At 39.6% G+C, this 144179-nt stretch overlaps 1 protein-coding gene across 1 annotated transcript; it reads left to right on the forward strand.

The window, feature by feature from the left end:
- Nucleotides 1–14366: 14366 nt before the first annotated feature.
- On the forward strand, nt 14367–77952 carry LOC141767636 (BMP/retinoic acid-inducible neural-specific protein 3-like). Its single transcript, XM_074635131.1, has 8 exons — nt 14367–14943; nt 15482–15795; nt 37940–38130; nt 41028–41212; nt 61743–61848; nt 62276–62512; nt 68136–68358; nt 76333–77952. Exons 2-8 carry the CDS (start codon nt 15536–15538, stop codon nt 77447–77449), a joined length of 2319 nt encoding a protein of 772 aa, XP_074491232.1. The 5' UTR covers nt 14367–14943; nt 15482–15535; the 3' UTR covers nt 77450–77952.
- The last annotated feature ends 66227 nt before the right edge of the window (nt 77953–144179 follow it).

Consider the following 144179-nt stretch of genomic DNA (forward strand, 5'->3'; position numbering starts at 1 on the left):
ACGCTACACACTGATCATTTTCAGGCTAAACAACGTAGCTACACACAAGTTACATGACCGCAATTAGCTACAGTGAGTCCCTCTGGGGGAGAGATTTATGAGCAGGTGCATGCTTTTGTGTGTATATTTGTATGCTTGTGTGATCTTGAAAGTGCTGCACAGGGGCAAAGCAGTGTGGTGTGTGTGATGCTATTATTTTCACAGAAGAGCTTCATTTGTTGCTCCTTCTCAAGTAATTAATTTATTCATGCCAGTTAAAAATAAAACCAGGAGAGGACCCTTGTGAGAATATCAAGGCAGGAGAGAAAGCTGGAAGGGTGTCAAAACATCTGCTGGTCGGCACTGCAGAGCCGCATCCATTAACAATAAAAAAAACAAAGAAAATGTTACTTTATGGGCTCTTGGTGGTGGTGATACATGTTGTACTGTTTATCAGTTTATTTGGCAGCACTGTGGACCGAGACATTTTTCCTCCTTGGGGAAAATAAATGAGATCTTAAATCCTGAATATTGATGCTTGCCTGATTTGCTCTTTTGGATTATTACTGTGGATGAAACGAGCAGGATTTTCAAGTCCAGCTTTTCAGATATCTCCATGAAAGCCAAATGGAAAATAAATGTATATATATTTATATATATTCAAACTAGAATTACCGCCTTGCGGTTGTATGCCTCCACAAACCAGTCAAGTCGCAGCTAACCATCCATACCTGTCCAAAATGTCATAATTTCATAATTTTATCCTATTAGACATTTGTGTGAAATTACCATAATTAATAATAATAATAATAATAATAATAATCTATTATTGATTTATGGCCAAAAAAGTGTTTTGTGAGCTCAGTGACCATGATCTTTTGACCTTTGATCACCAAATTTCAAATCAGTGCATCCTTGTGACCAAGTGGACGCTTGTGCCCAATTTGAGGAAATTCCCTCCAGGCGTTCCTGAGATATCACGAGAATGAGATGGACGGACAGATGTAAGTACAACCCGAAAACCACCACATTCTCACTCCCAACTTGTCAAATACCGCCGCTTGGTCAGTGCCTCTCGGCATCGGAGACCGATGCACGGGGCAACCCTCTTGGGTTACTCTTGGACGGACCAGGGATGGAGTGTCAATATATATTCGTTACATGCATAGTGTTTCAAAATAAACCTCCACTTTAACAGGAAGTTAGTTTTACGCAACACAACCACTTAGTTATGGTTAGGAAACAGCCGTGGTTGACGTTAACTTCACTGACTAACAACTCACGAGACAAAACACTGACGTAACAAAAGAAGTCAACGTAACTTCACTTCTAGTTTCACAGGAGACACACACACCAGTCTCCTGGTTGAAAGTCTTGTGTTTGTTTGACCCATCTACCACCACGCCCGCCCGCCCTGAACGGACTTTCATGCTATTAATACTACGTCAGCTGCTCCGACCGTCGAATAACACCGCAGGTGGGTTTACAATGGAGTTAGTTTAAAGACCGGTTCGTCACAAACTTTCGCTAAAGGGTGCCTCCATGCGTCGGATTCCAACTGACCAAACGGTATTTCACGAGTTGGGAGTGAGAACGGGTTGCGAAAACACAATGCCTCCAGCCACTGCTTTCACTGGTGTGGAGGCATAAAAATAGTAATAAAAGAGAGATATGGGTACTTGTTCAAAAAAAGCCTAATGCAGGGAAGGTATGTGTGGTTAAAAACAAAGTGTTCAAAGTGCACATTTTGTGTGCATATTTAAACAAATCTAATCACCCAGTGTAAGGATATGGCCAGTTTGTGCCCGGTGTAATGATGCAGCATCAAATAAAAATGTCTGAAAAAATACGACCATCAGTCAGTGAATATCATGAGGTAAACAACTACCAGAAAGAAGAAGAAAATCAATTCTACTTTTAGAAAAGCATTTGCTTTTCTTCTTAAAACACCATTTGCAGTCGCATCAACATGATACAATTTGCATTGATGAATACTTTAAATTAACTTTAAAATTAGATTATATTGCACAAAATCACTTCAGGTGCATTCACATTCCACTACATCACGTGTATGTGTGGCCCTGCAAGTACCCAGCCCAGCACCTTTCACGACAGCTCCGCTGCCATCGGTGTGTGAAAGAGAGGCAGTATAGTAAAGGACTTTATCCATTAAGGTAGAAAAGCCTTACATAAGTGCAGACAATTTATCTTCTCACACTTTTTATGAATTTCTTTCTATCTTACGTCTCCCTGGCCTGAGTTGTGACAGCTCAGGTCCCCGCAGCCTCCACTGATGTCAGTCATTTTCCAGCAACACCCTCGAATCACAACATTCCATTTATTCGGTAAGTGTTTGTGATCACATGTAATTTGGTTTTCTCTGCACTGTCCCAGCGTTGATGGCAGCTGATGAGGTCTTAGAGAGCCAAGCCTTTTATTCTCCTGAGAGCTTGTCCCAAAACAGCATCTGGCCATGCCTCACAGCCAAACACACACAGCCTGTCACACAAACTGCCACACACACGCTGAATATACTATATTTAACCAGTTCCGTCCGTCCCACTGCTGCATTAGCTCTAACCACTCGTCCATCTGCAGTCATTCCATTAAATCTCGCTGCAGTCTGTTATCTGCTGTTTAAAATCTCACTGCTGTGTAATTGCAGTATTGTGGGGACATATGGTCTCTGATAAAACGATGGTATTATGTTGTTCTGTATGAGTTGCACAATCAAAATCAAATCATAAATATAACTCAGGGAGGAATTTCTCTTCCTAAACTGATGCAGAAAACATGAAAACGGCAAAATATACAAATGATGGACATTTGTGTGAGACAAATTGGAGCAGGACACAAGATATGTGATGATGTATTTGCAATGTTCACAGCTTTAGGATGTAGTACTATAAAACAACTCCATAATCCATGTCTCCATTCTATTAAGACTCTGATTTATTTCCAACCTCAGCTACCGAATTATCTCAAATATAGCCTGCAGCAAAGGACTGAGCAATACCACAATTTGTTAAGGTAATAGTCCCAGGAATTTAAAAATTATTATTTCATTTATCCGTTGTGACTACAGTATGGGATAAGTGTGAGAAGAGAAGAGAAGAGAAGAGAAGAGAAGAGAAGAGAAGAGAAGAGAAGAGAAGAGAAGAGAAGAGAAGAGAAGAGAAGAGAAGAGAAGAGAAGAGAAGAGAAGAGAAGAGAAGAGAAGAGAAGAGAAGAGAAGAGAAGAGAAGAGAAGAGAAGGTTAAATGCAATGCTATAAAGGACAATTATTAGTTTACCCAACGATGAAAATCTTCTTCTCTCCTCAGATTAAGTTTGCATGTCATTATAATTTAACGAGTTAGCCGCTGCAGCTTCTCCCCCAAAACAGTTGAGACCCATAACGAGGTCATCCGAGATCTAATGTGAGCAAACAATGACCATAAAATTACTGCAAACATCTTGAGCAGCTCAATCGAAGTATTCAAAAGTCCAATATTTACATCATTATCTCCCAGATTTCCCCATGCTGCTTCACGCCCTCTTTATGAGCACAATCTTCCAAATTTTACACCTGTGAATATGGCATGCAGTACCTGTTAGTCAGATATGATATAATACTGAGAGAGGCGTAGCTTCTTTGGTATTTATTTTGGTGGATACCAAGAGAGGTAAAGCTGCTTAGTGATGCATTGGTGCAATGGGAAGAGGAAAAACTAAGAGAAACATTTAAATTTGGTATTCATTCATTAGATTAATTCCTTTTTGGCACTTGGGGGCAGCGGAATAACTGTACAGTGAGCCGGTCATTGTTGTGAAATAAACTCTGATATAAATAAACCCCTTCAGGGTGATGCAAGTGCCGCATCGAACTGAAGGGGTTTATTTCACAACAATGACCCGCTGGCTGTTCATTATCCCACTTATTACACAGCTACTTAGTTAAGAAATCAATAATTTGACACAAAAACAGTCCACCAGGGACTGACATCAGAACTGTGCCCATAGCAACGGTCTGCTATAAAGAAATACAAATATATAACACCATGATTGACCAATCAGAATCAAGCATTCAACAAAGCCATGTTATAAAGCTATTTAACAAGCAAAACGTTTCCCAAAATACTCAGATTCCAGCTTCTGAAATGTGAAAATAAGCTGCTTTAAGAGTTTTAATTAAATATCTTTTGGTTTTGGACTGACAAAACAAGCACCTTGGGAAATTGTGATTTCTGCATTGCAGCCCTAGTTCAGTGGCTAAAAGCTGTTATAAAATATGGATCAAGCATGGATGAACAGTAATTAAGTAACTAGGGAACTTTTAACACCCAAAGCCCTGTTTTTGGCTTTACAGCACACTGTTTAGGAGTAATTGTATGATCATTTTTGGAACATTATATTAAGATACACCCATAATCACTGTTCAGACTGATATGAGTCCGATTAAAATGCAGATTTGTCATTTTGGGGTGTACTACTCAAAAAAAATGGTAAGAAGTTCATCTTACATGCAGTGTCGACTGTCATGAGAATGCAAAAACAGACTGATTGTACTAAGCCATTTGGGCCATTTGCATACTCCGATGGCAGTTAGCACTCACAATGGGTGAGCAATAGCGAATCCAATCAAGCTTGTATACAATATGTTCTCTGCGTGGAGAGGATTGGAGCAGAACTCTAGGGTATTTCAGCTGGACAGTGCACAAGCCTGGAGGCTGTTGGCCGAGGTCATTTATCAGCAGCCAGTCGCCACAGGCAGAGGCTGGGCACATTCTATCCCTGACCTATGTTCTCTATAAACCGAGACAATGTCCTACTAAGACTGGGTTTTTTTCTGGAAAAAAGTCTCTCTATCATTGGTGAATTGTTTGCTTTTCTTTCCCCGGAGGGAATAAATCGTCCTTGCCCCTCCCCCCCCCCACGCCCTCCCCCCCTAGCAAATGCAAACCAGCATCAAGGGGGAATAACTCTGAAAAAGGTAAAAACAGAAGAGGGAGAAAAACATAGCGCTAACAAGGTTTATACAATGGGTAGTGCCAGCAAAGCATTCTGCTTGGTCAGATAAGCATTCTTACCATGTTTTATGAGACCCTTAACAACATTCAGCCCGCCTGGACAAAAATGAAACTGGTTGCTAAGCTAAAAAAAAGGAGTTAGTGGAGGGCATTAGTCAGGGAGATAAGTAGCCAGTTATGTCTGTTCTTTTTTTTGTTTATTTATATATACATTAAAGGGATATTTCAGCCAATAACCATATGTGAAACAACTGTGAATTAACATTTAATCAGGAGAATAGGAATGATAACTAAGCCATCGCAGTGTACTTGATGATGATAATCTGAATGGCATGACAATTTCTGTTTGGTACGTCGTGATAAAACCCAGAGCTCCGTCATGAGCAAATGTTGTTAAAGGCAGAGCTGAATCTCACACTTTGAAAATCAAACATAACAATTTGATACGGAGGAATTAACAACCAAGAGATTACATAAATCAGCCTTATGAGTCAGCAACTAGAACTCATTGCTAATGCTGCAGTCCAAGGCAGGATAAAGATTGCGTAAAGGGCTCGGGACGTCAGACTTTTTTCTACACCCCTGCAAGAATTAGGGGGTTTTATGTAATATGTGTTTGCTGACTCAATGTGTTATGTGATGTTCTAGGTAGTTTACTGTATGTATTTTGTTTCCCTATTGATTTATAATGATAATAATGCTCATGCTCTGTATAGAGCAGCATCTCCGTATTTTCAACCGTCTTTATGCACAGTGTTTGCGGGTGAAGCAACATCAACTGCAATTTGGATGATTGTGTCAATACCTGCCTCACTATAATACCCAGAGACACTGACGAGAAAGCAAGAATATAGTATAATTGCTTTAAGCACATCTCGAAAGCCAGACATGCTGGAGATTGCCGTCTGCTTGTTAGCCCACTGTTTTCCCTCTCAATAAAAAATGCAATAATGTTTACTCTTTACTATGCAACACGGTATATATTTCAATCTCTGAAGTTAATGGTTTTTTCAACTGGAGTGGCCACATTTGCAAACAACAATTTTGCTCCCGCAAATGAACTCAACTCCCCGATGAGGTGAAAAGTCTACGAGCCTTAACAGCGGGGGAATGATTTCACACGGGCTCTCCATCATATCACGTACACACACACGCGTGCAGGAAGGCACTCATGCACGAGCGTACACAAACACACCGGCTGTCGCTGCATTCTTGACTGAATATGTGAATGTCAGGATCATTCAATAAGAGAGAGGCAACAACAGGGAGAGGGTGAGCATCTGGGGAGCTGTAAGGAGAGGTATGAGGCGCTCCCTCTGTGGATAGACTGACACATTGTATTATTGTCTCTCTCTCGACTCTCTCGCGCTTCTAATATACTTGCATGAATGGGTAATGGCATATTTGTAAAGCAAGCGTGTGACATAAGACAACATATAAATGAAAATGAATGAGAATGAAAAATATGAACAATCTATGAAGAACATCCTTGAAACTTGTACTTTATAACAGAAATGGGTACAGTTGTAAATGTGTCATACATAAAAACTTTAAATGCAAAACGTATGCATATTATACGTTACATGCAAACATGTATATGTATGTCCTGTACAGAGGCACAGTATTCTCACATACTTTATAAATTTCACAGGGCTAACATTAGCCGTTGTCTCTCTGTGCAAAACTAAGGCTGGTCTCATACCGTTCGTAGCTACTGCACTGTAATTCATGTACATCCCACAAAATGAATTTGTAATCCACGTAATCGTGAACAAGAAAATATAAAGAGCAGCGAACGCCGCGGAGGGAGGAGGTTGGGGTGGATGATTGAGTCAAAAATACCGGACTTTCTCCTAGGAGACCGGCATCCGTGTCCCGTGTGAAACCAGAAGTCGGTGTTGATTTATTTGTTACGTAACTTACGTACTAAAGTAATGCAACTTCTGGAGTTATTTTAAGCCAAACCACAATATTTTCCTAAACCTAACTAAGTAGTTGTGTTGCCTAAACCTAACCAAGTTGATCTTTTCCTAAACCTAAATGGCTGTTGCCTAAATCTAAGGAAGTTGCTTTGTGTGAAGACAGAAGTTTATTTTTGAAAAGACTGTATACATGTAACATGCGTGAATTGACACGGAAAAGGAGGAATTACTTTTTCGTAAGATATCACACGAACTGTTGTATGAGAATACATTGTGTCGTCATATGCAGATAAATTGCATTAGCAAATATCTTGTATAAGTAATGCTGCCTATAAGGTAAAATTGAACATTATTCAGGTGACAATTGCACTTCCACCAAAACACATTTGGTATTTTGTAGGAGACAGGGTTGAAAACAAATTTGACAACGTGAAACAAGACCGTGAATGAAACAAATGTTAAACAACCTAATGATGATGAATACACAACAACAGATCATATTGCAGCATATTGGATCATTGCACATAGATGCATGTGGAGGCACATATTGTGAATACTGTCACGTTCACACATTTTGTAGATATTTATACTGTATAATGGGTTTACAGGTTGTCATCAAACATCTGTTTTCTCTCTCAGCTGATGGCAGGTGAGGATGGAATCTGCAGATATTGGTGTTGTTTTTGCAGTTTCACACAGCAGAATGGCGACTTTCTCTTCACAACTTCATTCAAAGATTTTTCACACATGTCCAAACGTAGAAATAATTAACTACTAGAGAAAAGTACACGTGTGCACTAACCTAATAGAAATACTGTGTGTGCAGGCAGGGAGGGGAATAAACCGAGAAAAAAAAGTCCTAAAATATGAAAACGATTACAGAATTTGGTTTGAATATGCTTATCTAACCAAATATTTAACCATTTAAGAGAAGAAAAGAGCATAAATGACGTGAAAAAAAAAAGATCCTGCAATGGAGCCATGATCAACATCTACTATTAAGCAGAGAAACCTTGGAACAGCCTTCCAGCACTGATCTATCTCCTATTGACTCTCCTCTCTGTGCCAATACAATGATGTGCGTCATATACATATATTATAAGAAGTGGACGTAGTCACTGTGACGTCATCCACTAGTTTGTTGACTGGTTTTGAAGCCTTGAGTTTGGCATTTTGACCGTCATCATCTTGGTTTTTGGCAGTCGCAATCTTGATTTTTGGCTGTCGCCATTTATTTATTTTTGGAACCACAAGTGTGAAGCTAAGTACAACTGAATGCTGAACAATGCATTTTTAAATCAAACCAAAAATTAAAATTGACTTTCATGAAAACACACTGTGAAAAGGTTTAAGTACACCCAAACCGGTCAACACTGTGGTCTCGACCTGTCAATCACAAGGTTGTCTCGCCCTAAATAACTTGCTTTATGGTCTATTTGTCTCTAAATGGAACCATAACTTGCTAAATGAACATCATGCTGTATTGAAGAAGACTTGAAACTAGCGATTGAGACCATAAACTCATGTTTATAATGTTTACTGAGGTAATAAATCAAGTGAGAAGTAGGGTCATTTTCTCATAGACTTCTATACAATCAGACTAATTTTTCAATAGGTTCTCATTCAAACTTAACACATACCACAGCTTTGTTACATCTCTCGGTGTCACTTTATGTTTAGGCAACAGAACCACTATATAGCTAGGTTTAGGAAAGAACTACATGGTTGGGTTTAAAACTACTATATTTGTACAGTGAAAATGACACTGAACGTTGTGAGAACACCCCATGAACGGACAGCTGATTGTAGCATGAGAGTTAAACTTAAAGCACGGGACACAAACAGCGGTCTCCTGGGTGAAAGCCTTGTGTTTGTTGGACCCATCCACCTACCCTCCTGTCCGCCTGGTGTGTGTCTTTTCTTACTCTTAAAACTACGTCACCACACTCCCGGCACACTTTCTTTACTTTTGGCGCAGATGGGTTTACATTGTAATTAATGGAATGTGGCGGTAACACAAGCCGACGGCCGTGACAAAGTCTCAGTATTTTACACCCGGGGAATGAGAATGTGCTTTCTTTTTTGCAACCAGAGAAGTCGCCCCCTGCTGAAAGAATGCAAGTTTAAGACATTTCCGCATGTGCTTCACTTTTCAGACCTGGAGGTTGACGCCTGGTCTCAAACAGTCAGAAAACAACACAAGACCTCATCGTGAATCACAGTTAATTTATTGTACTCAAACAACAACAACAAACAATTTGATTATTTGTGCAATCCTGCTTAAGTATTAAAGAAGCTCAGCATTTTCTCAAGTTGATTAATGGCGAGTTTGGTGACCCAGATGAGCAATAAGTAATGCAGATTCTGATTAAACCGTTGTCAGTCTATTGGCTCTTCTAATTACCACATTATGAATGCCTATGACCCCGCTGAGAGATGTACTGCGGACAACATTAAGTGAGGATGATTCTTTTTTTTTTCACAATTGACTGGTAGCAATTTATCATTTATAGAGACATCGCGTTACCTGGCATCCTGCACCACTTAGTGCTACTTATCCAAACAAAGAATCCATCAAAGCTCATAGGCAGGGGATAACTTTGAGGATTTATTTTTGAGCACATCTGCATGGAGAACGGTGAGGAGTGTATTTCATCGAGCATTTGGAAGTGTCAAGCAAACGCATGATTTATTTATTTTTTTTCCCGTCCCGTAGCTCACGAGGAAAAAACAAGTAAAGCACAACGCTGCCGTGACAATGCACTGACAAAGGCTGTCAGGTTTTCAGGCTAATTAAAACCTCAGCTTCACTCTGTTCCCTGATCACTCCTCACAAAGACCCTTGAGTGGCATCAATGAGCACGCTCTGGCTTAAGTGAATGTTTACCTCCCCTAATGACTATCTGTCTCAGTGCTGAGTAAATGCAACTGCCTCGGTCCTCTCTGCCACTCGTTAAGGTTACACACACTCACGCAGAGGCGAGACCTCAGCCCGAGGTCTGTGTACCAGCTGTTTGTAGACACTAGACCGTTTGCAGGTCGTTATTGTTCTGCTGTGCGTGATGATTGCTGGACCGCACGGTGGCTCAATGGTGCACAGTGTTGCTTAACAAGTTGCTAAGAAGAATGCTAGTTTGATTCCACATCTTGGTTCTGCCTGCTTGGAGCTGCATGCCATTGTGCTTCTTTAAAAAAATTTAAGTGATGTAGAAGGAAGAATCTGTTGGCATGTTTGCATATGAATGTTAATGTATATTTATCTGTGTTCACCCTGTGCATCCTCAGTCACTTCATCCTGAAGAAAAGTGTTCTGTAACGTTACTCATACATCAGTAATATAGAGCGATGTAGGGAAGGCGTATTTTGTATTTTTGTTGGACAACCCAGAAGTTAGCAATGCCCTGGGTTCCCCCAACAAAAAGCCAATGGGATCTTTCCATTGGATTTTGGATTATTGCAGAAAATAAACTCTGTGGCAAACACGTTTATGATACTTAAACGTATTGTTCCGTAATTGTTTTGTAGTCTCATTTAACCATTTGTTAGCAACCGCCTTTTTTAAGGAGAGGATTATCGACCTATTTTATACTTTACAACAAAACGTTAAAATCTCTTCAGCTTGTGTTAACCACAGACCTCATTTAGGGCATCTAGTCGAAAACCCATTCAAAAAACCCATTGACTTCCAGATGAGGGAACCGGAAGTGCTAAAATGCTAACTCATTTCCAGGTTTTAGGACTCACTCCTGTAGCACTCTATTGGCCTATGTTTGTTCCAATGAATATGCCCCTCTGCGTGCCTTGAAATGAAATGTACAGGAATGTATATGTGAGAGGTTGCAGCATATATTTGATACAATCACATTGCGGGTTTATGGTATTCATTTATGCAGTATGGAATTTATGGTTTAAAGTGGTTATGAGTTTTAATAACAATGTGAAAATGGCTGCATGTTGTAATGAGCCAACAGACAATTATCAGTCTACAGCTCCCCTCGGCTTTACAGAGCTGTCTAGCGAGTTTCAGCTCAGTGTTTATCCGTCGGGTCCACAACTTTACTGTTTTGGTTCACTCTCACTGCTCTCATAGCACCGTTTTTGGCAGCAAAAAGCTCTTAAATCCGCTACCTGCTCAGCACCTCAGCACCAAACAGCAGAAAACAGACACAGTTTAGTGACAAGCTGGTGAACACAGTGGAGCATTTCGTACAGTAGCTAATGTTTCCCTCAGGATTTTTGCTGTAGAAACAGAGCTAAAAGTGTAGATATTGGACTCATATTCAATTTAAAAGATGTCTTCCAACATTTATTCATGGTTTACATATTTCAAAACCTCTGCTGAATGCGGTTGCCAAGGTGCAATCTTCTGTAACCGCGGCCTCAAAGAGCATATGGATGACTCCTTGTTATAGGTCACTGCTCAGCCGCTGAGACTTACACATTCCTTGCACCTCTTTGGTGCCATAATGAGCCCTTTGCTGTGACATTCCCTTTGATTTTTTTTCCTGTGCTGCGTTGGTTCACATCTGGTCTCTACGGACATCCTTATGTTCCACCAATTGGCAATCAATTCTGTTGCATTGACTGTCTCTACTACAAAGAAATAAACAAGCGCAGTAGGCTACACATGCAAACATATCTTATCTCGCACACACTAACACACAATAATTGATGAATGATTTATTTGCACTTCCTGTAGAGATACGATCATCTAACTCTGTATCCACTTTGAAAAAACTTTTGAAAAATACCTTTTTTTTAAGGATAGCATTCCTATAAGTAGAAGGGTATAAATATATGTATGTATACATCAGTTTCTGGACGCATGTGTACATTTCTACACATTTATGCATATATACTGTATATATTTGTTTTATCAACTTGTCCTACCATTTTACCACATTATTGATATGTTCTGTGATGTTCTGTTTTAGCAGTTACCATATTTGTTTTACTCTATCTGCTTTTATGGTCTGATGTTCTGTTTTAAGAGTTACCATATCTTTTACTTTATTTATCTGCTTTTATTGTCTGGTGAAGCACTTTGTAACATCTGTTTTGAGAAGTGCTATATAAATAAATGTATTATTATTTTAAAAAGTAGATATGAGCTGCTGGGACTCCACTCTGCTGAGTTTTGGGGGCTCTGGAACCTGAAAACAGCGTTTCCAACTTAACTTATTTGTTGATTTCATTTATTATGACTCTCGTATTATTGTTTTTGTTTATTTTTTGTTTGTTATGTGTGTTTTTTGTTTGCTTTGTTGTTGTTGTTTTTTTAACTCTACTCTTTCTTTTTGTCATTATTATTATTGTTATTTCTCTACTTGGTTTTGCTTTGGTTTTGAATGTTGAGGTTGTTTTCTCTAAGTGTACTTGATGGGTTTGTCTGTAAGCTCATCTACTTAAAAAGTGGTTTATAGACTGTTGTAATTGCAAACAGTGGAATGGATGTATGAAAACAGTCTTGTAATTGCAAACAGTGGAATGATTGTATGAAAACAGCCTTGAAAAAAGGGACAAAATAAAGTATATTAAAAAAAAAGAAAACTGCCTAAAATGCAATGTGAATACATGAAAGTAATGAGCCGTGACACTTTCTCCATTAAAAATCATCTTTTATTCAAACCTTAAAAACAAAAACGTGAACCTGTGCTTGCAAGCACAGACTTGAAATGGCCAGTTTACAATGCAGCTTAGAAAAATCCTCATCCAAAAAACAACAACACTATAGACCCAAAAAAGTTTCTGTCCTTCACAAGTAATCATGGCTGTGAGGCAGGGGTCACAAAAAACACAGTAGGCTACACGTGCAAACACATCTTATCTCTCACACACAAACACACAAAAGTTGATGAATGATTTATTTTGAAAAAGTAGATATGAGCTGCTGGGACTCCACTCTGCTGAGTTTTTGGGGCTCTGCAACCTGAAAACAGGGTTTCCAAAAACTGCCTAAAATTGCAATGTGAATGCATGAAAGTAATGAGCCGTGACGCTTTTTCCATTAAAAATCATCTTTTATTCAAAACTTAAAACAGAAATTTTAACCTGTGCTTGCAAGCAAACTTGCTACAATGCAGCTTAGAAAAATCCTCATCCAAAAAACAACCAAAAAGTGTCTTGTCCTTCACAAGTCATCATGGCTGCGAGGCAGAGGTCACAAGAAAAGCCACCCAATCCCAAGACGTGATGATGAAACCGTGACAAATCAAGTCATTCTTTCACTCCGTGAATCTGGGAGTCGCTCTGCCACGGGATTTGAGTTTCTCTTTGAGTTTGGGGGGAGCCAGTGAATCTCGCGACTCAATGGTGTTCATTTCTCTAATCCCTGAATAAAAACCCTCCCTTTGAACGTCTGCAGGAAAAAGAAAGCTGAAAGGCAGCAGCACTGCATCCCTCCCTTCTTCTGCTCTGCCTCTCTCTCTCTCTCTCTCTGATCCACGCTCAGTGTCCGACGCAGAGCCGATCTAATTAAGTTTGCTGATGGTGGAAGTGATGATTATTCGGCGAGGAAGAGGAGAGGAGATGGAGGAAGAGGAAGAAGAGGGCGAAAGGAGATAACGAGAATAACTGCAGGGGGGGCTGAATAACACACTTCATGATCGTCATCATCACCACAACCATCATTAAAATCATTATTCAAATTCAGACTTTCTTTTTTATTAAGATTAATTTGCACTAAGATAATATCCAATTTAACAATCTTACAATTAGCATATTGAGTCCCAGGATACTCATTTATTAAAATCAATTTACATTGATGCCTTTAGCTCAACTTTTTTCCCATGAAGTTTTCCATCATAAAGATTTGTTATTAGGAAATTGATTTTGGCCATTTTGAAAAAGAAAGAAGAATTAAGAATGTAAAATATGAAGGCAGTGGAGTTGAAATGTGCTGATTTTTTATCCTGATTTCCTCCTCCTTTTCTCTCCATCCTGCGTTTAACATGAGTCCCATGATATTCATTTATGAAATCAATTTACATTGATGCTTTTTTGAAAGTTGAATAGCTCAACTTTTTCCCATGAAGTTTTCTTCATAAAGATTTGTTATTAGGAAATACATTTTGCCATTTTGAAGCAATAATTCAGAATTAAAACTGTAAAATAGGAAGGCAGTGGAGTTTGATATGTGCTGATTTTTTGTTTCTCTCCATCCTGCATTTAACATCAACATCAGCAGGTAACTTTCTGTCGCGTTTCTAAAAAATGAGGCATCTGACTCCTCCAGCACATCCAGCATCCTCCAAACCAAACCATCACCTCATCCCAACCTGACCCTCCTCCTCCTCCTCCTCCTCTGCTCTGAACATCACCTCCTACTCTCACTTCCTCCAGTTACGTCTCAGCCAACCGGGAGTGCGCTCGCTGCTGGAATAAATTAAATTGGTACAGAGAGAGAGAGAGAGAGAGAGAGAGAAAGAGAGAGCTGCGAAATGCCATTCACACATCCAGTGCGCTGGGAGTCCAGGCACCGGTCAGCAGCAGCAATGTCATCCGGCTCTCCGTGCGCTCTGCACGCGTCCGGAGCGCGTGCCTCTCCAACATAGAAGAGCAGAAATGAGTTAGAGGAGCAGGGTGGTCATTTTGGTCAAACTGCAAACATTCACCTGAATCCCCAAAAAAAGGGTGTGTGTTTATATTAATTGGTCTATACCTGGATGGTTTGACCTAGAAGCATCGTGTCCTGCTACGTGCAGCGACTCATTCCGTTGGATTGGACCTACATACCTTTATACCTACTGCGCATCGTCTGTGAAGGCTCTCTGGAGCTGGAAATATGCCACTGTGAAGAAAAAGAAGAAGAAGAGCGCGCTCTGAAGAAGGTTGGATGTCATCTTCGCTCAAGTTGCGCTGCTCCTAATTGTGCGTCTGTTTTTGTGCATTTGTGGCGATAATCCTCTCCGAAAAAAAAAAAAAAGTGGGTCCTTTTGCCAATGGTGCTGAGTTTATTATACGCCGAACTTCATGGTACTATCTGGGGATTTTGCGGACACTAATTACGACCAGTCACGGACTTACAGAATAAGGTAAAAACCTTCTAACATCCAATTTAAATTTTTATTTTTAAAATATGATTTGCTTCATTATCAAAACCAACTTAAAACGTATATTGAAAGCTGCTCAACTCTGTACTCACTGATCTTTATTCCATGGTCTAAATGACTTCCTTGTTTTACTTGACAAGCATACTTTGTGATGTTCTATATTGTGTGCAGCTGTGTATTGTGCGTTTTGTATGTTCTTTCTTGTATGTCTGTAGTATGTTTATTTGTTTTGACCTGCAAAGGGACTACTAAAGCTATAATCTGCTACAGTGCATCAAATGGTGACATTTATGTTTTAAACTGTGCATGGTCCCTTTTAAATAAAATAATAATAAAATAAATAACCTCTAAGACTAGTGACCCCTTTGCCATCATTTCTGATGACCCACCACTACTGGAGAAATGCAACTTTCTTGTTCATCTTCATCCCACTCACGCCCCAAAAAACAAAATTACAACCGTATACTGTTCTTACTGTGTGCTCCAACTCCTCTTCCTCTCTTCGTCTCTTCCTCTCCAGGACTCATCCAGAGTGCAGGGAGAATGAGGAGTCACCGGGGCCGGGGGAAGCAGCATGAGTGGCCCGTGCATCTCCATTAGACTGACGGCCCTCATGTTTCTATGGAAGTGGTTAACACTAAGCCTGCTCCAGAGCTGCTGCAGGGTGTCAGTAGGGGCCGGGGCGGTGGACCCTGCCGGAGCTGGCTTCAGCGGCTCCGTGGGGCAACTGGGCTGGCTCCTGTCGGACAAGGGCCCCTTTCACCACTCCCAGGAGTTTGTTGATTTCACAGAGCGCTACCAGCAAGGATTCACCACCAAGTACAAGATATACAGGTAAGAGAGAGGTCTGCATCGTCTGCAAAGCTGATATGCCTTTGTTTGAAATGGACCGTTGTGTAATGACTTAATGTCTTCTTATGGCCTTGGAAAAGAGGCATTCCTACAGGATCTTTAGAAAAGCATACACAAGATACCACATAATACTTTTCTTTAGACTATAAAAGATGCAGACTTAGTAGGTGGCAAACTGTGGGATGAAGCATTGAGACGATTACTTAGTGGAGTTTTGCATCCAAATGGTAAAGCTCTGCATATGACAGCTTCCTTTTGGGTGCGACTGGCTGTTTCCGCCTCCCTTGTTTTTGTGGGCAGCTGAGACATATGGTTCGAGTACGATACAAACCATCCGAATGCTTCGTATCAGTGGGAACTCAAAGTGGAGATACCGCAGGAGGGGTTTTTGGGAAAAGCAGCAGGACGTAACCGATATCTGACTGAGCCAGTTGATGTGTGACAGTGGGTAGACAGGATGGCTTCAGAAGTGTGTGGTGTGAAGTGCGGTGGGTGTGTGCTTTAGAGGCAGCAGGGTATTGTTTGAAGGCACGAACACATCTTTGGTTTCGTTTGAGACGAGAGAGTGAAAATTACAGGATTACAGGACAGTGTTTCAAGATGCAATCTCCCACGTATGAGTTCACAAGATATTCATTGTCAATCAGATATATGGCATGAAATAGTATATGACACTGTTTCAACAGGATTCTGAATCTTGCAGATTTTGTCAATTCACACATTCCACCAATGTGAAAGATTTTAGGCTACGCACACGAGCAAATCATATAGTCTTACATCTGTAAACCTCAACTGTACCCAGCAGGCTTTCTTCATTTGTTAAGTCATCTGTGTGTATGCAAGCGTGGGTGTGTGTTGGTATTTCTTCCTGAGCTTAATTCTCTTCAGGATAGAAACGCCTCTGAAGCATTTAAACTCAACACAGAAACTCAGACTGATAAAATGATTTTAAGCAGTGGTTCACTAGTGGAATTTGCATACTTTCCTGTTTTGACTTCAGGGTGTCATGGTCCTCTAGAGGTTAAAAAAAATTCCCTCCAATCTAGTGAAACCTTTTCAAAATGCATTTTTCATGCGTAGCCAAAAACAATGTTTTTTTCTAATTTTATGAAACGTTGTTTCCAGCCAACAACAACAACAATAAGCCGACCGTGACTGGGCGTGCATACTTGAGTGGCCGTGTGTTTGGTGCCAGGTAAAGTGTTGTGATGCCCGTTGATGAGAGCGATGCTGGCGGAGCGTACGCAGCCGTGAAGTGGAGGAGTGGTGCCAGCTGAACAGAGGTTTTGACTGACACTGGCATTTAGCAGCTGACAGGAGTGACAATGCCAGGCAAAAGATAGAGACCATAGCGCTGTTGGCTTCCCCGCATCCATCACATCCTCCCATTGCTGCCTCTCTGCCGGCCTCTTCTTTCTGTCTCTCTCAGGATGTCTCTATACCTCCCTTTTCTCCCTGCTCGTGTTTTTGTCTTCCTACCCCACCCTTGGCATGAAAATGTAACAGATATTCACAGTTTTGCATTATTAAAATTCACACAGACATTGTCTGACCAATTTAATCTCCCAAACTAGAGCAATAAACCCTTTTTAGCATTCTGTAACCTCCAGTGTGACTTCTATTGACCTATCAGCAAATATCCAGAAATGCAAACTTGACAAGTCTATAACCCTCCTTTCCCCTTGAGCTACAGTGGCCTTTTCAGTTTCCTCAAAAGAAAAGTAAGCTGACCAATTAGAGGCAAAAATCCAATAGAAGCTCAACTGAAGAGGAATAATATCACCATGTTAAACAGTGGAATAATGTTCCTGCATTGTCATTTGCTTTCCTTGCCTTGAAAAAAAAGCAAAGTCTTTTTAGGCTTTAAATATCTTTCACCCGAAGCACCGTCATCCATCGCTGAGCAGTCGAGGATGCCAGTTAAGAACTGAAGAGATCAGAAGTGCCTTCAAAAAAACAACGGCTTGTGCAGTTCCTTTTGTTCCAAAACAGACTCATGAATTTGAAAGCCAGGAACATCCAGGTGAAAAGCAATCTTTGGGTCATTTGTATTGATCACCAACACTGTTCTGCTTCTTGCAGACATATTACGGCCTTTTATGGGTCAGTAAACGTCTTATTGGCTCTTGATTTGTTACCGATACGTGTTGTAATCAAGCATCAACCTGCGGTGATGAGAAGTGAAGCCAACGCGGAAGTGCCAGAAAAACTGCAGTTCTTCCAATGGCCACTTGATGGTGGCTTCAAAAGTGAGTCGATCCCCATAAACCCCAGTGTTCAAATGTCCAACTATACAGCCAGGCTATTCGCACTTAAAAGGCGTTTGAATGCCACGATAATGCGCAAGGCATTTAACAAGCAATAATAACTCCTTTCTTGATACATGCGTGTCATTTGTACGCCATGCATTCTGCACTGACTGCAATGTTAACACATCTGAGAAAGGCCGCTTATGGTTGGCAGGAGGGGAGGCGGATGGGTGCAACAAACATAGGACTTTCAACCAGGAGACCAGTGTTTTGTTTTGTAAGTTATATTATTGATGTTTGTAACATGTTTTCTGTAGTTATGTTACGTTATTTCCTTATGTATTTTACTTAGTTTGCATACCTATTTTAAGCCCAACCATGATGTTTTTTCCTAAACCTAAATGCCGACATTATTGTAGTTTTGATGTGTAGTACAAATGACAATTGAAAAGCGGTGTACAAATAACATGCAAAATGCTCATGGCACACGGAATGCTGTTGTAATGCCGTGCTGTGGATTAGCTGGGAGTTAGGCCGTGTCATAACCGGCAAGATGGTGACGGCCGGAGCCACCCACTTTGAGCTTCACCGCAGCCCTTCAGAAACCTATGGGTGACGTCACAGAGACTACGTCTATATTGTATAGAGTCTATGGTCCTGAATATTAGTTCAAATCCCAAACTGGCCTGTTGTAGAACTGAGCAGCAGCCAAAATATCCTCAATTTGAACAGTTTTCCATAATGCTTGTCCATATTTTTGGTCCTTGCAGCTTTAGAAAAGAAGAGCATGTATGCAGTCCTGGATTAACACAGTGCGGTGCTCTAGGCTGACCGAACTTGAAGTGCCCACCTCCTCCCACTTTACACGTAAAAAAGTCTACCTATGGAACTAAAGACCACATGAATTTATAGTACATGCTGGGCCCGACGCCATGAGGGATTTTAAGGGGGCTCAGCCCCCTCAATTTTATTTGTACCTCCTCTGTTTAAGCTTTAGAAAAATAGCCAAAACAACAAAATTATAGGCCGAGATTCATGATGCGACTATGGCTGAGCTGTTGTTTCAGAACCATGGACAGCACAGTTTGTTGTGGTTAGAGGGTGCGCCGCTGTCCAGTGCTGAAACAGAGTGCAGAAGATCAGACAGACAGAACACGTCACTTAGCTCGGTGCTTCCTTTTCATGGTTGTAAATAGAACTTTTGGCCCCAGCTGTTTCTACGTGCCTCACCCTGCTGATTTTGACAGCTTGCGATTGAGGGTAAATATTGAATTATGTGCCATTATTGTTTTTGTTTTTTTTAGTTTTCATTTAGCACAACCACATAGCTGATGCCTGTCCATTTTGAATTTGTCTGATATGATATCAAAGTTGCTGCATTATTTCGGAATACTCGGCCGTGATTTGGGGGAGAGGGATGCGGGCACCTTACACCCAATCAATTGCAATTAATTTCCTTTATATATACTCATGTCGTGTCATATAATGTATCAGCAGTTAATTTTGTACCTGTTTGCATCTCTTCCAGTAAGTAATATATAAAAAACATATGACACATATTTTAAAGGTATAATATGTAACCGTTGTCGGTTGCTGTTTGTAAACACACAGCAATCAAAGTTGGCCACACGTCCACAGCTCATCCAGCCGAGATGGAGAGAGAGAGCAGCGATGGTCAAGCAAGCTATAGAGAGTGACTGAAGAGAGAGAGCGGCGTTAGTAAGAACAAAGCAGCAAATCGGAGAAATAAAACATTATTTTCTAATTGTTTCATGGCGGCTACGTTCTAAAACAAAAATAAATACACTACTAACTCCGCACAACTCGGCATTACCCCGCGGCAAGGTGCCTAGTTGCTGGATTTTGAATGAATGCAGTGCTTCCTGTCTGCTGGCTGTTGGCTCAGCGCTGCTCTCATCAAACTACAAACACATACCGATCATAACTGTAATCGCAACAAAGAGAGGAGCAGAGGGATCACTGGAACACATGCACGTAACACAACCTGTTCTCGTACGTGAAATATGGCCGATTCGTGTGGAGACTTGTGCCTCGGTATCAGAAGCGGGGACATTCGACCACCTGAGCGGGTTGAACACCCTGAACGATGTTATTGACTAGGGGTTCACACCCCCACGTGGGGCCCAGAGACTGTTTGCAGAAGCCCAGATGCGTCCCGAGTAAAGCAAAATAATAAGAAAAGAGAGAATACAGGCAGAGGGCAGGGTCTCTGCAGAAACAGACACCATCACACACTTCTAGTGGGGCATATGTGATGATTGAGAGGGATTATTTTGTTTCAGTCTATACATTGTTTTTTAATTAATTATTGCATATTATACCTTTAAAAGTCTAGTTGTTGTCTTAATCATTTGGTGCCCCCCCCCCTCCCCCCAGCACTGAAATATATATCCATATATGGATAATCCAGTCCAGCATGTATGCAAGCACGTACACATACTGTGATGGAGACAGACGAATAGTGCTAAGTAATTAATTTTAATTAACCACCCGGTTAAAAGCAGTTTTAATAAAAACATTGAAATCCAACCTCTGCCTCTCCCTTTATCTCCACGTCTATCTCTATTTTCTCCTTGTTCTCTCCCTCCCGCTCACCATCCCCCATTCTCTCTCTCTCTCTCTCTCTCTCTCCCTCCCTCCCTTGTCGAATGATCTCAAACCAATTGCTCTCCCTCGCTCATAAATATTCTCCAGAGCTCAGTTGGCCTTTCCCGTCAGGGGGCAGGGGAGAGGGAGTCAGGGATGGGGGCGGGGGGGTGGGACCGGAGGAGTTTCAGCACATAGGAGGGGGGTCACAAGAGGAACCAGAGCTTTATCCCCCCCTGCTGGCTGGTCGCTGCACCAGAACAGCTTGTAGCCAGTTCTAATCATAATTTAAAAAATGGAAATTTTAATGGAGTGCCATTCAGAGTGGAAGTTATAACAGGTTTGATTTTTACACTAAGAACCTTTCGTCTTCTGTCTGGTCTGCATTAAAAGGACAGATTTAAAAGCTTGGAGAATTACAGCTTTCTGTCACAGCGGTGTAAAGTGACGCATTGTAAAAAAATTTTCAAACTGCAAATCCTCTGAGAAAGAAAGAAAGAAAGAAAGAAAAAGACGAAGCAATTCATTAATGGAATCAGCGTTTAGTTCAGTTTAAAAAGCAGTGAAAAACAGGAAAAGGAGGCACTTAACAATATTACCTCTGCTGTAATTGCAGAAAAATGCACCTGCTATGTCAGTCATACTGGCGGTTTTCAAAGCAGTGAAAAACAAGAATCAATATATAATATGTATAATAATACAACTTCCACTGTGATACATTCATTTCATTCTTTTCATTCTTTTTTCTTCTCCTGGCGAGGGTCACAAATCTCCTAAAAGCTTTGTAGCTTTATATTGAAAGCAGTCAACTGGTTGCATATTTCCTCATGTATCAGTTACACCTCGGTACTGTATATCTGAAAAAGACACAACAAAAGCAATTAACAGCATTTCTGTATTGACTTCTCTTCTTGTTCACACTGATAGCATGAGCTCAAATTAGAGATATTGTTGTGCAGTTTCTGCTGTTACGCACGCATCAGAGGTAGAAATGGGTGTAAAATGAAAACGAAAGCGTGTTTCATTTAATAATTTAGGAGCTTGTGGTGTTGTGAAATCGTTCCTGCTCCGTGAGAGGCTCCTGCTCCGTGAGCTCTGTAGTCGAGCCATATCCTCAGACAGTAGCATATTAGTCAAAATGTCAGATCCTCCTTTCTTCTTCTTCATGGGCCATAACTTTTATATCACGCCTCATCTCCCGTGTTTTCTCCTCTCTTTTCTCCTGTCAGCCCACTGGCTATTTCATTGACTTTGTGTGATGGAAGGAGTCATCTCTTGTAATTACAGAGTGATTAGTGTTTCAAGTTTATGCAAATATGTATGAATAGAATGCAGAGGCATGATGTTACAATTAGGGCTGGACCTGAACATTAACTAATTGTATATTTGTTGGTTGTGTAGTCGCTATTTAATTTGGGGATTTGAATATTTGTGTGTCTTTCACAGACAGGTCTGTTGTCAATGATTTTGAGCAGCCCGTTCTCATTCCCAGGGCGTCAAATACAGATGCTTTGTCATGGCTGTTGGCGTTCGATACCGCCGCACAAGGCACCCTTTAGCACCGGTAGGAGATGCACCTGGCTTTCCATTACCTATAATGTAAACCCATCTGCAGCAACAGTAAATGCACAGGGAAGGTGCTGTGGTGACATATTTTAAAGAGCGAAATAGACACACAGGGTGGGCGGGATTGGTGTTGGATGGGTCCAACAAACACAGGGCTTTCATCCAGGAAATCGCTGTTCGGGTCCCTTGCATGGGTGTGCGGTGTGCAGCAGTGGTTATTAGCATAAAAAAACACAATTCAAATGAGTAGGAAAATTAATAATTGATTAACAAAAAAAGTGGCATTAGTAGTTTTTATTATATATCATAAGCTGTTTAGAGCTAGTGTTAGGAATTTAAAAAGGTATTTTGTTTCCCTATCTTATATCTATTTTGTATTGCTGTGAAAACATTTCCTTCAAACAACTGTATTTATTCAAGTTTCTTGCCAAAACCTACATTTTACAAGATTACATTTGAAGGCATCATGATAGCGTTATAATTGACCATCTCTTAATACTCATTATCTCACAAATTTTACATTTTTAGATTTTTTTTAGAAAATCTTCCAGAGTGGGATGACTTTTATATCTCTGCATGCAGTGTGAAGGTTTGCTGATTGGTGAGGAACGGTCAGTCTAACGGTCAGTCTAACAATGTGAAAATGAATATAAACAATGCAGGATTTAAAATATCCAATAATATACAAATGTTTTTATGAGAGAGGAATAGCATTCAATATGATTGTTAAACCTTGATGCACTGACAATGTTGTTTGTTTACAAGAAAGCTCCACTCTTTGACTCTATGACTAGTTACTTAACTTTAATGCACTTATCTTTTATGCAGCCCTAAAGCGAGCCATGCAAATAATAACGGTTGTCTCTCAGATGCAAGGTGTGACAATGCCGCACTAATTTCACTTAGGCTACTAAGAGAGGGCTGATAATAGTAGCAGGACTGTGCGATTGTTGTAGTCATAAAATCACAACAAACATAGGTTGTTTCAAGCAATTTGAGGATAATGGGATATCTGGGCAAGTAAAATAAGGTAAACTCTTTGACTATTCTGCCTTGGTATAATTACAATAAACAATTAGCCGATGGATGCAGGTTCATTTCACACTTCATTTATTGTTGGTGATATGTTTCTTTAAATGCAGAACACATTCCAGCACTTCCCCTTTGCCCCTCAACTTCCCTGACATACGCAACCAAATCAAATCTGACCTTGTTTTACACAATGTAGAATGCCGTTGATCCTCAGTGCAATGGTCTTGTTTGTTTATAATCAATATAATAGTGTCTGCAAAAAAAATCTTTACCATAATAATTTACAAACACAAAGCAGAGCAGACCCAGAGAGAGCAGGAGTGTATACCGAGAAACTGTTTTTCATCGAACTGCAGTTTTCTCTCACGCATGAATGCCTCGTTCAATGACAGAGTCATGGTGGAGACAAGTCTATCGTCCTCCACTCAGAGGTTGAATGTGTCTCCGGGACAGAAGCTGAGCAGCCTCCTCCTCTTGATCACCAGCAGCGATTGCAGTGACGAGGACTTCATCCAACGCAGAGCTTATGGCTTCTGACAAGTGTGGGATGGGGGAGTTATTGGGGCCAGAGGTCCACGGAAGCAGCTTTTATGAAACAGACTCGGCAGAGTGTTTGACTATTTTTTATACAGATGGCCTGAGATATGATCATAGGGGTCCTTCAGTTTTTTGTTAAGACTTTCAGTATCTAATATTATGTATATTTTTAGTGGTCTATAATTAGTTCTGATTTGTCAAGAAGAGGATTTTGGTTAGTAGGTTTTTGGATTTTCTGTTATGTGCCGTGTTTCTTGCATTAATTTAATGTTTCCTGTTTTATTTTGTAAGATCCTCATGTGTCATGTTAGATTTTACTTCCTGCCTTTGTGTTTCCCGCCAGTTTTGATTCTCTGTCCCGCCCTGATTACTTTTACCTGTACATACACTTCTCGTTAGTTCTTCCCAACTAATCGGCTCCTTTTCTGCTCCCATCGTTTTCCCATACCCAATCGGCTTCCTGCCCATTCTCCTGCCTCATCACTGCATTCCCCTCACCTGTGTTTCTCCACCTGCACTTCATCCTCTCGTCAGATTTGCTTGTATTTAAGTCCTGGTTTTCAACTCAGACTTTGTTGGATCCTTGATTTTGTTATGCGAGTTTCAGTTTTGCCTTGCCTGCACCGGATTTAATTTTCTCCAAGTTCCTGTTGCCTATATTCTCCTGCTCCACTCTCCATGACAAGAAAGTTATACTTATAGTTCAGCAAGATTGTGACATCTAAATAAAATATTGCATTGTGGAATGGGTCTGAAATGAAGACAAGCATGCCACCCACCCTTAACTGAAAGAGAGAATTCTGGTGAAAGCTCCCAAATTTATAACTGGTGTCAGTGAGTGATACCTTTTCAGTGCAAAGGGAGTCATGAATCAACAATTTAAGAGCAAAGTATCACCAATAACGGCACAGTTTTATCGTGCTTTTTTGACATCTTCACAAAGATATAAAGACATTTCATGATGTCTTTGCAACAAAGTCTTTTAAACCTTCAAGAATTCAAACTGTTTTTACCATCGCTGTTTTGAGCCACCACAGTGTGAAGTTTATTTTTGTAGCTCGAAAGGAATTTCATTAACCCCCATAATTTTCATGATTTGACCATGACTTCTGAGGGTTATGATTAGGGATGTCAATCAATTAAATAATTTCATCGCATGATTGTCCATAGCTAATCACGATTAATCACATATTTTTTATCTGTTCAAAATATACCTTAAATGGAGAATTGTCAAGTATTTAATACACTTATCAACATGGGAGTGGGCAATTATGTTTCCTTTTTGCAAATATATGTATATACAGTATGTATTATGTAAAATCAATTAACAACACAAAAAAATTACAAATATTGTCCAGAAACCCTCACAGGTACTGCATTAAGCAAAAAAAAATACTCAAATTATAACATGGCAAACTGAAGCCCAACAGGCAAAAACAGCTGTCAGTGTGCTGACTTTACTATGACTTGTGCAAAAGGGCAATTGGCTTCTTTTACTTGGTTTCCATACATATTTTACTTAGATTACAGTTAATTTACATACGTATTTTAAGCCCAATCATGATGTTTTTCCTGAACATTACTAAGTGATTTTGTTGCCTAAACCAAAGTGAGTGATTTTGTTGCTTGGCATAAAAATGACATGCAAAAGATTTGTACAAATGACATGCAAAAAGGCTAAAATGCACTCTCATGAGATGCAGTAAGTCCTTGTATTGTGCTATTTAAAAGCCTTTTCATGAGTTTATGTTGGATCATAACCGAGAGGAATGATGACCTCAAAAATAAGACCCAAATTAGAAAAAAAACATGTCGTAGCATATCAGCAGTTAAAGTGTGAAACAACTAAGTGTGTAATTAAAAAAATGGAGCTTATGCATGAATGTGGAGACACATTGTTTGCAGCTACAGTGGTGATTATAATTTTAAAAAGCCCATGCAGGCATGTCATTGACGGAAAGCGACTGTGTCATGAGGAGCAGGATTTAGCGTAGCTGGTGGCTCTTCTATCTTCTGTTTCATTTGTGTGTGTGTGCGCGTGCGTGTGCGTGTGTGAGCAGCGTGTATTAACAGTATGTGCATGCCTCATTATGTACACAATGTGATTCCAGGCATTCCTTGTTTTCTGTGTGAAGAGGAGTCTCTTGTCAACAGTGTTATGACAAATAGCAGTACAAAAGGGATCAGCAGTCTTCATGTCAGCAAACCCTCCTGCAAATCATGCTCTCTCTCTCTCTCTGACTTGTCCTTGCTTTCTCTTATCAGAAGTGTAGTGATATTCATTGGAGCTACAAATCAATAAAGTAATTGCCTTTTTAAACAAAACTAACCTTCCTTCAACATTTTAGCCGTCTTTTTTTTTTTAACACTGCAGTATTTCACGGTTTCACAAACTTGGCCTGAGTTTGAATTGCCACAGTAGGCCGAAATATGGTGAAAAAAAAGAAAAGAAAAATGGTAAAATTGCATTTTGCTGCTTTCCTTTTCTTCCAAGACGAGCTTTGCTAAAAGGCAAAAAGAGAGAGCCACCATTTTATATAAAGGGTTCATTTAAAATGGTGTAAGACAGTAAAAAATGGAGGGAAAATGGTTTGGATTGGGAAATAAAAGCAAATAATCAGTTCAGTCAGACGCATTTACATCAAGGAAGTGACCATTTATAGCAAATAATTATACCAGAAAAGGCTTTGCTCTTTGAGGAAAGAATCAGGGCAACAGGGATGATTCCTCACACCATACACACACACACACACACACACACACACACTACATGATAAACCCAGTCTCTTAAGAAGCCTATAAATACCGCTTTTCACTTGTCATTTGTACGCCACGCAAACGTACGCAGTTACGTTTAGGCAAGAAAACATCATCGTTGGGCTTAAAATAAGTAAGTAAACTGAGAAAAATATGTACGGAAACAGCGTAACACGACTACAGAAAATATATATTGTCACAAACATCATTAAAAAAAAAAGTGGCAATTATCACTCATCACTAACATAACTTACAAAACAACGGTCTCGAACACGGCTCTCCTTCTTAAAAGTCCGATGTTTGTTTGACCCATCCGTCTTCCACAATAAGTGGTCTTTCTCACTTTTTATACATCACAAACTCTTATGTATGATGTATTTTGATTGCAATCAGTACAGTATACATGGTGTACAAATGACACAGAAATCAACAAAGGCGTATATTGCACGCTAAACACCTTGCACATTATCGTGGCATTTATACGCCTTTTCGTCCGAACAGGCTGACACGATAAAGTCGACAATACCAAAATCATAATGTACGAGGAAAAGGTTGAGGTAGTAGAGTGGGCTGCAGCAGCCAACGGTGTTGTCATGAGTGTATCAGCAGAGTAATTAGTGAGAAGTGTCAGGTTATTAAGGCCACCGTGTATCCGTGTACAATTATGATTGGATGTTACTAGTCATCTGGTAGCCAAGCAGCTGATTAATGAGCCAGTCATGGTAAAGGATGAAGCAACTGATGCCAGTAAGCTAGTTCAGTGCTCTGTCTGAACTACTGTAACAGTATGCTTGGTACTGTAAAAACACAGATTTGTTTTTTTTATTTTCACATCTATAATTATGTTTTAAACAAATGAGTAAATGAGATTGTCCTCACTAGAAACAAATGACAGCAATTGGTTGTTTTGTTCTGGTGAATACAGTTAAAATGAGGGTCATCAAAATGGCCTACAAATATGTTTTCCTGACACGCTTGTGTGTGTGCTAAGGATGACTGCATGCCATTCAACCCGACCTCCTTCGAAATACGCTTTTGGTGCATGAGACAGGCATTCTGTAAAAAAAAAATCAGGTGCATCTGTGTCCTCCGGTGCTCCTAATGGCATCTGCAAGATTTCACAGACTGGAGGAAAACAACCAATCAGAGCTGAGCTGGAGCCTGCTGTCTCTGAGCAGCTGTCAATCACTTGCAAATTCCGATCAAACGGTCAAATAAGGTAGCAATGATCAAATTTGAATCAATATTCTATTCCCGTAATGCCTATTTCTCATCTCAAATGTTTTCAGAAACATCTTGTAGTGTACTGTTTAGCTGTAAAATGAGAACGTTTGTGGCCCGGCAGCCATGTTGAGACCAGTTCCGCGACACGAAAAGCGGTATCATGGGCGAAAGTCCTGAGATTGTTTATCCCATCCATCTATCCACCCATGGCTTTGTCCAAAGGTTAAAAAAATATATAGCAGCACCTCAATGGCTCACCAATTAATGTGTAATATTCTCATTTTTATTAAAATCTAAGTGTAAAATAAGACAAGTTGTGGTTTTATTGGGAGTTAAGTGCTGTACTATATTTCTTGGCTGGGAGCAGGGAATTTGTGGCTCTTGTCATCGTGAGGTTGCCAGGCAACCAGGGGAGTTTCGTGAATAATGAGTAATAATTAGTGACTTTAGTCTTCTCTTTAGTCCATCTGTTGATTATTATTTTAGAACAGAGAGTAAAATTAGACTTTATCTATGACTCTAAAGCAGAAAAAGAAGAACAAATGTAGTCAGTCAGATTCATCTAGTTACACTGTCCATATAAAGTTAATTTGACAGCTATTCTGTAACCGAATGAGATGTCCACTAAGCTGGAATCTATACTTCGACCCCTCAGCATAGGCCTCGGTTCTTTTTCACCATTTTGCATCCCAAATGCAATTCATCCTCGTCCTCTACAGGAGTTTTAGAATCTATGTGGCACTGGTCACAGTCCTAGGTAGTTATCGAGTGTTTGAAATGCGTACTTGAGTAACGCTTAGTAGCATCAAAGGCATGGAAGGCAAAATGAACATGAAACAGTACGCTGTCTTGTTTATAGGACCTCTCGGCTGGTTTAATAGGATTTCACAAATTAATGGTCTGGTGTGTGTTTGATGTTGTTGGAAAAAAACTGTTGGTGGCAATTTCGTGAAGCGTTCACAACCAGCAGCTATTAACTACATCATTACACTCTCTTCTCTCGTCTTGATCTCGCTTTTCGTTCCCTGTTTGTCTCCACGGTGGGTGGATTACTAAAAGACACGAGCCTCTCCATCTTTTCTCGCCCCATCGTACTTCCATTTTCATTTGGACTCTCCAGCTCTCCTCTTCATTATCAGAAGCTCTATTAGCAAAGTTAACGTACGCCACTATGAAGGTGCCTTTCAGCAAAAATGCTCAATATGCAACTGGCATGTGTAGAAATTATTTTGATGCCGCTCAAATGAAAAGCCTCTTTGTGCGTAATTCTTAATTTCAAAAATCATCTATCTGTTGCTAATGCATGCATATTGAGAAGGATCAATGTCACTTCAGATTAAAGCAAGAGAAGGGAAAATACCAAACTGCGGCAAAAAAAAGAAATCTGAACATTGAAAACTGCAGAGCAGTTGCAGTTTGCGGTCAAGGTCTTCCAAATAAATGTAATTTGTTTTATCTTCCAGAATGAAGCATGAAGGACTTTTCTCCCATTTTGCACAATTCTCTTTGGGGAGGTCCTTGAAATAACATTGAGTCTACATCAACCAACTGTTTTGCACAACGGGTTATTTTGGTATCTGGGGTAACCCAGCTACAAACACACACACATATGTTCTCACTCAAGCCTTTTTGATGGTAAGCAAATGTTTGTCTATCATGGTTAGGTACATGTTTTCTGTCTTTTTCTTTACACTTTAATTTTTGGATCCACTTAGAAAAATACAAAACATCTCCGAAAACTGTAATCATTTCCTTTCACCTGATGTCATTTTATTTATTTATTTTTTGCTCTTTGTCTCTTGTCCTGTTTATTTAATTGAATGCAGTCCTCCCAGAGCTTTAATCATTTAAAACAAGTATTTGTCAAATTGTAAAAAAAAATTCAAACCAGTTTTGTAGCAGCTGATTATAGATTTGTTCAGGTCAACCCTGTCCCTACTACTACAATCTGAAATAAATGTAATGCTGCCCGGATCATGTTTTTCTGGAAATGCTTGCAATTAAAATATCTGGCAAGATGCAAAAACACTTTCTTCATTGGGAAAATGTTTTGCCATTGAACATAATCTAACCAGCAATGATTACACATGTAAAAAACTAACTGGTAAAACAAATGTTGAAGCATTTAAACATAATTTCTTGGAGACGAGGTGTCTGTTTTTAGAACTCCAATAACATAATTTGTACGTGCAATGAAAGACAAAGATGTCATTTAACTAAAGGCTCAATATTGCATGAAGTCAAGGGTGAAATTAGACTTTTTTGAGTCAGTCAAGTAATTCAATTAACTCCCTCCCCTTTATACCACTGATATGGTTCAAAATAAATGTGCATTCATTACATAAGAATGCAAGGGGGAAAAAAAAGGCCTGTACCGCAAATCCACAGTAAATATTGTGTATTTGCTTTATAAATCACAGTTTGAATCCAGAGTTTCGATATGTGGAGCAATGATCTGGACCTAACTGCTGTTAAGTCATTACACAGTATCTGAGTAAAACAAGGGAAAGGAAATGAGAGATGATAAGCGATAGGTAATCAGCTCGCTGCCGGAAACAGTGTATACATGCAAATATTCGGAACACCTGCAAAGACAATTTGAGTTATTTTTGCTTTCTCTTGTTTTTTTCTTCCTTTTTATTTCTCCGTGACATTCAAATTTTCTTATGATGAGCTCAAATGAGAATGCATTGTAGCTCCCAACATTAACATTAGCATGATTGAGACACCAGCAACAGAAGGATCATAGAGCTCATTCATGCTAGTCTAATTAACTTACACCCGAAGAGGGATTTTAACCCTAAATTATATTTTTTTAAAAACACATACAAAATTAATCTACTTACTGTTTGAAAAAAAAATGTGTGCACATATGCAAACCGTAGAGGATAAATTGTAATGTTTTTACCTCATACAATTTCATCTGAGACCTAGGCAATTTGAGTAGGTGTCATTATTCTGCTCAGTTTCATTTCATTGTTACAGAGGTTTGGGTTATGCATTGTCATGGACATTACCTGTAAGCACGCTAAATCCATCAGTGTTTTATGCATTATTTTAAGTGTAAGTAGGACAATTATATTGTAATTACAATAGGAGAGACCACGAACCACATCCCAAGAGTCAGTAAGGGGTGTCTCAACAGAACGTTGTGTACAGTACATTTTTATAGCACTCCAAGGACAAAGAAAACACATGCTTCACAACAAGAGCATGCCCAGACTTGCTAACGGTGTTTCTTTTGACTAATCGCATTTTTTTAAACGGAGAATACCAACTTCTGCCCCCCAATAGGCCATTTTGAGTCCCTTCATTTAAATGCAAAAGGCTGAAGAATTATTTTATACATCAGTCTATCCTGTTGCTGAACCAAAAACAGTGTGCTGCTAAATAAAATCTGAATCCAGAGGACATGTAAGGGATAATGTACAGCGAGCCGGTCACTGTTGTGAAATAAACCCCAACAGGCGATGCCGCACACTGACGCGAAGCGGTCTTGCGTCGCCCTGAAGGGGTTTATATCAAAACAATGACCCACTAGCTTTACATTATCCCGTTTATTACACAGCTACTTTCTTAAGAAATCAATAATTTGACACAAAAACGACCTGCCAGAGTCCAAGATCAGAGCTGCGCCCATAGGAACGGTCTGTTATACATAGCAACGGTCTGTTATAAAGAAATAACAGACTGTAGAGCATCGTGATTGACCAATCAGAATTGAGTATTCAACAAAGCCATGTAAAATGTGACATTTCTAATTGTTATAACTGTTTGAATGTGTTCTGTACGTCTACGAAAGTGTCATATTTATAAATGTATGTTTAACCTGTATGTGCATGTCTTGAACGGAACTGCTGAAAGATGCTAAATGAATTTCAATGCAAACTGAAAAAGTTGTATCATATCATATTAGCCCCTGTGCTGCTTATTCAAGATATGTAATGTGCAACAAGCTCTACATTACACGTCCTATAGCTTGTGATACATTACATACAGTGCTTGCCTTTTATCTAAAATATGGATGATACTTACGCCCTCTTCCTGACATTCTTCTGACAGCCTTTACATCGTACTCCTAATGTTGACAGACAGAGTAATGCCACACACACACACACAGAAATGATTAACACAAGAACCATAATAAAGTTGTGAACACGAGGATTCCTCCCAAAGGATGTGCTAAATGGATTTGCAAATGAATACAAAATAACAAAATCCATGAATGATTGATAAATATAAATGCTTCATGTCCGTTTACTTTCACAGCATCAATGGCATGAAGTCCTCACACGTTGCCAGTCACATATGACTTTGTGTGTATTAGTTCATAAATGGGCCACAGAGTTGCTCAGGCTAATGGGAACAAACAACTGAATTCATGCACAAATCCCTCTGAAGGGATTTCAAATTGACCATGCGATACTATAACCCAGTTTAGTATGTTTTTTTTTTTGCCTAAAGTTTGAAAGATGCCATGTGGCCCTGTGCGGTTTCCAATCATTTAACAGTATTATGAAGCAGTTGTAACATATAGCTTGTGGGCTTTTTATTAACCAGAGGGTCAGGCTTACACCCAGCAGAATGCCTTTATATAGACACTCCCTTAGGTATTTTTCACAAAGAATAATGACATCAAGGCTGACCTAAACAATAGTGTATGTGGGCCAGTGCAGCTGTAATTGTTCATGTGATATACAATATCACATATAATACAGTTGCAATATAACGTTTTGATGGAATTTTACTTGGTGCTTGAATAAAAGAAAGAAAAATAAAATAAATAAATAAATGAAAGTAGTTGCCAACTATTTTGATAATCGATTAATCGGTTTGAGTATTTTTTTTTAAGAAAACAAATCTTCAATTCCAGCTTCTTAAATGTGAATATTTTCTGGTTTATTTTAGGGGTTTAAATCACAAGTTTCATCACTATACGATATTATATCGATTACGATACGATATTTTCTGATATCAAAAAGTCTGCCACAAAACAATTTTGATTTGATTCAATTCAGGGGCGTGGAATTGATATGAGACGATATGCCCATATAACACAATCTGTTACATTTATATCACCTCACAAAAAACAACTAAAATATGATTCAACAATTTTATTACTGGTCTCTTCCAGACATATTGCTACATGTGCGGCAGAGCACATTGTATTGTGGGCGTGTTTTGTTGATCGATCTCTCCCCTCCCTTCTGGCCTTTTTTTTCCCAAGAAGAGCGCACCTGATACAGGGCGCTGATTAAGGGGGAAGAAAAGGGCGGAAAAATGGTGTGCAAGGGCGCACAATCACTGGCACTGAGGCCTGCCAGCCTGCAGCACTGCTTGGGAGACTTCCTTCTCCATTGTTTCCTTTTTTCTCGATCTTAGATGGGTTTTTCCCGGCATTTAGTTTGTTACTTTGTTTTTGGGCTGGACATCCTTGGTAGTTCAGTTTGGTCTACTTAGCCTATTTTTGAGTTTAGGGGGATGAGCTGGGTGCGACGGCCCATTGCGTGGCTGGCGCAGCGACTTCTCCTTCTTTTGTTCATTTTAACGGGATCTCCAACCCTTTGTTGGCTTAGTTGTATTTTAACAGTTGTTTTTTCCTGACTGACAATGAATTGATTGTTTATTTTCACATAACCGGTCTCATGGAGTCCTTTCATATGCTTTGGTCTCTCCAGAGTCTTTGTGTGTTTGACAGGTTGTAACACATACAGTATATGAAAAACAATTCATTATTTTTAATAAAAATAATGAAAAATAGACCTGTTATTCACTATAAAGTGCCGCATTTCTCATGCTTAAGCACTGTTTGAATGTTTAGGAAGGAGGTGGGCTTGGATGGAAATGGTGACACAGACGTGCCGTGGGATTTTCAAAATAAAGACATATCATAAAGATGCCGATAAATATCAAAGTTTTCACTTTGCATTGATGGTATTGGATCGTTGATCATAGAATCAATATATATATATATATATATATATATATATATGATCGTTACGTCCGTAGTTTCTTTACTCCTCTATGACAGTAAACTGAATATCTTTGAGTTGTGGACAAAACAAAGATAGATTTTAAGATATTTGAGGACGTCATCTTGGGCTTTGGGAAACACTGGTCGATATTTTCACCATTTTCTGGCATTTTATAGACCAAACAACTAATCGCTTAATTGACCAAATAATCCACAGATTAATTGACAACGAAAATAATCATTAGTTGCAGCCCTAGTTGTGATCTTAAAAGAACTCTTTTGAGCTTGAAAGGCAGTTTAATGTTTTCAGACTGCTAATGGAAAATTGATTCTGTGTGTGCCCTCCTGTTATTAATATAGAGCATGATGTGTCATGTGTGATGCATTTAATTTTCTTACGGCAATTTCCCTGTTAACATGCCTCAGGAGATAACATTAGCAGCAGCAGCAGCAGGCTCTCACTGAGCCTGCTCGGTCACATACTGTACTGAACTGGCACAATCTGCATTGCTATGCTCGGTGGCACGTGTTTTGACTGCATCAGTGGGTTATTCGCTGGGTTGATTCCCTGATATGTTATGTTGGGCACCAAGCGGCACCCTCAGGCTGCCTGTAACGCTGTGATGGATCTGAGACACCTGGGTTATGATGGACAGGTAGCAGGATACGGATCCTCTGCTCTGATCATGGCCCCTGTATAGCTCCTGCAGCTCCTCGCCTCCTGGTGCACGGTTCTCCGGCTCGCTCGGAGGGGGGGCAGACAGGTAGATGTGCAGCGAGCCCCCTGCTGCACAATGCTGCAGGTGAAATATACCTGTTGTGTGCATGTGTGTGTGTGTCTGCTATTTCAGTCACTCAGCATCTTGCTGAGAGGAGTTAAAGGGTGAAATAAACCTGCAGTCTTCCATGAAACGCAAGATTTGTTTGTGTGTGTATATGGCGTGCAGAAGGTGAGGTTGGATTGAAGTCTTCCACAACAGATTTGTTTGTGTGTGTGTGTGTGTGTGTGTGTGTGTGTGTGTGCTGTATCCTCCAACTTAGCTGTGGCGCTATTCATAAGTGTCCATCAGCGAGGCAGCATAGTGAGGCATTGTGTCCTTCTCCTTCTTCCTCTCTCCGCCGCTCCCTTCTTCAGCCGGCCCCAGCGGACCGAGAGAAACACTAATGGCCGCTCGTTATAGTGAAACACAGACATGAAACAGGCCTTAATGAGCTGTTTTCTGTTCTGTATTTTTCTCAGGGGGTCATTGTTATTGGTGAGAAATTGATTGGCAGCTGGCCCGCACCCGTGGGGGCTCTGCGATATTCTGGGCGATAGCAAAAGTTGTTGCAGCAAGGGCAGCTTTGTTTAGATGTTTGCAGCTGCGGGGTGTGCGGATGCATGTGTGTGGGCAAGTGTCTTTGCATGAGGGAGTTAGTGTGTGTCTGTAGGGTGTCAGAGATTGTATGTATGTTAGAGAGAGAAAGAAAGACATGATTTGCTCCTTGGCAAAGCAGGAGGAGCAAGCAGTGTTCGAAAAAAACTGTTTGCATTTTTTAAAGTTTGAGGAATTTTTACTTCTCAGAAACCATATCAGCTGGCATTTCAGGCATGTAGTGGTTGTCAGTGTTATGCTGTAAAACAGCATTGAAGCTATCACTTAGTGCAGTCCTCTGCTCTTGAAATCCATTTTGCATTCACATTAGATTGTCTCCGTCATCTGTCTGCCACTTGCAAGGGCATATTGTATGCATGGGATGCTACTCAGGGTTGGTGATATAGATAAAGTAGTGCTGTTGTGAATGAGAAAAACACAGCCATATAGCAAATTTTCTGAAAAAAATCAATTGAGACTCCATCAACGTATTCTCATACAAAGGTTCGCATGATATCTCACAAAAAAATATATCCTCCTATTTCGTTCGTTTTCCTACAAATGTCCAGCAACATGTGTTGATTTCCGCTCAGTACATGCATACAGTCTTTTCAAAATAAACATCCATCTTCACAGGAAACAACTTCCTTAGGTTTCGGCAATAAAACTATGTAATTAGGTTTAGGAAAATATCAACTTGGTTAGGTTTAGGCAATAAAACTACGTAATTAGATTTAGGGAAAGATCATGGTTTGGCTTATAATAACGCTGGAAGTTGCGTTGTATGAATAAATCAACATTGACTTCTGGGTACTTCATCACTCAGAAGTCAAGCCAGTTATGGTTAATCCAGTAAATTAAATGATGCGGAAATACAACCCGATTTAACAAGAGACAAGCCAGATATGTGTCTCGGGATTTGGTGGAGACCAAACCAGAGCTTATAGGCGATATGCTGGACTTTCACCCACACAGCAGACGGAAACACAACTCCAAATGAATGCTATGTTCCTCCATGTCTGCAGGATTTAGTATTGTTTGCCAACACATTGGCCTTTGTACGTTAGCGCTTGCGTTGTCTCAGTTTATAAGCCATTATCATATTGACCAATAAACTGTAACACTAGTATCCAAATTGCAGAATGTTAAGATGGGAGGTGGCTGCCTTACTGTCTTATTACCACATCTTCCAGACTGCATCTTTGCATAATCTAATCAAGATAATAAAAAAAAATGATTGAACGTGGAGTGTTGAATACATTCTTTGTTGATTTGAACCAAAATAATTGTTATCACGTCAGAAGTATTTGATTGCTTCTTTTCAGGTGTTGTGGGGTTGTCTGAATCATGGCTATTGTTAAGTTGACATTGGCGATTACCATTCCTTTCCGTATTAAATTTTTTTAAATGAAAATACAACATCTCTGTTTGTTTTTTGGTCACAAGACTAAAATGGTAACTCTGCATCCTTTAGTCATTTCTAAACCATTTCAGATGTCTTCGTCTTTGTGGCAGGTGGGAGTGAAGATGACAAAGTTCAGCCAATTAGCCAAAAATATATTTTTCACTTCTTTTATTTGTGACTTAATATTGTTTACAGTAAACAGACTTCCCAGCACTTTATCTGAACAAGGAGAGTAGATGTAGAGTATCGAGAGGTATATCTGAGAGGTATGCTTTGTGTTACAGCCACTCTTTGGCATAACATGGTGCATTTTCACATGTGAATCTCGTCGATTGCAGCAAAAACACATTCAAACTCAAATGCATGTCAGATTGTTGGTCTTTTTCCCCGAAAGACAAGTCAACCGCCCAACAGTGATTGAAATGTCTTCAATTTATCCCCTGCTAGGTAGGAGTAGAACCATGTTTATTACCAGCTGCATTTGAATATCGCTAATCTATGCATCAAGCAGCAGCAGCAGCACTCAGTCTGCAATTGGTAGATAAAGGCAGCTGGCATGCTCCAAGGCCAGGCTGAATATCAAACGACTTCAGATGAAGCCCGTTCCCTCCAAAACGAGACCCCGAAAGCAGCAAGACACCATCCATGATTATAGCCCGTCCAAGCGCGGCGCCTCCAATAGTCACTCAAGATGAGAAAAGATTGTGCTATTATTTAAAATCGGTGGAGAAACACAATGTTTTTCACTCTGGTGCAAAGCAATTCTCCGAGCCGGAGGTAGAAATAGCATGAGACCATTCATCAGTAACACAAGTCCCTCTATTTAGCATTTATAAGCAGTATACAAACTGCCTAAACATAAAGTTGTAGCAAACTTGAATGTAGTTGTATGCAGCTACGAGGACACTTGTAAGGGTTTATTAATGTATACAGCATTTGTCAACAATTTAAGTCATCATGCTATTTCTACCTCGAGCTCAGAGAAGTGCTTTGCACCATAGTGAAAAACAGTGTTTCTCCATCGATTTGAAATAATAGCGCAATCTTTTTTCCTCTTTTTGAGGTGCTGTGGTTCGAAAGTTACCCATTCATGTTTTAAAGGGTGGTACACAGGATTCACTTAGAGGTCTTGCAGATATCATATTTCACGCCAGGCAAGGAAAAGATCTGAATATGAGCCTTCCTCAGGAGGGACACAAGCTGTGTTTTTTACACTTTAAAATCACAACAATGGGCCCCATTTCCCTTCTTTTCCAGAGGCGGAAAAAAAACTGTTCAAGTCCACTTTAGTGCATTTAGTCTTTGCATTGTCCATACAAGGTGTAATTTGTGGCTTCTGTTGGACCCGCATCCTGCATGCGGCATTCATGTGCTGTGTGTCCTTTGCTTACTCTTAGCGTGTGTTTCTGTGACATTGCAGGGAGTTTGGCCGCTGGAAGGTGAACAGCTTGGCCCTGGAGAGACAAGAGAACAATGGCTTTTCCTTGCCGCTGGACCCCGAGTTCCTCCAGACCATTAGGCAGCTGGGCAGGAGGCCCAGTCTCAGCGCCATCACTGACAACATTATCAGGAAATACGGAACCCACTTCCTGCTCTCCGCTACACTGGGAGGTAAGTAGACGGGCTTTGGTTCTCTTTACTTTTAATGACCTACTGCAAAGGTGCTAAATTCAAAATTCAGAACATATCTATGATTGAGGGATTGCCTCCACACAGCTCTCAACATGTTGACAGCTGAGCCGGCAGCCAAACAACGGCAACAATGCTGACAGTGTTAACCTGGTGGGGAAACGGAGGGTTGTGCTTCCGTAATTAACGCTGTGGGTCAGGACGGCGTTATCAGCGGTAACCGCCACATGAGCGCAGTGCAGAGCAGCGGCCGTGAGCTATAGCCAGTGGGGCACACACACTAGAACTCACAAGCACTACCATGCACGCATGGTTGGCGACGTAAACATACAACATATCCTCATACAATGGTTTGAAGGGTTTCTTATGAAAAGTTATTCCTCATTTTTCGTGGATTTTCCTACAAATGTCCAGCAACATGTGACGCCCGTGTCATTTTTCACTATTTCAAAATAAAATTACTTAGAGTTATGAAAATATTGACTTGGTTAGGTTTAGGCAACAAAATAACTTAGTTAGGTTTAGAAAATGATTGCGGTTTTGGTTAAAATAACACAGGAAGGTGTAATTTAAGCACGAAAGTTACGTGCCAAAAACTTCTTTGTTAGGTTTTAGGAAAAGACCATGCGGAAGTGGCATAACTTAAGTATGGAAGTTACATGACAAATAAAGCATCGTTCACTTCTGGTTTCACACGGGGTACGGACTCTGGTCCCCTGGGCAAAAGTCTGTTTTTTTTTTACCCACCCCAACCTCCTCATACCCGCCACTTTTTATACTTCCTGGTTCACAATTATATGAATTATATACACATTACAGTGCATTACTTTTTCATAGGTATAGCTACGAGCAGTGTATGAGAACAGCCTGAAACAAAGCATAGAGAAGCTCGGATTACAACACACACAGAGGGAGAGAGACTTAATTCTCAGCTCAGGTAGACATTACTCCTCTATATCTTTACATAGCAAATAGTTGTTTGCTGCTATATTAATACTCTGAATTTCCAATGTTGCACCGATAACACAAAAGAGAAAGGAAGAGTTAAAAGGTGAGGTTTGGGGTACCCATGTGGCCCTTCCCAACAGGAATCCCTCAAGGAACCGTTTTATAACTTGAAGAACTTTACCAGCATCAACCTGAGGAACCAGGGTCTAAATATATCATTAGTGAGTGAAACGAAATGTAACTGTATTTGCTAATTGTTTCAAACACTCACTAGATATTTACATTGGAGACCTCTGAACGTCTCCTTTCCAACATCACAGTCATGCAGCAGTAAAAAAAATAAAAAAAATAAATACGTATGAATCTGCATCAAAGAAGCTGATGCTTTCCATAATATTTCTAATTAACCCATGTCTTCAGATGTGGTGTATACCCCAAATAGGAAAGAGCTAAAGGGACTTCAATTTACTGTTCTGAAAGTAGCTCCTGCAGCTCCTGTTCCTGGAACTACTTGAGCCGATGTGTATATAAATTATATACTGTATATATGACTACCGTGTCCGAAGTTGGGACCTTTTCATCCACCTCTTTCTCTATTTGTCCATCCCTGTTGCTGTAGATAAATCAGCTGTCAAATGAAGGGGAATTGTAATAAGAAGAGTAAATATCTAGCAGTTAAACATATTTGAAGCTCCAAAGCTTCTTGTGTGCTCAAACAACTAAATATTTGACTAAATATTGTCTCAGCTGTCACTGTGGGATCGTTTGTGGTTGTTTAAGCTTATATTCTCTGATTCAACATGTAAAATCTATGTTTGGAGCTGTTTAACAAAAATGCCAGTGGATCCTCTGTTTCCATAACAATAGATGTACGTTAGCCAGACTACTGTATGTGCAACAAAGCTCTTGTGGCTGGCTATCTGCTGCACAATCTCCTCCCAACTCCTCTGCCGGCTCCTTTCATCTTGTGTCTCTCGTGCATAAACTCTCAAAGCTGCGATGAATGCCAACAGTATTTAAAATAGATTGGAAGGACAATCCTGTGCATCATGTTTTGCAAACAAAAAGGAAGAAGTATCAGCTTAAAGCATGGCCTAATACATCCTACAGTATCACTTTAGCCAGTCTTAAGGAATTTGAGCAATGTGCAAGTGTTTTAAAGGTGCTTATATAGCATTTTTAAACATTGATATCGAAATAAACAGTGATTCCTCGTTATAATTGATACTAATTTAAAACAAAAAAAGGAAAAATTATTGCTAATTTCACAAGATAATCTGTTTCCAAATGATTTTCATTATTTCAACATATTTTTTGGGCGAAAAAAATTTGACAATATCTTGAAAGGAGACAAAATAGAGAAGCTTGTTGCAATACAATTAAGACAAGTATACCATCGTATAACTGTAACTTCATTTGTATTGGAAACACATGGTTGTTAAAGGATTTCAGGACTCAATAAAAGACAAAGTGAGTTATTAAAATTGAGATTTTAGAAGTGCTAACCTTTATCCATCCCCAGTGGTAATGTACTGTACTGTATATAAATTAAAACCAGTTCCCCATAAAATCTAATGCAGTTAGAAAGGATTTTTTCCATCGATCTTTCACTCTTCCCACCGTTTGTCAATGCTTTGTCCTCTGAAGGTTTGTATTGAAATACTTGTTCCATAAAATATCTCAATTTGCGCACTACACTGTAGCTGCAGACTTATCAACACATTGACAAAATGTATTCCACAGTGTAAAATTTGCAGCTAAGTTTCTTATTAGCTGTCCACCTTCAGAAGCACTGCTTATCTGCCTATGTGATTGTATAATGAGCGCTGGCAGGTGTAAATGGGTTAAGAACATTATGTTTGTGTGTGTGTTCACAGGGGATGAGTCATTAATGAACTGCGTGTGTGTGTGTCTGCCGTGTGCATTCGCAGGGGAAGAGTCATTAATGATCTTTGTGGACAAGCGGAAGTTGAGTCGGACGCCTGAAGTGAGCGAATCCAATGGCACAGCTGTGACTCTGGAAGCTCTCCACCAGCTGGCTGCCTCCTACTTTATTGACAGGGAGAGCACCCTGCACAAGCTGCACCACATCCAGATCGCCTCCACTGCAATCAAGGTAAAAAAGCTTGCTGCTCTGAGTCAAACACAGTAGCTAACATAAAAAATTAAAAAAGCAGGTACTCATTTGCCAGAGCTTTAAATGCCACCATTGTTGGAGATGTATTTCATTACAGACATTTCATGGGGGCATGGTTCAAATTAGATTTTGATTCAGTGGATAAACGTAATTATTGTATTTTTCAAAACATGGCAAGTGGTCTTGATAAGCTCACTCACTAAAGAATTAATGAAATCACGGCCAGTATGGAACCTTTGAATGGAAACCCTACTATCAGCAGGTTTGGCTCATTTTAATGAGAGGAGTTCAGGGTCCACTGTTTTCTCTTTGTTGAATTAGTCTCTAAATGCATTCAGTATACACCCTTTCAGCTGTTATATTTTTACTGGCAAACATAACAAACACTGAGTTATTGAGTTACTGACCTACATGACACTGGACTTCATATAAAACATTATGATCATAACATAATATTATGGGATCTTTAGCATGAAATATTGACTCATATTGTTTGACGATGCATGCAAACCTGCTGCCCTAATGAGAGCTGTAACATCCACATTGTTGGTTTGTAGTTTGCTTTGTTAATTGTTCTGAGACAAGCTATTGACGCCCCTTGGACAAGACACAGAGATCTTTCTGATTTTCTTTGTTTTTGTGCAGTACAGTATTTACATTTGTACAGTAAATACAACACATATTGTTGCTGTTTATGTGCAAATGTTGTTTTTGAGATAATGGTGCTAGTGCTTCCCTCCTTGGATTGGAACAAATTAAGAAATTCACTCTATAGTGGTCAGTACTTGCCAAGTACTTACCACTTACTACCAATTACTGTATGCAGTTGGCGACCCATCAATAGACCCTTAGTGGGCTACTCTGGCCTGCTTCATATGCAGGATGTCATCATGCTGCAGACTATTAAAACATAATTTTAAGGACATAAAGCAGACTGAACCCTCTATATAGAATGGTGAACTTCATGCTTTTCTTAACATTTTTAATTAATGAACCCTTCATAGTGAATGCACTTTAAGACCTCACCTAATGTTCTAGCCAAAAACCCAGCGGCAGTAGTAATAGTTTCATAGGTTACTTTAGGTTACTTCAAGAGCAAAACTCCTCCCAATAAATATTTCTATGGTGCCATAAGGGAAAATTATCCAGGAAGAAACCTCTACTACTTAGTAGATTTACTTCACATTAGATCTGAAAACTGTTGGGCAAAATGTGTCCCACAGCAGTGTTCCCAATCTTTTTTTTAAACCAAAGATTTCACAAAGCCTCTCATCTAACTCCAGCCCAGTCGCACAAAAAGGGGTGTGAATAACACGATAATGCGTAAGGCAAAAGTGTGTAAAAACAATGTATTCTTGCTTTAGGCGTGTCTTTTTCACACCATGGTGAGAGGGGAGGTGGATGGATCCAACAAACATAGGACTTTCAACCAGGAGAACGGTAATCGAGACGGGTGTTTTGTTTTCCAAGTTACATTAGTGACGTTTGTCACGTGTTTTCCATACTGATGTTACGTTGTTTCCGTACGTATTTTACTTTGGTTACATACTTATTTTAAGCCCATCTATGACATTTTTGATAAACTTAAGTGAGTGGTTTTGTTGCCTCCTGTTGGTACTGCACCTTAATACACGCATTATATTAGAAAATATATAATCATGCCTTGGCAAGTCAAAATGTGACATTGCCATGCTATCCTCTGGTGGACAGGCAGGTCTATTACACGCTTTGGCATGATATCGGGTTGCTAACTCTCAGCAAGACAGCTATTAAGTATCTTAATTGGCTAAAATGTATTAAATGTATTTATTTATGTATACTCAAATGGTAAAGCACATGACATAATGCACTGTTTTACATTTACCTCTCTTAGTTGCTTGAAGCACTCAATATCTTTGTTGGCTACAGAGGATTTTTTTACTTGGTACCATTGCCGAATTAACATTCCCCTGCTAACAACTCGTCCAAATCAAACAACAAAATACAGTATTTGATTTGTATTTCTGCTCACTATCGACATGACAGTTTGTCAGTGCCTTCCAAAACAGATACAAATCACTGTTTCAAAAATCCAACCAAAATCTACTCGGTTATAAGATTAGGGAATTATCAGGATTTGGATTGAAATGACTTCATTAATGTCCGGGGATGTTCATCATCATTGTTACAATAACAACAACTTGGTAAAGGTTGTAGAATGACTGCCATTATGGGTAAAATAAACAAACAGCAGTCTCCTGTGTTGAAGTCGAATATTTTGTTGACCCTTCCATCGTCCCTCTGCGGACTACTTCCACCTTTGTTCTGGACAGACAAGTATCATAATTCACATCACTGCTAGAGGGCTTTGTCACTTGAACATAAACATATGTCATTTTGAGGCATGTCTTCCTTGTAGATTCTGGTGTGGTACAACTAGCTGTCCCTATCCAACCATGCTGTGTATTCTCATACAACGGTTCGTATGATGACTTACGAAAAGTTATTCCGAATGTTTCGTGCATTTTTCTACGAATGTCCAGCGTCAATTGCCACTCCAGTCTTTTCAAAATAAACTTTGTCTTCACAGGAGAAAATGTGTTTAGGATAAGGCAACAAAACTACTTAGTTAGGTTTAGGAAATGATCGTGGTTAAGTTACGCCACGCCGGAAGTGGCGTAACTTAAGTACGGAAGTTCCGTGACAAAAACTACTTAGTTAGGTTGAGGAAAAATTCATGGTTTGGGCAAAAACATAGAAAGTGGCGTATAACTCATGTACGGAATTCACGTGACAAATAAATCAACATTGACTTCTGGTTTCACGCAGGACATGAACGCCGATCTTCTGAGTGAAAGTCCTATGTTTTTTGAGACACCGATCCACCCAACCTTCTCCCTACATTACCCTTTAAACTGTCTTGTTCACAATTACCTGCATTAAACACAAATTGATTTTGTGGGATCTTTACGTATTACAGTGCATTTACTTTTTATAGCTATAGCTACAAACGGTGTGTGAGAACAGCCTGAACAAAGTAGCTTTCACCGTATAGCCTGATTGTAGTTGCTTTGGTCAGCTCAGGTCTATTCGTCTGAGACTGTGTTGAGGACTGAGATGTATCAGCATTTCTTTGAGCTATATTTACAGTGACAGTTATTTCCGTTGTGTTGATGAGCCACAAATGTAGTTGAACAATGAAAATGAAACATAAATTTAGGTCAAATATTCTTTTCAGTAATGTAAATATACTGACATTCTTTATTCAGCTGGTTGTTTAAAATTATACATTTTCTTTTGCTAATCTTGCGTATGCATTTTTAGTGTGTTGATGTAACATTGAAGTAAACATGCATGTACATGCACACTCAATGAGCGAATGAGAGTACGACCAGGAGAAGAAATGAAGTGAGCGGTTTACTTCCCTCCTCGCTCTGTCATGCGTGTACAGGCTCTTGTATGGAACAGCATGCTATGCATATCAAGATATGTTTAAGATGTAAATATCCCCTTGAATCTTTAATACCTTCAGGGTGTGTTCATTCATCACTCTGTCAGTTGTTATCAAGCAAAATGAATTGAATCGGCTAGGTTTGCCCTTCGTACCGCAGACTGAATTCTCTTTGCTTTTCCGAGGAGTCTGTTCCCTCACATGGCTTTAATGTGTTTACACTCGCTTGTGGTAAACAACAGATTAACGTCACGGAATGTAGGCAATAACATCAACCTGCAAAAACACCCATCTGAGACACTGTCAGCTTCTTCAGTCCGTTTGTGCTGTATGCTGTGATTACATCTGCCTCTGCAGTGGTAGTTTTTATGATTGGATGTAGCACACTCAAACACACCTGACCTGACTAATAGATCCCCATGTGTTGCTTTTGAAACTGTATTTACATGAACGTTCAACCTTGACATTGGTGTGTATGAGAATAAATCTCAGCTCAAAAGTCTACACACAGGCCACATAGCATTGATATAAAAATGAAAATAAACAGGACATCCTCACGTAACAAAAGCTGGAACTACTTTGGTGACTCCAGGCGGCTCTTAACGTGGCGATGGCTGAGCTCGCAGCTAATAGTGCTAACCGTGCAAACAGTGGCAACAGTGCTGACAGAGCTAACAGTGTTTACCTGAGGGGGGACCGGGTGTGGGCGCTACGACGTCTTCGGTTGAGATGGCGTTATCAGCTGTAATCGCAGTATGATCACAATGCAGAGCGGCGGACATGAGCTAGCCAGTGGTATGTAGTATGTCAAGAAAGAACAGAAAACCTCAGATTACAACACACACAGAGGGAGAGTGACTTCATTACTCCACTTTATCTTTTGCATAATTGTTTGCTGCTATATTAATGATCATATAGAGAACATTTAAACAATTAACTGAATATCAAAATAATTGAATTATTAATTTTGTCAAAAACAAATACATTTGTAAACTTACTGTTTTTCCCACTACCATTATGCTATTATTTGTTACCCAATAAAGGTCTTAATAAGATAAAGTGAGTATAGGTGTTGGAAAGTGTGCAGGATTTCTACAAAGCTGTTGGTCCTGTGCACATGTTGTTAACCTCGTGGTGTGCAATACTTGTTTTGAAATTAATGTCTGCGAATACTGCATGTGGGGCATTGCATCCACTACATTGGGTCAAATTTTCAACTGGTTAGCTTTGATTTCATAAAAGAAATGTGTAAACACTAACACCCATACTATAATATTCTGTGATTATCAAAACCAATATTACGCCAAAGCGTGTAATATAATCGCCCGTCCACCAGAGTATAGCATGTCAGTGTCACGTTTGCCTCGTCGAGATGTGAATACACGCGTGTACGAAGGCACAGTACCAGCAGGGGTAACAAAACCACTCACTTAGGTTTAGGCAACAAAACCACTTAGTTAGGTTTAGGAAAAAATGTCATGTTTAGCCTTAAAATAAGTAGGCAAACTAAATAAAATATGTACGGAAACAACGTAACATCAGTATGCAAAACACAAAAAAAATGTCACCACCGTAGCTTACAAAACAAAACACCAGTCTTGAACTCTGTCTCCTGGTTGAAAGTCCTGTGTTTGTTGGACCCATCCAACTCCCCACACACCCGCCATAAGCGGTCTCTCTCTTGTTTTATTCTGTCACTAGCTCTAAGTGTAGCATATTCACACGGATGCACATACTGTACATTGCAGTCAGTTCAGACTACATGGCGTGAAAATGACACGCCTAAAGCAAGAATGCCGTTCTTCTAACACGCTTTTGCCTTGCGCATTATTGTGTCATTCACACACCTTTCCGTGCGACCAGGCTGGATGATCTACGATGCAAGCTCACAGTTTTCTCTTAATTTGCATGCCTAGATTGTACATAGTACATTAAGCAGTCATTAACGAGCTCTAAGACAGAACTACATTGGAAAAGCAGAACCATCAGGATCTGTATCCCTCATTCTGACTCTGTAGCTGCAGCTAAACCACTAAGTTGCTTGCCTTTTTCTTGAGCCGCAGCCCATTTTTCATTGACTGATCCTTAGTGATGCCCCGCTATACAGTCCATCAGAGATAAAACTGTACATTCTGTAAAGTGAATTGGCAAGAGGACGTTGAGCTGATTTGGCAGCCGGCGCTGAACCAAAGTGCTGCTAAAACCCCTCTGATTGAGATAAATAGAGAAAGAGCCCTCTGGGGTACATTTGTTTGTGAGGCATTTTCAGGTGACTGATGTAAAATATTCACGTCGGCAGCCTTTAATTCCAAACATGGGTTTTTACCTCGCCCCGATGAAGACGGATGCCAAAACAAAGCTGCCTTTAAGAAGAGCACTGGTCCCCTGGTTTTAAGAGATAACATAGTTTAAATAGTAGAAAGGCCATGCCTTAAGGCCTGGAGGACTGAGTGCAGCAGCACTGGAAAATAATCAAAGACGGTAAAAATGAGATAAGAGTGCGGAAAAAAATGTCTCTGCTGTTACATAGTGTGATGAATCAGCCCCTCCATTTCAGTAATTTCCTTTGAGAGCCTCCATCATTTGTCAAACATTTTGTGGTATGAGTCAAGGTGTCATGTGCGACTGAACAGAAGAGATGAGACGAGGACAGACGGGCCTTATTTAGCGGGCCTTTTAGCCCCGGATCGAGGCGCGGCAGTTAACGCAGGAAATGCTGCATCAATCAACGCGCTTACCTTTGATTTGCAGCCCGGGCTCCTCTGTATTGAAGATTCATTAAACTAAAGTTGGGAGGAGAATATCATTGACGGGGAGGAGAAGTGATGAGGAATGTTTGACCCAATTTGCCGAGCGAGCCTTGAGTGCTCAGTCAGTCGTGCGGCGTTACACTTCATTTGCTGGCGTGGAAGAGAACACGGGTAGGAGTCGAGCTTCAGAAATCAGATAATGGCTGATGAAGAACGGCTTGCAAAGAACACGGCTCCCTGAGTTTGGGGGCAGTTTTGATGGCAGGATAAACAAAACAAAACCAAATAATAAAAAAACAAAGCGCTCCGTTATCACAAGCGTGGATGAATAATTCATTACGGGCAGATTTGTTTTTTTTGCATCTTCATTATTCAGAAAGGAACATAAATGTCCTTCTTTTTGCCGTGTTTTCAACCTGTTTAACCTTTCTACAGGTTTCCTTCCATGATATGAAGGGTGAAGACGCCTCAGATAATCGTTTGGTATAAATAGATGGATGATAGCTCCTGGCTTTAGCGTCGTATCTCCAATGTCAAGAATTTAGCTTCTTTCAGGTTTTTCTCTTTAATCTACAGCTGGTTCAAAGAAGTGAAGCCAATAAATGCGCAGAATCCCATTCGCTCTCTTGGCCTCTTTTCAAGTGACTGGTACTTCCTGTAAAATAGCTTCCCTCAGTGAACATAACACCACATACTGTACAGTATTAAATTCCACTTTTTTCTACCAAAGGTTCCCCTCTGCTCCTCCCCTGTGGCTTCGAGTGGCTTTTCTTTTTTTTTTTTATCTCACACGCTCGCAATAATCTCATTCTGATGCTATTTTCCTCCTTTTCCACTTTTTCTTAGAGTTTATAAGCTTATCCCTCGCTGGTTGACATTAGAGTGTAAGCCAGTGCAACAAAGTGGTCTTAAAACATGCATTGAAATCCTCAAAGACTGAATAAACAGCCAGAAAACGTATCTCAGATGCAAATGTGGATTTGCACATCTACCCTGCCGTGGTGATTAAGCCAACGACAATCCTTGAAGGTGCAGCGAATGAGGCGATTTTCGAAATGAACGATGATTTTCCATGAAACATTAATGCTATCTTGTATTTTTTTTTTCCTCAGGCAAGCAGAAAGTGCAGCCATTTAAAGCCCATTGTTGCTCAATCTGACAACACAAGCTCGCTAAGTGACATTTTGTGCTGTTTCCGTGGAATTATTCATATGAGGGATTTGCAGCAAGTGATGAATCTTCATCAGTGAAATGCTCTCACCTAACTGGTCTTATAATAATATTAAAGCCTTACATTTTTAAATAATGGATGTGCCTCGGAGCCATGTGTATCAGTGGACCATGTTAACAGGCTAAGTGCTGCATTGCCCTGCCGAGGCCCCACACCAATAACACAGAGGCTATCATCCATCTATGCACTCTGCAAGAGGAGCCATAATCTGATTTAGATAATACATATATTTTAATTGCCAACTTGTAGCATCATGTCCTTTTATCGTGTTCATTTTATTAAATTTATCAGCTATAAATATTCACTTCCAGCATCTCATTGAGATTTTATATTGTGGTGACTTACAGCTTGGTCCAGAGGGAAAATTATAATTAATTTTATGATAAATTTTACATTTCTTATTAATTAATGAACATTTGTCTTAGGTGTGTTCTTTTTTTTCATATTATCCTGCTTTCTTTATTTGCTGCGTCTTGTACTTGCTTTTGCAACAACACTATTATTTCTGAAATAAAGCATATTTGAACTTGAGTTCTATTGGGAGCACTAAGCCCGACAATATCTCTCCCTCCGCTGTAGAAACTCAGTAAAACTAGCAGCTGAGAGGTGTTCAATCCAGTTACAATGCCAAATTCCGGCTCCGGCTCTCACCTGCTCCAACAGTTGATACGACACGTCCTGAGCCACAGCACTTCTGGGCCGCTGTGTTGTCTGAAAGTGGAATTATGTCAACTTTCCAAGCAGCAGTGTTTCCCTGAACGTCGTCTCTGGCAGCAGGCAGAGCTACATTTCCACCGACAGAGTGTAATATGAAAGCTAAAAAGGATGCCTTCAGGGCTCACTTGGGAATATTTGCTTGCTGCTTGAATATACAGACTGCTGACAAATTAAAGGAAAAATCAGAATAAATGACAAACAGAACAAATGTCGATGCTTCCATGCAGGTCTCGAGAGCTCAGTGAATGGTTTGATGAAAATTATGAATCATATCTGCTATGGCATTGGCAGTCACCTGATCTCACCCATAGACTGAAGATAAGAAGTGGACGTAAATACCGTGACATCACCCATTGGTTTGTGGACTACTCTTTCAAAGCCTCGGGTTAGGCATTTTGGCCGTCGCCATATTGGTTTTTGGCCTTCCCTATCTTGTTTTTTTGCAACCAGACGTGACACGAGAGGGTGGAGCTAAGTAAAACCGAATGCTGAATAAGACATTTTTAGGCGACCAAATTGTTACAATTAACTTGCATGAACTGAAAACACACTGTGAAAGGGTTAAAGTTGTAAGACGAAAACACAGACATCTCCCAGACCGGACAACGCCGTGGTAGCGACCTGTCGATCACAAGGTAGCCACGCCCTAAAGCATACCCTCCATAATTTACTAAATGAACCAACACATTCTCACTCCCAACTCGTCAAATAACGATGCACGGGGTACACCTCTTGTGTTTATTTTGGACGTGTCAGCGACGGCGTGCCAATACGCTTGTTACATGTATAGTGTTCTTTCAGAATAAACTTCCATTTTTGCAGGAAGTTTAGGCAACACAACCACTTAGTCAGGTTTAGGAAACAGTCGTGGTTGGCGTTAACTTCACTAGCAAGTGAATTTTGTATTCTTTTTGAGACGAGCTCAAAAAGAATACAAAATAATGACTCACAGGGCTGACGATACTAACGACTCACGTGACTAACAGGACTGACAATACCGTCGAGTCACGTGACTAAAGACTGACGTGACAAAATAAGTAAACTTTTATTTTGACACAGAACATAAACAGTGGTATCCTGGTTGAAAGTCTTGTGTTTGTTTGACCCATTCACCACCCCTCACACGCGCCCCGAACGGACTCTCGCGATATTAATACAACTTCACTCGCTCCGTCCGTCGAATAACGCCGCGGGTGGATTTACATTGGAGTCAGTTGACAGCCCGTTTCGTCACGTACTGTTGCTAAAGGGTGCCTCTCTGTGTCGTTGCTGATGCCTTGTGGTGATAATTGAACAGCGGTATTTGACGAGTTGGGAGTGAGAACGGGTTGAATGAACATCATGCTGTATTGAAGAAGACTTGAAACATGCGATTGAGACTATAAACTCATGTTTACAATGTTTACTGAGGTAATAAATCAAGTAAGAAGTAGGGTCCTATTCTCATTGACTTCTATACAATCAGACTTATTTTTGCAACCAGAAGAGTCAACCCCTGTGGGTATTAGAACGAATGCAAGTGTAAAGCATTTCCGCATTCGCATCAATTTTCAGAACCCTGGGTTGCTGCCTGATCTCACCTCAGTTGAGCAGCTATGGGAGACTTTAGATGCATTTGTAAGACCTTGTGGTGATCAACCATTTTGCTAAGACACTTTAAGTTGATTTTTCCAGTAATTTGTCACCCATCTGTAGTGGACTTGCTGGCTGTTACCGCTCCTTTTTCCTTGCTGTGGGGAAATATTGTATAGGCCTATATGCAGATTGTGAAGCTTAGCACTGATCTGATAGTAACTGAGCTTTTATTTTTTCACTTGCCAGCTTAAAAGCTTGCTGGTTCAAGGATTTGTGTGCACATTGATGATTGGTTGGAAACAGACACATACAGCACAGGAGGAAAATGACTTTAGCTTAATGGAAAACCGAAGCTTTAGTGAATTTATGAAAACTGATTTGCTTTTTTAGAAACAAGTTTCTGTTTTGCTACTATGCTAGCAATGAATATCATTATTATGACTCGTGGTTTTGATTTGTTATATTATGATAAAAACAAATGCACACTCCTATTACTATGGCAATATTAATTTGCATCTATATTAATCAGCCCTGAAGACATTTGAAAAAGCTTAAGATTGTAGGACTCTAGAGGTTAGACAAGGTCTATTTTCAGAATGAATACATTCTAAAGGAATATTTATACAGTGAGAAGACATCAAAAGGCGAGCCCAGAGGGCAAAGTGAAATTCATAGTGATAAGATAAACAAGTCACGTCCACAGCATGTGGTAGCATCGCAAACTGCTTATTCTAGGAAAGCCTTTAAGAGCAATTAAATGTTCCATTAAATACAGCTGTTAGTTATTCCAACACAGTCAGCACAATTATCTTGTACTCGATTATGGCACATTAATAATTCCCCTACCAACTGATCCACGTCATTTGCATATCACATTGTTTGAATCACTTGTATGTTTTCTCGCTTTTGGCAAAAAAAAACTGCCCCGTGGGGTCTTGGAAGTAGTGAAATATACAAAACTGATTTTTCTTTTTGGGGTCGATTTCTAATAGAGAAGGCTGACTGTGCACACATGCTCTGCTCCGCTGGGTTCTTTTTGCAGATGGTCTCATTGCTATGCATAGAAAAGCCATCTTTAGATTTGCATTTGGTCAATTCTCCCCTTAAAGTTGGACATCTGTCTGTGTTAGAAATTAATCTGCGGATCCCTACGGAGGCTGCTCGGATTTTAATTAATTGTGTTAACGCGTCAATAATAAAAAAAAGAAGAATAGAAGTGAGTTACTCTCCCTCTCCCGCACAGTTCTGTCAGCCTGTCCTGCCTAAAATGATTAATACCATTCTACTCACAAGACAACATTCAAGTTATTGTAAATTGAAAACAGTAGCTCTGTTAATGCGGGGGTAGGCAGAATATGTTTGGCTTCATTGGGCAAAAATTCCATAATAACCTTTCAGCATATTGCAATTCAAGTAAAAAACTAGACCTCTGCACCTCCTCATGGCTCTGTTTTCAGGCTTTGGAGCCAGTGATGGGAGACTTTGGCCAATCACAGGTCATTTCAGAGACAGAGCATTCATATTGGCTGTTCATTCAACGGAGGCAGCTGTCAATCACTCGCGAACTCCGATCAAACGGTCAAACTAGGCAGCGCTGATCAAAAATGAATTAATATTCTGTTTACTGTAATGTAATTTCTTGGGTAAAATGTTTTCCGGAAAAATCTTGTAGTGTACTGTTTAGCTGTAAAATGAGAAAGTTTGCTTTGGCTGGTGGGCGGTGCTTGGTATTTCCTCAGCTGATCTCAACATTAGGGATATCGAGCCTATAATGACTCAAATCGCTGCATCGGGTATTGGTGACAATGGATCCAATCTATTCAAATCAATTCTATGTTTAAATACTATATACATTTACATTATATAATGGAATTTAATTGTTTGAGTTTTGACCAATTTGTTGCTGCGTTAACAAAGTTTACACTTGAATTGTAATTCCTGTTAATTTTGAAGATGTTTTACCAAGCTACTGGAGTATGATTTATTATTTTAATAATAAATACCAATTTAGTGAATTTATATATATATATTTACTGTTTTTATTGTGTTTTCCTCCGGTCTGTGAAATCGTGCAGATGCCATTAGGAGCATCGGAGGACACAGAGGCACATGGGTTTTTTTCAGATTACCTGTCTCATGCATTGATGTCAGGATATAGTGACAATTTTATAAAAATAACTTTTCTTAATCATATTTGCTCCAATCTCGCCTACTGCTGCTTTAAGTATTATTTTAGTTGGAGACACAGTGTAAAAAGTACATACAGAGCTCCCAGCTTGTATTCATCCTCAGGTCTCTCTGTATTTAGTTTCCTCATTGACCTTGTAGTTGTCAAAAGTAGATGTTAAAAGAAAGACAACTTTTCTGCCCACAGCGGCTAGTCTTCCTTTCCCTCCTGGCTGGATACCGCATTCGCTGTCATTAATCTATCAAGGAGATGTTGTTACTGTTATTAGACCTTTGGGGAAATATTAAAAGAAGACACCGTCATGGTGTTTGGCAATAATTTGCAAGTGACAGCGAAGGAGATGGATTTCCCTTCCGGTTGGCAGTTTATCTTTGTTGCCCGTGGAGCCTGGATACATACGCATGCTCCGAATCAAGCTTTTTGTCAAGGATGATTGAGCTGAGATTGTGAACAATCTAACCATGAGCTCAAAAAGAGAGGAGATATTCTACTGTGCTCTCTTGTGTGTGTGTCTGAGTTTTGTCAGCACAAATCTGGTGTTATGTCTTTGAGCCTCGGATATAGTTGCGTCTTTCAAGACTCGCGGCAAAAGTTAACTTGTGAGATATTTTTATGCCTGTCTCAGAAGGTGTTCAGTTTTGACTTAACTTTTGTTTCCGCTGCAATTTTTTTACCAATTAATTTCCGTATTCATGCACCATGTCTCCATGACCTTTATCTTAAGACAGCCTATTTTCGGCTTCATTTAGCTTACTTTCCACACTTGAGGCAATTATTAGGTCCGTCCCTGACATTTTTTTTGTTTCACTCTTGCTTTGATTGTGTGCATATTTGCTCTGTGTTACCTTTTTTATTTAGCATTTTTACCTTGAATAGTAGCAGATTTTTGCAGCTCTTAGTTCTGTTTTTATATAACACCATGGGTGTAATAAAACATACAGCTTCCAAAAAATAATTCCCCCAAAAGAGTGTAACTGTTTTCATCTTATATGAAGTTGTACTGTATGATATTAGGTGCACTCATGATGTATTGTGAGCGGGCCAGCCTGCGTGAAAACCACCACAAGTACTGAGTACCATAAGAAATAAGCCCCTGTAATATTTTACTCTCCAACTATGTAATGATGTGAACCTGAGTTTTCATGACATGGGCCACATAAACTAAGGCTACGTTCCAAATCACAATTTTTACTGTATGTACTGTGGTGTGCACACAATTGGACCAGTAGGCAACCTCCTGTTCTGAAAAGTGAAGCCAATACGGAAGTGCCTTAAACTGACATTCTATATAATAACCAGCAGGGGGCGACTCCTCTGGTTGCAAAAAGAAGTCTGATTGTATAGAAGTCTATGATAAAATAACCCTACTTCTCACATGATTTATTACCTCAGTAAACATTGTAAACATGAGTTTAAGGTTTCAAGTCTTCATTAATAAAGCATGATATTCATTTAGTAAATGATGGTCCCATTTAGAGTAATATAGAGCATAAAGCAGGGTATGCTTTAGGGCGTGGCTACCTTGTGATTGACAGGTCGCTACCACGGTGTTGTCCGGTCTGAGAGTTGTCCGTGTTTTTGTCTTAGAGCTTTTACCCTTTCACACGGTGTTTGCACTTCATGAAAGTTAATTGTAACATTAAGGTCACCTTAAAATGTCTTATTCAGATTTTGATTGTGCTTAACTCCAACCTCTTGTGTCACCTCTGGTTGCGAACAACCAAGAAGGCGTCGGCCAAAATGACAAACTCGAGGTTTCAAAATGGCAGTCCACAAACCAATGGGTGATGCCACGTTGACTACGTCCACTTCTTATACAGTCTATGATTGAGGCATACTACTTCATCATAACATTGCGCCTTGAACTTTGACCCTCTTGCTCATATATCAGCTGTGCAGAGGATTGTGGGTCAGAATAGCCAGAAAGCATGCTGGCTTGCATACTGCAAAATGTGATCGGATGTAATAGGACATCCTGGTATTTTTGGCATACTGCATTTCACATACTATGTATTGGGACATACACATTTTTTTTTTCTGGCATACCAAATAGTATGGTACTATGGGTATTAGAATCCACAGTCTTTTTTCAAGGCTCTGAACACCCACACAGGTGTTTTCAGTTAATCTGGCCGATCAGACCTCGTCTCAGGACTGTATGGGTGTGTATAGACTAATTGATTGACATCTTCCTGAGTCTTCTTTTAGCTTTTTTGCACCTGTTAAGGCGGGACAAATTATACTTTTAACATTCTTATTGGTAGATGAAAAGAGGTCTAATCAGCCAGAATAGATGAAAAACACCCGTGTGTGGGTGCAAAGAGGCTTTAAGCACAACTCAGGTCGTTTTCTCCAATGCACAGCAATATTTTAAAACCACTATATCACCACAAGGCCCTTCAAATGAACATGGTGTAAATATCCTGCCTTTTTATCCAGTATAACTTATACTGACTGTGTTTTAAAAGACCAAAAGACTGAGTGTGGCTACATGGTCAGTTTATTCACTGTTCAAGATGAATACCATTAGTATAATCTGTCTGCTATGCTTTTTCTACAATATATCTTAATGCATTAGTCTCTGATTTATTTCAAGTGTAGCCTAATGGCTGTAGAAAATTGAAGCAGTCTCCGTAAAAATAGTTGGCTTTTTGTCTTTCTTTCTGTATTCAGTCAACCCATATATTGAATCACAACATTTTCATTTAGAATAAATGTAAATATATAATTTGTTTTGGAGTTAAGCCAGCAGAGAATGAGCTGTGAGCCTTAATAGATCACCCGTCTGGTAATAGAAATAAGCATATTCGGCTCGAGTGGAGCCGTGGATCAGTTATCTGCCTGAACAGCTTCAAAAGCTTCATTTGTCCCAGAGAATCATTTCCTTCTGGCACACGGGAGGTAGTTTTAGTTAAAACAGGAAGAGGACGGGTTCTTTCTGCTTGTTCAGAAGTAAATACAAGCAAGCAACAGATGCTGTACACAATAAACATTATCTGGTGTTTTACACTCTGTTAGGTTTGCTGTCATTTCTTGTTTACCAAAATGTTACATTAGCATTTGACACGCCATGCTTAAATTCCACAACAAAAAAAAACAGCTTTGCTCTTACTTTTTTGATCTTTACTTTTTCTTTCCACACTGGTGTTAAGAGTTATGGCGATTTGGGCTTCAGTCACAGATCGGTGAAAGGCCCAGAGTACAAATCACAGGTGCTGTTTTTTGTGAATTTACCAAGCAAATTGCAAAGTTATTTCACGCAGCTCTGCAACACAGACAGAAGGACACAGTGGTGTTTGCTTACTGCGACTGTTTATTCAGACAAACAACGGATTTTTGACAATCCGGACAATCCCTGTACACACAACTCACTGTGGCTGTCCACATCTTTCCTCAAATAAACACTCTCTTCCCAAATACGAGTTGAAAAAAAGGCTGGTGGACAGAGTTGTCTGCATGTGTGTCAATTGGTGTGATTTTTTATTTTTTTTCTTCTCCTCCTCCTACATGGTTGAACCTGTTCTGAGTTAATTAACCTGACTCAGAATAGGTGTGTGAAATCAAGTCCCCTGTCCGCCTCCAGCTGGTGCTTCCAACACACCCACTCATGACAGCCAGCACTCATGACCAGACCTTCTTTCTATTGCTTTTTTATGGATTGATGCTGTCTAATGTGATATAAATCCTTCAACCTGCAGGAAACATTTTCATTTCTAATTATGTACACATAGCTGTTGTGGGACAGATTGTCAGATATGCAAAAATGCCATAATGACGCATGGAGTGTGGATAAATAAGGTGGCCATATCCTCAATATAGGCTGGCGGGTAGATAACCCTCTCTTTAGCGCCAAACCAACAACTCCTGCCAACTTGTTTGGCACCTCACTTCATGTGACTGATCCGTTTCCTAGATTTATAAAAGAGTTCTCCTGGGAAAAGAGAATCTCAAGCTCACCAAATGTGTTTTTCCCCTCAAACTGTAGTAATTTGATATCCTCCAAGCGTCAGTAGCTGACTTTGGGTGTCATTTATTCTCGCATGGAGACTTTACACCTCCCACACAGTCACGTCAGTTTTTGTAGTGAAACCTGCTCTATGCTGCTTCTCTCCGTCACCACATTGTCAGACTGCTATTGTGCAAACTGCAGAATGGGGAAAAAAGGGTGACTTTGACATCAATGAAGTAATCACACCTACTGACAATAATGATCCTATTGTAGCGCGGTTTTCTCCTCCGCCACAGGAGCACCAAAATTGCCAAAAATCACTTGTTATACCATGTGAGTTCCCATCATACACCTTTGACGGATCCTGTGTGTCACTGATGTACAAAATAAAGCCATAAAAAGTGAAGAAATTATGTTGAGGGTTCCATAATCATGCTCTGGCAGTCTTTATTTCACCAGTAACACTTTTTAACCAATTTCAGCCACCATTTATTTAAATTTTTGGTGAGGAATTGAGGAAGTTAATCCTACAATTAACCTCCAATGTACTGCAAGCTACTTGTTTGTTGTTGTGAAAGGACATTCTGTTTTTTTGTACCACTAAGGAGTAAAGTGAAAAATGAATTAATGAGCTTCTGCCAATAACCGTAGATGTATCAACAGATGTGTGTTGATTTTGATGTCTTTGTTTATTGCTGTATCTCTGTAGGAGGTGTTTTTAAAAAAAAAAGGATTCTACTCTTAACTAACAAAGCTAATATTTCAGCATACACGCCTCTGTAAATTTGATTAGATTGCTGTTGATGTCTTCAGATTTGGCTTACAATTAAAAAGGGGATGTCAAAGCAAATTATCTATAACCTCAAATTTTAAAAAGTTCAGGTATATTCAAAGTTATTCACATTTATTCTTATTCACTGTCAGCATAATTGCCTCATTATTTTCTTGCTAGAGGCATGCCTCTCTGGCAATGTCAATCTTTCGGTTGATCCAACACTTTGGTCCAGACTAAAATATCCCAACAACTATTGGATGGATTGCCATGAAATGCTGTACCGACATCCATGGTCCCCAGATGATGAATCATACAGGCTTTGGTGATCCCTTGACCTTTTGTCCAGTGCCGCTATGAGGTCCACATAAAAACTATTGAACCATGTCCCCCTCAGGATGAATTGTAATAATTTTGGTGACTTTTCATAGCATCATCATCAGGTCAAAATCTTAATTTGTCCAATACTTCAACGGATCTTATACAACGATTCGTACGATATCCTACGTGAAGTTGTTCCTCATTTTTCGTGCGTTCTCCTATGAATGTCCAGCAACACGTGTCAATTTCCAGTTGTTACACGCATACAATTTTTTTTAAATAAACTTCCGTCTTAACAGGAAACAACATGCTTAGGTTTAGGCAACAAAGCTACTTAGTTATGTTTAGGAAAAGATTGTGGTTTGGCTTACAATAACTATGTTTGAAATACTTGGTTAAGTTTAAGCGATAAAACTACTTGGTTAGGTTTAGGAAAAGATTGTGATTTGGGTTAAGTGGCGTTTCTTAAGTATGGAAGTTACATGACAAATAAGTCTATGCAAGACCCAGGAAGAGTGCCGGGCTATGAAAACAATTTGACGTAGGCCAAACTCTGGAATTACAAATTAAGGCTTGTCACATGATGCCAATGGGCCCAAAAATACTTTTTCCTCTAGACCTACAGTGGGAAAGAGACATCTGTAAAAGAGTTATTATCCTTTCTCTGTTCATGTGAATGAACCTGAGATTGACAGCTGGGAGGCGGGTTTAAAGGAAATGCTTGTACATGTCAGTGCCCATTGATCAGAAGTCAAACGTTTTGCGCCACTGAGCAACTTTCATAGGAATTAACGGGTCCCTGCCTCCAATGCTGTATCTGCTGTATTCTCTTTATACATCCATGAGTCAACATTTGGGGTAAACTAACTAAAGTGGCCTTACTTAAGTACAGAACTTATATGAACTTATATGACAAATAAATCAACGTTGAGTTCTGGTTACACATGGGACATTAACAGCAGTCTCCTGGGTGAAAGATTGGTGTTTTTGGACCCACCCATCCACCCTGATCTCCTCCCTATGTGAAGTTTGTCACTCTTTATACTTCCTGGTTCACGATTACATGGGATATGAATTACAGTGCATTACTTTTCGTAGGTATAGCTACGAACGGTGTATGAGATCAGCCTGATTACTTTGGTTTATGACAAAATATGTACAAAACTTATATTTCTCTCAACCTCAGCTGTACTTTGTGCTTAGTGCTTAAATGTTAGCACACTAAAATGCATGTTAGCATGCTGACGTTTGCATGTAGCTCAATGCACGGCTGTAAGTACATCGGCTGTAGACTCTTCGTCTTGTTGAAATAAGGGAGCACTTTTATTCAAGATGACCTCATCCAATATTAACAAATCAATCCTCCCAATTGCATTGGAGTTAATGTTTATTTGTATAACACCATATCAATAAAAATGCAGTTCAAGTCCTTTGCAGGACAATAAATTAAGAGAACCCTGATATCTGGATGATGATTCATTATCTGGCTTGCATCATGTTACATGCAGCCTGGATTAGTTAAAGGGAAACTTTGCCAATTTCACACATTTGAGTCTGTTTAGAGGTCTTAGACTACTACTACATATGTGAAAAAAGTAGTATAAAGCCTTTTGTTGCTCCAGAAGGAGCAGCTTGCAATCTGCTTAATTGCCTCAAGTGATGACACTTGCATTGTGGGTAAAGTAGGCGCCATGTTTTGACAAGGAAGAAGAAACATGGAATGAATAAAAAAAGATAATATGCTGTATCTGGTTCAGCTTCATAGATTTTTTTGTATTATTCATTATTTTTGTCCATTGTGTGTTTGACAATGTAAAAAGATTGCAATGCGAAATTGGTGGAGTATTTATTGAAGCCACAATTCAATAACTGTTCCACAATTAACAGATGATTTGATTGTCAATCCTCTCATCACATTTCAGCCTGTGCAGTCCTCTAACAATATTGCATGCCTCATGTAAAAGTTTGCACCGAGCAATTACATGAATCCTCAGGTGCCTTTATAATTGAATAGGACATGCTTACGCTAGCATCACAATAGATTTTAGCATGTTATGGGTGTCAGGGGGCATTGTAATGGGGAGACACAATGTAGAGATGAATTTGACAGATGACACCACAACTTACTCATTATGCTTTACTCCAGAGATCCAACCCAATGTCGAGCCCATTCGCTCACAAAGCAGTGTTGTAGTACTCAACATCCATCTTGGTCTTGTGATCGGTCTCAAGACCCCTCTTTGAAGGTCTCGATCTCTCCTTGGAATCGATTAAATTTTTACTCGGTCTTGTCTTGGTCTCAGTCAAAGAAAACTCAGGATTTTTTTACAAGACTACAACTGCCGGGATTTCACTAAACTGCCTGTGTATATTTAGATTTATTTGTTAAAATCATTACTGTGATTGCTCCTAGAAAACGAAGGAAAAACCCAACACATAAAATTCACCTCTGCAATGTATTTTGATAATTTTTTCAAGACATTTCTCATGGTACACTTATACACACTATGTATGGCACTAAAAGAGGTGAATGAAGAGGAATCTTTATTTGTTTTTGGTGGGTGTTTTTATTGGAATGTGCATCTGTCAGATCAATTTGAGGAGTGCCTATGTCTGCATGTTCCACATTTTATCTTAAGTGTCATGCAGTGTGGAACTCGCACTGGTCTTATCTTGGTCTTGACTTGGTCTCATCCTGCCTTGGTCTTGGTCTTAACCCCTCGAAGTCTTGGTCTTGTCTTGGTCTCGATACACTCTGGTCTTGTTCAAGACTTGGTCTCGGTTTTGGTGGTCTTGCCTAAAACACTGTGACAAAATTATTCTCAGGTCTAATTAATAATATATTTTTTTTGTTTCTTAGAATAGGAAATAGTGAAGAGAAAGTGTATTGTCCCTAGTAGGGATGTCATGAGAACCGATACTTTGGTACCAAGTCAATGCCAAAATTCTGAAAACGTGACAGTACTTATTTTTCTACAGTACCATATAGATACCGGGGGCCAGGGTTTGAGACTGAAGGTGTCCCGTCATTGCGGGTGCAACAGGAATATTCTGTGAAAATGCCACATTGTGAACAACAAATCTTTGTTCAAATTGGCAGGAGGGGAGTTAGTAACGTTAACTGTTAGCAGCCAATGGGAAGCACAGTCCTGCTAACGTACAGTGTCGGCATTTAGGTACGTTACGATACATTCAAGTTATATTAAGTAAAAATGAGTATTGGGTGAAGGTAAATTACAACGTTATCATGATGTGTTCAAATGTTATCTTATAAAATAATTTGTTTTGCTAGAAACTTGAGGCGGATCATCACAGATTAATAATAAATCGCAAAAGACAGTATGCAAACAGCAATAAAGTAGTGTATGTTGAAGTACACGGGATTTATTGTTTTGTTTTTGTTTTTTACCGTGTTATCGAATTGGGTATTGGATCGACTACTAAATTTCTGGTATTTTCCACTTCCTTATTTTTTCCTTTATTCCTCTCTCTCCCTCTATGTATATTTAAAGCCATTAGTGGGTGTTTTCTCAGTAGGCTATGTATTATTATGTGCTTTTGTTTTCCTCCCTTTAGGTGACCGAAACAAGGACGGGCCCTCTCGGATGCAGTAACTATGACAACCTCGACTCTGTCAGCTCCGTTTTGGTTCAGAGCCCTGAAAACAAGATTCATTTGCAAGGTTGGCCATCCATAATTGAACTCCCCCAATTTCTGATGGAATTGTCGCAGTGTCTGTTCTCTGGCAAGCTTATAACTGCAGCGTGAGAGTGTCAGAACGAATTTAGCTTCAATCACTCTTTCACTTGTTTTGCCATGCATGCTTGCAGAGTTCTGAAGTGAATCCCAGACAGTAATGATTCAGAACAAAAAGTCGCAGGACTGTGCAGTAAAAAATAAAACTTTAAGTGAATCTCAGCATATTGCATGTGACGCAGAGCATATGTCAAGCTTGGCAAAAAAACAGAGGAAATGAGTGCCGGCCTTCAGTGATTTACAGATCTAGCTCACTACAGCCATCTAAACACATTTTCTGCAATACCTAAAGCACTTACAGCTCCATCTTCATTCATCCATGTGACATTTCCATGTTTTTGTCCTTGCCTCAGGCCTTCAGGCCATACTGCCAGAGTACCTAAGGGCCAGGTTCGTGCAGGCAGCTCTCAGCTACATCGGCTGTAATGAGGAGGGCCAGTTTGTGTGCCGGGACAATGACTGCTGGTGCCAGTGCCTCGCCGACTACCCACAGTGTAATTGCCCCGAGGTGGATCTGAGGGCTATGGAAGCCAGTGTGCTGAAAATCCGAGATTCCTGGAACATGGCCAACCGAGACTTTGAGGAGTCAGGTCAGTGTTATCCTTTTTGCGCTCGTTCAATGGCTGTGACCCTCCCGCTGACAGCAAATTAGAGCCTATTGTTACAGGAGCCGACGGGCAAAGCAAACAAAGACCGAAAGGGACAAACAAGGGACAATTACATTCAATCAATGTGATGGGAATTCAACGGTACACAGAGGAGCAATTTTTAAACCAGCATCTTGCAAAATTATATGAAAACAACAGAGAAGAGCATCTCTTGCCTATTAACAGATATGACTCAGATTTTAATGGGTTTTCAAAGTCCCACTGTTAGTTGTGGTCATAGCCTATAAATTATTATATAGATTAAAAAAAAATGACAACAAAATATTTATCCCTCCCATAAATGTAAAGCACTTTTACATATTTTTAATTTCTCTTTCGTATAGATTTTGATTGAAACACCATGCAAAACATTTGTTAGACATGTGTTGCAGCTGATATTACACAGTAAGGGTGATGTCATTTTACATTATCATTTTATATATATATATATATATATATATATATATATATATATATATATATATATATATATATATATATATATATATATAGTGATAGTGTCATATTTTTTGCAAGTTCACTTGAGTAACTGTTTATTAATACATTTTTTGTTGGGCAATCTGCTGAATTAAATGTTTGACAAATGTAAGGTTCTTCATCACATTGATTAAATGATCCTATAAATCCAATACTGCCATAAAACAGTCCTGCCTATTGACTGGCAACATTTCCCTCAGTGGCCTGATACAGCCAGAGATATTAAAAGGCATAGCTGACTCAGTGGAAATGGCGTATAAAAATCTCTAACAGTTGACAAATCTGTCATCTCACAGCGAATGTTGTCAAATCACCTAACGCTCTTCTTCGGCATTCAAACAACTACCTCTCGCTGCCACTTGAGCCTGTCTGTGTGCGGAAATTGCACAGTGTAAATCTCAATGTCCAGAAAATGAAAGGGTAGCGTTTACAGTAATGTGACTAGGTCAACAGTGATTCAGTCGACTGAAGGTTTTTCAGTACCGAAGGGGAAGCTGTCACACCCCGGAAACAAACTACAGTAGCAGCCTATGATGTAACCTATGATGTAATGTTTCGCAGCTCAGCTGCAGCCATTTTTTTCAGTTAACCTCCTGTAATACAGCTAACCATTGTGCTCACAGTGTTCACTTGGGGTGAGTGTGAAAAAAGCTATTGTACAAACAAGCTTTTTGCAAGGAGATTTTAATCAATGAATAGACACACTGTTTGGTGCACACTTTGACACTATTAAAAGTAGGGTTGGTAATCTTAAGAAACTAGCAAGGGCACACTAGATTTTTCAACACAGCCACCAGAAAAGAATGTTGGCATTGGACGTTACTGCAAACCACAGATACGGCGAATGGCGACATTTCTGAACCAAAAATACACTTCATGAATACGTTTCCTATCAGCCTTGTATCATGCTTGCAGAAACGCAATGCCATGTGGTTAATGTTGTGAAACGATTTGTTAGGCTTATGGAACAAAACTACTTGGTTAAGGTTAGAAAAAAGATTATGGTTTGTGTTCAAATAATAATGTAACAACATAACGCAACGTAACAACGCAACATAACAACCGTAACAATGCAACAAAACCACTATAGTTACGTTTCGGAACAAACTACATGTTTGGGCTTAAAACTACTAAGTTTGTAGAGTAAAAATCACACTGAACATTGTGAACACAGGATACGAGCAAACAGATGATTGTAACGTGACACACTGGACACAAACAGAGGTCTCCTGGATGAAAGCCTTGTATTTGTTGGACCCATCCACCCCCCTCCTGCCGGCCCAGTGTGTCTCTTTTCGCTCTTTATCTCACTTGCTCTGTTCAAAAGCAAAAAAGTCAACATTCAACGTATCCCTGGTTTGCAGAAACGTCCAATGCCAACATTTTGTTTTCCTGGTGATTGGGCTGAGATTTTAAAAGTTATCCAACCGAAAAACCCAGCCCAGTGTTGCCAACTCTTTTTCAATTAAAGTAGCTAGCAACACTAGCTCGCCAAGTTGGCAACACTGACAGCCCGTCTCTTCAGGGCTCCTTCCAAAGCCATTCCGCCAAAATTACCATTATGAACGTAAACATATCATCACTTAAACAACAACCTATTGTTAGTACTCACAGCTGTCAAGATAGCGGCTAACTCCTGTGATGCGCAATGAGTGCACGGGCAGAGTGCACGCAGGTAGGCAGGCAAGTAGGCCATCCAACCATTTCATTCAGCCAAACTTGAATGATTGGACGGGTTTATTACAGCCCTGTGACAGCCACAGATGCCGTTTTTTTTTTGCCAGAGCATTTGATTCATTGATTGCTGTCGGAATGTAATGAGAATTCCAACAAATATAACAAATTATGCGTTTAAAGAAAACTACCAACCCTAGCTTTAACTCCAAGGTTGTGTCCTCAAGAGTGCATCACATATTTGACTGAATGTTCCAACATAGCTCTGTTTCTGTGCTCCCTTCATAATTGAAACTGTGAGCTGCATCCACATGCCCTGAGGGCATCGAGCTTGCTTCAGTCATTCCCAGCCCTGCCATAAGCTGTTCTTTGTGCACCTTGCTGGCTGAGTGTGTTATTACTGGCTACATGCTTTCTGTACTGAGGGCAACTTGATTAGCACACAGCTTGCAAAAACTTAAGCAGCAAGGTGCCCTGAGAATCTCAGTTGCAGTGCTGTATTAAATAAAGACAAATAAGTAAGTTCCCTTGAAACCCCTGGGGATCCACTTGTGCATTTGATCTAATAGAGAACAACTAACATCAGCAGCAGAGAGATTAATAATCATGACTGTGATTGTTAAATGAGGTTTCCACAGTCAGCTAATGGCGGACATGATTTGCTTCGTTCTTCCACTGAGTGATGCTTTAATTAAGGAACTATATATTCTTTATAGTCTTTCTCTACCACTTTATACAGTTACCTGGTGATCTTCAGTTTTCAGTGAGACAAATAATAGAGTCATATTCATAATGGTATATTGAAATGGACAGAGGACTACGATCCATTGACTGTAGGGTGCAATATGTACCAAGTCAGGGGGTACAGATCCAAGAGGTCAAAATACATTTAAATAATTGACTTTTCTTGTAAAATGAATTAGAATATCTGCATAAAATTAAGGCACATAATGTATTAATTGTAACCTCATAATTTAGCAATTTAAGAAGAATCTGCTAAATAAGTCTCTCGATACACATCATTAACCTCCAACCCCAATTCATGTTTAACAATGCCCAGAATGTCTCTGTACTTGTGCTCCTCCAAATCTGACAGTGGCTTCTATTTTTAAAATCATACCAAGGGGGAGCGCTCTTACCTTCCCGGGTTCAGCGGCTGACAAGATAATAATGGTGGGCAGAGAGTGGGTTTCCAGGGATGAGGTATTGTTGTCTTGGTGACAAAATAATGGATGGAGCCCATCAGCAGTGTGCACTTTCCACCAGCTTGACACTATGAAAAGGTTACAGTTTTGTGGACTGTACTTAATTAATCAATAACTTTTACAGAGATTAAAGTAGTGTACATGGAAATACCATAGATTGTATATACAAAGTGGACATAGTCAACGGGACGTCACCTATTGGTTTGTGAACTACGGTTTTGAAGCCTCGATTTCCACATTTTGGCTGTTGCCATCTTGGTTTTTGCAACCAGAAGTGACACAAGAGGGTTGACCTAAGTACAACAGAACCCTGAATAAGACATTTTTAGGCTAACACAATGTTACAATTAACTTTCATGAACTGAAAACACACTGTGAAAGGGTTAAAGTTGTAGGACGAAAACATGGACAACTCCAAGACCGGACAACACAGTGGTAGCAACCTGTCAATCACAAGGTAGCCACGCCCTGAAGCATATCCTGCTTTATTGTCTATTTTACTCTAAATGGGACCGTAATTTACTGAATGAACATCATGCTGTATTGAGCAAGACTTGAAACTAGTGATTGAGACCATAAACTCATGTTTACAATGTTTACTGAGTTGATAAATCAAGTGAGAAGTAGGGTCATTTTCTCATAGACTTCTATTTGCAACCAGAAGAGTCGCCCCCTGCTGGCTATTAGAAAGATTGCAAGTTTAAGGCACTTCTATATTGGCTACACTTTTCAGAACCGGAGGTTGCCGTCTGGGAAATACCAACCGTCCACAATGATCACATGTAATACACTTAACACTGGTTAAAAAATATTGAGAAAACCATAGCCTTGTCTTTTTAAAATAGTTTCCACCCTGATTACGCAATTTGTAAAAGCATTTTTCAAACTGTGGGATGTAATTTTTTGAATACCACAATTGTTTGAATGTGGTGAAGCCTGGTGATATCCTTTTAACAAGTGTATATATATAAATTTTTCCTTTATCCTTTCTATTGTTTTTAATTGTTATACTTTTCATTGCAGCTCTTTGTACTTTCATTTGCTTTGTCTCATCAGATTTTTATGATTACTCTTGATTGAACTTTTCATACAGGGAATTATGTTTCAATTGTGCAAACGAGTAAATATATATCTGTGTAGCTGTTAATGCAATGCGTCATGAGAGGGCATTGCACCCCTGATGCGTCCCCTTGGTGACAGGCTCATTACTGAGCCTATATTAAAAAATTAAAGTATATAATTATGACCCATTTTTTTATACTTACATCTTTAGTAGAAACAAATGGGCTTGTGGCTAAGTGCTACACACTGCCACTGTATGGAACATTTTGAGAGGTATTTTTAGAGGATTTGTTGACAAATATTAAAAAATATTTATATTATACATATAATGTAATATAATATATAATATAAATGAATATGTCAAAAGGCGTGGAAACAAATGAAGGAATATGGAAGCCGCGCCGTGTTTCTTTTCTCCTCAGGAGAGCGTCTCCCATTTTAAAATGTAGGCCATGGAAAGCACCCCCAAATACCCTTTTAATATATTTTATTACAAGCTGTTTAATCAACTTATTAATTCCGCAGGAACGTGTAATACACCTTGCATAATCACCAGGGAGGCCATTGACACTTAATTGGTTTTCTAATCAGATGCTGTATTATCAAGATAACGTTAGCTAATTACAAATAGTGCAGTCATTTTCTCATCAGTGTTGCACTTCGCATCGGTTTTTCCATACAACCAATCATGATTACAGTGATGATGATATTGTTATTGAATGCCGTGGAAATGTAATCTGTTTGCTGTGCATTGTGTGTGAAAGCAGACGGCAGCTCTGAAGGGTTGACATGATATATTATCCTCTGTGCTCCTTGTCCATATTTCCCTCGCAGACAGGCCAGCAGAATTAGCCCTGGAAAGGCTGTTGGCTGTTCATTAATGGAAGAAAAAAAAAAAACCTTACCCCAACCTCGTATTTAGCTCTGCCTTTTCCCATTAGCATAGGCGTCAAACAGTATCACTTCCAGTTTGCCCTGCAGCTCTGGAGCCCATGTGGCCCCTAGAAAGTGATTCCCTCATTTGGCCTGCCTAAATTTGCCAAATATTGTTGGAAGGAAGTGAGAGTTAGTTTGGCTTGTGCTGGCAGAAGTGTTCAACTTGTCTCTCCTCTCCTCCTGCCTTTCAGATGAGTTTCAGAACTTCGTTCGAAGGCTCCCCACGTTCTACGCCCTGAACATGTCCGCCATCCAATACTTCTGGAAAATGGAGCCGACCATCCACCAACGCTACAAGCAGCTGGAGCTCGGCACCCAGCAGCTTCTGAGCAAAGCGCGGCGCATCGTCAACAAACTCTTCACCCTCAGCAAGAGGTGTCGAACTCAGCCCAAAATTATTATGCTGAGGGAGAGGTGAGAAGCTGATAAGTATTCCTGCTGACTTTTCGGTTAATACGGCTGTGGAAGTGTGTGCGTGCGTGTGGTTGTGCATGTGTGAAAATAAGCAACAAATTCCAAAGCCCGCAGTCACATCACAAATCCTTTCAAGCAAACTGTGAACGGCAGTGCTCATTTATTTTCTCCAGCCCACTCTGTGCTCGGCGCTTTTGTTATCCCCTCAACTAGGCATTATGCTAATAATACATACAATATGTTAGCGCTTTGATATTCAACTGAGGTCCTACTGAGGTGAGCTATATAGTGTCACACCTGATGACTTGGCTGCACTCCCAGCACAGGTCTCCTTTACATGCAGGAAATCAAAAGCCATTCTCCTGTGAAATTAAAGTGTGCAGTGTTTTAAAGGGGGTATGCAAAGTGCGTGAGATCTTCCTGTTGGTTAACTGTGATGAAATCATAGACAAAAAAGTTTTCTGTGTCTCCTCAGTAGATCATTCGATCTATTTTTGTGTTTTTCTCCAAAAAAAAAGTCATATATTCTCCAGACTCCAAGCTTATGAAAAAGAAATGTGATTTAGTCGGTACAGCTAATGCAGCCCAGGTTTATTTTAGGAGTCATTTCAGGTGAGAAACTAAATATTCATCCTCTGCCATGTGTTTTTTTAGCTGCAGTTTTTATCGCCCACCACCTAAAGGAATATAATCCCTGTTCATTCTTTATACCAATATGTTACCAATCACCTACACAATCTTATCAGACCATACATAAGATGTATTGTTAACCTTAGAGCTGCTACAACTTCAAATGTTCTGCTTTTCTTTTTTTCTCAACATAGCAGATGCTAACATTTTTGCATATAGAGCACAATAGCCAGTGAACTATAGAGCTAATGTACACTGGTATGGGATATTTACTAAGGATTTACAGCCCACTAAACAGCCAAATTGCATTTGCCCCTTATATACTAATAGAATACACCGAGATTTCACCCGCCACTAAAATGCAAAAAATGCAGCACGGCTGAAAATTGCCAGTTGGGTCTCATGTAATATGTATTTTAAGGCACTCCTGTTTGAAGGTGCAAAATATGTGAGGAAGGAATGGTAATACAAATAGCCATCACAGCTGATTTATCACTGTATACTGACCACTAGGAAACTGTATCTGATATTTAATGTCTGGGAAAAGCAGGTGTAAAATCAGCGGCACTGTTTTATTGGATGCACACGATGTGAGACTATAACCGAACACAGTCGGACACAGAGAGAGAAATGTTAATTAAAAGTTTAATTACACAATTACTACAGTAGAGCTCTCCTCTCAGCACAACAACACAAGACAAAAGAGCAGCAACACCCTGTTATCTTTCACACAACTTCACCTTTTGGTTTCCTGCAGGTCCCCCCTGCCTATTTTTCCTGATTTGTAATGGCTCACAGCACGAGCCAGTAATAGTCATTAAGTAGGCTGTGATATTATCCATTTACAGAGATAATCTAGTCAAAGGAGTGTTAACAGTTATACTAATCTCCCACATTTCCATAACTCAACTCAATCACATATCTCTTTGTTTCTTTCTGTCTTTGTTTGTCAGGCTATTTAATAATATTTCCTAACATATTGTTAATTAACTTTATTATGGTCCAGCATGCTTAAATAATCTGTTGTATTTTCTTAAGGGTGTGTTATTATTCGTCCCCCGGGCTGGTTCTTTTATTTTGAGGGGTTAATGCCGGTCGGAGGCAAAAGGACAGTAATATGGCAGGACTGTCAGTGCATTTCCTTCCAGCACTAACTAATTAATGACAATGCAATTAGATGATTAAATAATAAGCGTCTTGTAGGATACGTGGAGATGAATCCATAAATAAGGCACATCCATACAGTACGTGCAGCTCCGTCTGCCCGGAATGTAATAAATTCAATATTTCTCAACACTTCAGCTGGACAGTATCTGGGACAAATTTAGGGAGAGCAGTAAATGCAGTAATGAGATGAAAGTAAATACTTAAACTGGATATTTTGGATCCCGCTGTGATACAACCTGGTGCTCTCAAAAGATCTAAGGAACAGTCTGTTATTTCATATTAGCGGGGTTCAAAGCTAAGTTTGAAAAAAAAGATGCAGTCCCTTCCTCAACTGACATATTGCATTTTCCTCTGTATCAAAATATTTTAACTGCGGGGTATAATTTATAAGATTTGCACAAAAGACATTAGTAAATTGCATGTCTGACTTTGCAACCCTGTCTACTACAAAATTACATTCCCATAAAACTAAATTGCATTCTCAATTATGTTTCGAGGGAAACATATGTTCTCCTGGATTACGGTCGCAGTTTTAAATAATGTGGCTAAAGCTCTAAATTCAAACAAATCAAAAAATGCAACAACACTACTTTGTTAGGTTAAGGCAACAAAACTACTTTGTTAAACTTAGTAAAAAAAAAATAATAGTTTGGCTTAAAATTATTTTTAGTTTCAAACGGGACTGGAAAAGTCCTGTGTTTGTTTGACCCATCCATCACCCCTCCGCCTGCCCAGTAGTGGACTTTATTGCTTGTTTTAGATGTTATTATACCACCTAACTTTCAATAACGTTTAGGGCTGTCAAAGTTAATGTGATAATAATGTAGCACAAGATTAGCGCAAATTTGTTTCAACGCCACACATGTTTTTAACGCATTAAACAACTTGTGATTTTTAGGTTACAGCGGGCTCAGAAGATAACGACCTCATGAAAGTAGAAAACCTAAGGAATCCATTGCTACCAACCATGTCATACTATAGCTTGAGGAGAAGGAGGCTAAATAACACTCCAAACGTGTGCTAAATTTTGGCGAGGAAAGCTGGTATGGCCATTTTCAAAGGGGTCCCTTGACCTCTGACCTCAAGATATGAGGTCTGACCTACAGACATGCCCACTTTATTATAATCACATGCAGATTGGGGCAAGTCATTGAGTTTGCCATGTTATGATTTGAGCATAGTTTTAGGCTAAATGCAGTACCAGTACAGAGGGTGAAATAGAGGTAAGACACACTTCAACCGTTTCACAAGGAATAGTAGGCCAAAGGCCCAAAGCACACTGGTGCACATGGATTCTGGACAATTTTGTAATTTTTTTGTGTTGTTAATTGATTTCCAATAATAAATATATACATACATTTCCAAAAAGCAAGCATATTTGTGTACTCCCATGTTGATAAGAGTATTAGATACTTGACAAATATCCCTTTAAGGTACATTTTGAACAAAAAAAAATGTTCTATCAATTTGCGATTGATCAAGATTAATCATGGACAATCATGTGATCAATTGCAATTCAATATTTGAATCACTCGATATACTATGTAATCTGCTCCGAGCGTCGCTTGTTGTACTATGTCACTTAATGGGGCCGTCCGCGGACTACTATTTGTGACACTAAAGATGCTCTATACCAAAGATACAAGCTCCGCCAATAGTTTGATATGGTATACATTTCCTGTCTCCTAAGTGGGCGTTGTCATGGCCTGTTTGCCGCTCCCCCCATCGTCCCCTCCTCTTTTGGAAGTATTGTGAACGTCATGTGGATGGATGAAAGCATTTGCAAAATATATTTATAATTATTTTCAGTGTTACAAAAATTAGTTAGCTAGGGCATTCGCGAACGGTAGTTGCCAGATCTCGCAAGAATGTGTTCTGGGTCCATAATTTTCTCCTAATCGGTCTGTTTGAAAAATGCCATTATAGTGTCGAAATGTGCAAAAGATATGCGGCTTATGAAAAATGGATCCAATGTTTACTTTAGTGACTATGTGGTGAAAGAATTGTTCATGTTCACTTCTCCGATTGTAGTTAATAGACTCCGATATAGTCTCCTAAAGGTGCAGGGACACAGATACAGGAAACTGACTCTCAGCATGCCATCTCTTTGCTGTACTGTCTCTGGTGACAAGTCAAAGACAAACATAATTTGCGACAAAATATGTTTCCTTCCAAACATAATTGAGAATGCAGTTTAGTTGTACGGGAACGTAATTTTTAGGAGACAGGGTTGAACTTACACAAGCTCCTTAAATATGCACAATTGTTTTGTTCTACACTGAAAAATACAGTGATTCCACAGCTTCTTTCCGTATCGCTGTGTGTGTAATGACCTAGTTCATGGAGGATTTTTTTTTTTTTTACTTTTCTAATAAAAGAAGTATTCATATATCTCTGCAGCCATTATTCATGCACTGAAGCATCATGGTCTTTGTCAGATGGAGAAAAAGCAAACAAAAAGCAAACAGAAAAATATGATATGCTTTGTAACTAAACGCCACAAATCCATTTTGGCATTTCTATCGTAACTCTCTAGTACAGTCTTTGAAGATAAGGACAGTATGCTTTTTCGGTTGTTGAGCTGAGAGTACAAGGTTTCCGATTATCAGTGAAGGAGCCGCAAAAAACAACTGATATGTTGCTTTTTGCGGTTCAAAAAGTAAATAAATTGAAAAAAATGGAGTTCCTCCTCTGTGGAAAGAAAAGTTTTGCTTACTAGTGCAAACTGAATGTGTAGCAGAAGGAGAAAGTTAGTGCGGGCATTGATCAGTGTGAAATGAGCTGACAGACAATGAACAGATTGCAGAGTGAACACCCAGCTTCTCTTTGGCCCGCGCTGCACACTGCGTCTCCATGACAGTTTACATGTCTTGCTGACACGATGCGCTTCATGATGGCGGGACAGCTTCCTCTCTCTCGCTGTGCACAGCCTCCGCTCTGGAGGTGAGATATGCACAACTGACTCTAGCTGATGAATTTCAGAGAAGCTGGGTACTGTTAAGACTGTTAACACATTCTATCCACTGTCTTTTGACAAAATGCCACCAGATTTGAAATCTCATCATTTGAACAAAAATGTATTTTGCCCCTTTCCTTTTTCTTCCATGACAAGCCCTGCACACAATGACAACACTCATTGTGATGCTGGAATATTGTATTAAAGCGCTTGTGTTTATACAGCGTAGACTTCGGCTCAACATGATGCTCGTAGAAGGTGTAATTAGTTGGGCTGTCAATCGATTAAAATATTTAATCACGATTAATCACATGATTGTCCATGATTAATCATGATTAATTGCAAATTGATCAAATTTTTTTAATCTGTTAAAAATGTACCTTACAGAGAGATTTGTCATGTATTTAATAATCATATCAACATTGAAGTTGGCAAATATGCTTGCTTTATGCAAATGTATGTATACATTTATTATTGGAAAGCAATTAAAAACACAAAACAGTGTCAAATATTATCCAGAAACCCTCACAGGTACTGTATTTAACATAAAATAATATGCCTAAATGATAGCGTGGCAAACTCAAGCCCAGCAGGCAAAAACAGCTGTCAGTGTGTCAGTGTGATGACTTGACTATGACTTGCCCCAAACTGCATGTGATTATCATAAAGTGGGCATGTATGTAAAGGGGAGACTCGTGGGTACCCATTGAACCCATTTTCATTCACATATATTTAGGTCAGAGGTCAAGGGACCCCTTTGAAACTCACCAAACTTTAGCGCAGGTTTGGAGCGTTATTTAGCCTCCTTCGCAACAATTTAGTATGACATGGTTGGTACCAACTAGATTCCTCAGGTTTTCTTGTTTCATATGATGCCAGTATCTTACCTCTAGCTGTAAAATCTGCTACAACCTCTGGAAGATCGATTGCATTAATTTGTTAAAGGAATTAGTGGCGTTAAAAAGATTATGCATTAACGCTTTATTATTGCGTTAACTTTTGTTAAGTAATTAAGTAATTAGCCATGCTGATTTGTAATTATTATTAATTTTTTTTTATATGTTTGTTAACTTGATTATTTGGAAGTGGAATGAAAAGTATGTCTAGCATTTTCTCCCATTTTCACATCGCTTAATAAATGCAGCCAAAACTGATATTTATTTATTTTGTAGGATTTCTCAGTAATGTGGAGTCTGATAACATAAAGGTATTACATGCTGAAGTACAACGTGCAACTACCTTGAAAATATTACCTTCATGTAGAGTATATGATTGTACCATTATCATCACATCGCAATATCATCACACTAACTTTTTATGCGATTCCTGCATAATGATGATTCCCAGGAGCCGCAGTTAGAGTTTAAAAATGTGTCCCTTTACAATGTTTAATCAAAGTAAATTGCATTTCACTATGTTTTTAATATATCAAATCAAACAAAAATCACTATCTCAAAAATACAGTCTGTCCTGCACTGAATAGCTATATGTAATTTTAAAATGAGAGAGCTTCATATCCAAAGTATCAAAGTCTTCAATCAGCAGCTGAGCTGAAGAGATGGTTTTGTTTTAAATGTATTGCAAATTACTTTCACATGTTTTATTCTGGCGACGGTGCTGTGTGCACTTGCATGCATTCAAAAAATTTTCATTTTGTCTCATCAAATGTTTGGTAAGGGAAAGTCAGCACCAAATAACAACGCGTATTTGTTTGTTGTTTAAGTATTTGTTCCTTTATAGAAAGGGGAAATGTACTGAGGTAGCCTACACCTTTATTTCAAAAAGCTAAAATATGCCTTGTATATTAAACTCAGTTTAGAGCACTAAACTGAGTTTGTGAAATCACTGAAAAAAACTTGTCAGACTTTTAATGGCTTTGATCTAATATTCATCATTTATCAAAGTTAAAATTCCCAGTGCCACACACACTTTGCAGCCCCGCTTTTATTTAGTCAAACACCTGTTGAAACTGTTGTTTTTTTCCTTGAAAAATGTGTTTTTTGAATGTAAATTACTTATACATTCACCATTGTTTGCCCTAAATTAATTTAGCAGCTGCACATGACCGTAATAACAAAACTGCCAACTATGCTAGAGAACAAAAGGGGATTTAGAAATGTGACTGATGTGAAAGACTGATTTATGACATTATAGTCTTGGCATGCGGTCCATCTGCTCCTTTTTCCGCAAACAATCTCAGGAATTTTGATTTAGAGTTTGTGTCTTAGAATAAATGAAACACTAGTATACGTGAGCAATTTCTGTATTTGAGTTTTTGTCTGAGCTCTTCTCACTGGTGAACGAGACTGTGTGGGGAAAAAAGATGATGTTGGGTATATCCAGCACCAATCAAAATGGAACAACATAGTAATCAGAATCTGAATAAAGTTGTTCTACTGTCAACTTATCATGCAAGGATAGATATTATCTTTAACTTTTTCTCTAACATTGCATATTTAAATTCTCTAAGGGGATGTTTTTCAGGCTGAAAAATATGTGGACAGGGTATCATTTCGAGGATTTTATCAAAAATATGGAAGGATTTGAATGCTTAAACGTGGGCCTCGCTCAGCGGGCATGAGTGTCTGGAGAATATGTAGCAATAAAAAGCTGTGGAGGACTGTTGACCTTCAACCATAATGCCCTCGCCCACGTTGTTAGATCCGGAAGCTGACAAGGGAGATATCAGACATCAGCCATGTCTTTTTTTAACATTGAAACACACATCTCAAACCCATGAAACCACATGCTAATGATTGTGTGGTTTATATAAAGGGAGGGTTTAGTTGGTCGCTACATTAAATCATTTAATTTGATAGATTTAGTCATCAAAAATAGTTTAATGTTATACAGGAAGAGGGATTTCTATAATACAGTGTGCAAAGTTACAAAGCGTTACTCTCCCCAACAGAAACTGCTCCTGAACTGCCTGTAAGGCCTTGCTTGAAGTCCTGCCTTTTTTTCCGTAATGTGGTGATGTCACCAAGTACCCCATTTTGCTTAGCGGCTAGTTTTGCACACAATCAAACATATTTAGTTAGAGTGGAGCTGAAGCGGAGTCCGAAAAGTTAGGTTCGGCTGACCAATCACAAGAGAGTGGTCCAGCTGACCAATCAGAGCAGACTGGCCTTTTTGGGAGGGCGGGGCAAGAGCTTAAACAGAACGTTTCAGACAGAGGGTGAAAATAAATCTTAAATGATGCTCTTTTTTTTCTGTTGCAGGCCCTTCAGCTACTGGCTGAACTACATTCTCTCCATCATGTACTGCAGTGAGAACAACCACATTGGCTCCTACCTGGAGGAGACCAGGAGCTGCTCCTGCCCCTACGAGCACCCCCCCTGCCAGGGCGTGATCCCCTGCACGGTGGGCGAGGGAACCTCGTGCGCCTCCTGCTCCTACGAGAACCGCTCCCGCTGCGCCACCTGCAACCAGGGCTACATGCTGAGCCAGGGCGCATGCCGCAACGAGGTGCCCGACTCCACCGATCACTACATCGGCTTCGAGACGGACCTGCAGGACCTGGAGCTGCGCTACCTCCTGCAGAAACGCGACAACCGCATCAGCATCCACGGGATCTTCGTCAGCAACGACGTCAGGCTGAACAACTGGTTCGACCCGTCGTGGAGGAAGAGGATGCTGCTGACGCTGAAAAGTAATAAATACAAGTCCAACCATGTCCACATGCTCCTGGGGATGTCTCTACAGATCTGCCTTACCAAGAACAGCACTCTGGACCCCATGCTGTCTGTCTACATCAATCCGTTTGGAGGGAGCCACTCGGAGAGTTGGATCATGCCCATTGAACAGAGCAACTACCCAGACTGGGAGAGGACTAAATTAGACATTCCCCATGACTGCTATAACTGGACTTTGACTTTGGGCAACAAGTGGAAAACCTTTTTTGAGACAGTCCACTTTTACCTACGGAGCCGGATCAGAGGGCCCTCACCTACTGGGAATGGAACTGTATATTATGAACCCTTGGAGTACCTGGAACCGGGGCGAAATCTAGGCTACATGAAGATAAACAGCATCCAGGTGTATGGCTATAGTATGCACTTTGACCCGGAAGCGATCCAGGACTTGATTTTACAGCTCGACTACCCATATACTCAGGGATCGCAGGACTCCGCCTTGCTGCAGCTGCTGGAGATCCGGGATCGCGTCAACCGGCTTTCCCCACCTGGAGCTCAGACTCTGGACCTCTTCTCCTGTCTGCTGCGGCACCGGCTCAAACTGTCAACCACGGACGTTGCCAGGATCCAGGCAGCGCTGCAGACTTTCAGTGCCAAGCAGCCCAACTCGATGGAATACGAAACAACCAAATTATGTAGCTAATAAGTGGGCAGGCGGCCAGGTGCACAGATGGCGGACCAGTTATCACACGGGCCTGATGATGGTTAAGAGCAATTCCGGAGCCGAGCAAAAGGGACATTTGGGGGACGTTTTCACTGTCGTCATGGATCTCAAGAGTGCATTTGAGATTCCCATGTCAGCTTTTCGTATAAATTTGTATAACATTGTAAAATTAAGGAGGATTTCACCAAACTTGCCTCATAGCTTTTTGTTTGTTTTCTCTCCTGGTGAAAATAATAACTTTGACAGTTAATAATATGAATTTAAAACTCTACCACCACTGATATGTTGCCAGTGTGCTGACGTTTGTAGGTTGCACAAATTTGAAACCGCTCACATACGTATACAATAGCTTTTGCTGATGAAGTATTACCCAAGCAATGTAATCATCTCACAGATATAAACATTTCACCACCAGCATGTTTTTTTTGTTTGTACTTTTCTCATCACATTTATTTCCTGGGTGCAAAAATAAACTTTTGTTTTACTATCATGGTCCTCCCTTTTATCTTGGCACATGATGGACACCTCATTGTTTTAAGCTTTTCATTCAACAACAAACTCACTCCTTTTTTAAAAAAAAAAAAAAAACTGTACTACACATTTTTGTAAGAAAAGACAAAAATGAACAACAATAAACAAAATGAATAAATAGATGATGTATTACTCCAGATTTGCTGATAAAAAATGACACCATGATCACAATATATGTTACATGTGCTTTTATTTTTATAATGCTGTTGTTTGTGAAACAAAAGCATAAAAAAAACACTGTCTATAAAATGTATAATACAATTTGTTAATACACTAAATAAAAACATTTTTATGTGTGGTCTATAGATGGTGTACTTTTCATGCAAGATACTTATGACACAGTATTTTCACAGTATAACTAATGCCATTAATAAAGAGTCCATTATATATGGGTAACATTGAGACTGCATACACAATACAGAGGTCCTGGATCTTGATTGCAGCCCTTTATTAAGCCTGGTTTTATCACTTATTCAAAGCTGTTTTCAAAATTATCTGGATATGTTGTCACAGCACCAACCCTTCAAGGCCAAACCTACACAAGTACAGGCTAGAAGAAGATAATGACCAATGAACTTTAAAAGGGTGTGGCTCAGCACATAAATGGACTAAAGTCAATAAACGGGCCAATCATCACAAAACATGCAGTCTATGTCTTCAAGAGTACCTGCAAACCCTGAAAGTTTCATTCAAATCGACCACTAGGGGGCGCTACAAATACAAAAAAAACAAATGGGCATGGCATAACACAAATCAGACTATAAATCAGAAATTGTTTGTCCAATCATTACAAAACTCATAGGATATGTTTCATAACAATGTTGGGCCATGTGTGTAAAACTACTTTGAAATCCCTCAAAAGGGGACGCCATCATCTCCAAACATGTGCATGGACGTGGCACAGATTTTGTCATAAATCAATGACAGTTTGTCCAAACATCACCAAACATGCTGGTTATTTTTGATTAAGCTGTTGAAACATGTCCCCGAAATGCCAAGAAATATGACTGGCGGACTTTGAGTGTGCAATTACTGAAAGGCTGCATACATTGTTATGATGAAAGAAGTGTGTGGTTGGTCACACTCCTTCTAAATTATTTACAGAATTAAACCAGCTGAAGTGAATTTGCTCATTGCTGCCAACGGCTTTGATTTTGGTAATTCAGGTGCTTCCTTCTGTTGAGCGAAAAAAGGCTTGAACCCGCAAACTGCCGCTTGCTGACGTAATATTATAATTAAGCAGCCCTGTCCCCTTAAAATGATGTTCCCATTTAACAAAACTACATTATTACATTTGGAGGGAAACATATTTTGTTGCAGATTACATTTGTTTGACGTATCACAAATACGTTTGTGATGACTGTCCACGGAAGTCTGCATAGTGAAGAGGTCGGGTTGGTGGATGAGTCAAATAAATACAGGACTTTCACCCAGGAGTGTTCGTGTCCTGTGTGAAACCAAAAGATTTTAATTTATGTCCGTAGCTTAAATAAAAACCTAACAAAGTAGTTTTGCTGCGATTTGTGTTTTGTTTCAAATTAATGTTACCAACATTAACCATGTGTATACAACTTTTTTTTTTTAAACTGTCACTGTAATAAAATAGTAAGAAAATATGAATATAAAATATAATTGAGAATGCAGTTTAGTTGTATAGGAACATAATTTTGTAGGAGACAGGGTTGCATTGAGAAACCAATCTTCAAAATGCAGAATCAAATACCTTGGATGCAGGACGCTAGCTATAAAGATTTAAACACACATAAAAGTTTCTGACTGTTACAACAATGGAACCAGAAAACAAATGGCATTTAACTATCACATAATGATGGGAATAGGCCTTTTGTCACAGTCATGGCTTATTGGGACACTTGAATAAAACACAGCCATCATTATTTATTTATTTTTCTACTATGACAAGTCAAAATGTCTGCTGTGATTTGTCATTTTAAACAATAACAATTATGAAACATACTTGCGCCACACAAACTAAGATTGTACCCTACAATGGCAAAGCTACGAAGTTGTGCATATTTATTAAAAAGACCTGAAATATCACATTGACAAAAGTTTGCTGGGACACTTGAACACTTAACTCAGGTGCCTCCCATTTCTCTTGATCACCTTTTATATGTTTCCACACCTTGGTTAGAGTTCACCTGTGGTAAATTCAATTGACATCATTGGGAAAGGCACACACACCTGTCTATATAAAGTCTCATAGCTGACAATGCATATCAGAGCAAGAATTGAGCCATGAGGTCAAAGGACCTGCCTACAGACACGATTGTGTCGAGGCAAAGATTTGGGGAAGGCTACAAAAAAAGTCTGCTGTAATTGACAGAGCACAACGACCTCAATAAATTAATTGATGCAACAGAACAAAATAGGGAAAAAGTGAAGGTCTGACTGCACTGTATAAGTCCACTTGCGATAGAAATTTTGACATGTCAGTAGGAAAAGCACAGGTGTATTAAATAACCTAAATGAGCTGCATTCCACTTAGTTCTTAATGGAACCTAGCCATCTTTAATGTTATGAATTTCACCTGTGCTCTTCAAAATGTCTGCTGTGAAAGGTCTATTGAACAGTGGTGTTCCAAAGAGGAGCTTTTTCCCGCACAAATTATTTTTGGCCGAGCACAGAAACAGGCTTTCAGAGAGCACTTCAATCAGACAAGTTAAATTTTGGCCTGTTCTCAAGTTACTCACGGAATTAACATTAATGAGCGACAGCTGATATGACCTACAACCGGGCACATTTTTCATTTTTACCGGCTGCTACCTGAATGCTTTGTACACTGCTCTTGATAATTACTGTCAACGCTAACCGAATCGCGCACTTTGCCAACCTCGGTGTCAGAACTCAGTCACTTTACTGGTGCGCCCAAATACTTTTTCACAATCTCACACTATTTTGGATTCGCATACGCAGTGAAACGCTCGTACCGTCGAGGCCAGCTGTGGTTTAAACGAGAGCAGTGCTGCCAACGCCATCAGACTGACGGGAATTTCGCACGGAACACGGTTTGCGCTGCGCTCGCCGCTTGGTTCAGCGCACATCAAAGTGTGCTGCGCCCTAAGTTGCGCTTTGCTCGGCGCAGCAAAAAGCCATTGTTGCGTCGTGCAAGCCTTTGAACATAATGGGTTTCAGAGCGCAGTGGTGCCATTGCCACTTTCTGTGTGAAAGGCCCATGAGGTGGACAAAACATAGAGGACTGTTTTTTTTGTTTTGTTTTTTTCCTTAATAATTTAGTGGGATCTCGTTCGTTAGGGTTGGTTAACGAGAAGATACCCTTGGTATTTTGAACTTGCTTCGTAGTACAGGCCTCTGGTGTACAGAAACATACAAACAGAGCACAAATGTAAATGATTGTCCCTCCATATTTTGGTATTTTTCCCCAAAAGCCCCCTCCCACCCAACCCTCACTCATTACGGATGCAAAAAACAAAGTTGAATACAATTTTAAAAGAAAAAGAAAATAAGAAAAATTAAAAAATTGTAGTAGGATTGATTTTTTTAATCAGCATTTTTTGCCAATAGCAATTCCATTAAAACATGTCCCATCGGCCCGTAATACCGGTCCTTGGGACCAGCTCGTACACCTCTACAAATTGGTGGCATATAATTTTTAGGAGTCAAGGTTTCGAGGGATTGGTGCATCAGATGACTGTTTATTTGCATCACCAAAAAACCTGTTTATACTGTTACATACTTAATATATATTTAGTTATTTAAATATATAAACCAATTAATAGAGAAATATTTCAAGAACTTGTTCAAAGCAGGGAGAAATGTGCCAAAGCAGAGAGATTAATTGCAAATGCAACAATTTAGACAGCTGTATTCAAGACCCGTTTCATCTTGGAAAAAAATGCAACTATCATCAGAAGCTATTCCATTTATTTGCAAAATTGCGTCTCTGAATGACACTTTCTAACATCATTTTCTGAAAGCACATTCCACAGGAAATAAATATAAAGAAATTAAGTGAAACTGCAGTCATTTTCTTGGATAGCTTGGTAAGAGGTCAGGTATTTAAACAAAATATAAGTGATTTTCTGAGCTTGTAGCATTATCTGGATCATTAGACACTAATTTATTCCTTTGGACATCAAGATATGAGACCTCTTATGGACCAAAAATTTTCTTTCTTGTGATAGCTCTGTATAGATTATTTGATGCAGGCATGTTTGTGTTTGTATGTGCGCATAAAGCTACAAAATGACCAAATTTTTAAGATATGCAGCATTGCATATGATGCTCTGTAGTAACAGGAAGAGAGTGTATCTGCTTTACATCTCTTTTGGATTTGTGCTGATGGATGGCTGCTGGAGGCAGTGGGGAAGACTCAGCATCACATCCTGTTATATAGCAGGTGGTTCTCCTACTGGTTTGTAGTCAGTTGTAATTTGCATGGGTTTATGTCTTACTCCAAGCTGGAAATAAAAGCATCACACTCTGTGTCCTCCAAGTGCTTTGTGCTCTACGCATATAGTATGCTGCTCGACGGCTCCAGACGCAGCCATTCTCCTTCTCCTCTCTGATCTTTAACCATTTCATATGATGATAGCAGTCAGTGTGGAAATGCAGGTTCAGAGACTCAAACCGCCCAGAGTATTCCCCATCACACGTTAAAAACGGCAACGATGCTTCCTGCCAGATATGTCAGAAAAATGCAAATTGCTCCTTCCTGCTTGCAGAGTGGAATGAAAGGATAGGATCAAGTGGAAAACAATTTCAGGTAGAATTTAAAAGATTGTGTTAACTGACATTATATCAGCATAAAAAACAAAGAAACAAACTCTGCACTTTTTAGTATTTCCTGTAAAATCAAAACAAAACATGCAATGATAAATTGTGATAAAACATATAAATCTGTTTTATAAAGTTGCACTTTAGATTTTGTAATGTGGCCCGGCGCATGCTGGGATATGCCGCAGTACCCCGCGTCCCTGAACAAGAATGGATTTGAAGTTACATTTTGGCTTGCACTGTCATATTGTAACATTAGCGAGTGTGTGGAAAATTGTTGCTGTTTAAATCAAACCTCACAAGCATCTATGTTTCATTCATTTATTTTGTCACATCTGAACGAAACCCCCGTAGCATACTAATACTGTAATTACACCTTACCAGCAGCGACTTTCCCGCTTCCAACATTTAATGGAACAGAGCGTTAGCCCCATCATGCACCAGAGTGTCGGGTGTTTTGCTATTGTCATTATGTTTCTGCATAGTGATTTGGTTTGAAATTATCCATGCATTACAACAATCAAAAGAGAGGTCTGTGTGGAATGTTTTGCTCCATGACTCCATGCAACTCAAAGCAAGCCAACGCTTTGATATGGATTCACACAAAAAATGTTATGTTTTCATTAAGGCACAGGTCCAAGTGGGAACAATGGGGAAGACTTGAATCAGATTTCTTCATGCTCAGGCAGCCATCATATACGCCGGTGTAGACAACATATTTCAACTAGAATTACCACCTGGTGGTTGTATCCCTCTGCCAACCAGTCAAGTTGCAGTTTATATCCATGTCTGTCCAAAATGTCATCATTTTATCCTTTTGGACATATGTGTGAAATTATCATAATTGGCATATGAATTACGGAGTTATGGCCAAAACCATGTCTTGTGTGGTCACAGTGACCTTGATCTTTGACCACAAAATTCTAATCAGTTCATCCCAGCAGACAACTCCCGGGTCTGAAAAGTGAAGCCAATAAAGAAGTGCCTTAAACTTGCATTCTTTCTAATAGCCAGCAGGGGGCGACTGCTCTGGTTGCAAATAGAAGTCTGCTTGTTTAAAAGTCTATGAGAAAATGAGCCTACTTCTCAGTTGATTTATTATCTCAGTAAACATTGTAATCATGAGTTTATGGTCTCAATCGCTAGTTTCAAGTCTTCTTCAATACAGCATGATGTTCATTTAGTAAATTATGGTCCCATTTAGAATGAAATAGACCATAAAACAGGGTATGCTTTGGAGCGTCGCTACGTTGTGATTGACAGGCCGCTACCACGGCGTTGTCCGGTCTGGGAGTTGTCCGTGTTTTCGTCTTACAATTTTAACCCTTTCACAGTGTATTTTCAGTTCATGAAAGTTACTTGTAACATTTTTGGTCGCCTAAAAATGTCTTATACAGCATTCGGATATACTTATAGCTCCACCCGGACAACCAGAAAACAGAATGCCTCCGGCCACGGCTGTCGCTGGCGCAGAGGCATACAATTTGAACACTACACTATTTTTGCAAGTGTTAATGGGAGTTTAAGCTCAGCGCCGGTGGTAACTAAAGCAAAGGAATGTCCATTAGAGTGTCTTTAGAGTAATTTATTATAAGGGCAAACACTGTTTTGTGATACAAAGAATTTTCAAAAATACGATTTTCTTTGACTTTCTGTTGCTTTGGTGATTAGGACCATCTCTGACCTCTCATACCGATCATCAGATGCTCAGACAGGTGCTCACTGATGGCAGCTCTGTGATTATTTGGGACATGGCTAAATGATGTCGTGTTTCTGTCTGCACTAAGGGGAGTCATGCAGATCTTGGGCTTGAAATCAGAACCATTCAGCTCTACAACCATCCCACAGTCATCTCTTTTATTAAAAATAACAGAAATGTCATTCAAAGCAAATGCTTATTAAGGCAGCTTTAATATGTGAAAAGATCTATTCATTATTCTAGGTTTTATTACCCAAGGTGCAAGTTTGAAATAACTAAGTGGTTATTTTCTTTTAAAAAATATATAAAACCATGACACAGACACAGGCATGCCCATAAAGAAATAATGACACTTTATGTACACATCAATTGATTGAGTTCAAATACATTAAAAACACATATCAAGGATCAAAAAAGTGAAGTATAAAAATGATGCCATTCCAAATATAACGTTAGAGTAAAACTTTACCATGTTGTGAATTCCTGTCTGCAGCTCCACTCCAGCCGGAGAGCAATCAAAGCTAATACCACTACAGTTCAACTCTGAGAGGCTAGCAGAGCTGTGGTGACATTTGCTGAGAAAAGTTCAAGTGTTTTAGGCTTTGGTAAAAGCATGCCTCATGTTCCAAGGTTTTGGTCTTCCAAATTTGTCAGTTTCAATCAACTCACTAGTTTAAGAGCACTGAAACTTAAAATTCATCCAATGTCTTTAATAGATACAACAAGATTAATGCAAGAATATTTTGGTAAAAACAAGTCTCATATCAAGTTTCATAGTGTTTGAATATGCATATAAGTTGGCTCTGTTTACATGCATCTCTTTCCAAAGTAAAAACCCAAAAATGAACTGTCCCTGTGGAGTTTTTTACCTCTATAGCGCCGTGGAGCTGTTTGTGGTTCCCCATTTTGTTAATCTCGTCCACATGCATGAGGATGCACACGCACAGCCCTGCCAATGGATTCACAATATTACACTACTCTACAGGTATCTTTCATGTGCCAAGAAATGCAGCAATGTGCCAGCAAAGACAGCTAAGAAGGAGACTGCAGGTTGGTAAACATGGTTGTAAACCTTCTTCTTGCTTTTTTTCTTTTATTGAAATAACAGTCCACTTAAAAACAAGGACACTTCAGGCTCTACCTTACTTAAAATAATTTTGGGTAAACACAGACATTAAAAAAGGACGGAAGCACATCATATCATTGAAAACAAGGTGAACAAAAGAGCAGGATTGCTAAGTCTGTGACAAAAAACAGCCCAACGACCAATAAAACCAGCCCCAAAAAACAGCCCAATACCAGAACTCAAAATATGCCCCTGCCAAACCATATTCACTGTTTTTAAAGGCCAACAGCATTGATATTGTTGCCAAAGGTATTGTTATATCTAAAAAATAAATAAATGTTTAGTCTGCCAGCATTAAGCAGTTTTCCCTAAACAGCTCTTTAATCTAGGTCCAAAAATGGCCTTGGGTAGATAGATATAGTATATTATCATAAATAAAAAGCTCTGTGAGTTTGTAGACCAATTAACGCACAAACTAACTTTGCTTTCTCTTCCCTTTTCCCTCTTTCTCCCTGCCTGGACAACATGAATGTACTGTTTTTACTCAGCATTAATGTCATAACTTATATCAACTACAACACCTTATGTTGCATCACTATATATTAATCAAACACGTGTAAATAAGTTACGCATTTTGTTTACCTTATTTCAACTTACAATATACTTGTGTGAGTGTATGTGGGTGTGTGACGTGTCCTGTCAAAGTTTGCACAGGCTGATCTGATGGATTTTTATTTATAGATAGGACATTATTCATGTAATTTGCATGCAAAACAGGTTTACCCAACCAGTGGAACACTTCAAAAGTAGCCCTATTCTGCAGGAAAAGCAACTCAAATCAAATATACTCAAATCATAACATGGCAAACGTAAGCCCAAAGGCAACAATAGCTGCTGTGTGTCAGTGTTCTGACTTGACTATGACTTGCCCCCAAACTGCATGTGGTTATCATAAAGTGGACATGTCGTGGGTACCCATAGAACCCATTCTCATTCACATATCTTGAGGTCAGAGAGGTCAAGAGGGCCTTTTTGAAAATAACCATGCCAGTTTTTCCTTGCCAGTATTTGCCGTAAATTTGGAGCGTTAGTTTGCCTCCTTCGTGACATCTTCACTCTAGCTTAAAATCTCGCTACAACCTAAAAATTGCAAATTGCGTTATTATCGCGTTAACTTTGACAGCCCTAGTTGTTACATTAGATTTAATTATTTCTCACAGCACATCAATCCAGTGTTTTTCATATTTGGAGGTACACGACTCTTCCAGTTTATAGTCATCCATCCCACAGCTGCTGGGTCAAAGTGCTGCTGATTATTAGCTTTCACACTCTGATGTAGCACAGTACATTTGATATCACATTCAAAGGGAAACATTAACCTCAGCACATAACTGATGCAAGTAACACCGAGCAAACTGTTAAATACATGTATACAGCTGAGTATAAAACAAACAGAAATGTGGTAATAGTTTGATTCTAACTGCTGAAAATTGACAAGCAGTAATGAAAACAACATCTCTCTTGGCCTTAAAGTAGAATTTACTTTGAATATAACTGGCATTATTATCATTCTTTATTCTACGTATCAACAATTTAAGGAATCTGACCATCTTTCGTCTTCAAAATGTTTAATTTATAACCACTTTGTCATGCAAGAGAATGTTTATGTCTACATCGTAGTAAAACTCCAACAGTGGGTCTTTTTTTTTTCCTTTTGAATGATGGGCTTACAGCTCTCAAGTAGCAGCATTTACCTCCTCAAGAGACAGATGTTCTGTGATTTTAGAGTCAAAATATTTCGTCAATCAGCATGAGCTGCTTTGCTTTTTATTGTTCGGCATTGTGTGTTTCTCCTCAGCGCAGTCCTAGCCGCAGTTCCCCACAGAGCAATCTGCGCGGCTCTTTGAAAATGTACTTCATAGTTCACCACACAAGCTGCAATCAGACACAATTCCCAAAGTGACCCCGATAGTCGCAGCCCTTTCTCCCAACAGAAAGAAAACACTCATGCGAACTCATAATGCCTTTAATAGTGGCACTAAAACATAATGTTAAAGGATGAAAGTGAAAGAGCGCCGTCTGCACAGAATGTGGTGGGTGAAGGTGATAATATTATCATCAACTCAATGCCAGATCCTCAGAGAAAACATTCCCTCAGAAACTTAAAGTAGGCGGTGAGACATGGTGTCCTAGCCTGGCGCAGACAGCCTGTGACTTTTAGAAGAATGAGAAGACGAGAGTTATTCAGTTCATATCACAATAAATGCCTGGAACATGAAGGAGTATTGAAGGTTATTGACATTCATGTGGCCTACCTACAGTGCACTTGGAACTTCCTGAATATTTTTGAGAACAAATGTTTAGGGGTATAAGTTATTTTTATGCACATTATGCCTCCTTGCCAGAGGGGGTAAGTGAATCTAATTTAGCGGCAATAAAACTAAATTAATGGACTACAAGCATCGGAGCACATAAAGAACTAATTCCATCTGAAAGTAACATTAACACAGAGAATATGTAATGGCGAAAGGGGTCTATAAAAATAGTGATTTGGTCGGCCAAATGCAAATTTGTCCCTCAATCAACTGCCAAGTTCTGTTCGAGCGTGACGTACAAACTGGATCCAAGAAATTTTTCCTCATATCATCAGATTTCAGCCCTGAAGTGAATAAAATATTTGGGATTATGGAGTAGAATGATTAAAAACTCTGTGGACTTTGGAAACAGGTTTGAGGATTGGAGACTGCCCATTGTTTCAATGGCCAATTATTCCGAAACCCCAGTGGTCCCAAAAATGTTCCATTGGACCAAAAGCCCAACCCGGAAAACAAACAGCCATTGTTCGGAGGGCCCATTGCTCCGAAAAATGTATTTCAATAAATTGTTTTGGTCTCACAACCCAACACTTCATTGTTTTGGTTCACTCTCAGTCCTCTTGTTAGCAAAAGCTCTGACAATGCTTGTAGCACCTATAGCGAGCATAGTTGAACATTTAGTCACTAAAGAGCTAGATATTTCATTCAGGAGTTGGTGGAGACCAAAACAGAGCTAAAGGGTGCGTGAATAATGTGTATTTGCCCAGTGGAAACAATCCCCAAAACGTAAATTTAATCTAATGAAATGAGATATCGACCAGCGAACAGCGAACTCCCAGTAGCTGTAGTTGCTAGTGGAGTGTTATCATGGGTTGGAATTGTGTGTTTGCAAATCAGTTGCCAGAAACTTTTTAAATTTTTTTTCTTCTTCAAAATCAAATCTCTAAACAATTTCAACCAATTAGACTGTTGCCACGTTATTAAAAAGGCATTATTGTTCGCTATAAGCACCATAGACCTGGGTCAATACTACACACAATATTAGGTTTTATCATCTATTCACATGGTAGATCACCAAAAGGAGGTATAAAAGTACACAACACCAGCCTCTAGCGACTGTAGTAGTTATGACAGGAACAGTCAAAATTTGATCAAATCCCCCCTTAAATTATATTTTAAGGGGGGATTTGAAAAATATTTTCTGTCTCTGAAATGTGTCATATTAGGGTAGTTAAAGAATAATCTGCCATTTCACTGCATCTTTAAATATTAAGCTGCATATGCACCTGAAAAACAATGCTAACCCTTGTATTATAGCTGCTTTGGATTAAAGGAAGCTGATAGCACACTTGTCTTGTGTGACATTTATCAAACTTTTAAAAGAGATTTAGAACCTCTTGATGTGAAAATAATGCTATTTCTGCTCTGGGCTTTCAAAGCTCTATAAGTGGGAACAGGACGCACCATGCAGCCCTTACAGTTCTTATTAGGACTCAAAGCCCATCTTCTGATCTCTTTTCATTCTTTTAAAGAACAGGAAAAGGAAATACAAGGCTTAAAAGACAAACTACAGTAACGAAAATATACTAACCTCATTTCTTCAGAAAATAAAACACGTCTCTTTTTGTTCCTGCACTCTTATCATCCACGCTTTGAACATCACAGCTTGCCCTCTTGCCCAACCTACTTATGCATGCCAGCGAAAAAAAAGGATTTTGTGTCCATTTCTATTCCAATTGCTTATGATAGCAGGAGTGCCGTGGTTTCCTCTGGGGCCGAGAAATGCTCATTTGAAAAATCGCCCAGACGTGCATGGAGGTTGCCAACCTCAATTTTTGATGCAGTAGCTCATTTTGTGTGTCTTTCTCAGGAGCCACAGCCCAGCCCCACCGGAGGGCCGGCCACGCTAGCCAGCCAATTATCGGGGCCTTTTCCTGCACCTGCCCACTGCCGCCCTGTGTGGGTCTGCAGCTCCACTCCAGGCCAGGGAGCAATCAAAGCTGATGCCCCACTACAGCTCAGCTCTGAGAGGCTAACGGAGCTGTGGTGGCATTTAATGAGAAAAGTTCAAGTGTTTTAGGCCGCGGTGAAAGCATGCATCGTGTTCTGAGGTTTTGGTCTTCAGGATTTGCCGGTTTCAATCAACTCACTATCAACTTAAGAGCACTGAAAGGCAGCTTTTTAAAAATGCTCAAAGAAAATAATTTCAATTCATTCACTGTCTTGGATGAAAGATTAGAGGATGAAAAGGAGACTCGGCTAAAATATTCTTTTTGGGGGGAACAAAAATCAAGCTTCGTAGACATTCAAAACCGTTTTCACATGTCTAGAGTGTTTCCATTTGTCAGTTGACATGCTGAAAAGAATCCCTTCCCAATATAATATCCAAGAAATTAACAAGCCTCACGTATTAACTCTGTATTTAATCTTCTTTGGAATGTTAATCAGTAATGCCAGCAATTTCCTTCTTGTAATTATTGTATTATTAATAGCAACAGTCCACTTTAACACATGGGTGTTTCAGGCTACAGCCAGGTGTATGTTTATAGTAGGGGAGATTGGGGTCGGTTGGGACAGGAGGACAGTTGGGACAGGAGGACGTTTGGGACAGGAGGACGGTTGGGACCGTGCATTGTAAGCAAGTTAAAAAGCAGCTATGCCTTTGCCATTCATCATGCTCATCCTCAGCCACACCCTCTTCACTTTTAGCCTCAAAGTGGAGACCTGCTGACTATTCCTCACATTTTATTCACAGTTTTGAAATATACAGCATGTAAGTACAGTTTTGGTTCTTTTGTTATTTTCTTGTACCATACTGTTTTTAGTTATGCCACGTACAAAAACATATTGTTGTAAAGATTATTTTCAGGCATATCAGTTGATACTAGTGTTAGTCTGATTTTGTCATTGGTAGCTAGCACGGGAGTCCAAAGTATGCCTGCTCTCCCTGGGACGGTTGGGACAGTATAGTTATAGTTCTTACCTTGATATAAATCAACAAAAAACAGACAAAAACAAGACAATCTCCACTGTGAATGTCTACTCAAATGGCATCCAGTCAGAAACCCTTTTTTGCCAAATTCCATATCTCAATAATTTATGAAAAAAGAACAATTTTCCAATTTTCTCTTTTTCTCAAAGAAATGTGTGAAGAAGTGACATTGTAAGTATAAGGTGTTCAGATTTATACTGCACGTTTTTTTCAATTGAAATTATATAATTTTTAGTTCAGAACAAGGTGTCCCAACCAGCTCTACCCACTGTCCCAACCGTCCAGGGGAGGCAGAATTTTGGGAAAATGTACTCCTTGTACATTTAACAATATTATGCAATATTATTCACGTTTGGGTTTGGCTCTAAAAAACTTGACAAATTGTTAGCAGGCACCTGTATCTCTTAAGGGATCAAATTGTTTGCATTACTGTTCAAGTAGTCTGTGAGTAATGGAAGGTTATTTGGTGTTGTTACAAAAGCATCCCAACAAACCCCGCTCTCCGCTATACAGTTTATTAATAAGTAGGCCTATATTCTAACTATGGGAAATATTTAGATATCTGATGTTGAAAATCTGTCCATTTTTGGATTTTACCATTTGCACAAACCAGAACATGAAAATATAGTGGAAGCAATTTTGACTCCCAGCCAGCCCTAATCAGTAATTACCCGTATTCCCAAAAACCCCGACACAGGGTTTCTGTATTTCCTATTTCCTGCTTTTATTTGTCTCCGCCTAAACACTCTCTCCTTCACCATCTCAGTCATTTATTTGTTGCTAAACACTTGTATTTTTGTCGATAACATTTTGAAACTTCCATGTGTTCAGTCTGACTGCAGCTAATGGAGTGAGTAATGTGGCGGATGCTGCCTGACTTGCAATTGCATTATGGGGCATGTGTACATGGGATGGAGCGCTCTTGGAGCAAGAGAGAGCACAGGCACTGTTACTTTCTAAAAAATCTGTTCATTGCTCTAGGTAAAACCAGACAACAAATGCTCATATGCACATACTTGCACAGTGTCAGGGCAATAATTTAGGGCATCGGTTAATATTAGGGTATATCAGCAATTCTGAAATGTATCTAAAGACAAAAAAACTCTTATGTTTCTCTGTTACTGGAAGCCACTTCCTTTGCAAATCACACAAATCCAGCACGGTGATCAAAACCACTGATTGAGAGCAGTCCTGAATGTCAAGTAGTGTAGCTGTTTTTGCTCCCGCCACATGAGACTCAGGAGATTGAGTGTTGAGGAGATAAGAGGAATAAGTTGTCAGTGTGAGGAGATCAACAGATTGGAGTCTAGATTGGATGTAAAAATGGTCTGCATAAGTAGTTGCTGGTATTCACAGTCATCCGTTGAACTGCATGAACAGAAACCCAAACATACTTTACACACTCAAGTCTTCTTATCACGTTCTTTGTAGGCGATGTGACAGTTTTACTAAGTCCCCTGGATAGAAGGCCTTTCAGATGAAATCCATATCTGACAGCCGTAATGGAGGACCACTGGCCTTGAGTTTTGTCCAGAAGGTAACCCACAAATTGCGAAATCTGATCTGAAATATGCAAAAACTTGCAAAAACTCTCACGAGACTTACTGCCCGACAACATATCCTAACCTTTTACGATTCCAGATCAATGCCTTAACCATTTCGCAAGAGTTATCCCAACTCAAGGGTTACCTTCTAGACACGACCCTGGGCTTGGTCAGTAAAGCATACATGATATCATAACCATTATTTTTTGTCTAGGAGACTAAGATTTTACTCATTTCAGATTTTACTTTCATAAATCCTACTGATTATGTATTTAAATAAAATCTTGTCTCCAAGCTTGTTAGTTTTCTAATCATGCCTTCACAGTGAACAGAGATGATGAGACTAACAGCCATTTCCGATACAATAAAGTTGATAAGTCATTGATTTTAACAATAGAAACAAATGCCTCCCCCCAAAAAAATAATCCAAAGTATGATCTAGGTTTCTGTTATCTAGTCACACTATAAAACTGTACATCGTCACTAAACTACTGGTCAAGAAAAATAGTCAAATTATTAATTATATAACATAAAACAGCAGGATAAGACAATACAAAACAACCAAGGGCTAAAAACACTTCAGAAGAAAGCAATTATAAAAATATGTCTTGAGATTTCATATCTGGATTTAGAGTCCATAAATCCTCTAGGCAGACTGTTTCATAATTTGGGGCCATAATTAGCAAAGGCTGCCTCTCGTTCCTTTTAGTTCTGACGTCAGGAAAAATCAAGAGGTTGGAGCAAGGACTAGCAGGAGCATATGTCTTAACCATGTCCGAGAGATAAGATGAGGCAAAGCTATTCAGTAATAAATACATCATTTTAAAAATAATTTATGTGACACACAGGTAACCAATGTAAAGATTTAAAGATTGGGAATAATGTAGGCTCTATATCTGCTTTTTCATCAGAACACATGCTGCTGTGTTCTTTACAAGCTTTTGCTTCAATAACTAGGATCTCAATTTTGTCTTGATCTAACTGTAAGAAGTTCTGAGACATCCACGGACTTTAATGCCAGAGATGCATGCAATTAAGTCGTTGATAGAACTGTAATCGTTTGAGCTTCCTGAGATATGGGTCTGCATAATTATGGATATTGATGTTGAGATTCAACAATATTGCCTAGAGGTAACATATAGAGGCTGAAAAGAATTGGGCCTAGGATAGAGCCCAGTGGGACACCACATGTCAAGCCTATTTCATCAAAGGTGTGGTCTTCCATGGTCACATAAAATTGTCGAGCAGTTAAGTAAGACCGTTTAATAACTGTGCCAGAGAGACCCAGTATTCAAGTCTGCCCAGCAGAATATTATTATCTACAGTATCCAATGCAGCACTGGCACCGTTCTTTTTTTTCATTATTTGATTACCTAAACTTAAAAGTAATAAAGAAGGCCGACAGCTTAGCTTGGTTTCACTCCTTAGCCAGAGGGAAGAAGAACATGTAACTCTGTTATATTGATGTGGGGAAAACTTTCATTCATATACAAGTCTGCTTGATTTGAAAGTCCTCTAAAAGGTGACACAGTCTGTTTAAATCTGTCTCACAAGGTGGACTTGTGATAAATATTCAAGTCATAGATGGACCCTGGTCATTTGGCTTCCATATTTCTGAAAAGATGAGCAGCATGACACATTATCTTGACAGTGGAGAAGTGTAATGAGTTCCAATATATTGCGATGCTCTGAAATGCAAAACAAAATGTAGTCAATATCTGCACAGTAATGCTTTGGCAAGATTTCCTATTGATATAATCTCATCCCTTGATGGATGGATGTAATAAGAATCAGCCTGTGCAAGCGATGACACAAGTTCTGAGATGATTATTCATGATCCAAAGTTGTTAAATGCCTTCACACAGGTAGTTGCACTGGCTGGCCAGTGATTCTGTGTGGTTCTCATTAATAAAGCAGATTGATAATGAAAACAACTGCATTCTCTGGAGGGGTAAATTTCACCTGCTGGCGCTTATAGGTGTAATGCATAAACTGTATATTAGAAGTGGAGGTAGTTACCGTGACGTCACCCGTTGGTTTGTGGACTGCCGTTGTGAAGTCTCGAGTTCGGTATTTGGTCATCGCTATCTTGGTAATTTGCAACAAGAAGTGACACAAGAGGATGGAGCTAATTACAAACGAACACTGAATAAGACATTTCCAGGCAACCAAAAAGGTTATAATTAACTTTTGTGAACTGAAAACACACTGTGAAAGGGTTAAAGTTGTAAGACGAAAACACTGACAACACCCAGACCCGACAACGCCGTGGTAGCGACCTGTCAATCACAAGGTAGCCACTCCCTAAATCACACAATGCTTTGTGGTCTATTTGACTCCAAATGGGACCATCATTTACTAAATGAACTTCGTGCTGTATTGAAAAAAGACTTGAAACTAGAGAATCAGACCATAATTTTATGTTTACAATGTTTACTGAAGTAACAAATCAAGTGAGAAGTAAGGTCATTTTCTCATAGACTTCTATACAATCAGACTTATTTTTGCAACCAGAGGATTCGCCCCCTACTGGCTGTCAGAAAGAATGCAGGTTTAAGACCCTTCCGCATTGGCTTCACTTTTCAGACCCGAAGGTTGCCCACTGGTATAATGTTCTTTTTTTTAAATAACTGGCTTTATCTTGACAAGTTTTAACAACAGGGGGTGCTATATAACACACTTTTAGGAAAAGTCACAGACTGGGGTTCTTGAATATGTTATTGATACAAAGTTCCATACAATCGAAACACAGTCACGGGTAAATTTTATCCGTTGGCGGTACAACGGTGACATATCTTAATAAATAAAAAAAAAAATAATAACAAAATGCTGCAAAATTAAAGAACTATGCATATAGACAAATTACATTTAGTTTGAAGAAGCCTGTATTCCACAGGTTTCCCTACTAATCTGGCACTATTTGGAATAAGCCAAATACATTTTCTGCATTTCACTTGTTATTCTATATTAAAAACAATATTCCGCTACATTTATGAGTTAGGTAAGCTCTTCAGCTCTAGGTTAAAAATATAAATGAATTGCTACCAGAAGTAGTTCCAGAACAACTCTAACTATATTCAGAACTACTGGATTTTGATATGCAGCACTTACCTTAATATTGTACCAGGACATGCTCAAAAATGCATATCATTTTTATTTTTTTTATTTTATTCTTTCTGTAAAGCAGCTGCATGAAACTCTGGGGCGTCTACAGCTGAATGTCATGGACATTCTTTACAAACACTTGCTCTGTATGAAAGCGGCCTTTATTATACATTATGTTATTACACGAGTTGTACATTCTTATGATTATGTGTCTGGCACTACAAGAAGAAGCTGTCACCGTCTCAAAACAATATGAATGCATGCTGTTTGTCATCCAAGCAGGGGCCATTTCTCCGAGGTATTTTCCCATTTATGACAGAATTTATTCTCTCTCTCTCTCTCTCCCTCTCTCCGGCTCTTTCTATTTCTTTAATATATGTCCTGACTTGCGGGCACTTTCTCATTATTCCTATCTTGATATCTGCCACTGTTAATGAGTGGAGGGACTCGAGTTGCGGAGTTTGAGCATTTGGATTAATGTGGGCGCTGCAGCGGGGAAGTTTGGGAATAGTGCGCGCTCTCACAGTTCATTACTGTGGATATATGACATTTTAAGGCTGTGAGACGCCAGGCTAATGATGCTCCTTGGTAAACACTGGAGACTGCCAGCCACTGCACCTGAGAATGTTCCTCTAATAGCAGGGATGTCAACATGGTGACAGGTCCACCTCCTCTGTGCCCACTGTACTGCTGCTTTTTTTCTTTTTCTTTTTTTTAGTACAGCAATTCTTACTCATTCTGTTAATTGATAATGGACACATTTTTAGAATGCAGTGGGCACAATGACAGCAACCCCTGTGCAGCTTAACAACGTACAAGCTTATAATGTCAACTGTGACGGTGTAAAAAAAAAGTGTTCAAATCTCAGATAATTTTGAGGTAATTTCATTACATAAGATGCCAGAAAATGTTATGTTTGAATATGCAAATATCGTATTAAATATGTGGTAATTGGCATATATTACTGTTCAAAATTATTATTTCATTTTGTTGACATATTGGAATCAAAAGTTTTTACAGAGGGATTTTTGATACCTCTTTTTATCACTCCATAAACCAGAAAATACTGTGAAAAGCCATACAAAAATTCAATTTCTCCATGTTTTTATGAAAAAAAAGTTAGATAAATCAGGCTATGAATGATATATGAACAAACCCCTCTGTGAAAACCTTCAGAATATAGATAGGAATGAAATTGGAAAGGTTGGTGTGTGTGTAAGTGCTTCTTAAGTGGAGATTTCTGGCTCAGAGTATGAATAATCCTCATTTTGAATTTGCAGATATGTATTAAGAATGATAATAATAGTAATGCATTTTATTTTTAGGCGTCTTTCAAAGCACTCAAGGACACCTTACAGGTACAGTTAAAAACAAGCAGCGATGTGGCATCATAAAATCAAACAAATCAGTAATATACACTAATAGGTTAATACAGTAACTAGACATACAGTCTTCATTAATGCAGGACTCAATGTGCTTGTAGCCGCTGTACACAAAATCAGAACAACTATGCCAGTTTAAAAACCTGTGTTTGAAGACGGGATTTGAAGGTGGAGAGGAGTCTTGTTTTACAGGTGAATTGGGTAAACATCTTAACTAATAGATATTGCCATGGAACGCCAGTTGATTACTTACATTAAGACAATATTTTTTTCTGAAATGTTGTGTTTAAATATGCAAGTGAAGCATTATCTAATGCTATTTTTTGTTGAATTTAGCATAGACTGTATAAGAAGTGGACTTAGTCACCGTGACATCACCCATTGGTTTTTGGACTGTCGTTTTGAAGCCTCGTATTCTGCATTTTGGCCGTCGCCGTTTTGTTTTTTTTAAACCAGAAGTGACACGAGATGGTGGAGCTAAGTGCAACCAAACTCTGAATGAGGACATTTTTAGGTGACCAAAATGTTACGATTAATTTTCATAAACTGAAAACACAAAGGGTTAAAGTTGTTAGACGAAAACACTGACAACACCCATGGTAGTGACCTGTCAATCACAAGGTAGTAAAGCCTAAAGCATACCCTGCCTCATCGTCTATTAGACTCTGAATAGGACCATAATTTACAAATGAACATCATGCTGTATTGAAGAAGACTTGAAACTAGCGATTGAGACCATAAACTAATGTTTACAATGCGTACTAAGGTAATAAATCAAGTAAGAAGTAGGGTCTCAGAGATTTCTATACAATCAGACTTAAATTAATTTTTGCAAACAGAGGAGTTGATCCCTGCTGGCTATTAGAAATAATGCAAGTTTAAGGCACTTCTGCATTGGCTTCACTTTTCAGACCTGGAAATTGACGCTTGGCATTTAGACCAGTGTTCACTTGACCAGTGAATGAAAAAAAAAAATGCCTAAATGGTAAGTGGACTTGCATTTATGTAGCGCTTTTCTAGCTTTCCGAACACTCAAAGCGCTTTACACTACATGCCAACATTTACTCATATTAATACACTGATGGCAGGTGCTGTCATGCAAGGTGCCAACCTCTGCCCATCAGGATAAAATCTAATCGTTCTCACACACTCATACACTGATGGCACAGCCTTTGGGAGCAATTTGGGGTTTAGTATCTTGCCCAAGGACACTTCAACATGCGGAGTGGAGGAGTCGAGGTTCAAACCGCCAATCTTCCATTTAGTGGATGATGACCCGCTCTACTGACAGCCACCTCACTATTCTGTCTCGCCTTAAAGCGAGACTAAGTAACTTTTGCTGAGCAGCGCCCCTTATGGTCACAAGTACAGAATAATGCCACATTGACGTTCTCTTTGTCTCCCAAGTTTCTCTTGCGTCAGCTGCTTTAAAGAAGTCATCATTATGTCACATGATTGACGTTGCGTGGAAGGGGGGGACCACAAGGGGACCAAGTTGCTCACTCTGAAAAAGTTCTTCAAGCATCAGTGCTTTTGGCCACAGAGCATGAACATGAGAATCCTCTGGCTGACTGCCCACACACATGGATTGCCCAAAATGGCTCTTTTGTATTATTTTAATTGGACCTAATTGGAACTATATCTCTTACAATGTGTCTGCATTTTATGTTTTGCCTTTGTCTATTTGTGACTTTGTGACATCTGATCTAGAAAGGTGCTATATAAATGCTTGCTTACTGACCAAAGACTAAAATTAAGATAATACATCATTTCAGTGTTTGTGATTCTTTGTACTGATTATGAATGGATTCTGATTGTGGCCACTACACAAAAATGACTCAGGAACATATCACCTGATGTGGTAGTGTTTACTTTCTATTTCACTTTTGTGATGGAATCTTTGAAATGTTTATATGTCACATGGTAAATTTAATATGTAGTATAACAGTGCCTTAACTTGAGAGGTCAGTAGGTCATTAAGTCATCAAATTGGCCCAGTAATATCAGTTACACAACAGTATCGAAAGTTTGCTAACATTGGCTAACATTAGCCACCATGAGCTACTTCATGTTGCACAGGGCTGCCAACTCATGCGTTGTCTGTGAGACTCACGCAATGCACACATTTCACACGCACTCATGCCACACGACTGTTTTCTCACGCAGGGAAAACAAATGTATAACTGATAAGATATAATCTTCCAACCTGTAACTAGCTCAGCTGACTCGGTTAAAACTGCAAATCTGAAAAGAAAAATAAGAAAAAAAAACAAAGTGCCATTACCACTTACTGTGTGATGTTTTATTTAACACGTTATTAATGATGCTTCATGGTTCAGATGTCCATCCTGTCTGTCCGCAGCATCAGCAACTGTTGGTACTTTCTCTGCACACTGAGTGTTAGTTTTTATCTCTTTACCTCCACCTACACAGTATAGCTGCTTTGTGCCCACAAGACAACACCGTGGGCTCGTTAACCCAGCAGCATGGCCAGATCGCAGTCAATGGTGCCCTGCCCAATGCGACGGGAGCATGCCAACCGCACTTTTGGTAATTTTGTGTCCAGGCTCCCTTGACGCACCTATGGCGCACTTGGGCACGGGTGGGATCAAAACGAACTCATTATTATTAGAATATTATTAGAGTTCTCGTCATCCAGCCCGTTCTCACGGGCAGATCTGCTGCCCAAAATTGTGTGGCTTAACAGTGCACAACAAATTATAGGGGTTTTTAGATGGAAAATTGGCAGCCCTGTGTTGCAGTTCGACAAAACTTGAGCAACTTCCTTTTTGCCCATGGCCTTTTTTGTTGGCACCACTACTGGGTTGATGGACTTGCCTCATTCAAATGAATGAGGGTGCTGCATTTTTTTCATGCAAGGCTAATGTATGTGTCCATTTTGAATTCCACCTTTTTCAACCATTTGTAAGAGGAAGCTGTTTTGTGTTTTTTCTCTTTCAAAGGGTACATGGCCTCACTTAACACCTTTCAATATAACCCAGTTCAGCACACACTTTAATAGGCTACTCTATCAAAAACTAAGCACAACTACAAGCCAAGTATACCTTTCTGTAGGCCGATAAGAAAAAGTATAATTAAGTATTCATGCCTTAAGAATATCTGGATCAAAAGATTAAGTACAAGTAGGCCTATAAGCCAAGTATACTAGACTTTTCTCTATACTTGTCAGTATGAGCCAAGTATAGTAGACTTTTCTGTATATTTGTCAGTTTGAGTCAAGTATACTTAGACTTTTCTGTATACCTGTCAGTATGAGCCAAGTCTACGTAGACGTCTCTGTATACTTGTCAGTATGAGCTAAGTATACTTATGTATACTTATGTATACTTTTGTTAAGTATATCTCTGATAAGTACATAAAAAGTAAACTGAAAGTATACTCTCTTATTTTAAGTTTAAATGAGTATACTAATGGCACAATTGAATACACTTATTTTTGGTAAGGGGTGTTAATGTTCTCTCCTTGAACATCAAGAATGGATCCATAAAAAGTCAGACAAGAAGTTGCTGTGCGGACTACATGTTATTGGATAAAAAGTATCGTCATTCACCTTAGTTTCATTTGCCTGTTAGCTATGAATCTTTTATTCGCACTGGTATTGATTTGGCCACGCGAACACAAAATGGGCAATGAGGTATTCGTTGAAAGGCATTGATCACCTCGGAGGGCCTGACAGCAACCCCTTTTTGTTTGAAGTAATGTCATTGTGCAAATGGAGGTCATATTTCAACTTTATCGAGTGTTGCCCCATCGGCGCGGCAGCAACACGGAGTCAGCATAAAAAAACGCCTGCGGGTAGCAAACACCTCTCTTTTGGGGATAAAATATGCCATCCAAACACAGGAAGTATTTATCAAGCCTCAAATTGATAATGTCAACAGCCCGACAAAGCCGTGCAGCGCAACCCAACCACTTCACATTTGTAGCTGACCTACTGCAGTCTGTCTCACGAAAAAGCCTTTTACTTGAGCAGGAGACAAATTATCTTTTGATTTGAAATGGACCATTTCCTTAAATACCTGTATTCCTAATGAGTCCAGCCCGCCCCCCCTCCCTGCTCTCGCTCTCTGCTTGTCTTGCTATTAGTGTCCAGGGAGCTAGCAGCGAGCTGCCCGACTACCTGAGTGATTAACTAAGGCTTGGGGCTGACAGGCTAGCTACCCTGATAGAAACAGGAGGGGGATAATGTGGGGCTCTGTTTAGCAAGGCAGCGAGGACAGGAGAAAATAGTGGATGGGTTAGAAAAGGAGCAGGGAGGAGGAGGAGGGGGGGAAGCAGAGATGATGGAGAGAAAAAAATGGACGGAGTGAATGCAAGTGAGAGGAGGAGAAGTAGAGGAGTGGAAAGTTGGCGGAGAGTTGAGGGTGAAAATATAGGAAAAACAAAGCTTATGAGGGTTAGGAAGCTAAAAGACAAGATGAAGAGAGAGGCTGCAGCAGTGAAGCGAAGAATGATGGGGCATCATAGGGTGAAAGAATGTGAAAAGCGGAGGAGTCACACTTTGGGGGAGAAGCGACGCACAGGACTGCAGGTGGGAGTCCCTTGCGAGATAACAGTTAAGTCTATGTAGTGATAGGGGCTCAAGCAAAACTAATGATCTCGTCCAATTGAGAATAGGCCATCTGAGACTAGCTTATATCTAATGGATGGTGCAGTAGGCTGCGCAGGTGTTTCAGATAGCCTTTAGAGAAGTTCCCCCCTTAAGCCTTCCTATGTATAGCACATCTATTGGTATCAAGCTCCTCTGAATCATACATTTATGGGCAGCGTTTGCGATTTTCTATGCCAAGCCGGTGACTGTTGCAAATCAAACTGACAGCTGCGGGTTGAAGTCCATGAAGCGCTGATGAGACGGTGCAGTTTTAGAAAATGATTCTCCCGTGGATGCGGAGCTGAGAGGGAAAAAACAGGTTCATTAGCACGATGGAGCGGTTCACGACTGACAAGAGACAAAAGGGATCTGCAACTTCTCTGCAACGCGTCATTTCTGTTCGGATGAGCATGTTTCAAAACAACAGTGTCTCCCGGGGCTACTTAATTGACATCAACTATCAAGATGCAGTAATTAAGCATTCCCATTTATAACTACAGCTTTAACATTGGCTGGGAGAGTGTAAACTTTAAAGGAGAAACGCCATCCAAATTAAGAATTCCAATATGTTATTTCCATGGCCTAGTGATGTTCAATCAATATTTGTGAACATTAGTTACTCTCTCCTAACCCAGTAAGAACCACATAGAACTGTTTTCATCTTTTTAAGGGGGTACGGTTGGTGTTTAGGAGGAGATAGCAGGTCAACAGTATATGTCACATAGAAGTGTTGTACATCATCTGAAAGCTGCGAACCTGAAGATTAAGTTGAGATACAGCTCAGCACTGTGTGTCAAGCTGTTAAATAAATCAGAAATAAACATGATTTACTCACTCACTCTCACTCATTTATTTAAAATTAATTGTAAAAATGTATATGAGTTTAGAATATTATGATGGAAGTGTTTGATGACCATTCCCATGCTTTATTATGTCTCATACATTGTTGCAGCAATTTCTGGGTTGATCCCATTTGTTACACAGATTTTTAGAAAAAGCCATGCTGTGATCTGTTATCAAAAACGTTTGACATTTGGAGATTTCTGCAAGAATTGTATTTTTTGGTGATTGGATGGCAAGCACTTATTTTCTTGAAACTGCTCAAACCCCCTTATTGTCAATCTACTGTACCTAGGAAAGCCATCTATCCTCTGAATGCCCTTGGTCTGTTTGAGGCTGTAAACTTTCATGAGGCTGTGATTATCCTAGAGGTCACAACAGGTAATTTTATGCAGTGAGGTCAAATTAAAAAAAAAATGGTCTCACTAAGTGAAATGGCTTCTATGGGGACTAACATCATCACACAAGAATACGATTGGGCTCATTGGATCCAGAAGAATCTCATCTTTACAGTGATACCAAATCAAGGAAATTCCAAGACGTTTAGACTGTTTAGGGACCCCGGTAAGTAGAACTATTCAAACACATCATTTTTAGTATAGGCGAAAATAACACATTTATACTGCATAACAAATGGTCTCAATACAATGAAATGGCTATTATGGGGACTAACATTATCACACATGAATACAAATGGGCTCATTGGATCCATAAGAGTTTCAGCTTTACAGGGATACCCATATTTGTAATTGTAAGACTGTTTAAGGACCCAAGTATGCATAAATATTCAAACACATCATTTTAGAATAGGCGCCATAGTTTTTGCTCAAAACTTCATGTGATTATCATAAAATGAGCATGTCTGTAAAGGGGAGATTCGTGGGTAACCATAGAACCCATTTTATTCAGAGGACCCCTTCGAAAATAGCCATGCCAGTTTTTCCTCGCCAAAATTTAGCCCAACTTTGGAGCGTTATTTAGCCTCCTTCCCAACAAGCTGGCATGCCATGGTTGGTACCAATGGATTAAGTGGATGGATCAAGTGTTTGTAGTTTTATATGATGCCGGTACCTTCACCCTAGCTCTAACACTGAACCTGCTAGAGCCTCTGAAAAACAGTAAAGTCGGTCGGGCTCGCCTGTGATCCCGCAGATCTCAAAGGATTAAATCCAGAAAACAGAGAAGTAAGTCTCAAACTAGTGATGTCATAGGGTGTAAAGTCTGGAGCTGCTTCATAGATAAATAATGGTGGACTGATTTTGTCGACCCACAGAATGTTTGTTTTCTTTTTTTATATCCAAATGAGCTTCATTCTATTCAGGTGTGAAACAGAAAATGTACCCATATACTCAGAACATTCCCCTGGGTGCTCTTAGTGTCATGTTGAACATCTCTCCAAAATAATTGTCTATGGAGCAGTTCCACACTTTATACCCTATGACATCATACATTTGAGATTTAGCTTTCTAGTTTTTGGATTTGGGAGAAAGTTGTTCATGTTTACTTATATTTTTTGGACTGTCTCAAACCATAGGCATAACATGTATGAATTTTGAAAATGGGCATAGTTCCCCTACTTTCACATATTTCCTATATGTTTGCACGTTTAAGTCAACCATCTAATTTTCATTCGCAATGAGTTTCTGGGATATTTTGTTTACACATACTATTTATGAGCAGTCGCTTAGTTTTCTGTATAGCTGAGCAATCCTAATTTTCCATCACTTTCCTGAAATAAACCAATACATTGCAAAAGCCATTGGTCATGAAAAGATGAATATTACTGTGGCAGCATTTTTCTGAATCATTATGCATTAGCCGCAAATAGAGAGCATATCACACCGGCTTCTCTCCCCTTCTAAAAATGCCCGGAGAAATCCAACATTTTTTTGGTGGCAACAACTATTGAAAAATTCTGAGGGGACAGATAAGATTCAGGATTGGAGTCGCACGGCACATTAATTTTCTTTCCCATATGAAATCACGGTGGCAGCATTCTCCCCCTAGAAAATGCTTGGCTCTGTATTTTGTCACCTTATTAGTGTCTTCCTGTCCTGCCGCTGCTGTGGGTGCTTTCCATATGTGACAATCTGACAAGCTGTGGAAAGCCACTGGGCACTTTCAGGTGAGGAAAGTGTCACAGAGGAGCGATGAGGACTATGTTGAAAAATAATAAATTCCTGCACTTAGTGAAGCCTATGGGGCCATATCTTCATTTATGCTTCAATACCCCTGGTTATTGTAATTTATATTATTAATGTGTAGATGGATATTGAAGATGGCATCTGCTGACAATTTGCCAGGAAGAAGACGGCTGGTAAAATTCATATTTCAAGTTGCTGTAATAAGAGAAAGGAAAGTTTTCATATCATTTTTAGAAAGTAATGTGCGCTCTACAATGCATTTATCTTTTGTCTCTATTAAAGCACAACAAGAGCCAGAAGCTTATACAGAATGTACACATTCACTCACACACACACTTCTTGTTTTATTAAAAAATAATGTTATCTGCCATTCTCCTTCTTTCCTCCCCTAAAGTGAGAGCCAGCATGGAGGCGTGAAAAAAACTTCAGAGGACGCGAGTGAGGGGAAACTCTGCAAACGGGTGATTCACCAACTGGGATCAAAATAATGGTACCTGTCATTATTCCATCTACTCTTCTGGCATTGTCCTTTTGAAGTCCTCTCAGAGGCATTAAATCACGGTTAATTAACATAATAGAAACGCTAATGGCAGCAGTGCAAATCACAACAGTGAGCGAGCTTTAGCGGTAAACAAGGACAGGCATTGATTAAAAGGAAACTTTGTTGAGTTGCAGCGTGGAAAAAAAGCAGAAGAGTTGCTCTTTGATTGTGGAATTTCATTAAGGGATATTTATTGCATATAAACACACATTTAAACAGAGCCAGTGTTGACAGATGCACCATTCATAGGCGTTATCGCATCCGTGTCTGCGCCGAGGAAGACTGACATGTATGCCTTTGCACAGTGCAGCCAATTATTTCCCTCTCCGAGCGAGTACCGCTGTGCTGACTCTCAAATACTGACACATTCAGCAACAGCGTTTGAGGAATATTTTCCCCCCTTCACCTTCACACTCTCTAAGAAAAGGAAAAAAAAAAAAAAACTGCTACTTCAAGTGTGCGCCTTTTGGAATCGAGTTATTTCAATCAGTCTTGCATTGAGTCCTCTAGAGGTTTTATCACAAATACCTTAAAAGCTGCAATTATTATATTTATCCTCTCGCCCGTGTTGTTGCCGTTGCTGCAAAAAGCCCCGAGGAGAAACACAGGAGGCGGAAGCTGCACAGAAGCACAGTTCAGGGGATCAGAGATGACAAAAGGAAATCAAGCCTAGAGCCCAATCCCACTTCTGTTCGTGCATCACATGCAGTAATAGGGTTCACATAAACCTCATTGAAGCGTGAATTCATAAACACCCTCAAATCCACCTTCAGCACTTTTCATTGTAAACAATTTAAAACATTGCCTGATGGGAAAAAGGCATCTGTCACCGTGACGCTTCGCTCCTTCTCAAGCATATTTAAAAAAAAAAAACTCTAAATCTGCCTGACTTACCATCAGAACGATGACAGTTTCTTAAAAAGCGTTGATCATACACTGGTTTTGCCTCTGCCGACTGTTTCTGTTTTGCCTGAGGGGGACCCAGGAAGATCTGAGAACACCCATCTCCATACCTCTGCACCTTCTTACAGTCTTTTTGTTCCTTGTTAATAATAATAAAAAAAGGCTCACATTACCACACTGACATATGTAAACAACACATGTGCCTCATGTCTTCAGAAAACATGGATGATTCTAGTGAAAACACATTTTCAGTGGAGTTCTTAACCACTGTGATACTTCAAAATTACTTCTTTCTTTTTTCCAATTAAGAGACTTTGAACAGCTTTTCACTGACGTCAATTGATTTATAGCGCTACACCCGTGGCATTGCTTCACCTCCTTGATAAACAAAAGCGAGGCCAAGCGAGAGACGCCTGTTCTACATATCAGTCAGCAAACCACAATTAGGAAGGGGAAAAAAAACAATGACAAGCTGTCGCTGTGCTGCCTTCATCCCCCTACCGCAATGCACAGCATGATCCGCTGGCTGGCTGCTCTCATCTGACTAAATGCTGAATTTACGAGTCTTTAAATGAATACTTTAAGGAGGGAGGATTTACATCCTGCTGTGGTGACTTAAAGAGTTTTTGTTTAGCATTGGTTCTGACAAGATGACACCGAATATTTACGATTTGTCTTAATTTGCAGAGAGCCGTTCCAACGTTATGGAACACACTGTAAAATTCTACAAGAGAAAACAATATACGTATGTAAGATTGTCCAAACACGTGTCTGTCCTTGCTAAGTGCAATAAACAGCGTGTCCGTTGACTTAGATTGGAGTGATGGAGGCTAGTTTTTGCTTTCTCCGTTCTTTCTAAAAAAAGCTTTCTGACAGACGCAGATCATTCAAAGACGAATACTTGGAACGTTTATGCTTTTCCAGATGGTTACTTAGGTGATCATAGTTCTGCCACGACTTGGCTGAGACAGGTCAGACGTTGAAGAAAATGATGTGCACTTCACATAGGTGCGGAATTATCAGAACAGCGTCAGTAAAGAAAACGCACACACTACTCCATACCACAATATTTTTATTCACTATGTTTCGATCCTGGTTGGATCTTCGTCAGGTCAACTTGTTGTTCCAAAAACCAATAGGTAAACAAGCTCTTTGATGGCAGGTGTAGTTCATCCAAAACACCAGCATGATAAAAACATCCACAAACAATTCACAATTTGATAAAGTACATAAAAACAGTACTACAAAAGCCATACTTCTAAATTTCAAACTAAATATAAACATCATGTCATATTCATCCTCACATATCAGAAAACCAATCATCTACGTTCAAAAATATTACTTTACATTAAGGTAGAGGAAAAAGGAAAGAAGAAATATTCAATATATTTAATTCAATAATCAAATTGAATTGAAATTGAATATGTGTAAAATAAATTGGTTTTAAAACACCCTTCTAAATCGGTTATCTATATCAAATCCCAATATGCTGTAACATTTCTTTTCTTTTTTACAAATACATGTGTCAGAATATAGAAATATAGCTGTATATAGGAAGAGCCATCATAGTACAACCACCATTATTTGTTTTAGAGAAAATGTTTGATCTCAGATTCAGACCTCTAGGTGTGAGAGTGTGGAGAGGGAAAATAAAGTAGATTTCTCTTTGGAGTAAGAGGGTATTGCCTCCTCTTCTTGGAGATCTAACGAGCTTGATGTCAATGTATCTGGATGATTTGCCTCTCCGAAATGCACCGCCACTGGGCTACGCTGATCGTGGTTCCGGATGCAACTCCTGTGATCTACGATTCTGGTTTTTGGTGCCTTTTGTGTTTTTCCTACATAAATTAAGCCACATGGCCATTTTATGAGATAGATTATGGAGCAAGATATAGTGCCTCTTACTATTGTATTTCCTGTTATTGGGTAGGCGTATGTGGTTCACTTGTATGTAAAATTGCACTGAATGCATGAAACACACCGATAATATTTCGAGACAGGTCAGATTACACATTAAAAAAAGTTTGCAGTCTTTTTTAGCCTAGTATTTCCACTAATCTACATCTACATTAGACAATTTTTCCCGTCATAATTTATGTCCAATGTTTGTTACTTACGCAGGAAGTAGTTGGCTATGCCCTTTTATGAAGCGAGGTGGAAAGTAAGAGTGTGGATGTGGGAGTGGTGGATGGGTATATAGTGCATCAGACTTAAGGCCTTTACACACGAATAAACAACACAATAATCCCAAATACTTTCCTGCAAATATTATATGTCTAGGGCTTTCATTGTGAAAGGTAAGAACGGAAGGAGTGGATCTGGTCAGCACTGCCTTTGTTTTAAGGTTTAAAGGAGTAATAAAGTTTGCTGTTCTGGTTCGGACTACGGAGCCTCCGTGTTGTTGTTTCGTAGATACAGGTGCCACTCAACCTGTTCCGCACAGCGTAATGTGTAAGGCCTTTTTTCATGGTGCGAAACTCAGAAAATTGTTAGGCAAAAAAAAGCACGCCACAATTTTGCTTTGTATTTTTCATGTTCTGTGTGAAAGTATTCATGACAAAAGCAGTTTGAAAAAATATATTAATGACGAGGAATTAATTGTACAAAAAAAAAAACGCTTCCAGTGTGGAAGGGCCTTTAAGCCAAAGTTATACTTTCCGCGCCAGCAAATACCCGAGGGTAGGCTCTGTGCGGGTGTCCGTGTACCGCCAATTTGTTTGGCCACTACGATCTAATGCGCATGTATGGAACGCATCCTCCAAACTGACAGTATAAACAGAACTACTATGCGTCCATTTGGGAGTATAAGCAAGGCTTTATCAAATATAAGCAACCATGGCGTCCAAAGCATCATGGAAGCATGTCATAGTTATTGTTAAACTTGGCGAGAGAAGGCATCATAAAAACACAATTGGTTGTCTTTTAAAACGACATGGCACTGAGGATAACACTACAAATTGTTGTGGTCGAACACCCCCCGGCTATTGGGCCATTTTTTGGCTGACACAGCGTCGTCTAAACCTCCCCTCGAGGGGGTCGAGCACATCACTTAAGTTATAATACCTCTCCAGTGGCTTCCAGTGTGTCAGAAAATATATTTCGAAATACAGCTACTAAATTATTAATCACTAAAAGGAGCCAGCACAGCTTGCTGGTTGTTCACAAAATTAAATCCAAATGGTTAAATTGCTTTTAGCCACAATGCTACACAGATAAGTATCAAATTTACAAAAGATCTGTCTCAACAAATAACTTTTAAATCAAAGCTAAAACATATAATTGGTTGTCATTGTGCTTAATGGAACTTGAGGTAGCCCTTTTTTTGTTATTTCATTTTATTTTTAATTTTTTTTATTTTACTCATTTCTTTTAATTTATCTCATGCCGTTTCTTTTGATTTTTTTTGCATTAATGTATCATCTAAGGTGCTGTTATTGTTTTGCTAAAGCTGCCTTGCTTCTCTTTGGTGTATTGCAGTGATGGCTTAATTGAACCTCAGGACTCATGATTTCATACATCTCCCAATCATGTGACCTCAAGGTCCTTCAGCATGGTGTATGCAATCAAAAGAGACACTTATTTGATCTACCCTTTCAGGGTCACCATCAGCTTGCATTAACCACTCAAGGTTTCAAGTGTTCTACTGTGGATCCGCAGCCCAACCTCTACCTACTGACATACACCCAAGGACAACAGACAGAAAAGGGTTAATAGGGTTCAGGTGCCACTCATTTGGTGGAAATCAAACCTCTGAACTTCAAGCTGATACCTGTGACCTCGTGGACAATGAACCCCCCCAAGTTGTCATGAGAACAAACATCTCAAGAACATGACAACAGAACATGAACTAGTTATGCCAGTGTTCAATCTACCAGCTCGCATACAAATGTTGTAGGATTTCTGGGAAAATGTTCATGGTCTGGTTAAATAAATCTGTAGTTTTCTCACATCCAGTCACTCCCTCCTGACCTGCAATAACCTGCCATTCCACATCACCTTTCTGCCACACCCATCTACTCACCTGTTCCCACTTCCCTCATTACCACTACAGTAGTTTATATAACCGGCCCATTCCCAGTCATTCCCTGCCACCTTGTCATTGTTGCTTTGTTGCTTTTGCTTTAAACCTGAATCTTGTAACTTGTAATCTGTACCTTCCTTCCTTCCTTGCTGACTGCCAGTGAGCCTATGTACCTTCACCTTCTCAGTAAATCACTGAACTCTTTCTGTCTGCCTGGACCATCTGCATTCGAGTCCTCCTGCCTTTTGCTGCCAGAATTCCCTGGCTGTGACACTCAGATCAAGTTTTCAAACTGCAATGTGAATTCAAATGGCTGTCCTAAAAGCAAAACAAAATTGCTTCAATTTAGGTTGAAGGACATGACAATTTCACTTTTGATATATTGGAAAATCTTTTTATTTTTTTTAAAGATAATTTTTTTGGGCTTTTTATTGAGAGTGATAGTGATAGTGGTGAAACGGGGAGAGAGAGGGGATGACAATGCAGAAAGGGCCACAGGTCGGATTCGAACGCTGGGCCCCTGCAGTAAGGACTCGCCTATTTGATACATGGGGCGCCCGCTCTACCAGGTGAGCTAACGCGGCGCCCCCAATATATATATTGGACAATTTTAAAAGAAAGCTGGTGGCTTTGACCCATGCAAGCTGTATGGCTCTAGGAGGCAATGTCTGCCAATGTCCACCACTTTGGTACCATGATGCTAACATTTTTGGCCTTTAGTGAAATGTCTCAACAGAAATTGGATGGATTGCCTTGTCATTTAGTACAGATATCCTTGACGCCCAGAGGATGAATCCCACTGGCTTTGGTGTTCCCCTGACTTTTCATTTAGCACCACTAGGCGGTCAAAGTCTTATCTTATCTATTGAAAAATCTCAATATCTACTTGATTTTGTACAGACATCCATGGTTCTCGTATCCTAATGACGTTGGTGATCCCCCAGTTTGTGTAGCACAACCAGAGTGAAATGTCTCAACTATGGATTGCCATGAAAACCTGTTCATGGTCACAGGTGAAAATTTGAAGTTGTCCAATATACATTTCTGCTCCTCATACAGTACAGTAGGCCTACGGTAACTATTTTGCATCAGCATTTTAGCTTCATCATTGTGAACATGTGAAGCATGCAGATGTTAGCATGTAGCTCACGGCACCAGTGTCCCTACTGTAAGTACAGCCTCACAGAGCCGCTCGCATGGCTGTAGTCTTGTTCTGGTTTATCTCATGTTTCAAACATCAGAGACAATGAAAGCATCACAAAGACACAGACTTTCTTTTTGATGAAATGTAATGAATGGGCTTCAGGTTACAAAAGCACTCACTTGGTCCTTGAGCATGATTATCAATGATGCAAGAGTGAAAAGGGAGGACACAATGAACTCACTGATGTGCTCCACATCACTGGAGGGAGGGAGTTGAACATAAAACAGAAGCTCCATCACATCAATAACCACTTCTGCTCATGCAACATGCTTCTGACTGTGGATACTAGTTTGAGAATATTACTTGTTCTACTGTTTGACCTTACAGTAGCAAAGTCATTAAATCTGACAAATATTATTCAAATATTATTCTGGTTAATTGTCAGCATTATCTTAACCAGCTACACACAATATCCTCTTTGGGCAGGAAGGAACCACCATTTTTGTAAAACATGTCTTTAACCCCCTGAGACCTGCAGGACCAACATCACTGTCTTTCCAAAGTTATGCTAAATTTGACGAGGAAAAACTGGCATGGCCATTTTAAAAGGTGTCCTTTGACCTCTGACCTCAAGATATCTCAATGAAAATCGGTGCTATGGGTGCCCACGAGTCTCCCCTTTAGAGACATGCCCACTTTATGATAATCACATGACATTTTGGGCAAAAACTATGCAGTTGTTTAAATGCAGTATAAATGTGTTATTTCCGCCTATTCTAAAAATTATGTGTTTGAATAGTTCTGCATACTGGGGTCCCTAAACAATCTAAACTCTTGGAATTTCATTGATTTGGTATCACTGTAAAGCTGAGACTCTTGTAGATCCAATGAGTCCAATTGTATTCATGTGTGATGATGTTAGTCCCCATAGAAGCCATTACACTTAGTGAGACCATTTCTTTTTTTTTTATTTGACCTCACTGTATAAAATGACCTATTGTGACCTCCAGGATAATCCCAGCCTCATGACACTTTACAACCACAAACAAAAGACCTAGGGCATTCAGAAGATGGATGGCTCTCCTGGGTAGATTGACAATAAGGGGGTTTATGAGCAGTTTCCAGAACGTGCTCGCCATCCAATCGCCAAAAAATGAAATTTTTGCAGAAATCTCCAAATCTCCAACAAACATACTGCTGATAATGGGACTATGTGGGTCTCAGATGGTTAATTTAAAGTCAAATTGAGCATCAACAAAGTTACCCCTGGCATAATATACAAGCTATATATCAATTCACACAAGCTTTGTTAAATATTGAAATATGATTGTGAGACATTGCAATATTCAATGTACTTTTATTTAATATATTAATCCGCCTTGAACCCATTGTCAATCGTGATGAATATATCACTCTACTAGTAGTACAGATGATAATTTTGTTATGAATGAGGAACAGGCTGGATCACCTTTAGTTTAACTCAAGAATAAAAGACACTTAAATGAAATTTTTTCCTTGCACTAAATGAAAATGTAGTATCATATTGTTCCCTCTAAGTAACCTATTTCACAGCCTTTCCGTCTTCTTCCTGCAGCTACAGTACAAGTTCTGCCTCTTTTTACCTATTCATACTAATTCATATTAGAGCACAGAGCGAGGCAGTCACTCACCACTGTGCTGCAGTGACCCATTCCCCGGCAAGGAGAATGACTTGAAGAGCAGCACAGATGATTTCATGAGACTGCACCGTCCACCCACCTTAACTAATGACTTGGAAGTAATGGCCTCCAACAATTTTATATTTTTCATTGACAGTCCGCATTACAGCATCATAGAGAAACTAGGCTGTGATAAAGGAAGAGACAGATAGAGAGGGAGGAGAGTTCAAGTATAAAATAAGTTCTTGACATTGTCTGCTCTTGTCTTCGAATAATTATCATGCATTTTGTTTATGATTTAAAGCCTGTCTACTAGAAATTGCATTCATTTATAACATTTTCAAAATTGCTCGGATTGCTTTACCTCAATCCGCGCAAATTTGCATTTGTTTGCTCCCACTGGCAGCTTTCCATTTACTTTGTATGCAGTTGCACATATCTACAGTTTGCTTCATAATTCTGAATGTATCTTATGGGGGAAGGTTGTCCAACTAACCCTTTTTTTAACCATGACTACCAAGTCTTTTCCTAACCAAGAAGTTTTAAATTACCTAAACAAAACCACAACTGAAAATGCATACATGGCAGACATGAAGAAGTCGCTTCTGCAGATGTCATTGTCAGAACGAGCTGTAAGATTTCTTTAGCTTACAGGTCGGGGGATTTTGTAGCCAACAACTAACAACACGTTGGATGCATAGGGCACAAATCATGCACAAATCCAGCGCTTTGTGCACCAAACCACTCACCCTGACCTCCCTACAACTCGTCTGCAGTATTGGAAAAAAACATTGCTATAGTGAACATGATCTAAGTAGCAGTCATGTTTCTTGTAAAACATTCGGCACAAAAATAAAGCAGCGTAGAGGAGATAGGGTTGATAGCTCGGTGTCCATTCCCAAAGTGATGCTTTTGGGTGATGGCCAGCCTCTGAGGTAAACATTTATTTAGAATAATAAAAAAATGAACATCTTGCCTCAGTGAAGAAGATCTTATGCCAGTAAATTAACATTGCCGGCATCATTATCAGGCTCGAGGGTATGAAGTTATTTTGTCTACAGTATGTACTTTTTCCCCAGCATTGCATTGAGGAAATGTGGTATACTGCATGAATAAAATATGCTCACTATTTCTTAACACATTCATGCAGAGCCACAGTTCAGTACAGTGCTCCGGTACCTCTGCCTCAGGAATATAAACATACTATTGCAGTGTATTTCTCCCTTAAATGTATTTCACAGGTATTCTGCTCAGATCCTCACTCTCATTTGCTTGTGCTATGTTCCAATTTGTTTTTTTCTGTGCAAAGAATTTAAGTTTAATTTTTCATGCGGTTAATTTGCTTCGATTTTCCTCACATTGTGTTTACTGTCAGTGTCTGCCGTTAAGGTTTTATAAATATTCAGACATGAGAAGGCAAGTTTGCAGAGGGGGGAAACTTTCCATCAGGAGGAAGGGGAGACATATTCATATATTTTACTCAACTACAGTCCTGCACTCAGGATGTTACTTAAAGCTGCACCAATCAATACTTTTTTTTTATATTAGCGATGGATTAAATGTGTAAAATGAAAGATGTTGCTCATACTGATGAACCCACAGAGAATTGACTGACTCCGCAGTTCCCCTCAGCTCTACAGATAGAGTAGAAAATATGCTTCTTTAGTGTCTTTCAGCTAATTATTGTCGTTTTGAGGCCCTCAACTTTTGGTTCAGTCTCACTACTCTCATTATTGGCACCAGACAGCAGACCAGAGGGAAACAACCAGTCAGAGCTGATCTGGAGTACCGATCTTGCCGTCTCTGATCGGAGTTTGCGAGTGATTGACAGCTGCTCAAACAGTCAAACTAGGCAGCGCTGATCAAATATGAATCAATATTCTGTTACTGTAATGCCTATTTCTAGAAAGTTTTCATAAACATATTGTAGTCTACTGTTTAACTGTAAAATGAGAAAGTTTGTGACCCGGCAGCCATGTTGAGATCAGTTGAGGAAACACCTAGCACCGCCAACCAGCCGGAGCACAGCCATTAGGAACGCTCTCTCTGAAATGACCTGTGATTGGCCAAAGTGTCCTGTCATGGGCTAGATTTTTTAAAGCCTGAAAACAGAGCCATGAGGAGGTGCAGAAGTCTAGTTATCGCTCAGAATACTTGAATTACAATATGCTGAAAGGTTATTATGGAATGTTTGCCCAATGATGCCAAAAACATTCTGCCTACTGCAGCTTTAAGTATAGAACTTAAATAAAAGTACTTTGTCACCACCATTGCTTTTCAACCACTACTACTCTTCTAAGAATAAAGCGGAAGTATGAAAAGAAACAAAAGACCGATAGAGAAAGTGTAATACATGTTTAATCACTCTTAAAGCTCGGCTCTGAACACTGTTTACTATTTTCATCATGATATACCTTACATGAGAAGATTAAGAAGCCCTCTCAGTAACCTCAAAATTGGTCCTGTGGGGTCTAATTATGGTACAGAATGTACTGTTCTGAAACATGCTATTTTACTTCCCTTTGTCTGAACCTCTGTTTGGGGAATGTTTCGCAGACATTTCGTTTTATTTTCTAATTTGCCGTTCTTGCATTATTTACAGAATCTTTATGAATCCCCATCTGATTATTTATTTTATTTATGAGCGGTAGTAATAGATCTGTTATGTTTAACTGGGGCAGAGGAGACCACTTCTAACACCAATGGGTTTTATCTGCTGCTTCAAAGCAAGTGTTTTATGTGTTTAACACGGAGTAGGAAGTAGGAGAGCAAGCTCAAAGAAAAAAATCTTAATTGCTTTTTAGAAAGTGTTTGCCAACAATAAGTCAATTTCTCATTTCAGACGGGGAATAAACTGAAAGGACGATTATTTAGAAGACAAATGAGCAGGTGCCTTGACAAATGGCCGTTAAGCAAGCAAAAAAAGCACATCATTGCTTTTTTACTTGTCTGTCTTGTTTGACAGCTACAAAAAGGGCGAAGTGCTGTTTCCTATTTTCGAAGCCAAAACACTCATAAATTACACTCAGTTATTATCGCTGGGTACATTTATAGAGCATTCTTTTGTTCATGTGGAGAAGCTTACAATATATGAGCAAAGTGTTATGGTTGCCATAGAAGACATCAGCTTGACTCAGGTTTAACAGCAATCTTTTTAAGCACACACGTACAAAATTGCCAAGGCTGAGAATCAAGAAGCATCAGACATTTTCAGTCAATAAACAGTGATTTGGGTATTTTAAATTATACCCCCGAGGTAGTAGGTATAAGCAGTGGGCTACCTCCGGATACTGAGAAGTGAAGCCAATGTGGAAGTGCCTTAAACTTGTATTCTTTCTAATAACCAGTATCAATACCACAATGCAAAAAAAATACTTCATTACATGCCAAAACAGTGCATTAAAATTGTAGATGTCAATATTTTTAAAGAACAATGGATCAAATGATTACATATAATGTGAAAGGCGTTGCTTGTAGTGACAAGCCCTAGAGAATTATCATCCGATTCTCTGTTTCCTTCAGTTCGCTGGAGCATTTTTGTGCCTTTCAACTTATTCTTTTGGTTTTATGGCCTGCAGCTTTACTATTTTTAAGAGCCAAATACTTCTCTCAGGAGTTGGTGGAGAGCAGACCAGGTTAGCGAGAGAGTGAATATTGGAGATACACTGCATCGTGTACATCACGTGACCAGAAACCCGACTCCACAAAAACGTATCAAATCTAAATAAGAAACTCTTTGCTAACAAGTTTGCCAACTTTTTTAAGGTCATTATATGTTCTTATTTACAGCTTGTTCTACTGCACCCAAGTTAAAACAAAACAATCCATTAATACTGCTTTAGATATTGAAATTTACAGTATTCATAATGTAGAACGGCTCCTTTTGGGCTGTTTGCAACCAATGTAGTTGTGACAAATATAAACAGCAAACCACGATTGCAACAAATAGAAGCTCTGTATTTATAGTGTTTGGGACATACTGAGCATTCAGTACAGACAGGCAGACGAAAAGCGCTTTATGGACATTTTGATACTCGCATTGTGAAACTGGGTCGCCATTGAAATCCATTATACCTGCAATGAATGCCGAGACACCTTTTAAGTCTCCAGGGGTTGAGCGTTTGATGACGGTATTCCTTTAATCTGTAATCTAAATAGTAGGTGTATCTGTCAAATAAATGCTGCATAGTAAAATATATTTTGAGATGGAAATATGCTATAATTATAATTTGGCACAAAATGGAGATACTCAAGTAAAGTACAAGTACCTCAAAATGCATTTAAACACTCGAGTAAATGTACTCACAGAAATGTGAGTCACAGCAACTACCACCTGGACCAAAACTGTCTCTAAGCAGCCGCCCACACTGCAGCCAAATTTAAACTGACTGTGACATAATAATTTGGGGTTTTGCTGTCACCGTTGTATTACACTTTCTTTTTTTTTTCTCTCATATCACAATTAATAGTCTAAAGCAACTAAGGCACGTGGAGACGCATTTGTCATCTCACTGAGCAACATAAATTCAACGGCGTCCTCGTGTAAATGACCAAAAAAGTCATTTATTGCCGCGGCTCCCCCTGAGCTCCCTGCAGGGGATCGGAGATGACAAGAAAATGAAAGCTCTGACAGCGTGTCTGAGCTTATTTGCAGTGTTGTTGTGCATCTTATGATGAAAAAAGTACCGGAAAGGGCCTAAATTGAAGAAAAGTAATTCATTTTGCTTTTCTAGTTGATGAAGCATCATACTTCATCAAGGTCATCCACTTCACGGCTGATGAAATTGATCTGAAGGCAATAACATTTTAGCTCCTGACAAGAAACAAGTCACTCATACATTATGCAAATGGTAGTCAGTAGTTAGGTGGCAATGCAAGTCTATCAGGGAAAGGAGGCAGAGAATGTCAACAGCAGCATTATAATAAAAGTGATATCTTCATTGTTGAAACATGATTAGTTAGTGATGTGTTTATACTCGTCAGGTTTGCTACTTCTTCACCTTCTACTTCTTGGAGTTCTCCCTTCACCACTATTGAATTCACATCCGCTATATGCTACACAGACCTATAGAATGAGTCAACTTTGCATAATTAGTAACCGGGCTGGAAGTTGTGAAAGATCAAACAGAATAAAGTCCCCTCACAGTAAATTAGTCAAGATGCTTTCACAGATCACATATCTTCCAGGGAAATTATAAACAATAGGCCAACGAAAGTGCGTTGGCATTTTTGTCAGTCTATGAAATATTTCTCAGAGGTCCAAACCTCTTAACCATTGAACCTCAGTAGGAAGCGACAAACATTCGGTTTTCCTTGCTAATTAGTAAAAAGAGGATGCTAATTAAGGCTCACTCTCTTGCCTCTCAATTAAAATAATGCAATGTACTAGTGTAACTATACAGATCATGTAAGGTAGCTCATTTGCATAGCTGACCTTCTCAATTCACACATTGACACATGCCTGTAACTACAATCCTGCCCTGCTTACCTTCCACAATCACTGAATTCAGTAGCTGTCAATTTAGTGTTGAATGCGCTCTAATCATTTGAATAATTATAACTAGGGCTGTCAATCGATTCAAATATTTAATCCCAATTAATCGCATGATTGTCCATAGTTAATCGCGATGAATCGAAATTAATCACACATTTTGTATCTGTTCGAAATTTACCTTAAAGGGAGATTTTGTCAAGTATTTAATACTCAAATACGCTTACTTTATGCAAATGTATGTATATATTCATTATTTGAAATCAATTAACAACACAAACAATGACAATTATTGTCCAGGATCCCTCACAGGTACTGCATTTGGCATAAAAACAATGCTCAAATCATAACATGGCAAAGCCCAACAGGCAACAACAGCTGTCAGTGTGCTGACTTGACTATGACTTGCCTGCATGTGATTATCATAAAGTGGGCATGTCTGTAAAGGGGAGACTCGCAGGGACCCATAGAACCCATTTTCATTCACATATCTTAAGGTCAGAGATCAAGGGATCCCTTTGAGAATCGCCATGCCAGCTTTTCCTCGCCAAAATTTAGCGTAACTTTGGAATATTATTTAACTTCCTTTGTGACAAGCTAGTATGACATGGTTGGTACAAATGGAGGTTTTCTAGTTTAACAAATTAGTGGCATTAAAACAGATTTTGCATTAATGGGTTATTATCGCGTTTACTTGCACAGCCCTGATTATAACAAGAGCAAAGTGACATTAATTTTATTCTCAATGTCTCATAGTCTTTTTAACAGGGCTATCAAAAGCACAATTAATAAAGGATTGGTGGTGGTGGGAAAATTCTATATTTTTGTTATTGTCAACAAATCCCATGAAAAGGCCAAAGCAAACAATACGTTTTTGCATCTCTCAATTACCTTCTTTCTTACCCTGTCTGTGACACTCAGCCCCAAGCCTGTTTGTTCCTACTGAAGACACTATACTTTTACATGTAAAAAAGGCCCAGTGGGAGTTAAAACATTACGCAGAAGTAAATAGTGTTTTTGTTGGGGACTGTTTTCAGCGGTGGATTAATCCACTTTTGGTGCTCTAGCGACTATTTGGGGCAGCAGGACAGCGTTTGTGGGATTGATCACAAACTAAGCTACAGTTACCCAGTGTAACAGTGGGGCTCACTGATGTGTTTTTCATAGGTTTTGGACAACTATGGGGCTCTAGGCACACTGCAGTATTTCCATGTCTATGACCTTTAAAGTTTTTCTTCACACTAATCTGGTTATCGTGTGCAATGCAAACTTACTAAAGCCTTATGATTTTAGTGATAACATGATTTCCTCCAAAGCATCCCAGGCGTGTTACAGATCACAGAATGGCTTTATACGGTGGCAGCCAAACAGCGGGCTAAAACACCAGCTGGAGACAGAACTAGATAAAGAGATTGAGAGAAAACACGAGCGTAAGTGTCTCTCTGCCTGCAGTGCAAGTGGGCTTGAATTATTTTGCAAAATGTAATATTTTCTGAAAGGTTTTGTTGGCAGTCCAGTACACCTCTAAGTTAAAACTCAGTCAGGAAGAGGGCGGTAACATAAAATACATTGGACTAAGCCACCCTTTAGCAGATAAAGAGTACTCAACGGTGTATTTGGCCCTGCTCACAGCTTCGTTTCTTTCCATTAATCCCTCCCTTGTCGGTTCAAACCATGACGAGGATTTCCATATTGCTGCTCTGCCTGCACTGATGTGATCAAGAAGCATTTTGTACTGGATTTGCAGTATTGGAATTTTGAAGTCTCTGCGTGATACAAAAACACTGAACTAATGCGGACCCAAGGGAACCTCAAACTCTACAAATACAGCATTTCATGTTCAAGCAATATGGAATTTGTGTAATTGAAACCGAATAAGAATTCTCTGCCACAGTAAAATCTGTTCAGTTAATCCTATTTTGACTGTCAGCATAATGTTTACGTGTGACTATTTATTCTCAAAGTCATTGCTTGATATTGGACTCCAGGATGTTATATGAAGCACTGGCCATTTCTGTAAATGTCTATATCCGGTATGAAAAAAAAGGGAAGAAGAAAGACATGTCAAAGTGATTTGTGTCTGTTTGAGAGTCCCAGGAGGGAAGAGCTGTGTTGTAACGCCTGTAAAACACCTCCCAGCTAGAGAGATCTGTCTCCAGAGAATACACATGCAAAAACCCTGTCAGCATGTGAGCTAGAAGAAAGCAAAAGCCAACCTTACTCTAAAACTTTTTTTTTATAAAGAGAATGGCTGAACGCATTAAGAACAAAAGAAAACGCTGACAAAGGTGAAGCGCTGAAATGTGTTTGTTCCTGTCTTGTGCCGTGTATTAAAAAGTATGGGAATTTATGAGTGAGTGCAGACATTCACTCTGTGTTCTTCTCTCCACTCCAATTTCTCCACCGGATGTACTCATGATGAAAACTGAAGCATGAAACTAATATGCAGAATGTGTTTGAGCCCTCTTGATGCAAATCAGCACTAATGATACAGTCAAGACCATTATCGAGAATGAGTGTGCCTCCAAGGTATCATTCACCAGTATTTCAAACAAACGTGGAACTAAGAAAGTACGCTTGAATTTGATAATTGCAATTGTTCTTGCACAAGCTGAAGTTGATTGTCCCCATATATGGCTTTTTTTAAAGATTTTTTTTTCTCAACATCATGACACTTCATATCAAGAATAGTACCGATGTAACAAATTGCATTTGGTTGGTCCCATTTAAGGCTATATATAACGGGGTCAGGCCTATGTTCCTTGAGTACTTTTGATTTTTTCTTTTTTTCAATCCCAAATTAGGCTCTATGTTCCCTCAGCCCCAGCCTTGGCCAATGTTATATTATTTCAATAACTTTTTGAAATATCACGCTAACAATACCCAATAACAGACAGTCTGACTAGTACTTGGTTGGTTGGCTAGGTTGATGCATGAGGAGTGAGATTGGTAAGGTTTAGGGTAAGAATATCAGGGTAAGCCAATCAGAGGCAGAGTAGGGCGGGCCATATTCACGTCATATGGGATGGATGGTAGAGATGGGAAAGTTGCCTATGTTTATGAGTTGTGAGAATTTACGTCATCCGACAGCTCAAGAGGGTTGATTGCAGGGTTGGTTATGTGACATTCAAAAATCATGTGCATTAACAATGAGTGTAAGTGAGTGTTTAAGTAAATGCTCAGCACTACTTGTGCTGGCTGGAGCAGGGTATTTTAATGAATCACTCACACACGTTATTTTTTTAACACTCCTCCATAGTGTGAATGGCTTGTAGCCCCAGGCAGTCTTTCAGACTGTAGAGGGGCTATTAAACAGGCTACTTAGTGAAGAAACCACTCTCTTGAAACATGATTTGTAATTATATTTTTGTAACAAAATATAAAGGCTCAGCTTTAGTGGATACCTTAAGTTTCAAGCTCAACACTGTATTAAAGTAAAGGGCTACCCAGAAGGCAGGAAAGTAATACATATTATAGAATCAAGACCTTTTCTTGTCAGTTTTAATTAATCGCTAAAAACTGATTTGACATCAGACTTTGACTAGACCTTTAAAATCTGTTTGTTGATGCACATCAAAGAAAAAAGGTCCATACTTGTACTGTATGGAACAACAGGAGTCCACTATTGACTGGTACATATTGACATAAGTTGACTCACGTTCCACGAGCGACCGTACTGCCCCTGGATTAGAGAACCACTGGTCTATTGACTAATGTAGCTAAGCAAACCAGTACTACATATCTGTGATATCTGTTGTTGGTGCCTTCTGTAATTTTTGCCTGCAAACTAGTGTTACTGGTACATGTGTATGATACATACATGTGTATGATACATACAATGTACTAATACACAGAAATAGAAATAACAGCTAGGTACAAGGGCAACAAAGCCGGACAATAAACACAGTACTTATGTACACAAGTAGTGAAAAAATAGATGTATATATAAATATTATATAAATATAAGCTATATAAAAAGTACCAATAACCAATAATAAAATAAAAATAAAATGTCTATATACAAGTCAAGCGTTCTGTCAGTTGTAAACATTACAATAGTGCAAAGAAATAAATACTGAATGGATATAGATGGACTGGATGATTTTGTATAGTATGTACAAGTAACAATGTCTCAGGGCCAATGCTGTATATACACCGTGTAGGATTTATATTGGCAGAGACAGATATATGCATATTGAAAAAAAATTGTACATTAATAACTAAAATTAAAATCAATAAATGGCAGCAGTGGATATGTTGGTGTTAGAGGGTTATTGACAGTGTATGACTAATTCAACTGTCTATCAGAATGACAGCCTGCAGGTAGAACAGGTTCAGTCCAGTTTTATTAGTCATGTTTTATTTTACATGTTTATTTTCATTTTTATTAGTTTAATTAGTTACATGTAGGTTAATGGTCAATAGTACAATAGATATTGTTGGACAAAAACAACAAAAACAAAACAGGCCAGCTCAGCAATGAGAGCACTAGTCATAAAATATAGAATAGAAGAAAAAAATAAAGGAGGAAAAGGTAACTATTCATAATACTTTGAGTGTTACAATAATCATGATACATTTGAAATAAATTTAAATTTGAAAGGGCCTTTGACACTGTACAGTGCAAAAAAAGAGTTGTAAAAAGTAGAATAAAAAAGGGACTAACTGTCAGAGACTTTAATGGGTCAAGTTTGTTGGAAGGGAAGATTGAGGCATCTCCTAAAACTACAGATTCTACCAGTTTTGTGGTGCACTAGGTGTCTGACACAATGCATCTCCCTGTTTGTCAAACGATAAGCACAGTTTTGATCGGTAGACAACTGATATGGACAAAGTGGACATCATCCATTTTGTCGACAGCAATTGTCTTAACGTTAATATTAAAAGTAATATTTAAAATAAAATGTAATGTTTGCAGTAGTCATATTAAATTTAGGTAGTCGATTTCTAGGCAGAACAGCAGAGACCACTCTAAAACAATTCAGTCGATTGTAAATGGTCAAGCAATAGTCAAATGTTTTCTTATGTCACCTATGGCTTGGACGTCCTTTAGAAGCTGCTGGAATCAGCTGTACAAATATGCGCAGCAGAGGATGTTGCAGCACAGTGTAGGGAAACTATAAAGACAATGACACAAAATGTATGAAAATTCAAAGACCACAATCGGGTGGAGCAAACCTTAAAATGATTAAGTGGTTGCAATTGCCCTGGACACGGTTTGGGGCCGCTGATCGGCTTGTATTCACTAAGCATCTTGGTGTGCAAACTATAATAGAAATTGCAAAGAAGAACGCCCAAGTTTTGCAAGTTCCCAAAAGTTTAGGTCATGGAAAGACTTGGGTCATTAACAGCTTGTAATGGATAAAAGATGCTAAAGGATGACGTAAGAAACATCAGTCAACATCACCTTGACTTAGGTCTTTAACTGAGGCAAATTACCCAACATCAGAATTCAAAATACCTTTCAGTATATAATAGGTTTTTCAGCCTGTGACCTTTCAAAGGGCTATGAAAAGGGCCTCTGCCTTTGCATGTACATGTATGGTCACTGAGCTGTCAGCTACATGTAACAAGCATATGTCAGATAATGTCAGCATGATGGATTGCAGACTTCAGGGAATGGTCTGGTGGCACTACTAACAGAATGATGGAATTGTATGTATTTCATTCCCCGAGTCAGCCACAGTAATTACCAACCATTTCTTAGTCGTTAAGGAAAAGGTCAGAGCATCATGGGATTTGTGCAGGAAATCGACACAGTCATATGCTGTAATTTAGAGTTGCCTTCAAGGAATGTGTTTGTGTCCGGCAAGCCATTGCAGGGACCAATCAGTATCCTGTGAGGAGCTACTGGCTGCTACGGGCGTGGTATAGGTTTGTGTCAGGCGAAACAAGAAAGGCGGCTCCTCAAAAGGTCAGCGTAGATGCTGCAATAGCATCAGTTATATCAGAACTGGAGAGTATTTCTTCATTGAAAGAAGAGCAAAGAACGACACTGAAGGCTTTTCTCAATGGAAAGATGTTTTCGCTCTTCTCCTGACTGTCTTCGGCAAGAGTTTGATTGACAGATGGTTCATCCAAGCACCTGCCAAGTATTTTTTGAAAGTGCTTGCCCTTTTCCAAACTGCTTCGAATGATGGCTGCTCGGATGGCTCTGGCGGGTCAGGTTAGGTTTTCTGAAGTGTGGTGTTGTATAAAGCAACCAGATGTTCATAAGTGACGATTAACAAAGCTACTGATTTATCCGATCATTGAGTTTTTTTATTTTTTTAATATTAGGCTTCTATCGTACGCAATTAAATCAAGTGTGACAATGTACACATAACTAAAGGGTAATAATATTACATCCACATGTATACACAAATTAGGGCTGTCAATCGATTACCATATTTAATCGCGATTAATCGCAAAGTAATCACACATTCTTTTTATCTGTTCAAAATGTACCTTAAAGGGAGAATTACTGAATTAAAAAAATATGCTAATATAAAAGTACGTGTCAGTGTGCTGACTTGACCATCACTTGCCCATGCATGGGGTTATCATAAAGTGGGCATGTCTGTAAACGGGAGACTCGTGGGTACCCATTTTCATTCACATATCTTGAGGTCAGAGGTTAAGGGACCCCTTTGAAAATGGCCATGCCAGTCTTTCCTTTCCTAAATGTAGCGTAAGTTTTTAGCGTTATTTAGCCTCCTTTCCAATAAGCTAGTATGCCATGGTTGGTACCTATGGATTCCTTAGGTTTTATAGTTTCACATGATGAGGATCTTCACTCTAGCTTTAAAAATTAGCCCACTCAGCCCTCTGAAAGATCGATTGCGTTATGGCGTTACAGAAATTAGTGGTGTTAAAACAACTTTACGTTAACGCTTCATTATTTCGTTAACTTTGACAGCTCTAACAGAAATATCAACATAAACTAATAATTACATATTTTGTATAGATGATAACTGTTATTTGATTGCAATACATTATGTGTCGACATTTAAAGATTCTTGGTGATCATTGATCTGTTGAGTGGTTACAGTTCTAACATGCAAGATCATAAAGGAAGTCATCAGTCAGTCTTGCTTCAGGTGCTGACGCTTGCCTTGGGCTATTGACATGATGCACTTGGATTGCAGACAATGCTGTTAAACATTTAGCACTTTGTGGATGTTTTGCTCTGAAAATGAATATGCTTCAATAAATTGCGTTACAAAATTATGAGTACTTCATACATCCTACCTTTTGAATGATTTTGTAAAAGACACCAGAGTCAACAGATTAGCATAATTTTTCACATCAGGGATCTCTAATTTGACAGACAACTGACAGACACACAGGTTTATTCCTGCAGATGCAAATGAGTTCACAAGAATGAACAGTGAAACATCAAAACATCACTACATCTATTCTAGCTGTGAAGCTGCGTCAGCTTATAATTAGAGCTGTTCCAGTCACTCTCAAAATGGCTTACATCAGTTGAAAAGAAGTCAGCTGCAGGTTAGTAACAAAACAGCTCAAGCATCTTTACTGTGGGCTTTAGCATAATTGACGACAACGTCAGCAGTATTAATAAATAAATGATTTACTGTAGATAAAATTGATCTTTATAATGGGACTAATGAATAAGGTTAGTGGACCCACCCATGTGAAAAATAATAAGACTCAAACTCGTCAGCAATCGAAAGCTTGAATTTATAATTGTTAATGCTTGCAGCAGCAGAAAAGACTTACCTGACAGTGTGATTCATATTTTTCTAAGTATGGGAAGTTAGCATAGGGTTTCTGTTGCCAAAGATATCTCACCAGTGACTGACGTTCTTAAAGTGGTTGTTCATCAAATTATGTCAACACAGAATAATTTTTTCTTTCATAAATATAAACAAGGCACAAGTAAACACATTGTCCCCTACAAATCATGCACTCCATTAGTGACAATATGTCTTGCTGTATTGACCTGTAATTTAAGCATCCCCTGTAGACCCATTTTGAAAATGGCATTATACAGTAGCCAAATGCACCATTTCACATATAAGCAGTACTTGGAATTTATGCACATATAGTAGAGTATATTACTGGGAAGGATATAGAAATGCCATCCTTGAAATTGAAATGTGCTTAACTGAAATAATTCTTTCAGACAGCTTCTGAATACAAGAGACAGACGACTCAACCAAGAGAAACACTGTGCTTGGTACTAGAGATGTCAAGAGATCCGATACTTCGGTACCAAGTCGATGCCAACATTTTGAAAACGTGACGGTACTCTTTTTTCAACAGTTCCGCAGGTACCGGGGATCAGGGCTCAAGACTAACAGTGTGCCATTAAATAGAAAATTTCCCAGATAATGCTACATTGTGAACAACAAATGTTGCACAGTCCTGCTTGGCTAAATAACAGAGCTAACAGCTAACATGTGGAGGTTGCATTGAGTTACATTATGAAGTTCTGCTCAGTAAAAGTGTACCAAGTATTCGGCGAAGGTAAATTATGACGTTATGATGCGTTCAAATGTAATCTTGTAAAAAAAAAGAAAAGTGAGGCGGATAATAAGGCATTAATAATAAATTGCATAAAAACAATATGCAAACGGTAATAAAGGACTGTATTTAGAAGTACATTGGATGTATTGTTTTGTTTTATTTATTTTTTTTACTGTGGTATCAAATTAGTTATCGAGAATCGTTGAATTTAATGGTATTGCTATCAACTAAATTTCTGGTATCGTAACATCCCTCCTTGGCACATGACCTTAAAAAATCCCCAAAAGCATTTGGAGCCTCTGTATCAGTTTTGCGAATACGGACAATTTCTTTTCAAAAGGTTATCAAATTGTTAACCTCTAACTTTGGCCAATACAAGCCCAAGGTAAAATAATACCATGTCTATAACTGATAATATAAAATGGCTAATATTTAAGTTTTTTTTTTCTCGGTAGCATTGGACACTAATAAGCCACTAAGGCTATGAAAAGGTAAGGAAAAAATAAAAATTCACAAAACAACTTACCCTGGCCATTACATGGTTAAGTTTAACCTGAATGTTAGCAAAAAAAATATCCACTGATTTACAGACGTCTCTTTCCCAATGTATGTTCAAGGGGAAAAGTCTTTTTGGGCCCAACATCTGTGACAGACACAGATGTTAATTTTGTATAGTTGGTCACTATGTAAAATTTGCTTCAAAGCCCAGCGCTCTTCTGAGGGGCTTGGTTTATGCTGAGACTTATGGCTACAATTACTAGCCAATAATTTTGACGCAATATCCATTTACTTTTATAATTTAAATTTGTGATAGCCAGAATTAGCAGTTTAGTAAGCAATACCCATAGCAAGAGAGTCTTGGCAAGTACGTTCTTCCCATGTGAGTTTCCTCGGGGGGCTCCAGTTTCCTGAAATTAATATTGTAAATTGCCCTTCAGGCGTGAATGTGAGTGATTTTATAGATTTCTGTTGTTGTGATAGACGTGTCCAGGGAGTGTCTTGCTTTCTGTCTTACATATCTGGATTAACCCACTGGGGACCTGTGGGTAGAAATTAGCTGCGAGCCCCTATTGAACCCCATTCCTTCTATTTTTCTGTGCATTGTGTATGTCACCTTCGGGTAGTCATCAAGTAACAAGTACAGCACACTGCACATCGAAGCTTCATTATGTTTTGCCTACAGCTCCAGAAACCAACCAGAACTCTTATGTTGGCATATTACTACCCCCAGGTTTGCTGTGTGTAAATTGCTTTGTGGTAATTTGATTAACACAAATGTATTTGGGTAGGTGCATGCAACCATGTCAACACAATACTGTATAAACTGAAGTGACAGCCTGTCTCTCTATACAAGAAAGAGCCTCCACACTATATATAATAATAATAACAATAATGCAGATGTCACCATAAGACCACCTTTGAGTTTTATATTTTATATTTCCAGACAAATTTGCAAGTAATCGCATTACCACAAACCAATTGACAAAACAATTGGCTTTAGCCCAATGGCTCCATGGAACTCTCCCTTGTCGATAATCTGGCCTGAAGGCCAAAGTGTAAACGTTAATCTCATCATTATCAAAAGATAGACATTACTGACGGCAAGCCTATTGTAGCATTATGCCACTTTTATCAGATCTTAATATTCAGTTATTAATTCATTAATTGTCTTTTCCCTCTTCCACTCAAGGGTCATGACAGGTAAAATATACATTATATGTTGTTGATGGCAGGGCAGGGAAACACACTGTATTGGTTGCCATGCCTTCACTGGGTTTACACAGTTACTTCAATCTAAACTCCACACATCTGTGTGATTTAGAGTCTCCAATCCACTTGCATGTATTTTGTAACCTACTGTGGAAGGAGAAGGGTACAGCATGCAAATACTTCTGAGAGAAGGAATAGAATCCAGGTCGTTGCTGTGAGGTGACAGTGCCACTATGCCTCCTTGGTATAATTGAATTTCAAACAGGACTTTGGCCACAGCTCTGCTGATGCAATTTTCAAAGATTACAGAAAAGCCAAGTCAACAACAGAGTCTTGAAATGACATCAAGTCAACCTTTGTTTGTTTGGCACATTTCGGAACATCAGGTTGATTTTATATACAGAAATAAGTCAACTTAAGTCATGTCAAGTTTATTTGTATAGGGCAGCATCACAGGCCAACATCAGCAACAGTTCTTAACCCAGCCCAACCTCTAAATATGTATAGTTGCACAAGCAACATGTATGAGGAAGAAACGCTTATTGTTTATAATGGCATATCGCAATTATATTTTAATGCATGGAAATGGAAATAGCCAGAGTATTTCACAAGTACAAATTTAAACTGTTTTTCAGGCCTGCATTTGGAAATCAGATGTCAAATAAAGTTTCCTGCGATTCTTAGTGCCGTGCCTGTTCAGGCCGTGGCCGTTGAGGGTGCATGCCCGTTCGGAGCAGGCTGATTGCTTCTTCGCCCCCGGCATTGCTGTTTGGAGCGCGTGGCCATTCAGCGCATGTGCAAGTTCGGGGCGAGCCGTTTACTTGGTCCCCGGAAGTGCTGCTTGCAGCATTCTCGAGAACTGCTCATCGCTTGTTGACTCCAGGGAATTGAAGAAGAGTTTGGCTGTAACATTATAGCCAGCAGCAAAAGTGAACTGCGTTCAATGAGCCATGGCCTGTGAAGGCCCGCTGCGGACGACATGCTCAAATCTGTCCGCGGAGGCTTGAAGCCCCTCCCCCGCTGCTGCACAGTTACAACAAGGAACTTTAATTAGGGTTCAAGCCCTGAAGGGGCAGAACCCTTCTAAGTTTTGTGTTGATTTTGGCGGTACCTGTGGACAAAAGCGGTAATGTTTCCAAGCACCTGAGTCCCAGGTTCTGACAGTCTGCCCTGCCCAGTCCTGGTTCTGCCGTGCCTTCCTTCCCTCCATTGGGCCCAGCATTATAGCCTGGGACTCCAGCAGCGTGGTGTCAGTGTTAGTGAGATGAAGCTTTGATGCTGGCCGGAGGAGGCACCGCTGCTGCCAGGCGCGGAGCTCTCCACCTCCTGCCGGAGCTCAAACTGCAAGTCAAAGGCTGCAGCGAAGCCAGATCTAGGTCTGTCCCTGGTGGGCTGGTCGCTGACGTGTGCCCTGTTAGAGTCTGAGCTGATGAACCGGCATGATTGTCTTCTTATTGAAGTCTTGTTTACTTCTGTTGGTCATAGAGGCATCAGTATTAAACTGAAACTGTTTCATAACCAGTGAAAAGTTTGTCACATGTAACTTTAATATTGAACGTGTCACGTGTCCAAATTGCAGACTTTGACACTGCACGTCCTTGGGTCCCCACCAATAAACCTGCGTTTGTGAAGTGCTAAGTAGATTGGATGAGCGGTTCTAGAGATATGAGAAGGACATAACCACACACACACAGACAGAGATTCCTTGTTTTATGGTAAGATGTCTTCTATAGGTAACAGCTCACACCAACGTCTTCACATGGAATGTTGTAGAACAGATGAAGAGTGTCTGTCTAGATTTATAAAGAGCATAGCAGCCTGAGAAGAAAATATTAATTACCTCAGGCCTATGATTCTTTGCAATATTTATGTTTCAGGTGTAGAGCTGCAGTTTGAAACTCCTGACAATCTATCCTACCCTCACTATGAATTCTGACCATGAAGATACTCCTGTTTTCAACTGATTGAAAAAAGACCAGAGAATATGAGCGAGAATAGATGAAGATAAACAACAAATAAGGATGAGGGGGACCAAAGACCCTTGGTGTATTGAAAGGATTTAAATAGATTGCGGGGATGGAGAGGAGCTTTTCTTCTCAAATAGAAAATCTAAACTTGGAAGTTGAGTTATTCACTCATGATATGCACAGATCAGGTAGAAATTGTATTTGATGATACCAGCTGTGGTTGCAACAATGGGAATATTAACATTGCATCAGTTGTATCTGTGTCAGACGGATGATGTTTAAAAACAAGATGTGAACACTAATGCAGTGCAAGGAAAGACAAATTAAGGAGATGAGCAACTCATTGAAACTGTTGCCATGTCAACAGGGAGGGGGGATGTTGCTAATTTATTATCTGACACATCTGAGGTGATATTTGCTCCTATTCTTGGAGAACCTTTGGCCAGTCAACTGCATGACACTTTGATGCATCAACCGAGGCCGCGGTTTGAAGATGCTGAGCTAATTATCACATTTGTCAGCTTCTACCAACGTAGCGCTCATTACATGAGACACAGCATCTGGTGGTGATGAAGCTAACAGCACAACTTCTTCATGTGATGTATGTATCACCACAAGACTTCACAGGTTCAGTCTTCCGGATGATTAGCCATTTCAAGGATTCATCACTGCTCAGACAGCCACTGAAACTCAGATGGTCTATCTAGAGATGTGTACGGGGCATTCTGCAGAGAGTTTACAGGGAAAAACTTATTTTTGAGCAGCACAATATATTTTTTCTTTTCAATTAAATTGTCATTGTGGTGTCACATGGTCATGGATAGATTAACTAGAGAAATATTTAATTTCAGGTAGACTGTTGACGCCTTTACTGACGTGTCAGCATGATCCTTTCCTAATTGGACGAGGTGTCTCTTCTGGAAGCAACAAAAATAACCTCCAAAATCTACAAAACACCTGGTTTGCATTGTTGTTTGTTGGTGGAAAAGCTGAGAATCACATTATTATCCTAATGAAGGTTGATATCTGAGGTATCCGGTTGATACATGACTTACAGTTTGACTTTCCCATTTCCGAGTTTGTACTTACTCGATTCCTTTCCTCGACTCCTCTCCTCATGTCTTAGTCCCTCCCGCGGGAGATGTGAGCGGAGGTGGCGAGGAAGAGATGCGAGGACAGAGGAGTCAAAGAGGCAACAGGCATTTAACAAATGAGACAACCTCGTCTCTGAGTCGTTACATTAAATCAACTCCAATTAAATATGACGCGGTTCAGCTGTCCATTGTTTTGTCATAGGCCTACCGCTGTATTTTATGAACTCTGTCAGATGAGCAGAACAGTGTTTATGACAATTTATAGGCTATATTTGCTGTTGCTAATTCAATTCACAACGTGGCATAATGTGACGAGAAGGAATGGATGTTGGATTTATTTGATTTTTTTAACACACACATTACAGCCTTTATATATTTTATTGTGTGAAGCACTGCAGGTGTTTGTATGAAAAGTACTATACTATACTAATAAAGAGTAAATATATATATATTTATTATATATTTTTGCTGTTGTATGAAAACTAGAGATTGGGTTTGGTCAGAAACTTGATCAGGAAAAACTTGGTACATAAAAAAAGAGAATGTCTTGGGGGCAAACAAATTAAAAAGAAAAAAGGAAAAAGTTCTTCACTGATGAAATGAATAAAAAACAATTAAAATAATGTGTTAACAAAACATTACATTGTGTGCGTGTGTGTGCGTGTTTAATACAATTTCACCTCCCATTTATTAGGTACCTGAATATTCAACACTGTCCTACAAAAATTACGTCCCCTAACAACTGAACTGGATCCTCAATTATGTTTCGAGAGAAAGATATTTTGTCCAAGATTAAAGTTGCAGTTTTAAATAGTTTTAAACATGTGGTTAACGTTGTACATTGGAACAAAACAAAATAAATCAAAAATGAAACAAAACTACTTGGTTAGGTTTATGAAAAAAACATCTTGGTTTGGCTTAAAATGACTGTTAGTTACGATATTTAAATCACGGACATAAATTAAGTAGGGCGAAGTTAAAGTTTGGCAAAGTTAACGAGATAATAACCCGTTAATGCACATTTGTTTTAACGGCACTAATTTCTTTAACGTATTAACGCAACTTGCGATTTTTAGATTTTAGAGCATATACTTAACAAATCTCCCTTTAAGGTACTAGGAGATTAGTTTGCAATTAATCATGATAAAATCGCGATTAAACATTTTAATCGATTGACAGCCCTAGGATTAAGATGAGTGAACGTTGACTTTTGGTTTTACACGGAACACGAACAGCGGCCTGCTGGGTGAAAGTCTTGTGTTTGTTTGACCCATCTAGCACCCCGACCTCCTCCAACTGTCATTAAAAGTGTATTTATGATAGATCAAAAACAAACAGCAACAAAATATGTTTTGCTCGAAACATAATTCACAATGCAATTTTTTATATGGGAAAGTAATTTTTAGGAGACAGGGCCGGATTAGGACAGCTGAAAAATCCCATATAATAGTTTTACCGAACCAAAACGAACCAGAATAAAAAAAACACAAATTCCCCACACTGGTCATTATTCTATTTCCCAAACTGCCAATGCCCTGTTGTCATTTTGTTTAAACAGACTTAACTGCTCGGACTCCTAGGCCTGCGAGGGCTACCCGCAAGAATTACAGGAACTTTATGGCTCCAGAACAAATGGGGGACTCAACCTGTGACAACCATGAAAGATGATACTTACTGCAGCATATTTCTTCCAGACATTATAAGGGCGATGATGAATGAAAGGGGACACTGGACAGGGAGCATTTTCAAGGTATAGATGCCTGAACCTGATAGCCTTCAGGGCCAGTGGGGACACTTGGGAGTCCATTCTTTCTATTCGCCGAAGATAGAGAGACGCTCACCTCTCGTTAACCTCTGGTGTCAAGGCCCCATGAAGAAGTGGGGGCTTACCCCGAGGGAAAGAGTTTATGATTGTGATGAAATGCCTCCAAACGGCTGCTCTTTTTCCAATATGGCTGCCATTGTGTGTTTTGAGGGCACAAATGGTTCCGTAGTTGTTTGTTTGAGATTTGCCAATAATTGATAAACCTTTATTGGACTTTTTCCATCAAAATAAAAGATCATCATCATCATCATCCACATCCTCATTTTACATTATATCATGATAGCCTTGAATCAGCGGTGACCTCGTGTCTCTGAAAGGCTACTTACTAGACCACAAAGCCCCAAAAATGTCTGGAGTGACTCATCGTTTGCACATTAAAGTTTTACGGGTAATTGCTAAATTTAAAGGGTTCCTTCTACGGTTTCATTAAAAAGCCATTAAAGCGGATATAGGAAGCAAAACATTGGCGTTGAGGTTAATTTCCATGGGGATTTAAAGACAATCTCTCTGCGCACCAGAAGTCATTCACTCATGTTGTAATGCCAGTTGGTAAAGGTCGATGTAGAAAGGCTCGGGGACCCCCAGTGCCGGAGAAAGAAAGATTAAGATCCAGGGTATTGATAAACTATCACTGACAATACAAACAACCCGCTGGGAGCTTGTGACATGTTTTCACTAACTGAAGTCTCTTTCACCATCCACAAGGGATGGCAGAGTTTAATTATAGCAAACAATGTGATAGTTGTGTGGCATGGAGTTATCTACACTGCTCTATCTTTTTTTTTCTGGTAAAATACTTAAAGACATGTAACGCTGTGGGAGGGCAAGAGAGTCATTCTTGTTTTCATTCCCTCCTCCTAATCAGCGTGTAGCAGATATACTGTATTGTCAATTATTCTTGATCTTCGTAAACCCTGATTATCGTAAAGTGGGCATGTCTGTAAAGGGGAGACTCGTGGCTACCCATTGAACCCATTTTCATTCACATATCTTGAGGTCAGAGGTGAAGGGACCCCTTTGAAAATTGTCATGCCAGTTTTTCCTCACCAAAATTTAGTGTGAATTTGTAGTGTTATTTAACCTCCTTTTTGACAAGCTAGTATGACATGGCTGACTACGATTGAATTCCTTAAGTTTTCTAGTTTCATATGATACCAGTATCTTCACTCTAGCTTTAAAACTTAGCCCGCTACGATTGATTGCATTAATGCGTTAAAGAAATTAGTGGCGTTAAAACGAATTTGGGTTAACGTGTTATTATCGCGTTAACTTTGGCAGCCCTATTGGATACACATGATATTTTGACTAAAATACACTACAGTTTATTTTGCCAGTATGAACGGTACATTATGTCCACAATGACTTGGGTTAATTCTTCACGGTTTGAAGGTAAACTCCATACATTCTACACATAACTGTCAATAGTCATGGCAAGAAGGCTGCTACTCATGTGGTATAATACCCTCAGTGGCTCTGGAGAAAGCTTTCTGAAGTCTGAGAAAATAGCCCTTGATGCTGTCATCAGGGGGTTATCTCACGTTGGGCTCGGACCACACATCACCATCGTAACAGAAAACCCGTGTTACCAACTGGAATCATGAATCATAAACATCATAAATGCCCAAGTTTGGAAGATAAAGCAAACTGGTGATACAGTGATATACAGTGATATAGTCAGAATGTTTACCCTTAGAACCTCTGTATGGATAAGGAAAAACCCTCAGAGAAAAGCTTTAATGGAAAAATATAGGAATAAACCTCAGGAAGAACAACAAAGAATAGAATCCGGGAAAACATCGAGCAACTCTCAGGTTCTACCAAAAAAAAGTAGGACCAAGCCCACGCAACCTTTGCTCTACAAAAAGGCCTGGAAAGGCAAAACTCAATTTACACAGAGGGGGAAGAGAAAAGAGGTGAGGCTGAGTCTCCCAGAGGATGAAGATCATCCAGATACAAGACGTCTGGAATAAGGCACCGACAGCCAAAGAGAGAGAGAGACAGCTGATGGTCCAGCACAGTAATGCCTTGATACAGAAAAGAGAAGACAAGGGAGGGCCGGGAGAGATGGAGTTGTCATTTTGGTTATTTATTTACCGTTGAAATATACACTAATACACCATTTCTTCATAGGTTTAAGCATTATAATTGCTGGTTTCTGTGTAGCTGCTTTACCAATAGGTGCAACGCCTGTTATCTTAAATGGATGCACCTTCGTTTCTATGCTGTTTAAGCGGTGTCTATAGGCCATAGTTTTGACACTGACACTACGAAAGGGTTTTTCAGCTGTGAACACAAGCATTCATTTAATGATTATCATATGCCCGCCGTCGTTCACCTTGGCCATGCATGCGTTCTCCTCTGTCCCAGCAGTACAGTTGGCCCCTTAGAGCCCAAACATGTGTTTGCAAGAACAACTTCATTACGCTCCTGTTAGCATGGCAACACATAAATCACAGTGAAGTTTGGCTACCGTCCCCAACGCAAACACCCGTGCACAAAAACAAAGACACACACACACCGCCGCCGCCGTACAACAACTGTGACGGTGGGGGAGAGCTTTGCTTCTAAAGCTGGCTCGGCTTTAATAGAAAGGAAAGGGGAAACAAATCCTTGGGTCAGCTCTTTACGTCTTTGGGGACAATCAGGAGAGCAAAAAAGCAGATTGCTGCAGACAATTTGATCATCCGCTCCTGGGCATGGGCTCTCCATTACCTGACTGAAATAGGCCTCTCCCAGGAGGCCTCAGGCCTCATTGAACAGAAGAGGTGGGGACGGTAATTATATCTTGGGCCAACCCCAAATCGCTTCCCATTAGTCTGCTTCCAACACGTAGCCGCAGTATCCCCCGATATGTCGCTCGCAGCCCCCACCCTGGGCCATGTTGACACGCTGTTGCTGTTAATTGTGTCCTAATTTATTTGGGCCTTAATTGTGTGTCGCCATGTTGGCTTTGGCTCGTGCTCACTCAAACATCAGCCTGTCCCGTTGTGTGCCGAAATAGAAAGATGGTGCCGAAGGGATTCTTCTGTCTCTCCTCGTTGGCTCTCCCACTGTTCTCTCCAAAGACATCTCTATTCTTATTTTGCAGCCTGTCTCTCTACACCCTCAAACCTTTGTCTTTTTTTTACTTGCATACTTTATGAAGACATGTAAATATTTTTTTTCTTTAAATCCAGTGAAATTAAGTATAAAATTAATTGAAAAAAAATCACTGATGAAATGAAGAAAAGCAGATAGTGTGTAAACTACAACTAACACATTGACAATGCAGTGGAGACTGGCCAATCAGAGAGGCTGCACCGCAAATGAGGTCGAGGAAGCCCGGCTGCAGGTGTCACACAAAATCCCAGGTTGTGCTCCTGACGCCCTCGTGGGGGTGGAAGTATGCACATACACATCAACATGCACAGAACCACCACAGGTATATGTACACACATGCTCTCTATGTCACACACACACACACTCACACAGTGTTGCTCCCCAGCGAAAAAGAAAACACCTGTTTTTCCAGGGCAGTTGACCTGCAGGAGAACAGGGTGTCGGGCTGAAACTCATCAGCTCAGCCAACCAGAAACGCCGTTCTCTCAGGGCAGCAGTGCATGGTAGGACCTTGGGTGGATTGGCTTTATTCATTTATTCAATTGGTTACCTAGTAGTCTCGGCATGGGGTTGGAATTTAATGCGGAGAATGCAAGTGATTGGCCTGAGACCTGAGTACAATGAGATCACAACATATATTTTTATTCTGTTGTTTTTTGAGTAATGTCTACCTGAGCAGAGAATGAAGTTGCTCTAACTTTGTGTGTGTTGTATACAGAGCTATTAATATGCTTGCATGCTTTTAGTGCATGTGAGCGTGCCCCACTGGCTCGCTCACCGTCGCTGCTCTGCTCTGCTCGCATACGGCAATTACAGCTGATAATGCTGCCGCTACTGCTAGCAGCCAGTTTAGCTTAGCATAAAAACTGGGAACAGGGGAAACAGCTGGCCTGACTCTGTCTGTAGCTAACAACCAGAACCTCTAATGCTCACTAAATAAAATGTCTGTCAAAGTTAAAATAACACGTTAACACAAATTAGTTTTAACGGCACTAATTTCTTTAATGCTTTAATGCAACTTGTGATTTTTAAGATTGTAGCGAGCTCAATTTTGAAGCAAGAGTGAAGATATTGGCATTATATGAAGCTAAAAAACCTAAGGAAACCATGTCATACTAGCTTGTCGGAAAGGAGGCTAAATAACGCTTCAAACTTTCGCTACATTTTGGTGAGGAAAAACTGGCATCGCCAAATTTAAAGGGGTCCCTTGACCTCTGACCTTGAGATATGTGAATGAAAATGGGTTCTATGGGTTCCCATGAGTCTCCCCTTTACATATATTTGTCCACTACCATGTTGATAAGGGTATTAAATACTTGACAAATATCCCTTTAAGGTACACTTTGAACAGATCAAAAAATTGTAATTAATTTGTGATTAATTCGCGATTAACTATTTGAATCAATTGACAGCCCTTCTAAATAATGTGATGTCTTTTGTTTGTTTAATCTGTGACAAAAACAAATGTGTAAAAATGTCAAGTTGCTGTTTTATATGGGGTTTTGTCCTGGACTATTTAGCCTTTATGCTAAAGCTAAGGCCTTGGACAGATCTGAAAGTGGTCGTTTTAGTCTTCTCATCTATCTCTTGTCAAGAGAGCAAATAAGTGTATTTCCCAAAATACATCCCTTTACATATCAAGTTAACTTATTAAATTTCTTTGTTCATTGAAATTTAATTACTTAATTTTTTAATCCATGTTGTTAAGGCCTGCTTTAACATTAAAATCACCACAGAGGGAGCCTGTAATCCAATATTTATAAAAGCTATAGTGAAAACCCCATGAAACTATCCCCTGGTCTATAATTGAATAAGGCCTGAGTTCTCTCTTCCTCCCCCAATAACACGACATGTCACATTCAATTCGACTGAGTGATATTGAGTTAATGACAGAACAGCGGAACACAGGTGATACGGTAAGGTGTGTGTCCCTTGTCTGTTGGCTGTAGAAGCATGTTCGAGCCGAGACTGACAGCTCCCGCACTGTAGAGAGATAAAACTCATCCAGTATTGATGAGTCGGGGCTGTAGCGCTGCTCTAACGCAGGACGCCAGATCCTGAAGTGAAGAAATATGCAAAAAGTGGGACACAGCATGCTTCTATCCTGTGTCTGCTCTTTTCTCTTTCTCCACATCGCAATCAATTTCTCCCTCGCTCGTTTTCTCTCTCCTGTTTCTAACCTTGAAATATCATAAGTATCCTCCCAAGAAACAGAGGGGTAGGAAGCTGCTTTTTTTTCACATCCCTGTTCAGATTCTCACCAAAGCTCCCCCTCATGTAATTGCTTTCAAATTGTCAGCACAGAAAGCATGAAAAGATCCTCCCTCCTTCCACTCTCCCAACCTTTGCTTTAAGCATGACAACCATTTGATGACTGCTCAACAGTGGAAGGTATCAATAATTGAAGCTGTGATCGCTTTGGGGATGTTGTTTTTTTGCAGTTGAGATGACATGATATTTTTTCCCTTTCTTCCTCAACGACACAAGTCAAAATGAGTAATATAAGCTTGTTTATTGTCCCACTTTCATCCGACACATTACAGTAAAGACGGCGTGTATTAACTTGGTGCATTGTTGCAGAGACCTGCAAAGTATCGAGGGTCTGTTCTGATCAAATAAACTCTGCTCGCTCCCTGTGCCGGCTCCGTCTCAAGAGAATGGCAGCAGGCGGTTTTTGAGTAGTGTGGGTTCTGTATGAATACTGAATGAAGGATCTTACTCATCTGCGTCAATAGAAATTGAGCTGCAGGAAAGCAATGAAGAGATACTGCCTCTCTCTGACAGATGATTTGCAAGTTTTTGCCTCCCAACTCCAATTAAGAGCATGCATTTTGGCTCAGCTGGTCTGTGTACTTGTGCGTTTTCATGCATCTGTTCCGCATGTGCGTGTTGAACGTGTCTTCATGGATAACCCGTGTGTGTGTGTGTGTGTGTGTGTGTGTGTGTGTGTGTGTGTGTGTGTGTGTGTGTGTGTGCTGCAGATGTACGGGCTACAGCAGGTGTCCTTGTGGTCTGAGTGCATTATTCAGGCTCAGTAGGCAGGTGCAGCCTCTGACACCATCTCTCAGGACTCTCATTTTTCAGCCCCAGCTGCACTTTAACAACACTGATGCTCTTAAGTTGAAGAAATCAAAACCTGGCTATTCAGTGTAGTGCTCTGCAATGTTTTGTTTTTTTCTGTTTTCTTTTCTTTTTTTTCACACATTCTCATTCTCCTCTCTGCCAGCATGGGGGAAGAATTTTGCAAAGACAGTCCCAGAAAAATAACAGCCAAAACTGAGCAACCATGTAGGTGAGCAGGGTAAGTGATTAATTTCGATTTTTTAAGGCAGAAAAAAAAAATGGCTAACAGATACTGTACACCTCTACTACCATACGTTTTTTTTTTAAGTCTGTGTAAAGTGTTGCTAAGATACGAAAAAAAACTCCGTTGGCCCTGCATGGCTCCCTCAATAATGTGATCAACGGGAAGAAACACACAGTAATGTCTGTTGTGACTTTCGTAGGCGTTACTATGGCAACTATGGCAAACTGGAGCCCAGGAGTAGGCAGGTGAATGACGGGAAGTAAGTGCACAGATTGCATGCAGTGTGTGCACACGTGCGCTTGTGTGTGTGTGTGTGTGTGTCTGCAGCTGTGAGTCTGTTTTGGGATCAGCTTGCAAAAATCAGAGCAACAGAGGAAAGCTTTTACTCTGCCGGTCTCAGCGGAGGGCAGATTTGCACATACACTTAAGTTTTAAAAACCACGGTAAATGAAAGTCATTTAATCATTTCCCCTGAAAGAATTTGTAATTGCATCGGGCTCTGCTATGGCATGGCAGCTTTTGTTAAAAATCTCAGAGTGTGAATTCTATGAATTCTTATACCTCGAGAGATGAGAGTCGATATCATTTGTTCTTGGCTAAGACGAGCGCACGGGGGCTCAACAGGCTTTTTAAATGATAATATTGTCATGCATCAGCGCCATAAGATTGCAGTGGTTTTGGATCATTACAGGGTTGTTAAGGTGCAGTAGTGCCCAAATCGCTCTATGTATGAGGAGATATGCAATCAGAGAATGAATACTTTATTTCATGCTAGATTTACGCAGGCTGTTCAGCTCATTTTAAAAAGTCGCGCACAATTGCATCTTTTTTTTGGTTTAATTTTTGGTTTAATTTTTGATATTCTCCGTTGCTCAGTCAATCAAAAAGCAATCATGCATATTCAGAGCCAACAAACAGGCCTAAGCAGGGGGACATCGGTAGACGTTATTACTTTCAACACAGAGTTTATTTCCCATAACGCCCAATAACAATAATACATTGTGGGAAGCTGCTTTGATATAGATTTTTCACAGATATTCCCCGTGGCAGATTTTTTTATTTTTGACTTCCAGAAATAACCCTGCTATGCAATGCAATAAATAAGACTGTCAGCAACCATTACCTTCACAAAAGTACATTAAAGGGTAGGGTGCCCACGAGGTGCTGGTGATAGAGAAGGCATGTTCATTATCATAACGGCGCGCTACACAAAATGTCACCCCTCTGTGACAAACTAAACCTCCCGCTTTTTGATATAGTGTCTTTTTCATGCTGTTCTTCTCAGTTCTGACACCACTGTGGAGGACAGCGGTGTGAGAACTCTCAGCGAGCGTATTTTTGACGTGAGAATTTTCCATCTCATTTGTCACTCTGACGGAAAAAGAGACGCATCGAAATTGAGTGTAGCAGACGCATGAGATAAACTGAGCTCATAAGATAAATATGCTCATTTTATTCCACACGGGATGTTAGTAATGGCAGTTATGTTTAGAAGCATGCATCTCATTTTGGACCCTACGGTGTAGTACAGTGAGGGAAGAGGGGGAAGTAATCTACGGTATGTTGAGTCATGCGGTGCTTTGGGCTGTGGCAGCTGACATGAGAAGTCCAGTCTACTGGAGCAATGAGCGGTGTAGCCGAATGTGACCTGGACTCTGTGCGACCTTTAAACCTGTCCAGAGGGGGTCAGAGAGCCGAGCAGTGCTGACACATTATCAAAGTTTTTTTTTCATATGGTGTATATGTGTCTTATTAGGGGTCCGATTATATTGTGGCATCATTCACCCTGTCGACAGGGAACAGTGAATTGTAGAGGCAATATTCAGTGTTCAGTGAGGAGTTGTTAGTGACAGCAATGAGTCTTCTTTTTAACACACACTTCTAATGTTATCAGCCGATTAAATGGCCGTTGTCAACGGGAGCATAGCTTGGAGGTGGTATGGCCCTACTCTACCTCCTAATAGGCTCAGTAGGCTGTTATCATCTATTTTTAAGCAGGATCACCGATGGGGGGTTCAAAATAAATTGTTAGGTAGTGAGTGGCCCTAGTAATTATGACGGGAGCAAGGGGGAATTCAGGGGAGGTAGGCCCAATCCCAATGTCCACACTCACAGACACAGACTTTGAGGCGTGTTCCCCTAAGAGCCTGGAAGACGTTCAAATAGGCTGTAAAATACGGAAAATAAAAACGGTAACGTGATATGTCGCTGCAAAGTGCTGTCACATTCACATACCATTTCAAGCCCTTGCAGCCTCTCACACTCAACCATTTACCAGGTGACATCAGTGAAGTCCCTGAAGGTTCAGGGCTTAAGGCCTTAGGGGGAACATTGGGATTGGGCCCCAATGTCCACACTCACAGACTCACAGACTTTGAGGCGAATTCCCATAAAGTCTGTGAGGCTTTAGGGCCGTCCCACTGTGAAATCGTCAAGTCCTTGAGGGGCTCTCTCGCAGACATTTTGAGTCCTTTATGAACACTCTCCATAAGTATGATACTTTAACAAAAAAAGTTACAAATTGTTAATGGGGTTCCTTTTCACAAAGAAATCTCTAATTTGTGAAGCATTTGCCAAACTAGTAGGAAATGAGCAATTCTTACACCTGCTAATCCATTTACAAACTCAGTTTGTAAATGGATTAGCAGGTTTCTTGTGGTTGTCAGCCCAATTCGGTGCACTGCCGCATGATTTAAGAGCTTCAAATGATTTTTGAGTGATAGAAGAGATGATGCAATGTTCTTGTTTTTCTGCTCGGTGTCAGCCGGTGGCATCCTCGCATTCACAAAGCGCATTTTCGGAATCCGATGCTCCATCAGTGCTATCCACTCTGATGGAAAGCGAGTGCCAAAAAGGATAAGGTCGTACTTCTAGACAAATTGTCTCACTCTATCAACATAAGAAAACAACTTCCAAGCGTACAGCTGTGCACATGGGGAGCTCCTAATCCTCCTCTCTTTCACCCACAGGGAGTGCGTTCTGGGCTGCTGCGCTCCCACTCCAAGGGATAAAGAGATGAAATTTATCAGGGGAAGGGTGTATATTCCAGACAGTGCAGAGTCAGGATATCATCCTGTTACAGCAGCAAGCACAATAACTTTATGCTGACAAAAACGATCACCTCTTCCACTCATAAAACCCCCCACAAGGTCAGGAAATGCTCTCTCTCTCTCTTGCTATCTCCATGACTGCTTTGACCAATGCCACAGTTCTGGCCCGTATCCTTATGAAACATTTTTTTTCTCTTTGAGGCTCAAGTCATCATGGCATTGTCAGCTTAATAAGTATTATGGCCTGTCAAAGTGACAGCGCAATGGTTTGCAGTGATGGGGAATTTGCCCTTACATTTTGGACTTGAGTGGCTTTTAGGTTTTGTTAGCCTGTGCTCTTTTCTAAGACACTTGTGGTGTACCGAGAAAGGCAATAGCATTAAATTCCCGGAGAAAATAACAAATGTCAGACTGAGCTTGGGAAACGTTTCAAAAGAATTCAGCAGGACGGGCTTGTTGAAAGCAGCCTAGGGCTTGTGTGAGACACAATGTAGTCAGTGGCTAAATGCAAGGAAATAACCTTTGCTGTTGCTCTAATGCTTTGTCAACCTTGAGAAGTGTGTGCTGCCGATCTGTGTTGAAGTTACCGGGGTCATTGTCTTTCCTTGGGATACGCCACAACTGCCTTCTTAGCTGTCAGAGAAGATCGAGGTTCCAAGTCACTTTAGGTCATTATGAATCATTCATTAAGACACAATGAGCCAGGCGACCATGTTAGTTATCTCATTAAAATTCACTTGTCTTCCTTAGCAAAACATTACCATGATGGGTGTTTGCATATGCATGGTTTACATTTACATTCAACATACTTCAAAATGTGTTGGAAGTCGTGATGGGTTGAATTTCTGATTCAAATATAAAATAATTGTATGAATGGAAAAATGTTAGTGGTAGGAACTTTCATATAAATCTGATCTGAACTGATTGAATTGCAATGTCTCTTAAGAGTCCAGCAGTGAAACATGAATAAAGAGAAAAAACATTTCCAAATATGCCCATTGCTAAAAGTTTGAAATTCTAAAGAGACACTGAAGTTCTATCGCTTGTATTTTATTCCATTATAGCAAAAAGCACTTTTCAAATTCATAATTTACTTACTTTTGGCTTTTATACTTTTGAAGATTATTATTCCCCCATATGGGTTGTAGAGTTTGCCAATCTTGAGATCTGGTCCAGCAAATAGAAACTTTAAAAACTGAGGATGGATATAATATATTGACGAAGTTTGGAGAATTTCCCTTCATTTTCAGTCAGTTGCTTTAAATGTGTTATTAGTTACCTGACTCAGAGCAAACAAAATAGTGCCACAAGCTAGAAAAAAGCATCAGTTGGTGCGATATATCTTGTTTTACTGTTGTGATAAAACCATGGAGATATTTATCTGTGACGTGCTAAAACATCATGTAACAGTAAAGCAAATTGAGAAGAGTCGTTACAGTAAG

This window comes from Sebastes fasciatus, chromosome 5 (genome assembly GCF_043250625.1).
Source record: "Sebastes fasciatus isolate fSebFas1 chromosome 5, fSebFas1.pri, whole genome shotgun sequence".
Classification (NCBI taxonomy): domain Eukaryota; kingdom Metazoa; phylum Chordata; class Actinopteri; order Perciformes; family Sebastidae; genus Sebastes; species Sebastes fasciatus.

Bases quoted from the DNA above. Each gene is read 5' to 3' on its own strand.
- LOC141767636 (XM_074635131.1), top strand. From the start codon at position 15,536: ATGAGTGGCCCGTGCATCTCCATTAGACTGACGGCCCTCATGTTTCTA. The intron at 41,213-61,742 runs GTAAAAAAGCTT...TCCTCCCTTTAG, and splicing joins TCGCCTCCACTGCAATCAAG to GTGACCGAAACAAGGACGGG. The intron at 68,359-76,332 runs GTGAGAAGCTGA...TTTCTGTTGCAG, and splicing joins ATTATTATGCTGAGGGAGAG to GCCCTTCAGCTACTGGCTGA.